The sequence below is a fragment of the Ceratotherium simum genome, chromosome 26, assembly GCF_057802395.1.
Source record: "Ceratotherium simum simum isolate JZ-2026a chromosome 26, ASM5780239v1, whole genome shotgun sequence".
In the NCBI taxonomy this organism is placed as follows: Eukaryota; Metazoa; Chordata; class Mammalia; order Perissodactyla; family Rhinocerotidae; genus Ceratotherium; species Ceratotherium simum.
In genome coordinates this window covers 35,706,060-35,847,365 of record NC_141925.1, presented here as the reverse complement: position 1 = coordinate 35,847,365, position 141,306 = coordinate 35,706,060, and the positions used below count along the sequence as shown (strand labels likewise).

Here is a 141,306-nt window from a genome sequence, read left to right as displayed (position 1 = left end):
AGCACCAGGTTCACGGAGGGGGCACCCAGCCTGCCTTGCCCTTCTGCTCTCTCCCCCTCCCCCTCAGGTCTCCAGCCTCCGTGGGTGGAGTGGGCAGGTGGTGAATTTGAGCTGGATTGGCATCATTTGTGATATCCTCAGCCATGTGGCTTCTCCTCCGTGTCTCTGGGCAGTTGTTGAGATCTCTGGTCCCATGAAGTCTTTACAAGTTCAGGTCAAACTGAACACAGCTTGACCCCAGAGGCGCAGGCTGAGCGTGGCATGGGGGCAGGGCAGGCAGGAGGCAGGACTGGGCCCTTTCCCCCTCAGTCTCTCTCTCCATTTCCTCCTGGGGGCCTTGTGAGTGTCTCCTTCATCAAGTTGGGGAGTCCCACCAGGAAAGGGGTTGCTCGGGGGAAGGATTTGAGGAGGAGTTCCTGAAGATTTTCTCTTGGCTGGGGGGTGGGAGGGTCTGGCTGCACACATCTTCAGGGTCTTCTCTGGTGTGGGCACCCAGGCTTCCAAAGGTTCATTCTCAAGCGTCCTGTGTGCTGTTGTGAGATGCAAGTTGGTGGAGTATTTGCTCCATGGGAAGGGAGAAGCACGGGGCTCGAGGCTACAGATGCAGACATGCTAGGACGAAGTTCTGAAGCTTCTGCCATGGGCCTTCGCCTGTCCCGCACCTGCTGTGTGATCTTGGGTAGGTGTCTCAACAATTCTGGACCTCAGCTGGTTGATCTGTAAAGACACGAGGGTTGTTCTGAATGATGTCTAGATTTGGACACCGGTGCTGCCCCCCCATACCTGGAATAGAGCTCTTCAGCTGGGCGGGGGGCTGGACCATGAGCTGCTTCTTTCATTCTTGGGCTGATAAGCTTCTGTGGGTGATGGGTCGGTCGAGGAAACAGAGTGCATCGACCAGAGCTGTGTCTGTTCCCTTCCTCAGTGCTCAACGCTTACTACCGTGCAGTCCACAAAGTAGGTCCTTAATAAGGGCATCTCGACTGAGTGAGTTTAATAGTATAAACCAGTGCTATCCAATAGAAAGGTCATATAAGCCACAGATGTCGTTTTAAATTTTCTATTAGCCATTCAGTTTAATGTGTGGCTAATATTCCATCTCATTGTCATGAAAAGGTAAAAAGAAACAGGTGAAATTAATTTTAAGAATATGTTTTAGTTAGCTCTTTGTATCCAATGTGTTATCACTTCAACATGTAATCAATATAAACAAATTATTCATGAGATGTTTTACATTATTCTTTTCACCGCAAGTCTGTGAAACCTGGTGTGCATTTATGCTTACAGCCCATCACGGTTTGGACTAGCTATGTTTCCAGTGCTCAGTAGTCACATGTGGCCGGTGGCTGCTGTATTGAAATGCGCAAGAGTATCCTCCAGGGTGAGAGACGGGTGTTTGTCTTAATCCATTTGGGCTGCTATCACAAAGTACCACAGACTGGGTGTGTTGTAAACAACAGAAGTTTATTTCACAGTTCTAGAGGCTGGAGGTCTGAGATCAGGGCACCAGCACAATCGGGTTCTTGTGAGGGCCCTCTTCTGGACTGCAGACTGCAGACTTCTCGTTTTATTCTCATGTGGCAGAAAGAAAAGAAGCTAGCTCTCTGGCCTCTTTTTATGAGGGCACCCATCCCATTCATGAGGGCTCCACCCTCGTGACCTAATTATGTCCCAAAGGCCCCTCCTCCAAATGCCATCGCACTGGGGATTAGATTTCAACATATGACTTTTTTTGGGGGAGGAGGACACAAACATTCAGTTCTTAACAGTGTTCTTAGTTAGGCTGTGTGACACGGTAAAAGATGCTTTCTCTCTCTGAGCCTCTGTTTCTCAATGGATGGTTGGACCAGCTGATCTTTAAGGTGCTAACCTAGAGTCCTTGAATGGTGTAACTACATCAAGAAATATTCTTATCATAAGGCTATAGGAATTAAAGACAGTGTTGTGTTGGTACAGGGCTAAGCAAATTGACCAATGGGACAGAATATAGAGGCTAGAAACAGATTCACGCATATAAGGACATTTGACTTTTGACAAAGGTAGCCTTGCTGATCAGCTGAGCAAGGATGGTCTATTGAGTAAATGGCACTGAGACAATTGGTTATCCACATGGAAACAGTGAAACTGGAACCCTACCTCACACCATGGAGGAAAAGCCTTTCTAGGTGGGTTAAAGATTTAAAAGTGAAATTTAAAAAAAACCTTGAAAACTTTTAGAAAATATAAAATAGTATATTTAGGACTTCACGGTAGGTAAAGATTTCTGAAGGCACAAAAGATACAAACCATAAGAGGAAAGTTGGATAAACTAGACTACATTAAAAATTAAGAATTTCTATTCATCAAAAATTGCCGGGCTGGCCCTGTGGCTTAGCGGTTAAGTGCGTGCACTCCGCTGCTGGCAGCCTGGGTTCGGATCCCGCGCGCGCACTGACACACCGCTTCTCCGGCCATGCTGAGGCTGTGTCCCACATACAGCAACTAGAAGGATGTGCAGCCATGACATACAACTATCTACTGGGGCTTTGGGGGAAGAAAAATAAATAAATAAAATTAAAAAAAAAAAATTGCCATGAAGGGGCCAGCCCAGTGGCGTAGCGGTTAAGCTCACATGCTCCACTTCAGCGGCCCAGGGTTCACAGGTTTGGATCCTGGGCACGGACCTACACACCAAGTATCAAGCCATGCTGCGGCGGCGCCCCATATAAAGTAGAGGAAGATGGGCGTGGATGTTAGCCCAGGGCCAATCATTCTCAGCAAAAAGAGGAGGGTTGGCATTGGATGTTAGCTCAGGGCTGATCTTCCTCACAAAAAAAAAAAAATGAGGAGGATTGGCAGCAGATATTAGCTCAGGGCTAATCTTCCTCACCAAAAAAAAAAAAATTGCTATGAAGAAAGTAGAAGACAAACCACAAACTTGAAGGATGTATCTGCAACACATTTAGCCAAGAAGTAATGAATATCCAGAATATATAAAGAGCTACAATAAGAAAAAGACAAATAACCCCATAGAAAATGTAAAAAGACAGTCATTTCCCAGACGAAGAACACAAATGAGCAGTAATCATGAGAAAAGCTGCTCGCTCTTATTGGTAATCAAGAAAATGCAAAACAAGGAGACGGTGAGATACCGTTCTTATATTCAGTATACACAAAGTCTGACGATACTATGATAACTACTTTGGAAAACGGAAATTATCACGTAAGCCTGGACCTGTGCACAACCTAAGACCCGGCCATTCTCTTCTGGGCGTCTACTCTCGAGAAACTTGTGCATGTGTGCACCAAGGGACATGGACAGGAATCTTCTCAGCAGCGTTGTTCCTGGTAAGCAAGACCTCGAGACAACCCAACATCTGTTGTTGGTAGAGTGGTGTGTATTCCTACAGTGGAATAGTATCCCACAATGAAAATGAACTCCGGTTCCGGGCAACAATATGGATAAATCTCAGACATTTGGAGTAATAGCAAAGCACAGAAGAAAGTATGAATCCCATCAAGTAACACTCAAAAACAGGCACACCAACTGTATCGTTTAGGAATGCACGGGGAAGGTGCGTAAAAAGCCAGAAAGTGGTTATTGCAAAATCAGGTTAGTGGTTATCTCTAAGGGAGGGAGAGAAGGAAACACAGGGTGCTCCTGGGTCCTGGCAACGTTCTAATTCTTGACTTGGGAAGAAAAAACAAGCTGAACTCTAAGAGTTCCAGAAGATAGCTCTCATTCCGTAGGCGAGACTTACTCACATGGCCACACCTCACTGCAAGGGAGGCTGGAAAGTGCAGTCCAGCTCTCTGTCTGTGTCCACTGCTGCCTCCTCCAGGCCCAGAACGGCACCTGGCATCTGAGTTGGTACCAGCCAAAATGTGTGGAATGAGTATTGGCTGTGTGATTTTGGACAAGTGGATTAACCTCTAAAGACATTGGTCCCTTCCCTTGCTTCATGCAAGGTGACTTTAAGCGGGGATCATTATAAAACAGAATTATGGTTATAAGTGCAGCGGGTGCTCCTTGGAGATCATTTTTCAAATCATGGGAAGTTGGTATGAAAATGAAAGCAACAGTCACCCTTAATCCCACCATCTCGACATCATCACCGTTACATGTGTTGGTTTGTTTTCTTCCAGTCTTTTTCCAATAGATACTCCATAGCTAGCATCTTATCCTAATTTTTAAAATTTGACCTACTGTAATCCCGTTTCCCGAGTCTTTCATAATTAATTGCAACCTCAGTTTAATTGAGTCTAATATTCCATCTCATTGTCGTTCTCTGCTTTATTTTAGTATTTCCCTTTTTTGGACACTGAGGCTATTTCCCAGATTCCACTTCTGTAAATAACACTCTCAGGAACATCTCTGCTGCAGTGTTCAGGAGAATTCTCTGTGCGGACACATACCTGACCCATTGTTCTGGACATTGGCCAAGTCCCCTGGGTCACAAGGTCCATGTGATGCTCACTGACTGCCCAGTTTGCAATGACAGCTCAAGGGCGCCCCACTGGGAATGGCCCCCGCAGCGCAGTTCTTACCAGGGGGCTTGGAGTTGCTCCTAAGGCCACACAAAGGTTGGGCCCAGCTCGTCCCACGGCGGTGTCCTTGGGAAGTGGCAGGAGCTTGGTGCTGGTGCTTTGGTTCTGCCCTCCTCTCTGCTGGGTTCTCTTGGGCAAGCGCCTTGTTCGCTGGGCCTTGCTTTCCTCGTCGTGAATGAGGCTGGTAGATAGGGTTGGTAAAGCACGTGTGGACCTGGTAGGCCTTCTGTAGGTTAGGTCTCTTCAAAGCCACTTAGAACCAGTCCTGCTCCAGCCAGGACTGTGAAATTCTGAAGATCATGGGTTTTGTAAATGTTTTTTGTTGTTAGGTTATTGAGAAAATGTATGCAAAGCATCTAGGTATACAGTTGGTGCTCCAGGGTGTTTGTTTATGTCACAGTTATTGTTGCTATTTAGTCTGTCTCTTTCCAGAGAGAATTTGAAGGCAGTTGGTAACAAGTGTGTTTCTCAAGATCCCCAGGACTGTCAGGGAAGTGCTTCCCCCTGGGCAAGGCTTCCTCTGCCCTCAGCAGGCCTCTGCGTGGATGGAGAAGGGGTGGGAGGTAGGGTGCTCACCGGTGCTTCTGTCTGGCTGGGCTGTTGAGGGGCAGGCCAGCGCCGGGCTTCACGGAGTACGGGGAGATGAGCCCTAAACCTGGGCCAGGCCTCGTGCGAAGCACTTTCCATACATCATCTCATCTAATCCGTAGCAGTCCTGCGAGTGAGTGTGGGTTTTATCCCGATTTGGTTTGCCCAAGGTTGTAGAGCAAATGGTGGGATTCACACCTGGGCTTGTCTGGCTTTTTCTTTGCTTTTCCGCCTCCCACACAGCCATGGAGATCATAATGATGATCCTAATTACCTACAGCTGCAGAGTAAGTGTCTCACGCCGGATCTCACATGAGCATCTACTCCCCACCCGATGCAGGGATTCGAATTCCGAGTCCTCCCCGCTGCCCACACCCTCTCAGGGACTGGCGGGGATCTCAGAACATACCATCTGTGCCTCAGCCTCCTTCATTCATTCACTGATGGCCCGCCCCAGACGCTCGTGGGGCGGAAGCGAGTGTCCTGCGGAAGCCCACATACCATATGTCTGAATATTTAAAGTTAAAAATGAAGCTAACAAGTGTTTCAGCAAAATGGGTTCTGTCCTGCTTCTCGACTAATATACTTATATAGTGACACAAGTGGACACTCTGTAATGCGGTGGCTGTCATATGATTGAAGACCGGCCAGTCTTGAAGACGGCTGAGTTTAGTTATCTTTACATGTCTTGGCATTTGGTGCTGTGCCAGCGATGCTTGGAGGAGTAATAAAATAAAGACATGCGTAATTTATTCATTTTTATGTATGTCATATGATTGATTTCTTACTTGACGTAGTTGCAGGAAAATCATTAATTATGTAATTTATAGTCAAGATTTTCTCTTAAATTTGAGTTCTTTTAACAGTAATAATCTAAAGCCGTGCTGTCCAGGACTCTAGCACTAGCCCCCTGTGGCTGTTGAAAAGTAAATCTAAATTCACTAAAATGAAATAAAATTAAAAAGCTGGTTGCTCAGTCTCAGTAGCCACATTTCAAGGGCTCAGCAGCCACCGACGGCCAGTGGCTATGGAATGGGACAACACAGACATGTAACATTTCCATCGTTGCACAAGTTTCTCTTGGAGAGCACTAGTCTAAAGGATTAAAATGAAAAAATGTAATTAAAAAAAATCCCACACATGTAAATGAAAGCAAAAGTAAAAAAATTGAAAAAACTAAAACTATTTTTGTTCCAAAATATCCAAAATTGTCTATTAAATTTAAAAGAAAAAATACAAAGTATAAAATTTAAAGTCAAAAAGTATTTCAGTAAAGCTGAAATATTTGATTTGATTTTTTGAAACTGTAACTATAGGGCCGGCCCCGTGGCTTAGCGGTTAAGTGCGCGCACTCCGCTGCTGGCGGCCCGGGTTCGGATCCCGGGCGTGCACCGACGCACCGCTTCTCCTGCCATGCTGAGGCCACGTCCCACATACAGCAACTAGTAGGATGTGCAGCTATGACATACAACTATCTACTGGGGCTTTTGGGGAAAAAATGAATAAATAAAATTATTAAAAAAAAAGAAAATGTAACTGTACCTTATTTTATGAAAATGAAACCGCTCACACCTGAGTTCGATCCGTCTAGTTGCCGATGTGAAGAATAGGAATCGTGTCTTATGCACGTTAAGTCTGGTCCTACACATGTACAAATTCAGGGGTGAGGGGAACTTATTAATACAGTGTTCCTCGGCTGCCGTGTGCTTCTATTGGGAATTCCCAGGCAATTCACGAGTGCCTCTGAAACCTGGCACTGGAACAGTTATTAGTGTTCCTCACCCCATGTTACAGAGGAGGCTGGCAGGGAGTCGGTCAGCTGGCGGGTCAGAGGGACAGCCAGCTCTGGACTCAGGTCTGTCTGACCTCAAGTCTGAGTTTTGGCCAGTTCCTTCCTGCAGGGAACCAGCCCTTCCCTGGCCCCTTTGTCCCCGATATGGCCCATCCCCAAGCTGCCAGAGCTGCCAGGCTGAGGCTCAGACCCTCGCAGCCCCCTCCCTGGGGGAGCTGGCTGCCTGTAGCCGGATGAGCGGGAGGACCACTGGAGTTGAGCACAGAAGGATGGCTTAGCTCACGGGAAGTGTGAGCGTGGGCAGGTGTTCACATGACTGAATGAGGTTGCTGCTTAAACAGCAGGACACCTGAACTCCTTATGAGGTTGAGTGCGTTTAGGGCCCCATGGGACCTGGAGAGCTGGTGGCTCTGCCTCTACAGTGCCACTATTTATATGCCTCTTTGTGTGACTCTCTGGGTGTGCGCCCCATTCTCTGCTTTCACCATCTGCCTTCTTCACCCTTGTCTCTGTGCTTTTCTCTGCCTTCTGCCTGCAGCTGCCTCACCGTTTCTGCTTTCCCAAAGCTTCAGTTCCTTCTTCTCTGTCGCTTGCCATCTCCATCCTGTTCTGTCAGATTTTAATTGCTCCCTTGGCTGTGCCCCGCCACAAACCTGGGGGCGGTGGAGAGAGCAGGTGTGTCTTCTCCATGTTCCCTGGGAGTGGACAGCACATAGTAAATGCTTGAGGACCAGGAAGTAGAATTGCACCGTGTGTGGCTTCTGGTGTCAGACCACTTGGGTTTGCCTCGGGGCCCCTCCACTTATTGGCTGTGTGATCTTGGGCGTGTTGTATGGCCTCTCTGTGCCTTGGTTTCCTCTTCTGAAAAAAGGGAAATAACAGTAATACTAACCTCCCTGGGTTGATTGAGTCTCTGAGCCTCAGTTTCCTCATCCATAAAATGGACAAAATAATAGACCCTCATCATAGAGTTGTTTGGAGGACTAGATGCTTAAGCATGGCAAGTGCTTATCCCAGAGCCTGGCACAGAGTAAGTGCTCTAACAGTGCATTGTCCACCCCCATCCCATCACTCACCTACTGGGCACCCTCGAGCTGGTTACTTAGCTTCCCTGGGACTCCATCGCTGTGTGAGGATGGACCAGGTGCATGCACTTACCAGAGTGTGGGATGTGTCCCTTTGCCCCACAGAGGGGCATGGGTGGTCACAGAATGGACAGTGAATAACTCTGAATGAAGCAGAGTCATTGTGGACCCCCTGTCCTTAGGCTTCATCTTGGGGATAAGCTCTTACATCCTCAGGTCCTGCTTTTCAGAGAACCTGAACTGCGAGATCATGAACACCAGACCTAAGGGGGTCTATTCTTGAGCTCTCTCCTTCCCCCAAACAGTGAAGATCCCCCTCCTCCCAAATGTCTAGCTGAAGGCATCACCAAGGGCATGAGGGGGTTGGGGCTGGCGTTGTCTGGACCTCCCTGCGACTCTGCCACATGGGGGGATCTTGCCAGCTTGATGGCGGGAACTCCAGTGGCCAAGAGAGGGCTTGGAGGGATCAGGAGCCCTGGGGATCCTGGGGCTTGGACTGTAATAATTATTGTTTCGGCTGGAGTCACTAGTTGAGGGTGGGGCAGGAGAGGGAGGGGAGGGAGGTTGGGGCTATGCCAGGTGTGTCGTTTCATCAGAAGGAGGACAACCAAGAAAACATTCACCACCCTCACTGTGGACACTTGGCAGCACCACATAGAAATCTGTATTCCCTTTGTTCGTTAATTCCGTCAATAATTGCCCAGTGCCTGTGATGTGTCAGGCACTGTCCTAGGTGCTGGGACACAGGGCTGACCAGGACAAATGCCTTGCCTTCCCGGAGCTCACGTTCTAGTGTGAGAAACAGACAACAGACAGATAATGAGATAATAGCATTTCAGGTAGCGATGTGGCCAGGTGAGGGTGTAAGGTGCAGGGATGGGCCAAACAGGGATAATGATGCTTTTCCCATAGGATTGTTTGGAGATGATGTGAGGAAATGCATGTAAACTGGCATACAGTGGGTGCCAATTAAATGATGGCTGATGCAGCACAGGGTTGGGGCACTTGCTGCCCCACCAGATGCCCGGGGGAGCTGTCCATTCAGCACCAGCTGGTCTCAGCTTGTTGCTCTCCTGCTCTACTGAAAACCTGAGCTGACAAATGTGCGGGGAGAAATAGGAAGTGAGACTTATCCAGAAACCCCACTCCAGCAGCAGAGCAGAAATGCACTTTCAGGTTCATCCAGACACAGCCCACCTTCTAGGTTTCTTCCAAGTCCGAGTACTCGAGCAGGGGAGGGTCCTGCACCTTTGCCCACTGTTCCACAGCCAGACCGCAAGCTGCTCGGAGCAGGGGTGGGCTGGGGGTTGTTCAAACCCTCTGTGTCCCCTGAGGGGCAGCATGGTTTGGCATGTGGTGGGCATTCCAGAATTGTCTACTGGTTGACCACCCAGACTTGGTTAGCTGGTTCATTGATTCATTCAGACACCTTGTTGAGAGCCAGGGGCTGGGGCACAGAAATGAATCATCTGCAGAGCTTGCCTCCTCCCCTCCAGAAGCTCATAGTCTAGGGGAAGGCTGAGTCTGCTAATAATACCATGTGAATGAATGCATAATTGAGATATCGATAAAATATGCTGGAAATGTGGGTATGGTGTCTGCTTGAGTGCCTAGGCGAGGAGGGGCTTGAGGGTGAATTTGGGACCCTCGGTTATAAGTAACAGAGGCCTCAATTTGAACTGGCTTAAAGCAAAAAGAAAGAGAGAGAGAGAAGGAAGGAAAGAAGGGGAGGGAGGAGGAGAGAGAAAGAGAGAAGAAGGAGGAGGAGGAGGAGGAAGGGAAAAAAGAAAAGAAAAAGCTGTTCGTATTCAGAAATGAAAAGTATATGGGTTCGGGTACAGCTGGATCCAGGGTCTCAAGGAGGACCCAGGCCGTCTCTCTCCATCTCTGGGCTGTTTCCTCTGGTGGCTCCATTCTCTGGACTGCTCACAGCCCTTGTGGACGCAGAGTTTCTTTCTGCCTGCAAGATCACCACTGTCCTGGAATCGAGCCTCCTTGACCTGGCTTAGATTACATGCCCATCCTCCAATCTGTCCTTGGGGTCAGGGGAAGGACTATGCCAGGTCTAGATCACAGCTCTTCCTTTGGAGCTTGGAGTCGGGGAGTCAGGCGTGGCATGGGGTGGGGGTGGGGTGCAGCTCCACCTAACTTGATGGAGGGAGAGGAGAGAAGGGGTGGCCAAAAACGAAAGTGGGTGCTGTTGCAAGGTTGAGACAGGATAGATGCTGGACGTGCAGACCCCACCGGTACCCATCACAGGACGGGAGAAGCCATGGAGAGCTTGCGGCATTTGGGTGGGTCCTTCAGGATGAATAGGAGTTCTTCGGGGAGGCTGGAGGGTGCGGGAGAGGGAAGGACATTCCTGGAAGAGGGCAGAGCATGAGTGAGAGCATGGAGGGGGAAGCGCACTGACGCCCAGAGAAGAGTCGGCAAGGCTGAGGCTGTGACCGGGCGGTGGGGAGGATGCTGGGTCTGGCGGGAAGGATGCTGGGTCTGGCCCCCAAGGGCTCCAGGGTACACCCAGCAGCTGGCCTTTCTCCTGTGGGCTCTGTGGCGCCATTGAGGCTTTTATGCTGAGAGCAGCATGATTTGGGTTCCAGAAGGCGAGGAACTCATGGGAGGGGCTACTTCCGAGACTGCCAGAGCAGGAAACTAGTGGGGGGCTTCCTGGGATCGTGAGGGGCAGGGGAGGGGGCTGTAGCCGCGGGAGCTGCATGGGGAGGTCTGTGCCTCTCATTTCCTGACTGTGGGAGGTTACTTGTGGATATGCCCCTTTACCCCAAAACCTTCAGTGCGTATTTCTGCAGAACACTCTCTTATGGAATGAAATTTTAAAAAGGAAATTCAGCCTTAAAATGGAAGGACATTCTGATACATGCTGCAACATGGATGAACCTTGAGGACATTATGCTAATAACAAAATGCTATTATTGCATTACGCTAATAAGATAATAAACAAAAGGACAAATACTGTGTAATTCCACATATCTGAGGTCCCTGGAGTACTCAAGTTCATGGAGACAGAAAGTGGGATGGAGGTTGCCAGGGGTCAGGGGAGTGGGATGGAGGGGTTAGTGTTTAATGGAGACAGAGTTTCAGTTTGGGAAGATGAGAAAGTTCTGGAGATGGATGGTGGTGATGGTTGCACAGTAATGGGAATGTACTTATTGCCACTGAACTGTGCGCTTAAAAATGGTGAAAATGGTAAATTTTATGCTATGAGGATTTTACCACAATTTAAAAAATTATTAAAAAGAAACCTAGCTGCAAATGGTAACATATGCCAGTCACTTATTAAATGTGAGAGGAAATAGAGAAAAAAATAAGGAAGTTTAGCATTGATGCAATATTGTTTGATAGCCAGTCCACTTGCAGATTTTACCCGTCGTCCCATCCTGTCCCAATTGCTGCTTCCCGGCAGGTTCCTCCCATCCCGGATCCGACTCGGGATCTTGATCTTGTTGTGTCGGTCGCTTCCTCTAATCCAGACTTGATCTCCAGCCTTCATCTGTCCGGGGACATTCACGTTTCTGCGGCGTCCAGGCCAGTTGTCTGGTGGACTCTGCCTCCGTTTGGGGTCCTTGGATGGGTTCTCCTGATCAGACTGAGGCTCTGCATTTTTGGCAGAAGCAATGCTGGCTCTTCTCGGTGCCTCATAACCGGGGGGACACGTCGTCCTCTGTCCTGTCAGCACAACATTAACCTTGATCACCTGGTTACATTGGCGTCTACCAGGTTTCTCTCCATCAAGTTACCGTTTCTTTGGGTAATTAATAGCATTTTGGTGGGAGGGAGGGAGGGAGCATTTTGAGATTATGTAAATATTTCATTCGTTATACTATGAAAACTTTCAATCACAAAGCAGAGAGAATAGGGGGCCGGCCCGGTGGTGCAGCGGTTAAGTACATGTGGTCCGCTTTGGTGGCCCGAGGTTCTCAGGTTCATATCCCGGGCGTGCACCAACGCACCGCCTGTCAAGCCATGCTGTGGTGGTGTCACATATAAAGTAGAGGAAGATGGGCACAGATGTTAGCCCAGGGCCAATCTTCCTCAGCAAAAAGAGGAGGATTGGCAACAGATGTTAGCTCAGGGCTAATCTTCCTCACCAAAAAAAAAAAAAAGTAGAGAGAATAGTATAACGAACCCCTGACCCCCGTAGCCTAAATTTGACAATTACGAATGTTTTGCCATATGTACTTGCTTCACCTCTTTGCTTTTTCTCTGCGGAAGTATTTGAAGACAAATGCCAGATGATAGCACTTCAGTCCACATCTCTAATGGGTCTTCCATAATCACAGGACCCCTGTCACGCCTGACGGCGTTGGCAACAGTTCCTGGTGCTCCTGAGCACTTGAAATGTGGGTGGTGTGACTGAGGAACTGAGTTGTAAATTTTATTTAGTTTTAATGATTTACGTTCACTCAGCCACATGTGGCTAGCGGCTGCCACATAGCTAGCACAGCTATAAAGGCTCCATTGGATTCAGGATCGATGACGTTCTTGGCAAGAAAGGCAGGAATCTTCACATCGCATCTCTCCAGGAGGCACAAGACGAGAAGCCTGACCATCCGGTTTCTGGTGATGCTGAGATTGACCTCAGGGCCCGCAGGGTAATCTTCAGGAGCGTGGCTCCTCGGATTTGAATATCTCGTTGCTCAGCAACCTCTCCCCGTTGGTCTTTGCATCAGTTGGTTATCGTTGTCTGAATCAATGACTTCATTAGCGGCTGCAGTTTTGTGGTTTTCAGGATCCTCTCTTAATGAAGAAAACTCTCACCCCCAAACACCTCTGCATGCGGTGGTTGGATCCTCATTACTATCAAGACAGAGCCAAGGGTTCGTGTCTTCCGAAGAAAGCCCTCAGGGGAAGGAACGGATCAGTATGTAGCGTAGATATTCTTAGGATATGTGGATCGTGTTTTGGGCTCTGTGAGCCCCTGGGGTCATGTGCACAAGGTGTGTGTGTATGTGTGTACGTGCGTGCACGTGTGTGCATTTTGCCCTAGAAAGGCACAGGTCTGTGGAGGAATCTGTTTCTCCCAGCAGGCAGCTGCCTTGCTCAGGAATGGACGCCTGAATCTTGGTCAGAGGGGATCGCGTTGGCCTGAAAACTAGCTTTGGTGTATCCCAGAGCCCCTTGCTTTGGAATTTCCACGGCTCCACCCTGCCCTGGGATGGCACCCTGGACCCTTGGCCGTTGGCTGTGGACTATGACTATGGGCTGTGCCAGGGAGTGTGGCCCTGTGTTGGTGGGACGGGCCATTCCAAGGCTCTGCCATATTCCGTGGGCCCTGGAGCGGCCACTCCTTTCATAGGGACGAGTACAAGCACTGAGAAGACTATTTCCCATGAAAGGATCAGCCACTGCAGGATGCCCCATTGTTCCAGCAGGAGGATGGCTGTGGAAGGCGGCCCCTTCATCTCTGGAGTTAGAGCTGCTTCTGCTCCCTCCAGGTGAGCCCAGGGCTAAAGGTTCCCTGGGGTGGGGGGTTGGTGTTTGCTGAATTTCTTCACAAAGTTCCTCCCAGTGGATTCCCATTTGGGACACACCTCTTAGAAGGCGTGTTCTGGTGGCGTCCCTGTGAGGAGGAGGATGGTTGTTGTTCCACGAGCTCATGGGAGAGGTTCTGGATTGTAATCCCATCGTGACCTCAGGGAGGGGAAACTGCAGAGAGGCCACGGCGCTGGGTTAGGAGAGCGAGGGCAGGCGGGATGTGGCCCGTCCCTTCCAGAGGCGGTGGGAGGAGAACAGATGCCAAGTGCCCAGGGGTGGCCTTGGGGGGCTGCGAGCCGTGCATTTTGGTGGTGGAGCCCAAGAGCGGTGGTCCCCGAGGAGCCCCTGCACCCCCGCTTCCCCGAGTCAGGGTCTGACCCTACACTGCTGGCCTCCTTTCTGAGCCTCGTTTTCCTCATCTGAAAAATGGGCTTAACCTGCCCTGCAAGCATCTGGGGGCTTTGGAGGGGAGCAGAGGAGCACCTTCAGTTTCATTTTGTTGCCTGCACCAGGGGAAACATCGATGAACAGAACAGATGTGGGTCCCACCCTTAGCCAGCTGCCGCCCTGTGGAGCCAGGGGGTGTGAGTGAGCTTTGCAAACTGTGAAGTGCTTTGCAAACAAGTCTCCTGGAGTCGGCAGCATCCTCATATGGTTCTGGAGTCATTCAGAAGCAACGTTGCTTGCTTGCACCGTATCATCAGGTCCTACTCTTAGCTCCCGAGAATCAGCCTTAGTTTGGGTTTCCCCAGAAGCAGGCCCCAAGACAAGGATTCAGGGGCAAGGAGCATGTTCGGGAGGTGGCCCCAAGGACATCAAAGAGAGTGGAGTGGTGAGAACAGGGAGGGGCATGCAGTCACTAAAGGGTTTATGAGAAGCAAGTTGCCACTGTGGGCACCTGGAGCTTAATTCTGCTTGGAAGACTGTGGAACACGCCTTGGAGTTATTCCCACCGAGGGTGAAGGGCCGGGGTCTTCATCAGCTCCCTGTGAGTCGCTGTGGAGGCTAATTTCTCGGGCAGTAACTCCCAGGCACTTGCAGCTGCAGGGCGAAGCCCCCAAGCTTGCTCTTGCCGCCAGCGCTCTCAAGCCTGGGGCGTGCTGCTCCGGGCTCCGAATGCCCGTGGAGGGGGATGGGCACCCACAGCATCGAGGGCAGTGGGCTGACCACTTGGGCTTGCATTGGCCCCTTGTTACAAAGATTGCGGAGCTGGGGACCCCACCTCCAGGGGTTTCTGGTTCAGGAAGTCTGGGTTCCCGTGGCAACTTCTCACCTGTTATCTTCTAGGAGCTTCCTGTGAGGCCAGGAAGTGGTCCCTGGGGTAGAGTGGTGCCTGCTTTAGAGATGTGGACCCTCATTATCCCAGAGGAGAAGAGATTCCCCAGGGAGCCACAGGGAGGGTGCAGGGCTGGGGTCTGGCCCCAGGTCCTTCGGGTCAGTACCACCAGGCACACACCTCCGGGGGGTGCTGTTCACGTGGAGTGCGACATGTAGCGTGGCCGAGACCTGTGTCCTTTCCTACAGACTGTGTCAGAGGTCTTTGGACCTGGCACTGGGTCCAGCCTCGGCCCCTCCCACTCCCTCCTCAGTTTCCCCTTCCTGTTCCTGGCTCGCTCTCCCCAGGATTTTGATCTCATGGCCATTCCGTTCCGAGGTGGCACCAGCCCAAGGACTGTTTTTTCCCCACTCTGTTTCCCAAAGGCTGAGCCAAGATGCTGTCTGCCGTGCAGGAGGAGCAGTGAATTCATGAATGGCCACAGAGTAGCCTGGGGCCAAGCTGGAGGGCGGGGAGGCTCTGAGGGCTCAGAGCCAGCTCGGTGCTGGGCTGTCCTTGCCTCCGTGGGACAGACAGACAGATCCCCTTTGTCTCTTGGACAAATCTCTTTAGTCCTCTGTGCTGGGGATTCAGGCTGCTGCCACCAGGCACGGGCCCAGCCCAGGAGGGGCGGCCACAGCAGTTCTCTCGGGCCTGGGCTCATCTGGCAGGGAGGCCTGCTTCTCTCTGGGGGCTGCGGACCCGGCCAGGCCCAGCCCAGAAGGAGAGGGAGAGATTGCAGCTCTGAGGCTGCTCCTGGCTGTTCCAGACTGAAGGGGAGGGTGCAGGACGGGGGAGCAGCTGGGGTGGGGCCCAGGTAGTGGGGACAGGGCCCTGGGGCAGAAATGCTGCACTTGGCTGCCTGTAGAGACCCCAGGGCAGTGTTTAGAGGGCACACCTTTTACAGACCTAGCCCAGCAGGAGCTTGTCCATCTTTTAACCTTTAATTGAAGAGTAATATACAGGAAAGTGTGCCTTTCCATCACGGCTCCAAACTGAACCCACCCGTGGAACCCAGAGACGCTCAATGTTGCTCGTCGCCGGACACCCCTTCATGCCCCCTCCAGTCACTGCCCCCCACACCCAAGGGTAGCCACTCTCCTGGCTTTTATCCTCAAAGACCCCTGCTGCCAGTTCGTGAAGTTTATATACATAGAATCGAAGAGTGTGTACTGTCATTCAGCCTTGGGTCCGAGATGTGTCCGTATTTCTGCACGCAGTCGTGTTCGCTCGTTCTCAGCGTGGTCTGGTGTCCTGTTGTGTGAATATCCCACATTTATTTCCATTCTACCCAATGGGCATTTGGGTGGTTTCCAGGGCTCTCTTTGGGAGCAGCCCCTCCCCTCTCCCAACTCTGATGCAGCCAGTTGGAGAACGTGCGGTCTCGAACATTGATTTCAAACATAGACTTCCACATTTAAAACATTTTTGTTTTATTAGATTTTTAAAAGATTACTAAAGTAGTAAGTGAACCTTGTAGCCAGTCAAGCAACACAGACATAGAAAAGACAAAGTTAGTATTGCCCACCCTTCTGTCCTCTGGTGCTCTCTTTCAGACCTTCCGCTTGTCCCAGTCAGCACACTGGCCCTGCCCCTACGCTTGAGTGACCTTGGGCAAGACACTTGTTCTGGCTGCATTAACCTATGTCTCAGGAGTCTGTCCATTCCAAAAATTCTGAAGGTTTTAGAAGGCTGGGACTGTGCCTAATTTGTTATCTCGAGTCTGACGACTTAATCAATGCTCCGAGATGATTATCCAATCATCTGCCAGGCATTACCTGTTGCATACATGGCTCTGTATTGGTACCTGGAAGATGAATGAATCAGAGGCAGTCCCCTAGTTTGCAGTCTAGGGGTGGAAGCAGACCCAGAAACCCCCAAATATGTATCATATGTGCTATGCTAGGGGTCGCACAAGCAGTAGTGGGAGTCCAAAGGAAGGAGCCCTTCTGTCTGCCTAGGAGTGCTCCAGGAAGAGAAAAGAGGGAAGGAGATTCAAAGCGAGCAACTTGTGCAGTGGCCTAGAGGTGAGAGAAGGCAGTTTACGGCCCAGTCTGGATGGGAGTGTGAGGGTAGAGATCAAGGAAGGCTTTTCAGGAGAGGGGCCTTTTGACCTCGGCTCTGAAGGCTGAATAGGAGTTTGCTAGCTGGAGAAGAGAGAAGGGGACTTTTAAGCAGAAGAAACAATGTGTGGAAGGGCCAGAGGCATGATGACTATGGACCATGGGGAGAGCTTTCCTGGAGTGAGGAGGAATTGTAGGGACCGAGTCAGGGATGGGACACAAAGGAAGCAGATGCCCCGGGAACACAGGGTCTTCTGGCCCATGCAGAAGCTGCCTGGAACGTTTGTTCTTGGCCTTGGCACAGGCATTGTGGTCTGCATCCTCCAGGGCTTTGCTTTGGCCCACAAACCTGAGAGTCCTGGTGTGGACTTTCCAAGGTGGGAGGGACTGACAAAGCCAGGGCTCAAGGGGACTGGGGATCATAGATAATTTGTGGCCAGTGGCCAGTGGCCAGGGCTGCTCTGACCACTGGCCAGTGAGGTGGGGATTTCAGGACCTGGGAAAGTTCTCTGTCCATTCTCTTCCTTTTTCTTCAGATCCGCAACTAGTCCTCCATCTTGGAGATGATGCTCAGATCCATTATACTACCACGTGAAAGACTGATGGCAGAACTTTTCCCATCAGGACCACGGACAGGGCTGAAAGGGGAAGTGAGAAAGTATGAACCAGGAGTCAGAAGGTCTGGGTTCCAATCTTACCTGCACCATTTCTAACTTGTGGCTTCACTTCTCTGAATCCCTGTGTAAAATGACAACCATACCCTCAGCCCTGCTCGGTTGACAGCGCTGTTGTGAGGTTCAGAGAGGAGGAGGGCAGTGAAGGCATTTGGATGACTCTCACGCCAGAGAGGTCCGCCTCCTGCCTGCCCCATGCCCACGGCAGACATCGCTGGTTCATCACAGCGTTCCCCCCAAGGCCTAGAGTCACTCTTGGAATCCTTTGCAACACGCACTCCAGGCTGCCTGTGCCAGCCGATTGAAGTCGGCACATGAGTTGAATCCTGTTTGCTGCCCTTGCTGAGCCTGGCATTCGTTTGGTGGTCCTGGGGTCCCGTGGTGTCCCTGATGGGTGGCACCTGGCACCATCCAGGTGGGGCCCATTGTCCTCTCCCTGCTGGGCTCCTCCTCAGGCGCATTGCTTCTCAACCTTGCCTGCACACTGGAGTCACCTGGGAAGCTTAAACAATACCGATGGCTGGGTCCTTCTCCTGGTGATTCTGTTTTAATTGTCAGAGATATGGCCTGGGGCCGGCCCCGTGGCTTAGCGGTTAAGTGCGCGCACTCCGCTGCTGACGGCCTGGGTTGGGATCCCGGGGGCGCACCGACGAACCGCTTGTCAGGCCATGCTGTGGCGGCGTCCCATATAAAGTGGAGGAAGATGAGCACAGATGTTAGCCCAGGGCCAGTCTTCCTCAGCAAAAAGAGGAGGATTGGCATGGATGTTAGCTCAGGGCTGATCTTCCTCACAAAAAAAAAAAAAGAGATGTGGCCTGTGCATCAGGACTTTTCATATCTCCCCTGGTGATTCTTACGTGCAGCAACATTTGCTCTGCTAGGTGGTGCTGGAGCTGTGTCTGGGGCAGCCCAGGATCCCAGGGGGCGGGTAATGACCGCACAGCTGGGATCTAACTCCTGTCACTTTCTTGCAGGCATCAACAGGGGGTCTTTGTACGTGCACACCTTTGCCTGTGGCCTGAAGTTTTTTTGGTAAACTACACATAACATAAAATTTACTATCTTAACCATAGTTAAATGTCCAGTTCAGTGGCATTAAGCACATTCACATTGTTGTACACCATCCCCACCACCCATCTCCAGAACTTGTTCGTCTTCCCAAACTGAAACTCTGTCCCCATTAAACACTGACTCCCCATCCCCCTCCTCCAGCCCTTGGCAACCTCTATTCTACTTTCTGTCTCTATGAATTGATGACTGTAGGTCCCTCATGTAAGTAGAATCATACAGTACCTGTCCTTCTGTGACTGGTTTATTTCACTTAGCATAATGTCCTCAAGGTTCATCCATGTTGGAGCAGGTGTCAGAATCTCCTTCCTTTTTAAGGCTGACTGATATTCCATTGTGTGGATAGATCCCACTTTGTTATCCATTCATCCGTCGGTGGACACTTGGGTTGCTTCCACCTTTTGGCTCTTGTGAATAAGGCTGCTGTGAACATGGGTGAGCCGATATCTGTTCAAGTCCCTGCTTTCAGTTCTTTTGGGTGTAGACCGGGAGTGGAGTTGCTGGATCACACGGTCATTCTGGGTTCAATTTTTGGAGGAACTGCCATACTGTCCACAGTGCTGCGCCGTTTACACTCCCGCCAGCCGCACACAAGGTTCCAGTCTCTCCATGTCCTCGCCAACACTCGTTTCCATTTTCTTGATGATAGCCACCCTGATGGCTGTGAAGTGGCGAGGCCTGACTTCTAAAGCACAGCTGCCTTTTTTCCTTATACACATCATAGCACCTCCCCCAGAGGTACTGGGACAGCATGTATTGAGTCCCTACTGTGTGCAAGGGACTTCCCACATTGTGTCTCATCCTCAGGGCAGACGTCCTTACCCTCCTGGAGCGCAGGTCTTGAGGTCAGACAGTTGGGGGCTGAAATCCTGGTTTTGTCCTCTCCTGGCTGGACAGGACACCCGCCTCTTGTGCCTGAGGCGGGTGATTAGATTTTTCCGGGCCTCAGTTTCCTCAGCTGTGAAATGGGGCTAATAAGAGGACCTCTGTCATCGGTTTGAGGATGCATAGTAGCAGAAACATTAACGTCGGTCATGTGTCAACGTGTGCTGAGAGCTGTGCACGTGTTAACCCATTTCATCCTTTTATGGTCCCCTGAGGTGGACACGGGTGTCATCCCCACTGCTCAGACAAGAGAAGGAGGCCCAGAGAGCTTTAGTAACTTGCACATGGACACGCGGCTAGTAAGGGGTGAAGCTGGGGGGCCGGCCTGGTGGCGCAAGTGGTTAAGTGCACACGCTCTGCTGCAGTGGCCTGGGGTACGCAGGTTCGGATCCCGGGCGTGCACCGACACACTGCTTGTCAGGCCATGCTGTGGCGGAGTCCCATATAAAGTGGAGGAGGATGGGCACGGATGTTAGCCCAGGGCCAGCCTTCCTCAGCAAAAAAAGAGGAGGATTGGCAGATGTTAGCATAGGGCTGGTCTCCTGACAAAAAAAAATAATAAAAATAAAAATTAAAAAAAGTTAAAAAAAAAAAAAGGGGTGAAGCTGGGATTCATTCTGGCTTGTCTGACCCCAGAGCTCCCGATCGTAATTATAAACTCAGATGCCTGCTCAGTAGATGGTAGGAGGAGGATGTAAACCACAGAGGAGGCCCAGGGAGCTGAAGTTTTCCCCTTGGAGAAGAGGAGCTCCCCAGGCCTAGCTCCACCCCGTCTGAGGAGGGCAGCACTTTACAGTGTAGAAGCACTTTCACTTGTGTGCTGTGAGTGTGGAGTTAAGTCTCTGAGCTGCTCTGCAAGAGGCTGGTACATCAGACATGGTCAGTTCCACAGGATGGACCTATGACTGCGTGTGCAACAGAGAAGGGGGCAGAATGTGGTGTGTGATTGAAACTTTCTCCCGTTGCTTGGTGACCACAGTTAGCATCACCTGACCAAAGCAGTTCCTGCGTTTGGAGTATTCACTGAGTTCACTCAGATCTGCTTCCACAGCCTGGCCTCTTTCCACTATGCGCCACTGCCTGTCCAAACCCTAGAAACCCAAGCATCTGCCACTTTAATAAAGGACTGGGGCAGACACCTTCAGGGATTCTAGTACTGTCTTAGCCACAAGGTTGAGCCTCAGCAAAGCATCATTTACCTGAAGGAAACACTTGAAAGTGTTCTGCTGTTCATCTTGGAAAGAGAAAGGAGAAACAAACTTTTTTCTAACCATCCTTCCATCCATTCAGACATCTATTTATCTACCTAGCTATCTACTTATTTTTCTGCCAAGCTATATGTCTTTCTCTCCTATCTACTTATGTACCTGCCTACCCATCCATCCATCCATCCATCCATCCATCCCTGCCTCCCTCCCTCCCTCCCTCCATCCATCTCCGTCTATCCATCCTCCCATCCATCCCCCCATCCTCCCATCCGTTCCCCCATCCTCTCATCCCCCTGTCCATCCATCCTTTCTTCCATCCATACATCCATCCTCCCATCTACCCATCCCCAATCCATCCATCTATCCTTCCAGGCATCTGTCTCCTTATCCAGTTATTTGTCTATCAAGCCATTTGCCTCTCTCTCCTGTCTGTTTACCTACCCACCTACCCGTCTGCTATGGACTGAATGTTTGTGTTTTCCCCAAATTTATATATTGAAGCCGTAATCCCCAAGGTGATGGTATTTGGAAATGGGCCTTTGGGAGATAATTAGGATTAGATTAGGTTGTGAGGGTGGGGTCCTCATAATGGGATTATAAAAAGAGGAAGAGACGCCAGAGCTCGCTCTCCTCTATGTGAGGACACAGCAAGAAGGCAGCCATCTGCAAACCAGGAGGAGGGCTCTCACCAGCCCCTGAATCTGCCAGCACCTTGATCTTGGATTTCCTGGCCTCCAGAATTGTGAGAAATAAATGTTCATTGTAAGACACCCAGACTGTGGTGTTTTGTTATAGCAGCCCAAACTAACTAAGACAGTAATCGGTTCGGAGAAGTGGGGTGCTGCTGTAACAAATACCCAAAAATGCAGAAGTGGTTTTGGAACTGGGTCATGAGTAGAGACAGGAACACTTTTGAGGGGCAGGCCGGAAAAAGCTGAAATTGCCATGAAGGGACTTGTAAAGGTGATTTTGGTGTGGACTCAGCAAGAAAAGAGGACAGTTGTAGAGAAAGCCTCCATCTTCTTAGAGAATATGTAAACAATCACAAAGTGAACGTTGGTAGAAGTGTGGATGGTAAAGCCCATTCTGATGAGGTCTCAGATGGAAATGAGGAACATGTTATTGGACAATGGAGGAGAGGTGATCCTTGTCATCAAGTGGCAAAGAACTTGGCTGAATTGTGTCCCAGTGTTTTGTGGAAGGTGGGACTTGCAAGTGATGAGATTAGATATGGAGCTGAGGAGATCCCTAAGCAAAGTGTTGAAGGTGAAGCTTGGTTCCTCTGGCTGCTTATAGTAAATGCGAGAAGAGAGAAATGAATTGAAGAAGGAGTTGTTAAGCAAAAAGGAACCAGAACGTAAAGATTTGGAAAATTCTCAGCCTGTCTATACTGTGAAAAATGAGGACTTGTGTTCAGAGGAGAACATCAAGGGTGCGGCTGACCGTTTCATAAGGAGATTAGTGTGGGTGTGAACCATGGACCTAATCAGCCGTCTCAGCTGAAGCCAGGAACAGAAATGGGATGAACCCAGACTGGGTGGAATGAAGGAAGGCTGCACACATGTGCTGTTTCTCAAGAAAAGGGAAGAACGATGACGAAGGCAGTTTAGAATCATCAGGGCTGGGCCGGCCCTGTGGCTTAGCGGTTAAGTGCGTGCTCTCTGATGCTGGCGGCCCGGGTTCGGATCCCGGGCGCACACCGACACACCGCTTCTCCGGCCACGCTGAGGCCGTGTCCCACATACAGCAACTAGAAGGATGTGCAACTATGACATACAACTATCTACTGGGGCTTTGGGGTGAAAATAAATAAATAAATCTTTAAAAAAAAAAGAATCATCAGGGCTGCCGCTCGCCCCAGGCCCAGGGGGCAGGGCTGGTTCCTTCTCAGTTTCAAAGGGTGGGGTCGCCGCTCTGGTTTTGCTGGCCAGGATGCCCCTGCTCAGTGCGTCGGGCGGGGCGACCTGCTGAGCTGTGGGGGTGATGCCGTCACCCCAGGGGGCCTGGAGAGCAGAGCCTCGGACCAGAGGATTATTCTCGAGCCTTAAGATCTCAAGGGATGTGCCTTGCTAAATTCTGAGCGTGCTTGGAATCTGACACCCTTTCCTTCGTTCGGACTTCTCCCTTTTGGAATGGGAATGTCTGGCCTATGCCTGTCCCACCGCTGTATTTTGGAAGCACATAATTTATCTGGTTTCACAGGTTCACAGCAGGAGAGGAATTTTGCCTCAGGATGAATTGTTCCTCGAGTCTGACCCATATCTGATTTAGATGTTATTGAGATGAGACTTTGGGATTTTAGACTTCAGAGTTGATGCCGGAGTGAGTTAAGACTCTTAGGGCCATTGGGATGGGATGAACCTGTTTTGCCCGTGAGAAGGACATGAATTTGAGGGACCAGCCGTGGAATGCTATGGACTGAATGTTTGTGTTCACCTAAAATCCATATGTTGAAGCCCCAACTCCCAGTGTGATGGTATTTGGAGGTGGGGCCTTTGGGAGGTAATTAGGGTTAGATTATGTCATGAGGGTGGGGCCCTCATGATGGGATTAATGCCCTTGTAAAAAAGAGGAAGAGACCCTAGATCCCTCTCTCTCCTCCATGTGAGGACACAGCAACAAGGCAGCCATCTGCAAACCAGGAGGAGAGCTCTCACCAGACACTGAATCTGCCAGCACCTTGATCTTGGACTTCTCACCCTCCAGAACTATGAGAAATAAATGTTTCTTGTTTAAGCCACCCAGTCTATGCTATTTTGTTATAGCAGCACAAAATGACTAAGACACCATCCATTCATCTCTCCGTTCCTCCATCTTCCATCCATCCCAACATCCCCCGTCCCCAATCCATCCATCCATCCATCTATCCATCCATCCATCCATCCATCCATCTGTCCATCCAGACATCTATCTATCTATCTGCTTATTTGTCTATGAAGCTCTTTCCTGTCTCTCCTGTCTATTTAACTACTCACCTACTCATCCTCTAGTTCTGCAGTCAATAAATTGGAAACATATCGGAAAATATGGCCGTTGTCCTGTGGGCAGTGGGAGAACCAATGAAAAAACTTAACTGATCATGCAAAGTTGAAAATAAAGTAATTAGTTTAAACTTTTCATGATCAATGAAAATTTCAAATTGTGGGATCTGTAAAGCCGAGGTACATCGATGATGTCTCCAGGGAATTGTGGGCATAAGCACGAGGTTCCCCTGCTGCCAAAAAGCTCTTTCTGCCCTACAATAGTTGAGTCCCGATGTTTTCCTCCAGCTACTTTCTTTATTCTGGATAGCCCTGTGCTGAGGTAAAGGTCAGGGTTCCTAGGGAACGAGGGGAGAATGAGTGCTGGGAGATGACTGTGTTCCTGCCACACAGGGAATGCCGGAACGTTGGGATACTTAAACTGGTGTTGCCCCATAACTCCCTACTCCTTCCCCAGCTCCCTCTCCAGACTAGTGGGCTCCCTCCCAGCCCCTGAGCACCCCTCCTCCTTCCTGCCAGCAGGCTTTTCCTGAAGCCCTCCTAGCCTCCAGAAGTTTCCTCTCCTGTCTTGAGTGCATCTGACAATCGTGTCTCTGGAATCTCACTTTCCTTCTAAGAGCCTTTTCTCCTGGCAACAGCCACATCCTGGCAGAGGACTGGCCTTCTGCTGTTTAAATCTTTATATTATAAAAGCATTAGCATAATGACAGTAAGAGGATTTCCCCCAACTTTTTATTTTGAAAAATTTCAAACATATATGGAAAAATTGCAAGAAATGGTCAATGAACACCCAAATGCCATTCACTTAGAGTCACCGGATATTAACATTTTGCAATCTCGGCTTTATCACTTTCTCTTGCTTTTGAACCTTTCGAGGATAAGTTGCAGACATCTGGACGTTTCATCCTTAAACACGTCAGCACGTATGTCCTAAAGGAGGGACCTTCTCCCACATAACCACAACACACCATCACTCCCGGGAACTCAGCACTTGTTACAATACTGTGATCTAATGTGCAGTCCACTTTATCTTCCCTCAATGCCCTTAAAAGAATTTTTAAGAAGAAGAACGTCATCAAAAATGAATCCCACCACCTCACCGCAAAAATATGTATTTCGTTTTTGTGCATTTCCATGTCTTCTTCCATCTGCACACGTCTTTTGACCTTATTATAATCATAATGAATTGTATATTCTCTTTTTCACTTAATATTATATGGCAAACATTTCTCACGTCATTATACAATTTAAAAACTTATTTTTAGTTACACAAGTAAAACTTGAATGTAATCTCATGAAAATTCACACAATAGGTCAATTGAAAGTCTCCTTTGATCTCCTGCCCAATCCTAAGAATTATAAATGAGGGGGGCAAATTTGTCTGTGACCAGCACCCCCAAGTCCATCCATCTCTCCTTTTTTTTTCAGGCCTCTTTTGGTGCATTTACTACGGATCTCTTGTTCAATGTTGCTGTTTTTGTCCGGCTCTGTTACTTTTAGTCATAAGGCCAGTTAGCATCTCTGGCTTTTAATGCCTCAGTGCTTCTCAGCCTTGGCTGCCCATCGAAGTCGCCCAGGAACTTCAGAAATACTGACGCCGGGTCCCAGCCCCAGACAGAACAGTTTCCTTGATCTGGGTGGAGCCTGGGCACTGGCACATGTGAAAGCTTCCCAGGTGATTCTTTTTCTTCGCATTTTTCAAAAAATGAGGTGAAATTGACATAGCATACAATTAACCATTTTTAAGTGAACAATTCAGTGGCATTTAGTATATTGACAGTGTTGCATGACCACCATCTCTATCTGGTTCCAAAACATTTCCATCACCCCAAAAGGAGACCCCTCACCCATGAAGCAGTTGCCCCCCACCCCCAGCCCCAGGCAACCACTAATCTGCTCTCTGTCTCTATGGATTTGCCAATTCTGGATATTTCCTACAAATGGAACCATACAATATGTGACCTTCTGTGTCTGGCTTCTGTCACTGAGCATCATGTGTTTGCGGCTTATCCGCACTGGAGCAGGTATCAGAATGTCATTCCTTTCTATGGCTGAATAATGTCCTATTGTGTGGACGGACCACGTTTTGTTTATTCCTCCATCCATGTGCAGCCAAGATTGAGAATCACTGGCCTAACCCCTTGTAGCCTCATCTTCACATTGGACTAATAGTGTCTTCTTTTCGAGGACGCTGTGGGCTTTAAATGGGACGCTCTATGTGAAGTCCTTGGATGGGTCAAGCACCAGTGAGAAGACAGTGCCTGGGTTCTTTGGGGGAGCTCTCCAGGGAGAGGTGGAAAGAACGCTCATGCTTGGAGCACTGCTGTGTGTCAGGCACCCCCGTGTGGGCTCTTGAGCTGTATTATCTCATGGTACCTGTGGGCTAGGAAATATTATCTCCTCTTATCCACAAGGAAGCTGCAGCCCAGAGACGTTAAGTAATCTCTCCTAGGTCACACAGCACCTAAGTGACTAAGTAGGGGTTTTCCACCCAGCTGTGCCTAGCTCCAAAGCCCCTGCTCCCTCCAGTTCAGGATGGAAATTCAACCTTCTGTCCTGCCTCCCTGCGAGCATCTGGCTCTGGATCCTGGCTCAGTTTGAGACCCCTCCACGTGGCGTTGCCCTCCCTGCCCCCATCAGATGCCGTGGCCATGTGGTCACCCAAGCAGCAGGGGCTGGCCACAGAATGGGGATTCTGTTCTCCAGAGGGGAGACAGAAAGGCCCATTTCCCTCCTTTAGTTTAACCAGCGACGACCTGCGAGAAATGTCAACTCTTTTAAGAGTCATTTCCCACAGTCTTGAAGGCTGCCTATCTGACTGCCAGCTCTGTTCTAGAACATTCTAAAATGTATGTATGCGTTTCATCTATTAAAAATGACTCCATTGTCCCTCTACGAGGGAATGGATAAACAGGCTGTTATGTGTCCAGACAATGGAATAGTTCTCAACAATAGAAAGGAAAGATCCCTTGATACATACAACAGCGAGGACAAATCTCACATGCATTGCGCTGAGTGAAATAAGCCAAACTCAAAAGGCTGTACAGAAAAAAAAAAAAAAAAGGAAAAGGGGATGGAAAGGTTGAGAATAATTGCCAAGATTGCTACTGTTACATTTAGGAGGGTCTGTTTTCTTCTTGTATAAGACAAGTTTGTCTTAGAAACATTTTAAATAGAAAATCAGTAATTCCCTGTTTGGCATTCAAAGCGCAGTTTCTTTTCACGTAAGAACGCCCTTTGACTTTATACAGTAAGTTCTCTTCAGGATTCCTGTAAGACTCTGTTTATGGGACATACTGGATGAGGCAGAGCTGTAGGGACAGAGAGCAGAGCAGCGGTTCCTGGGCTGGGGAGAGGGATGGGGTACCCAGGGGCATGAGGGCGTCTTGGGGGGATGATGGATCTGTCATTTATCTTGATTGTGGTGATGCTTACACGACTCTCTTCATTTGCCAAAATCATAAAACTGTGTAGCAAAAAAGGAAATTTTACTGTATGTAAGTTAAAAGGTAACAGAAAACATAAATGAAACAATTAATTCATTGTCCTCTTAAAATGCCTGCCTGGAGGTTTATGAAGAAAGGAATGAGGCCCCAAGGAGTTAAAGAAAAAGGTCTCGGTTCTGGAGGGTTGTGGGAACTCTCTTTTTTGGTCAGGCGTCTGGCCCTGGCCCCAGCCCGTCTCCTGGCCTCTCTTTCTCTCTGCCTGCCTTTCTCCCTCTGGCAGTCAATGGCTGAGCTCGGGTGGGAGACAAGGAAAGTTTTGTGGGACTCAGAAATAAATGAATAACTGCCTGGCCTGGGTCACCATAGCAACTGTGACGTCACCCTCAAACCCGGGGGGCTGGCACCATGGGTGGCTTGTGGGAGTTTGTTAAAGGAGCAGAGGGAGCGAGGGCAGCCAGGCCATGCCTGGTGACAGGTGGAGGAGAGCTCCCTCGGTCGGTGACTTGGTTTCCCACCTTGGAGAAAGGCGTGAGCCGCGTGCCCAGCCCAGTTGGAGGGAGTATAAATTGGCACAGCCTTCCTGAGGGCTTTTGGGCAGAATCTATCAAAAGGAACGCGGTGTGCACCTGTGTTCTTGCCTCTAGGGCTGCAGGAACAAGTGACTGCACAGTGGGTGGCTGAGAACAACAGAAATATCTAAGATCAAGGTGTCAGCATGGGTGGTTCCTTCTGGAAGCTCTGAGGGAGAGTCTGCCCCGGGCCTCTCTCCCAGCTTCTGGTGATTTCCGGGAGCCTCGGTGTTCCTTGGCTTGTGGGTACATCACTCCAGTCTCTGCCTCCGTCTCCACATAGCCTGCTACGCTCTCGTGTCTTGCCTTTTCTAAGGACACCAGTCATGTCAGATTAGGGGCTCACCCCGCTCCAGTAGGACCTCATCTTGACTAATTGCATCTGCAATAACTCTGTTTCCATATAAGGTCACATTCGGAAGTACTAGGGATTAAGAGTTCAACATAGGCATTTTGGGGGGACACAATTCCACTCATAACACTATTTTTGTTGTTATTACATATAACTTAGTAAGCTGGTCTCAGCCGCTGACAACTTCCTCTGGGGCCACCCATGAAAGTGGGCTGATGGCCTGGTTGTTTTGGGCTCCTGGAGAGGCTGTGCTTCCGTGGGGTCTCCACCTCCAGAGGCAGGTCCTCCATTTTCTCTGAGACTCTAAGCCCAGTGTTTAATCTGCCCCTGTGTGGGTGCTCAGACCCTGTGGGAGATGGAGCGCTGATGTCTCAACTCAGAAGCCCGGCTCTGGGACTTGCTGATGGGGGGTCTTAGTTTTCTCATCTGTCTAATGGGCTCAGCATGACGCTGGCCCTGTCACTGGTGGAGTGACTGCTGGATGCAGGCAGAGAGCAGCTGTCAGAGCAGGTGAGGGGGAGCAGACTTGGACCCCCAGACTCTCCAGGTGGCGAGGGGCCAGTGTAGGAAAATCAGACCCCAGGAGTCCCAGGGGAGTGGCAGTGTCACCTGGCAGACGTCCCCACTCTCAGCCTTCACTCCTTCCTGCCCTGACACACCAGGCTGCTTGCAGAGTGCCCTGTGCCCTCCTGTCTGTTCGTGCCGATCTCTGTGCCACGAGCACCCTCTCCTCTCCTGCCTTCCTTTCACCTGGTGAACTCCTCATTTATTCCTTCAACATCTGTTTGCCGGGTGCCTGCTATGGTGCCAGGTGCTACGCCGGGCCCCCAGGCATCGTGGTCAGCTTGCGCCCTGGGAGCCTACAGACTCAGCACGGACCTCACCCCTCTCAGAAGCCTTCCCTCTGACCTTTGTCGTTCCTCTGAACTCCGAGAGTACCCACCACCCCCCAGCGCATGGCAGGTGCTCAGCAAATGTTCCCTGAAAGGATGAGAGCGCTCACCACACCGTCTTGGAATTTCTGCTCGGATCCGATGCCTTCTGGACTGTGAGCTCCTTGAGGGCAAGGCTGGGTCATCCCATCCCTCTGTCCCCAGTGCTGAGTGTTGAGCCAGTATACACAAGGTGTTTAACAAATGCTCTATGAACTGTACTGGGATGGATCCAGCATATAGAAGGTGCTCAATAAATGTTCTGTGAAGTTTACTAGCATGGATTCAACACACAGAAAGTACTCAATAAATGCTCTGTGATCTGTACTGGCGTGGTGCAAGCATACAGAAAACGCTCAATAAATTCTTGGTAAACTGTACTAGCATGACACGAGCATACAGAAGGTGCTCAGTGGATGCTCAATGAACTGCACCTAGCATGAACCCAGCACACAGAAGGTGCTTAATAAATGCTCTGTGAACTGTACTCCATCGAGCCCTTTGTTTTGAACCATACACTCATTTCTCAATTTTGTGGGTCTTCATAGTAGTAATTGGGATCTCGGGGTGGGGGGGGAGTCTTTGGTGTTTCAGTGGAGTTTAACCCCCCCTGGTGGATGAAGCTTGGCAAAGTCCGAGGTGAACTGTCCACTTGCCTGATGCCGAGCCTGTGTGGGCCGAGGAGGTGGCCCCTGCTGAGCTGGTCCCACTTGCAGCTGTCGGGGGAAGAGGGAGAATCTCTCTCTGCCCTTTTCCTTAAGGTTCTTATGGCTGGCCAAATAATTAACAAGACAGGTTAGCAGGAGAAAATAATACCAAGTTTAATAACATGTATACATGGGAGAAACTCAGAAATGAGCAACTCGCCCCTCTGTCTAAGCTGCTTGCTTAATTATTGCAGCTAAAGGCGAGGAACATGTTGGGGGTGGGTAATGGCCTGGGACTTCAGAGGGCAGGAGGACAATTCTTTTCAGGGTCATCTATAGATAATGTGGTCAGGGAGAGACAGAGTTTTTGATAAAAGAGGCTTGGTGCCTTTCCCATTGTAACCTCTATCCTACATTATCTTTACAGCCATCATGATAACAACTCTTTCTTGAAACAGATCTTTTGTTTTAAATTCTTTAGGCAGTTTGGGAGGGGAAACTCAAATATTCTTCCTGAGTTCTCTGAGTCCTTATTGTCTTCAGCTCGAAATAATCCACATACCAGAGTGGTGCTTCCTGGGGCAGCTTGCCCTGAGCACCATCACAGCCCCAAGAGCCAGGTGCATGCAGATCTCGCCTGAAGCTCTTGGACGCCGCCTTCCCAGCCCCACCAGGCTTACCTTCCCAGACTGACCTCAATACACCTGCATGGTCATGCCAGCCAGGCCTGGCCGAGTCCCGGACCACCCGGGGGATGTGGCTTCCCAACCTCTGTGCCGTAGCTTCCCCTCCGTAAAACGGGCGTGGTGAGAGCTCCATGTGCTTGTGGATCTCCAGTTTGGATCAAAGGAGAGACAGGAGGGGCTGAGGCTTGGAAGATTCCCAAAAGACACCAGAACATCAGGAACGTTTATTGTTAAGATAAAATCACCTGGCAATTCCGTGTGTGAATCTGCGCCCAGCAGAAATGAGTGCAGATGTTCACCAAAGATGTGCACTCGAATTCTCATAAACAGAGTTCCCCATAATAGCCCCGAACTGGAAGGTCCACCTGCAGTAGGTTGGATACATAAGTGGTGGTACATTCACCCAGGGGAGTACTATACCGCCATAAAGACTACCAATCGCTGCCTCCAACAACATGGATGGATCTCAGCAAAGTCACATTGAGCCAAAGAAGCCAGACCCAGAGTGTTTGTGCGGTGTGACCTCGCTGTCAGGAAGTTCAAGAGCAGGCCAAACCAGTGTACAAGGAGTGTCAGAGGGTGGTGTCTTTGGGGAAGACACCCCCGGGAGGAGGCGTAAGGGCACTTTCTGGGGGCGGGAAATGAGCTGCGGCTCCTCCTGGGTGGTGGTGATGTGGGCGTGTGCGCATGTAAGAATTCATGAAGCTGTGCCCTCGGGGAGCTGTACTGTATGTATGTTATTTGTAAAGAAAAAACAGGAACTGAAGAGAAAGCTGCAGCCCAGTATTTAGCAAAGTTTTGTAACAAACACCACATTGGGGATTAGACACAAAATATTGGATAGTCCAAAAAAAATGTAATAGAAAGAGAGAGAGAGGGAGGGAGAGAGAAGGAGGGATGGCAGAGAGAGAGGAGAGGGAGGGGAGGAGGGAAGAGGGAGGGGGAGGAGGAGACAGAGAGGGGAGGAGGGGAAGAAGGGGAGGGCGAGGAGGGGAGAGGAAGGTAAGGATTGGGGGGACCCTCTCTTTCCACCAGTAGGGGCCGAGGTCTTCAGGCCTCCTGGGAATTCTGTGACCACAGCTGCTCCCAGCTTCCCAGCTGAGCTTCTGGAATTGTGCCTCTCCTTCCAGGTTCATGAACCACCGAGTCCCCGCCCACAAGAGGTACCAGCCCACGGAGTACGAACATGCCGCCAACTGTGCCACCCATGCTGTGAGTCGGCTTGTGGGGGGCTGAGAGCTGAGAGGGGGACACTTCCAGATACTGGGGGGAGGCAGCCTCTCCACCCTTGGAGAGATTTGACATCTCCATTCTGCGGGTCTCCATCCCATGGCTATGTCTCAGGTGGGCTGTCCTCAAGTCTTCCGCGGCCCTTGGAAGAGTGAGTGGGATCTCGAGGGAAGGCCGTTTGGGTACATTGGATTGTGGTCCTGAGCCTGCCTCTCTTTTCCTCTAAGAACCTTCCTAGTCCTTGGTATAGCATCCAGACTCGGTAGCAAGCTCCCAGCCAGGTCTCGATTCATATATCAGCCCACTTCCAGTGCCACAGTCTTCCCCCAGGCTCCAGCACCTGAACACGCTGTTCCCTAAATAGAAGGCATACCTCCATGCCTTTGTACATGCTGTTCCCTCTGCCTGGACTACTTGCCCTCTCCACCCCAGCCTTGCCTAATAAATCCTTCACTGGGCAGTGGTCCTTGAACCTTTGGTGCCTGGACCCCCTTGAGGATCTAATGAAAGGTCTAGACCTACGGTGTTCAGTTCAGTAGCCACTGGCCCCATGTAGCTCGTCTGAACTGAGATGTGCTCTGAGTGTAAAATACACACCAGCTTTGAAGACTTAGCATGAAAAGGGAATGTAAAATGTCTCCTTAATACTTTTTAAATATTAGTTACATGTTGAAATCATAATGTTTTGGATATATTGGGCGAAACAAAATATATTATTAAAATTAACTTCACCTATATATTCTTCTTTTTCCACATGTGGCTACTAGAAAATCTAAAATTACCTGTGTGACTCAAGTTATAGTTCTTTGGGCTGGTGCTGTGTAGACCCTCTCTCCAGAAAAAGTGCTCCCCACACACAGAATTGGGCAGATATTTTCAGGGACCCCCTGCCTGCAGTGCTTTGGAGAGTTCTGAGACCTCTCACAGGAAATGATGGATAAACCATGATTGAAGAGTGAGGGGTTTTCAAGTAGACATGGTGGGGAGGGACGTTTTCTTCAGAGGGACCCACGTGTGCGACAACGCAGAGACGTGAAGCAGCATGGCATGCTTGGGGGACCCCAAGACTGGGGTATCAATGGCCTCAGAGTAACCAGTGATGCTCCTCGAAGTCGGGGGGTGTTGACTTCCTGTTTTACCACTACACTCTCTAGTGCTGTGCTTTTCAATATGGTAGCCACTGGCTTCCTGTGACTGTTGATATTGAAATTGAAATCAATTAAAATGAAATAACATTTAAAATTCAGTGGCACAAGTCACGTTTCAAGTGTGGAGTAGCCACTCAAGTGCTCATGTGCCTAGTGGCTCCCGTATTTGACAGTGCAGGTCTAGAACATTTCCACCATGTCGGGAAGTTCTGTTGGACAGTGTAGGTCTAGAATGTTTTCATCATCAGGGAAAGTTCTGTTGGACAGCTCAGGTCTATACCATTTCCACCATCACAGGAAGTTCTGTTGGATGGTGCAGGTGTCAAACATTTCCACCGTTAAAGGAAGTTCTGCTGGACAACGTGGGTCTAGAACATTTCCACCACTGAGGGAAGTTCTGTCAGACAGTGCAGATCTAGAATATTTCCACCATCGTGGGAAGTTCTGTTGGACAGTGCAGGTCTAGAATATTTCCACCATCGTGGGAAGTTCTGTTGGACAGTGCAGGTCTAGAAAATTTCCACCATCGTGGGAAGTTCTGTTGGACAGTGAAGGTCTAGAACATTTCCGCCATTGAGGGAAGTTCTGTTGGATAGTGCAGATCTAGAACATTTCCACCATTGTGGGAAGTTCTGTTGGATAGTGCAGATCTAGAACATTTCCACCATTGTGGGAAGTTCTGTTGGACAGTGAAGGTCTAGAACATTTCCACCATTGAGGGAAGTTCTGTCAGAGAGTGCAGATCTAGAACATTTCCACCATCATGGGAAGTTCTGTTGGACAGTGAAGGTCTAGAATATTTCCACCATCGTGGGAAGTTCTGTTGGACAGTGAAGGTCTAGAACATTTCCACCATTGAGGAAAGTCCTGTCAGACAGTGCAGATCTAGAACGTTTCCACCATCGTGGGAAGTTCTGTTGGACAGCGCGGGTCTGGAGAAAAGGGCGGGAGGTGTGCTCAGGGTTGCTCAGGGGCTCTGTACGTCCCTGAATCCTGCACCAAAGGCTGGCCTTGCAGCCCCTGTCCCCACCCTGCTTCCAGCTCTGGATCATTCCCAGCATCCTTGGCAGCTCCAACCTCTACTTCCTGTCGGACGATGACTGGGAGACCATTTCTGCCTGGATCTACGGCCTTGGCCTCTGTGGGCTATTTGTGGTGTCTACTGTGTTCCACACGATCTCCTGGAAGAAGAGCCACCTCAGGTACCTGCTCCAGACCATGGGAGGGGGGCGCGTGCCGGGCAAGGTGTCCGGGGGCCGGGACCCACAGCAGGCCGAGGGCTGAGGCAGGACGTGGAGTTGGCCTCAGGGCATGCTTGGCTAAGTTAGGAGGGGCCCAGGGTGGATGACCCCTGTGCTGTCTTTGCCTTGGGCCGGTCAGGGTTGAGTCCCACCTGGGCAGACCACCTCACCCACACGGGCCTCTTTTGCTCACCTCTGAGAGGCCCAAAAAGCAAGCGCCTAGCTCCCAGGGCTGTTTTGAGGGAGCATCATTACCATCATCATAATCACACTCTGCCAGATTTCCCTGGGTTCTGGGCACTCTACAGATGTCCCTCCTCATCTTTTCAAGAACTCTGCAGTGTAGGCATTAGAATCCCTGATTTTAATTTTGATTTGTTTTGTTTTTAATTTTTAAAAAATTGTGGTAAATACACGTAACACGAAATTTACTGTCTTACCCGTTTTTAAGTGTCCAGTTCAGGGGCATCAAGGACATTCATGTTCTTGTGCAACCATCACCATCATCCATCTCCAGAGCTGGTTCATCTTCCCAAAGTGAAACTCTGTCCCCATTAAACACTAACCCCCCATTCCCCTCCCTCAGACCCTGGCACCCACCATTCTGCTTTCTCTCTCTAGGAATCTGACTATTCTAGGTACTTCATCTCAGTGGAATCATACAGTATTTGTCTTTTCATGACTGGCTTCTTTCACTTAGCATAATATTCTCCAGGTTTATCCATGTTGGAGCGTGTGTCAGAACTTCATTCCCTTTTCAGGGATGAATAATATTCTATTGCATATATGGACCGCATTTTGTTCATTCATCCATCAGTGAACACTTGGGTTGCTTCCACCATTTGTGCTGGCTTCTTTCACTGAGCACGCTGTCCCAGGGCTCTTCGCTTGGCAGTGTGTTAAGTGCCTATTTTGTGGATGACCACACTGAAGCTCGGAAGGTGGTGGGCCTTGCTCAAGGTCGCATAGCTGGTTGTGTCCAAGCCAGAGCTGATTCCAGGAGTCCAGGGCCCCCATAAAACAAGGGGACACTCTAGCCCATGGCAGCAGCCGCAGTGACCACTCATCCCCATGTCAGTGCGTCCCTGCCCCCAGAAGCCCCATGACTCTGCTGTGTCCCGCGCCTCCCTGTCTCCACTCTTCCCCTCTCTGTGGGTCCTTGTCGAGCACCACTGTATGAGCTTCCTGTGGTTGCTGTAACAAATTACCACAACTGGGTGGTGTGAACAACAGAATTTATTTTCTCATAGTTTAGGAGGCAAGAAGCCCAGGATCAAGGTGTCAGTGGGCCATGCTCCCTCCAAAGTCTCTAGGGAAGTCTCCTTCCTCGCCTCTTCCAGCTTCTGGTGGCTCCCAATAGTTGTTGGCTTGTGGCTGCATTGCTCCAGTCTCTGCCTCTGTCTTCACACGGCCTTCCTGCCTGTGTGTCTCTGTGTCCGAATCTCCCTCTCCTTTTTCTTCTGAAGACACCAGTCACTGGGTTTAAGGCCCACTTACCAGTGGTGTGACTATGCTGCCCTTTGGTGTCCTCGTCTGTGACATGGTGGATGAAAATAATGGTACCTACCTCTTAGGTGGGATTGAAGAGTTAATGCTCATAAAGAGCTTAGAACAGTGCTCTGATTATAGTGTGTATAGTGCTCTATACGTCAGCTGTTTCTATTACTTTTATTTCTAGGAAGAATGCAGTTAAACCATACGTAGAATCACTGGTCAAATTTATTGAGGGCTGTAGTTTGCTCGACAGAATCACAGTTTGTATCAGTTATCTATTGCTGCATAACAAATTACCCTAAATCATAGTGGTTTAAAGTAACAATAAACCCCGATTATCTCTCAAAGTTTCAGAGAGTCAGGAATTCGGGAGCTTAGCTGTGTGGTTCTGGTTCACGGTCTCTGATGTGGTCAAGATGCTGGCAGGGGCTGCCGCCATCTGAAGGCTTGACTGGGGCTGCAGAAGCCACTTCCAAGGTGGCTCCCTCATGTGGCTGGCCAGTTGGTGCTGGATGTTTGGGGGCTGCTCAGTCCTTCCCACGTGGACCTCTCCACAGCCACATGGTGGCTTGTTGCCCCCAAAGTTAGTGATCCAAGAGAGCAAGGCAGAGGCTGTAATATCTTTCATGACCCAGCCTCAGAAAGCACACACCATCATTTCTGCAACCTCCTGTTGGCTACATGCGTTTGCCTTATTCATTGTGGGAGGGGGCTACACGCAGGTGTGAATACCAGAAAGTGGGGCTCCTTGGGCACCATTTTGGAGGCTGGCCACCACACTGGCCAAACGTATCGAGGGCTACAGTTGGCTCTTCAAGGTGAGGTCATAACAAAAGCAGCTAACATTCATTGAGCGCTTCTCGTTATGCGCTGTGCTGAGTGCTACCTCACTGATCCTCACAGCAGCCCTGTGATGGGTTGCCAATATCCTCCCCATTTTGCAGATGAGGGAACTGAGACCCAGGGAAGGTAAGGAACTTTTTCAAGGTCATAGTCCCTAAGCGGTAGGGTTGGGATTTGAACCCAGGCCTTCTGGCTCGGGAGCCTGGACCTGAACCAGAATGCCAGAACCCAGAGGGTCTTCAAGGGGCACATAGCTTTGTTTGTTTTACACCTTTTTTTAGCCACTGACTTCTTTCATCATTTGAAATCGATTGAAAAGCCCAGTGTATGAGACAGAAATGCAGAGTTGCTGTGATTAAAGTAGGGGAGGAGGCTGTCAGACCTTCACCTCTGGGGAGAGGAGGGTCCTCAGCGGGACCCCCAGGCGTCTCCATTCACCCCTAGGGTGATAGGGAGCCTAGTCTGAAAACCACTGGTCTGGTCACTCACAGATGGGGAGACTGAGGCTGGAGGGGTCGTGGCTGGACAGAGGCGAGGCAGCCGAGCCCAGGCCCCTCCCAGTGTGGGAAGGCCTGTCTGCCCGGGGCGCGGCTCTGGGGCCCTAACCGCCCTCCTCGTCCCCAGGATGGTGGAGCACTGCCTGCACATGTCCGACCGCATGGCCATCTACTTCTTCATTGCAGCCTCCTACGCGCCCTGGTGAGTACCCGTGGGCCGGACCGGGGCGGGCTGTTCCTTCGCTTTTCTTTGTTTGAATTTCTTTTTATATTTGACTGGTGAAAATGTTGACTCAACACAAAAGACTGTAGGTAAAAGACACCCTCTGCCCGTTCTCCCGCCTAGAAGCAACTTCTTAGTTCCAGTTTCTTGTGTGTCCTTCCAGAGTTATTTTATACATAAAAGAGCAAGTGTGTGTGTAAATATATGTATAAACGTGTATATACGTGTGTATACATGCACATACGTACCTATATACTTATATTTTGTGTTTATAAGTGTATATTTATATATTTGTATATTTCCTCTTTTAATACAAAAGGGAGGCTGCTGTACACGCTGTTCTGTAATTTGCTTTTGTTCTCTTGTCTCTATGGGGACATCTCTCCATATCAGTGCCTTGAAGATTTCTGCGCTCTTTTTCTTACATCAGCGTAATATTCCCTGCCCGCCCCCCGTTTGTGGATGTTTATGAGGTTGGGACACCCCTTCCTTTGCTGTAACAACAGCACCGCAGTGAATGTCCTTGTGTGGGTGTCATTTGGCACACGTGCGTGGAGTGTGGCTTGAATCAGATGAAATTGCTCAGAGGCCACCCTTCTCGACTACAGACACAGCAGCTTCAGGTGGTCCGCCTGATCTTTGGGGGAGAAATACCAGGACTTGGTCTGCAGGGAGGTGGGGAGCCGGTCTCGGTATTTGGCGCACTGTCTCCAGATTGCCCTCCATGATTGTGCCCGTTTAAACTCCCCCAGCAGGTGACTCAGAGTTTTCGAAAGTTCTGGAATAAGGAAACGCTAAGCTTCAGGTCACATGTGGGAAGCCTGAGGAGCCTGCAGTGCCCCTGCAAGGAAGGAAGACCGTTCCGCTTACATTTGTTGACCACGTATTCCGCAGTTGCTGCTGCTGCTGGGGGTCGGGGCGCTGAGGTTCTGGTCGGTGTGGGGGATCTGTGACAGGACAGCGATGGACAGTGAGACGGGCCTGTGTGCAGCCATGGGAGCTCAGAGGAGGCACTGCCCTGGCATGGAGGCTTCAGGAGGGCTTCCTGGAGGAGGTGTGCCACTCGGAGACTCTGCATGTTTGGCCTCTGCACGAGGAGTAAGGAGCCACAGAAAGCTTTATTATTCCATTTTACCTAGGGAATTTCTATTTTTGGCTGTCATAAATGGGCATTCTCTCATTATTTCAGCTAATAAATGGGTTTTGTGTGTATATACGAAGGCTGTTGCTTTTGAACACATTTTATTGAGGCGTACTGCACCTGGAGAACAGGCACCGTTGTGTGTACATCTCGGCGCATTTTCACACTGCAGCCAGCATCCTGATGGAGGAACAGAACACGTCCAGCCCCTCGGCCCCCTCTCCTGTCACCATCCCCCTGAGGGAACCACAGTCTTGACGTCTGTCATCATACGATAGTTTTGCCTGATTTCTTAGTTCACATTAAGGGCATCATCATTCTTTCTGATCTTGCCTCCTTCACGCAACATAACGTCTGGTGAGACTCACGGAGTCATTGTGCAGGAGTCGTCCATCCTTTCCCCTTGCTGGACACTGTCCTGGGGGAGTACACGCAGGTATCCATGCTCCGGTGGCAGGCATTGGCGTGGTTTCCAGTCCTCTGGCCACTCCTGTACAGGTGTGGCGGTGGACGGAGTACAATGGGAGGCTGTCGGGTCTACACTTAGCAGTGGATGGGGGTTAGAAGCAGGATGTTGACGTGGTTTTATTTTGTGGGCTGAAGGGTGGCTGCCTTGGGAGCAGGGATTTGCAGAGGAGGCAGGTGCAAGGACCTGGGAGAGACATGGTGGTGGCCTGGACCCCTGTCGTGGCCGTGGAGGTTGAGGGGAGTGGATGGATGGATTGAAAAGGTATTTACAGGGAACCGAGTGGCCTGACTGACTGCAGCTTGGGGGAGAGGTAAGAGGGGGAGTCCAGGGTTTCTGGGGCTGGCTTTCCTCGGGAATTGGCCCCACTGCTTCTGCCTGGAGACATCGTCAGACGCAGCCCCATGGCCATCCAGGCTTCGAGGGAGGAGGGGACCTGCTTCTCTCCTGAAAACCCGTATGCTTCTGGCTGTCAGATGCCAGGTGAGCAGGCATATGGAGACTTCTAGCATAAGCGTAGGGTTTAGCCCACGGCTGGGATCCCACCTCATTGGATAGGGCACAGCCTTGGCGCACTGGATGGCAGAGGAGTTGCTGAGGTGTCTGTGGGTGTGACTTGCCCTCTGGGGTGCCAGAGGAGGCCACCCTTGGAGAGGTGCTGAGCTTCTGTGCTCACTCTGTGCCAGGGAAGCTGCTGATTGCTGGGTGCTCCTGGAACCAGTAGTTGGAGAGGCCCCTCTGCAGGAAACTAGAGCATTTTTGTGCAGTTCAGTTGTGCAGACAGCTGCACAGGAGGAAGGTCAGTCAGCTTGCTGGACAGGAATCTTCACGGGGGGCCCCAGTGTGCATGTGTGTGGGGCTGAGGAGAGGGTGCAGGAACAGCTCCCCGGCTGGGACCCAGGCCTGCGCTGTCCAGGGCCGTGGCTGTGCTGCTGTTACCTAAGTCAACAGCTAGAGAAAACACGCTGAGGCCAAATGCTGGCAAAAGCTGCGCCCTGCAGGCACCTCACCTGGAGAAACTGCCTGGGCCAGCAGTGGAGAGAAAAAGCCCCCTCTCCAGTCTCCAGGAGCCTGGTAAGAGAGAACCGCAGGAACCAGGAAGAAAGAGTCTTTCCTTGTGCAAAGTCTCTCCATCACCCTCTACTGACAAAACTTAAATTGTACCTGCTGCAATGGAAGAATATTTACGAGGCCCGTCTCTATTACCACGGAGCAGGCAAAAAGAGTAACTTTGGAGCTGAGAGGCAATAAATTGATAACCAGCACAGATGGATACCACCCTTATTTCCCCTTCCCCTTTTGGTGGCCATTTGAGTGGTTTTCAGGCTTTTCCCATTGGGACCGATGCTCTGATGAATGTCCTTGTCTGTGTCCCTACGTGCATACGGAATGGTCTTTGGCTGGCGCCTGGACCTGGAATGACTGGGTCACTGGATATGCGCACTTCAAAGTTCGGTAGATTGCAACAGATTGCCCTCCGACAGGCTTTACTCGTTTACACTCCTAACACTTTCAGATGTTCTTTCCCTTTATGCTTGGACGTGATCAGTTTTGCTAATTTTCCCCTAATAATTGCTTATTATTTCAGTTCTTTTTCTCCATGCATCTTCTTTTGAGAGCCCATGTTTCATCTGTGGAGCCACAGGGGACAGGGCTTCTCTGGGGTCAGTTTTCCTGTGATGGGCCGGCCATTTGAGGGCTAGGTCCCAGTGGGCTCCCCTCAGGCCGTGCCCTTGGCTCTCTCTCCCAGGCTGAACCTCCGGGAGCTGGGCCCCTGGGCCTCCCACATGCGCTGGCTGGTGTGGATCATGGCCTCTGTCGGCACCATCTATGTCTTCTTCTTCCATGAGCGGTAAGCCAGGGCTGGGGGCTCAGGGGGACGGGGTGCCCCTTGATGCTGCAGAGATGAGGCCCCAGGATGACCCCAGAAGCATGAGAGCACAGCTCCACCTGGCATCCTAGTTTTCAGGCCTGTAGATGGCCACCAGGTTGACAGCCCAGGGGGTCAATCTGAAGAGTTTTTGAAAAAGATCTTGTAGGTTCCTAGACCCACTGAACTGTGTCACATGTTACAGCCTTCCAAAGCTGTGTTAGCAGATAAGGGGGAGAGGCTCTGAGCACTCCAGACCCCCTTCACCTCCATCCTGCTGAGTGACGGGATGGGAATAATTAAGTGGGGAAAGAAACCAAGCTTTAGAAGCAAAAGGGAATAAAAGACTCCTGGCATCTCCAGGAATGGCAAATAGGTGTCAGTTGATACAGCCTCTCAGATCTATTGAGAGTGACTGCTTGGGCCCTGCGGGAAAAGGTGCTGGGATCGAATAGTAATGTCTGCCCTGGGCTTGAGTGTGGGGAGTGCCCATACACAAGCTATACCCAGTCTTTGCATCCCTGGCACGTCATTTCATGGGTGTGGAAACCGAGTCTCAGAGAGGGAAAGAGACCTGCCCAAGGCCACCCAACTCTGCCAGCTCCTCTTGGGTGTAGCTGGGTGGAATCTGAGCCCAGGAGTGCTGGGCAGAGGACCGAGTCCCGTCTTCTCACTCTTCTGGTCAGGGTGTCCCTCCTACGCCGTCCCTCACGGGGAGGCTGTCCCGAGGCCAAGGGGGCTTGTCTTCCTGCCAGGTACAAGCTCGTGGAGCTGCTCTGCTACGTCGTCATGGGCTTTTTCCCCGCCCTCGTCATCCTCTCAATGGTAAGTCCCGCGCACCCGGCGTGGGGCCTCAAGTCTGGCTGGAGGGGACCCAGAACGACTCCCGAGATTGTCAGGTGGAACCCTTTCCTCTGGCAGACGGGGAAACTGAGGCCCCGTGGGTTAGCCTGACTTGCCTAAAGGGCAGTAGGTCAGGCAGGTTAGTCCTGAGGGCTTGGCTACCCGGCCCTCCGGCTCGCACTGTCTGCCAACCTTCAGTGGGTTCACTGCCCTCTGCGCTTCCGTTTCCCCGTCTGTTTAAGGGTTGAATAAGAAAACCCGCGGAAAGGGATTAGCACGGTGCCCAGGACACAGTAAGCGCCCGGTGCTGAATTCCGTCTACACTGATGATGTAACTGATGGTGGAGGCGGAGCCGGGCCCAGGTCTCGGACTCCTCCCCCCGGCGTTTCCTCATCTCAGCTGCTTCTTGGTACATGAAACCAAGCGCAGAAGGGGCAGCCGGGTGCGTTTCTTTCCCGCACACTGACCGAGCCCTTACGAAGTGCAGGACGCATACCCACAGGATCTTACTTCCCCATCCCAGCGTCCTTGGAGATAAATGTGACCACCCGTTTCACGAATGAGGACACTCAGGCCCTGAGAGGGGAAGCCACCGGCGGAGGACATGCAACCCCGGACCGGCTGAGCTGGGATTTGGCCCCATACCCTCTGACCGCGAGTACTGGGGTCTTTGAGCTGCTCCGCCTCGCCCTGGGGGCTGCAGAGCCTTGCAGAGAGAGGACCGAGGGCCCCGGCGGGTGGAGGGGAAGAGAAGCAGCTTGCATGGCCATGCGTGGATTACCTCTCCTCTCTGAGCCTCAGTTGCCCCATCCGTCCAATGGGCACAGTAAACTCAGCCTGCCCCTCTCCCTCGGCCAGATGACAGTTTATTATTTTAAAATTATTACTATTGGTTGGGCCGGCCCCATGGCTTAGCGGTTAAGTGCGCGCCTTCTGCTACTGGCGGCCGGGGTTCGGATGGGGCCTGGATGGCGCCTGGATGGCGGATCCAGGTTCGGATCCCAGGCGCGCACTGACACACCGCTTCTCCGGCCATGCTGAGGCCGCGTCCCACATACAGCAACTAGAAGGATGTGCAACTATGACATGCAACTGTCTACTGGGGCTTTGGGGGAAAAAATAAATAAATAAAAATTAAAATAAAATTATTACTATTGGCAGATGTTAACATTTTATGTAGTCAAATCTAACAGTTTTTTTTTTTTTTATGGGTTTTACCTTAAGTGTTACGGTTAGGAAGTTCTTCCCTTCCCCAAGTGTATATGAATATCTATCTATATTTTCTGTTTCTTTTATGGTTTAATTTTTAACTTGTTATTCTCACTGTAATTTCTTTTACATATGTATATTCTTTCTTCCCCAAATGATTAGCCAGTTATTTCATTTATCTACCATTTTTTTTTTTTAAAGATTTTATTTATTCAGTTTTTTCCCCCCAAAGCCCCAGTAGATAGTTGTATGTCATAGGTTCACATCCTTCTAGTTGCTGTACGTGGGACTCGGCCTCACGTTGGACGGAGAAGTGGTGCCTCGGGGCGCTCCCGGGATCCGAACCCGGGCCGCCAGCATCAGAGCGCGCACACTTAACCGCTAAGCCACGGAGCCGGCCCTATCTACCATTTTTAAATGCTCCTTTTATCATATGTTAGTCATATATATGTGTGGATCTGTTTCTGAGATTTCAATTCTGTTTCATCGGTTGGCCTGTTTTTATACTAGTACCAAACTGTTTCAGTTGCTGTAGCTTTAATTGCAACTTCATACTTGGCAGTGAAGTCTTACCCGTTATTTTTCCCACTCAACATTTTTCCTATGATTTGTACTCATTTTTACAGATTAGCTGTTTTCCCCAAGTTTATTTTTATTTAAATATGTATATTTAAGTTATATCTATTAAATTATATAATATCCATCAAATTATGTATTATATATATTTAATACATATATATGCATATATATAGTAAGTGTATATTTCAGTACATACTCACTGCAAAAAATGTCTCATCTGAAAATATATAGAAGAGCAGAAGTCCCCCTCCCATATTCTCCCCGATACAATGCCCCCGCTGCAACCACCATTCACAGTTTGTTGTGTATCTTTTCCATTTTTTTTCTCTTTTTTATACATTTTGAAATTTCAGTTGTACATTATTATTTGTCCGTCACCATGTGTATGTGCCCCTTTACCCCTTATGCCCACCCCTCAACCCCCTGTCCTCTCTGTACGTGTGTTTGTTTATCTTCCATATATGAGTGAAATCATTCAGTGTTTGTCTTTCTCTGTCTGGCTTATTTCACTTAACATAATACCCTCCAGGTCCATCCATGTTGTTGCAAATGGGATGATTTTGTCTTTTTTATGGCTGTGTACTATTCCATTGTGTATATAGACCACATCTTCTTTATCATTTCATCATTCAATGGGCACTTGGGTTGCTTCCACGTCTTGGCTATAGTGAATAGTGCTGCAGTGAACACAGGGGTGCATAGATCTCTTTGTATTATTGATTTCATGTTCTTTGGATAAATACCCAGTAGTGGAATAGCTGGGTTGTATGGTATTTCTATTTTTAATTTTTTGAGAACTCCATACTGTTTTCCTCCATTTTTTTTATTATGTACGGGTCTAGGTGGATATGCGACATATATTGACTTGTTTGTTTTTCTTTCACAAAAATGAGATCACGCTGTGCGTCGTGTTCTGCAGCACGCTCTTCTCGCTTAGCAGGATGTTGTGGGCACGTTTCCATGACTGTCATGTAGAGTAACACCCGCCACAAGGTTGTTGTGAGGATGGCATTAGATGAGTCACGTGAGGCCCTCAGTACAGGGCCCGGCACACAGTAAGTGCTAGGAAGTATTAGGTATTGCTGATCTTATTATGTAATTAATACTCAATTATAGTACTCCTGAGGACTGAGTGAGTAAATGATTGTACATCTGTACAATGGAACACTATGCAGCTGTTCAGAAGATGGGGGGAGATCTCCGTGTGGGAATGCAGACTGCGCTCCAAGAGACTGGTTAGTGGACAAGGAGGCTGCAGAAGGGCAGGGATGGTGTGAGCCCACTTACCCAAAATGATTAGTTCCTGTGCACGTGTACGTATATGTGAAGTGCATGTTGTAGATTGTACGTGTATAGACAGTTTCTGGAAGGATACCACAAGACACTGTTAATGGTGGTAACCTGGAGGAAGTGAATTCTTACTCCTCCATCCCTCCCGCTCTACCTGAGTCCCTTTAACCAAAAGCAACTCAAGTGTGACGAGTGCTCATCTCTGAGGGCTAGGACTACTGCTTTTTTTGTTGTTGTTTTCTCTAAATTTTTTTTACCGTGGATATGTATTACTCTTTTTTATTGTGATAAAATATACATAAAATTTACCATTTTAACCATTTTTAAGTGTCCAGTTCAGCGGCATCAAGCACATTCACATTGTCGTGCAACCATCACCACCATCCATCTCCAGAACTTTTTCATTTTCCCAAACTGAAACTCTGTCCCCATTAAACACTGACTCCTCATCCCCCTCCCCCAACCCCTGGCAGCACCATTCTGCTTTTTGTCTCTGTGAATCTGACTCCTCTAGGGACCTCATCTAAGTGGAATCATGTAGTATTTGTCCTTCTGTGACTGGCTTCTTTCACTCAGCATAATGTCCTCAAGGTTCATCCATGTAGTATGTGTCAGCATTTCCCTCCTTTTTAAGGCTGAATAATATTCCATTGTATGAGATAACATGAATAACATTTTGTTTATCGAATCATCTGTTGATGGACACTTGGGTTGCTTCCACCTTTTGGCTCTTGTGAACAGTGCTGCTGTGAACCTGGATGTACAAGTATCTGCTTGAGTCTTTGCTTTCACTTCTTTTAGGTATACCAGATGTATTAATTTTAAGAAAAGATAAAAAGCTATACAATATTCTTTGAGATTCTGTGGAAATGCGTTACATTTGAGAATTAATTTGGGGAGAATTGATGACAGTGTTGAGACGCCCCACCCGGGAATCTGGGCTGGCTTGCTGTCCACGTGTCTTTTTGTTTCGGGTGGCAGGGGAATGGCTGGGTGCTCCCGGCCCTGCTGGCTGCTCCTCTGACCTGTGCCCCACCCTTGTCCTTGCTGACAGCCCAACACCGAGGGCATCTGGGAGCTGGTGACCGGAGGGGCCTTCTACTGCTTGGGCATGGTCTTCTTCAAGAGTGACGGGAGGATTCCTTTTGCCCACGCCATCTGGCATCTCTTTGTGGCATTTGGTGCTGGTACCCACTACTATGCCATCTGGAGGTACCTCTATCTGCCCAGCACCCTGCAGGCCAAGGTGTCCAAATGAGGTGGCCCAGACTGCACAGGACGTATGGGCTTTTGGAGCAGAGCATCACGGGAAGTGTTTCTGCGAACAGAGCACAGCACCCAGGCCCGTCTGCCCGTCTGTGGGTAGACCTTTTGATGAGTCCGAGGTTACTTCTGGTGACAGCCAGACCGTCCCTTGGGTCCCAGGTGACAAAGAAAGCATTTAGCCATTTTTATAGAGGAGAAATTAACCTTGTAATGTGTTTCTATTCTAGACAGGTGTCTCCTAATACAACCGACATTAACATCTTCAGAAAAGGGAGCAGACATTATCCTGGCAAATTGGGGGAAGATGGGCCAATATGTGCTACTTATGGTCCTGAGAAATCTATCAGGGGGTCTGGCGGGTTGTTGATACCCAGCTGGCCAGGCCCTCCCTCTCTGCTACCAAAGTCCTGGCTGGGGCGTTGTCCCCTGCTCAGGGAAAGTCACCAGCTTGTAGATCAGGGATGGTGAATACCCGAGACCACAGCAGACATCACCAATCAACTGTAGCACGGCGTGGTATCGGAATTCTTCTCAAGATGGTGCTCTGGGCAGCCAGGACCAATTGCTCAGCACTCGTGAGGGCACCTCTTAGCACTTCCTGCCTGGAGTGCTCTGCGGGGATCATGGCCAGACCAGTTGAATGTCTTTACGTGGGGGAGCATGCTTATGTCCCAACACGACGCCTCCACCACCTTTCCCTTGTCCCTTTTGGGGAGCTCCTAGGTGGGCAGATGGGGGCAGTAGAGGGAGACTGAGGCGCACACCACGGGTAGCCCCTGACCTTCGGCTCCACCGTAGCTGGTCCTCAGTGCAGGGCTGAAGTGAGGGATGGGGATGGCCATGGGGAAGCTGTTACTTGGCCATTTCTTCTCATGCCGAAAAATGCAGAGAAATTATGAGAGCCATTCATTAGAGGGGCAGGCAGATCCCAGGAGCTTGCTTGCCTGCTCCAGATTTAGGGTTTGTGATGGCAGCATTCAGATGGCCCGGAGAGGCTCCTCAGATGAGCCCCAGAGGGAAGGCCTTGGCTAATTTGATAGGAATCTGGGCACAGCATCTGGGGTACCCCAGCCTCTGAAGCCCCCAGTAGCCCAACAACAAAGTTTCCAGGGGCCTGTCCTCACAGCCACCTCCCAGGGCCGGGCCAGCTGCTCTGTACCCGGCACGTGAACGTTTCCTGGGGAGAGGATCCAGGCCCAGCTCCGGGATCTGAATTGGAATCTCAGAATCTCTGGATCGAGGATCTGTCTCAAGTTAGATGGGCTTCATTCTACGACTCCCAATCAGAGTCAATGGGCGAAGACAGAATGGCTTATTCTTAGTTCTAGTACATTCCAGACTATTTCAGGGCTCTAGCATCTGGAATCCTGTGTGTCCAAGCCAGTATTAAAGCATCTGACACAGACAGGCAGGTTCTGAGCTGGGAGATGCTCTGGGGATGTTTAGTCCTCTTGCTTGTGTGTGTGTGTGTGTGTGTGTGTGCGCACACGTGTGTCTGTCTACACTGGCACTCCCAGCCCCTGGAAGCTGCCTTAGGTACTCCGGCCCTGTGGAGCTCACCAAGTATTTCCCCTCAGCTGGGGTCAGGGTTGAAGTTCAGGGGTGAGGGAGGCTGGGGAGGATCTTGCCCCTGGTTGGGGGTAGGGACACTGTGAGTTGTCCCTGCCTGGGCCTGAGGCAGGGGGAGGGGCCCGTGTGGGTTCTGGGATGCTGTTTAGGAGGGCTCCCAAAGCATGGCACCATGCCATGCTGAGATGAAAGTCCATCATGGAGGTGCTGATGGGGACCAAAGCCCCATGCTGCGTGCTTGGGACACTGACCCGGGGCCTCTTTAGTGGCCCCAAAGCCACTGCTGAGCTGCTCCTCTGACACCTGCATCTCCTCCTGCCCCTCCTCCTGCCCCTCCTCCTGCCCCTCCTCCTGCCCCTCCTCCTGCCCCTCCTCCTGCCCCTCCTCCTGCCCCTCCTCCTGCCCCTCCTCCTGCCCCTCCTCGGGGGTATTTGATCTCGCATTTTCCCCTAGACAACCTGCCCCTTTATGCCCCGCACGTTTAGAAGTGCTGGTTCACCCCCTCATCCACCCAGGTCACTCCTATGCATCCTTCAAAGCCCTGCTCAGGCATCAACATCCTTCAAAGCCCTGCTCAGGCATCAGCATCAAGGAACTTCCGGCCTTCCTCCAACTTAAGGGCTCCCTGCTGCTTCCCAACAGCCTCTGTGCTCAATTGCCCCATGGCTCAGAGCCCTGTCCTTCGTGACCCTGGTACTTGTGCCTGTCCCCTAAGACAGGAGCTCCTGGAGGGAGGAACTGTGTCTTGCTGGACTTGGGATCAAATCCAGCATCCGCCACTTGTGAGGGCTTGGGCCCATTCCTTAACCTCTCTGTGCCTCAGTGTCCTCAGCTGTAAGATGGGTATAGTTAGGCAACTCTCGGCTCGCAGGGTTGCTGGAAGATGCAGCAGGATAATGAACGGAAGACACCCAGCCCAGGCTCATGATTGGCTCCCTTAGTTGTCCACTTGGAAAATAACCCCTGATACTGAGGATGACATTCTTCCAGGGGTGTCAGAAAGTCCATGCTGCCCAAAGGAATGAATCACTAGTGGTGGAATTTCTGACTGTGGACAGGCTGGTGAGGACACTGGAGGGTGTTCTGTAGGATCTTGACCACATTCCCTCCCCTCACTTCATTCAGGACATGCTTCCCATGAACCCTCTCTCTTCCCCAGCGTCATTCTGAAAGCGAGTTTCCTAGGATTCCATTTCCTCCAAGCCCAGACCCTGGACCTCCTCCAAATCTATCACCAACAGTGCAGGAAAGGGAGAGACGTTCCTCAGGCCAGTCTCTGCTGTAGGTAAGGCCCTGCCGCAGGAGCATTTAGGCTCTGTGCTGGGCGTGTGGGGTGGAGGGGCACGACACTGGAAATTCAGCTGCCAGCTCCCTCTTCCTGTCCATTGAGGCCGTCATGTGCCAGGATGACCCAGCAAAGCGACTGTCATGCCCCCAGGGTCCCCCAGGGGGGAGTCGGGAGCAGACTGGCCTGTTTGACATTCTGGACACTTCAGCCACTGCTCCTGAGTTAGGTGGGCACTGGCTGGGCGGGATGAGGGGTGGGATCTGATGAGAGAGGTTAGAGATGAAGGCAGGAGCTGGGGGGGGCGGAGGGCCACTCAGCAGGCTCACACTCCAGCAACGCGCCCCCTGATGCACAGCCGTGCTGGTGGGCAGGCCTGGAGTTGACAACGTGCTTTGTTAGTCCATTGGTGAGGTCAAGGCAAGCCAGAGCAGGCGTGCTTGCTGGTGGAGGGAGGCCTGTCTGCCAGCTGCCAGGACTTCCCTGAAAGGCTCAGAGCAGAGCCGGCCCAGGGCCATCCCAGGGGCCAGGAACCTCCCAGCCCAGGGAGGGATTTAAATCAATATCATAGACCAGAGCTGCTTTTCTCTCTTGATGGGAAATTGCACGTACGGTGGGAGCAGGGCCGAGCGTCCTTCTTCATTGGCGTTGGACTCAGGCAGGGGAAGAATCCTAGGAAAGCCCTGGGGGCGGGGAGGATGCAGAGATGGGAATAGCAAGTGGGCCTGGACCGCAGGTCTAAAGCTCCCTTGGTTGCGGATGGGGGCGCCCGCAGGGGTTGGTTAGAACGTCCTGAAAGCTCATGAGAACGGTTGCAAGCCAGGGTTTTCTGGGATTTTCAGCTCCAAGCTCTCTTTTCCATATCCATCTGCAAAGACTGAGGTGCTCTGAATGTTTCCCACAGCTCTGCCCGAGCCCCAGCATCTGGGCTCAGGCCTCCACCAGGAAGGGGGGCGGGGACAGCTAGGTTGGCTTCCTGCACTGCAGGTGTTCAGAGGGGCAGGGAGAGCTCAGAGGGCTGGGACAGGGGTCTCGAGGGCTGGTCAAAAAGGCCCTTGTCTAATTTGCCGCCACATACTGTGTAACCGGATGCTGAAATGCAGGCTCTGGGAACAGCATCGTGGGGTCCTGAAAGGGCCTGTGGAAATCCCGGCAGCCACGTCCATATGAGCCCACAGACGCAGGGTCTTCCCAGGTGTGGTGCGCAGCAGGTGAGAGGGGAAGGAGCAGGAAGCCGGGGGAGGCAGAGGCTTACCTGTGGGGCGCACCTCCTGGGGGCCAATCTCTATGTGAGTGGCTTTATAAATGCTCTAGCCATTTATTGACACAGCCCCCTGCAGGGTGAGGATTACTAGCTGATTTTACAAAGCAGGAAGCCAAAGCACAGAGAGGTTTGGCGACTTTCCAAGGGCACCCAGTTTCTAATCAGCAGAGTAAAACTTTGAAGCCAGGACTATCTAACCCCCAACTGTTGTGTCCCTTGGCCAGATCTGGTGCTTCCAAGGAAACCCACTGCCCCCAAGTCTTTCCCCCAGGGAGGAAAGCCAGCTCAAAAATTTTAGTGATTAAAAAAACCAAACCCTAGTGTGCAGCATTTGCCAGTATGCCACCAGTGACATCACTGAAGACTCATTGGGAAGAGGTGCGCACAGTTGGCAAGCCCGTGCCACCAGGCCCAGCACATTGCTGCCCCACATCTTCCCGACTGTGCCCCCCAACAAAGCCCAGCCAGGATTGCCAGGGATGTGATGTCAGCGAGAACAAACCATTTCTGGAGGGTCCTTGTTTGGGGTCAGCCTGTTACCAAGATGCTCGGAAACTTCCTCTCAGGAGTCTGGAATCTGCAGCCGGTCAGACCTGATCCAAGTCCAGCCCTATGCTGGCCAGCATGAAGACCCTCGGGCAAGTCCCTCGTCTGCTCTGTACTTCAGTTTCCTCCTCTGTAAAATGGAGATTGCGATCAGCCCACGGAACCCGTCTCTCTCTTATTAACTGCAGGGCGGAGGCCACGTCTCTGCCGGAGGGAGTTTGAGCCGGAGCCGTGTTCTTAACCCTGGGTTTGGCCAGAGAACCACCGAAGGGGCTTGCTAAACCAGAGATCCCAGCTCCCTGCCCAGGAATGGTGAGCCAGTAGGTCACGAAGGACTCTGGAGTCTGAACTTCTAGCAAGTTCCCTGGGGGTTTGGACACTGGTTCTGGAAGCCCCGGCTGGGAGCTCATCTACTGTGAGGCCGTGCCCTGCCCGTGAGTGGTGAGTTCCCGAGTCAGCCGCCAGAGGCCAGAATGCGTGTCGGGGCCAGGACCTAAGACTGCTCTTGCTTCGCACTCTTTTTCACTTGGTGTCCTAGATCTACAGTACTAGCCCCCTGCCCCCCGAGCAGCCTGTGTTTATACTCAAGGCCATTCCTTAAATTGGGCACTGTCTCAAGCCCTGTGGGATTTATATCATCTTTACAATCACTCTGTGGGTTAGGTATGATCCCGTTTTACTGATTTGGAGACTAAGGCTCAGAGAGGTTAAGAAATTGTCCAAGGGCACACAGCTGGTAAGTGGCAGATGTGTGCTCTCCCCCCACTGTGCTGTTTCCTAAACCAACTGCATTTCGGGGTTCTCAGCCCACAGATATGAGCAGTTGAAATGATGGGGGCTCCACATTTCTGCTTCAGCCGGTTCATGTGCTCTGAGGGTTATACCAAAGGTGTGAGGCTTAAATGGTCCCAGGTTCAGGCCAGTGTTGGACAGGGCCATACCCGTCTGGCAGAGGTTCCCCCCGGCTTTCAGAGGACCATCATTCGGGAGAACGTGTAGCCAGATGGCTCCTAGTGGCAGGGTGGCTGGAGGAGCTGTGTTTACTCTGAGTACATTCTCTGGCCTGATGCTAATGCTAGCTGCAGGAACTGGAATGTCCCTTTAAAAGGCTCCAAGCCACAGGTCTCAGCGGATGCTCGTCCTGTGCACAGCTGCCTATACTTGTGGCTCCTTGGTTCCAGTGTCCGTATGGCCAGGCTTGATTGGCACGGAAGCGGGAGGCTTTGGGGTATCTTGGAAAAGGTTCGTGGCAGCAACCAGGAGACGTGAGTCCTGCTTCTCTGCTTCTCGCTTGCTGTGTGACTTCGGGCAGATTACTTCTCTCTGGGTTTTCATCTGATCAGCTGTGAAAGGAGTCAGTGGTGTGACTTAGCCAATTGTAAGCTGCTGGTGCATTTCCAAGTTGTGCATGCGAGGGGTGGGCACAAAGCCAGCATGGCAGATCCCTCCCCCCTTGAGGAGAGGGCCCTCCTCAAGGATAGCAGAGAGCTGTGGACCCAGCTCCTCCCAGGAGCAACGCTGAGACCCTCCTCCATGCACAGATGCCTCTGATAGACACCACGTAGGGAAGATAAAAACACAGCAGCCCAAATGGACAGAGACTCACCAGGTAGCATCTAGAGGAATGTTGTCCAGTGTGGTGGCTGTTAGCTGCAGGTGGCTTTTAAATTGAAGTCAATTAAAATTAAATAAGAATAAAAATTCAGTGCCTCAGTCACCCTAGCCACATTGTAAATGCTCAATAGCCACGTGGGGCCCGTGGCTGCCTTTTTGGACAGCACAGATACGGACCATTTCCATCATCGCGGGAAGTTCTATTGGACAACGCCGGTAGGTCCGTGGTTCTCAAACTTTTTGGTCTTGGAACCCCTTTGGACTCTTAAAAATTACTGAGGATACCAAAGAACTTTTGTTTATGGACTATATCTATTAACGTTCATCATACTCGAAATTAAAACTGACAGTATTCTAAAATGCCTATTAATTCATTTAAAGATAAACTCACAACATGTTAACATAAGTAACATATTTTTCTATTAAAAATAACTTTATTTTTCCAAACGAGAAAAGACGTAGGGGGAAGAGTGGCCTCGTTTTATGTTTTTGCAAATCTCTGGAATGTCTGGCTTAACGGGAGACGAGTGGGTTCTCCTGTGTGCTTTCACAGTCAGCCTGTTGTGGCGTTGCCCATCGTGCAGCCTCTGGAAAGCTTTGCTGTTCACATCTGAGAGCATGAGAGGGAAAAAGGCAAGTAACGTCACAGTGGTGTTATGAAAATAGTTTGACTTCATGACCCCCTTGAAAGGGCCTTGGGGATCCCTGGGGCGCAGACCAAATGCTGTTGGAAACCATTGATCTCGAGTTTTCCTCTTATTGTAGTTGGTAACCTCCATCGATGGTTACCATAGACCAAGACTATCCCCATGTCAGCCGAACCTGGAGACCTGGGCAGGACATGGAGGCGGGGGGATGTGAGCAGTGGTCCGGGAGACCCTCTCGATGTTGAGGGTGGGCACTGTGTCTGTGTTGATTGCTGTCGCTGCCCAGTGCCCAGCCCTCGGCAGGTGCTCACACAAATTTGTGGAAGGAGCGGAGGGTGAGCTTGGTCTTGGCTTGGCCCCACCCCCGTCCTCTTCCGAGGTTGGGAAGGCTTGCCTAGGGAGCCTCGTGTGAGTGTCGGCCCCTCTGCATCTGGGGTCGGAAAAAGGCAAGTCCACAAGCGTGGTCTGCGGACCCCGCCCTGGCCTTTCCTCTCGGGGGCTCTGAACCTGGGAAGATGAAGCGGGGTGCTAACAGGAGGCTCCGGGGTTTGTGTTTCCCAACTCAGGTTTGTAGTGAGCCTGTCTCTGCCCCGAGGGGGTCCACAGCGTGGAAGCTCGGTGGCTGACTGTAGCCAGTCCTGGAATCAGAGGATGAATGAGGCAGGGCCTGGGAGAAACAGGCAAGGTCTGTGCAGTGGGAAGGGCCAGGGTGGCCTCTGCAGAGGTACCCCGAGGCTCGTCGAGGCCCATCCGTAGGCTGAGGGAGTGCAGATCCGGGTGACTGGAAGGGAGTTTGTGTTCTTAAATACGTGTAGTTTTTGACTTTGGTTTACACTTTTATATCATTTTTCTTTTTTTTACTTTTTACATATTTTTCCTCATTATTTTAAGCCCTTTGTAAACATTATTTTGAAAGTCTACATTGAGTGGACGTACCACAATTTATTTACCCATTGTTTAATTCAGGATATTTATCTGTATCTATATCTGTGATGAGGATCTTTCAACATAAAGTTTCCCCCGACATTGGGTGCATTTTTCTTTAGGCCACGTTAAGAAGTTAGGAGAAACTTGCCTCGTGTTGTCTGTGCCTCCAAGTCATGGCTGTCATTCTCCCTGCTGCCATTGGACTGATCATTCCCTACAGTTGGCCACTGTCCCCATCCCTGGGGGTCCTGGCATCCAGGGACCTACTGCCTGGGCACTGCCAAAGAGCTGGTTTATCTGGAGGATTCAGAGCAGTCAGCCCCAGCGCGAGGCGTGAGGGGGAGCGAGGGAGCCGCGTGCCTGTTTTTCAGGTAGTCTGGGGGGCGGCAGACAAGGAGGCGGGGGTTGTGGAAGGGACACTGCTGTGGAGAGCTGTGCGGGCCCTCATCCTGTGTGGTGCTGTCCACCTCTGGTGGGAGATGAGAAGTCGTCGAGGCGGTCGATGATCTACATGCTGTGGGCCTGGACACCAGCTGGTAAACATTCAGGAACTCGGTGAGTCGTTAAACCATTGGTGTGATATGTGGTGGGGATATTTACACCATGGAAATAGGCAAACGCTATGAGTCAGAGTTCAATATTTTGGAGAGCTAGTTTACCATAGTAGTATAGTATAACAGGTATAACTAGTATAAGGTAATATGCACACAACTACGAACGTGTACGTGTTCACACCCTGTTCTCATATGTTTCTCCCAGCAAAACCTGGCAAGGTGAAATTATTGTTTCCATATTACATGGGGAAACTGAGGCTGCTCAGAGAGGCTAAGTGGCTTGTCCAAAGTCGTTCAGCCGTGCAGGGCAAGGCCTGGAATCCAAGTCATGGTCCTTGGGATCTCATCCTTCCTCCGTCCAGGCCCTGGGCTGCCCTGCTCCCTGAGAGCTGAGCTCTGGGGCAGCAGGGACGGCATCTCCTTAACCTCCTTCCAGGGCCCCGTTGCTCCTGACTTTAGCAACCACATCTCTTGGCTGCTGAATTTCTGGACTCGGTCAGTTTTGCCTAAGCCTTGAGGGGTCTGAGGATGAACATGCTGGTTTTGTCTGCTTCTGCCACCTCAGGGCACTGGGGTCTGAGGATGAACATGCTGGTTTTGTCTGCTTCTGCCACCTCAGGGCACTGGCGGGGGCTGGACTCTCTCCGGTGGGCAAGGACACTTGTGCCCAACGCCTCCCGCAGGGCCTGCAGCCCCAGGGCCCTGAGCTCTGGGGCTGCCCTTGTTGTTGGGGTCGACTGGGCAGGGAGAGGCTGTGGGCCGTGTCCTGTGGGGTTCATATCTGTGCAGAGGGCTTTCCCCACCAGCACCCTCAAGATAAATGGGCATTTAAATATCTTAATAAGGCAATATTTTTTAAAAAGCGTTATGGATCTGGACATAGATGAGTGACCGTTTGTGCCCACCTGAAGTTTTGGGGTGAGGATTTGGGATCTGCTGGGCTGGGCACAGCTGTGACTGGTCATCACAGGTCCACATGGAACCTCTGCCCACACGCCCTCCCTGCCCATGTCCTGACAGCCTTCTCTTGGCAGCCTTCTCTTCCTGATGGGCTTTCAAACAACTTGCACCTCGTTGTGGTGTTAGGAGGGGAGGTGCCACATCCCAGCTGCGGCCAGTGGCCCCACGGGGAGGACTACCTGTGCGTCACGGGGTTGGCCCGCTCCATCACGTGGGATCAGCTGCAGGGTGCATGGGTCAGCTGTGCTCCTCCATTTATCCCAGATGTCAGCGTTTTCCAAACCTTTTTGATTAATACCCATTATAAGAAATACACTTTACACTGTGATTCCAGTTTATACATCCGGCACCAAAACAGAACCTGCTTGTGTGATGCACTGTGATACTTCCTACCTCTCCCTGTCCCTCCTACCCTGTCCCTCCTACCCTGTCCCTCCTACCCTCTCCCTCCTACCCTGTCCCTCCTACCTGTCCCTCCTACCCTGTCCCTCCTACCCTTCCCTTCTACCGTGTCCCTCCTACCCTGTCCCTCCTACCCTTCCCTCCTACCCTGTCCCTCCTACCCTTCCCTTCTACCGTGTCCCTCCTACCCTGTCCCTCCTACCCTTCCCTCCTACCCTTCCCTCCTACCCTGTCCCTCCTACCCTGTCCCTCCTACCCTGTCCACCTTACCCTATCCATCCTATTCTATCCATCCTATCCTATGTCATTTTTTCAAGCTGCTGGTTGCAATCCATTAAATTGATTTTATGACCCACAAGTGGGTCTGAGCCCTCAGTTCTGGAAACTACTCTTGGTGGTCTCCTGGAAAGCCATGAGCATTGGTGCTAGGTGCTGAGTGCCTGTTGATTGGTGGGGGTCAGCATGGTGCTATCCCTTGGGGGCCTGGGTGGCCCAAGGCCACATGGGGACAGTTAAGGAGAAAGAAATTCATAGCCTCTGAGGATCTGGTTACTCAGAACTCTGACCCCGCTGAGAGGAACACAGGCCCAGAGTTTTGCGTCTCTCGTCCTGGTGGTGGCCCCATGTTCTGGGGCCTTTGGGGCTGGGTGGTCATAGAGACCTGGGATGGGCAGCACACCTGGCTATGTGTCGACATTAGTTCAGGCAGGGTTGGGAAGGCAGGAGGGAGAGAGGGAATCCATTCGAGAAAGGAGCTGACCCAATTTCAGAAGAGCTCCTCTGCCTCGTAAGCAATTTCAGATTTCAGGCTCTGACTCTGCGGACGAGTCGCCCGCCAGTCCCGTTCACACTGCCGGGCTTCACTAGGCATCTGTCCACGTCCATGCAGGTCCACTCCTGCTGCTTGTTACGGCTGTTCCTGGGGGAGACGGGAGCTCTGAGGGTCTTTCATACCCACTGTTAGGGACCTGTCATGTCCACAATGTTTGAGAACGGCATTTGTGGTGTGACTTTTAAAAAAATGTCCTGTTGGCATTGGACCCCTTCTGTGTTTGTGAAATTGCTATTTTGTGTTAACACAGTATTTGATAAACCTTTGTATTAAGAAGAATAATCCTGCCGGTGAATGTTATTGTTTCCAGTGGCATAGAAAGAACTTCAACAAATAAAAATTCAAGATGCCTCCCTCTTGCCCAGTTGTCTTTCTATAAAGAACATTTGTCCATTCTTTTTATAAAAGAATCTGTGTTCATTATAGAAAACTTGGGAGATTTAGAAAAGTATAAAGTAATTTAAAATTCTGTCTTAGTTGTCTATTGCTGTGTAATAAATTATCCTAAAATATAGTGGCTTAAAACAACAACAGTCATCAATGTCTCCCTCAGCTCCTGTCGGTCACAAATTCGGAGTGTGGGCCTCAGCTGGATTATCATCTGAAGGCACGTTACTCACATGTCAGGTGGTTGACACTGGTAGCTGGCTGGGGCCCTCACAGGCGGGGTTGGCCAAACTCCCTGTTTTAAAATGTAGGTTTTATTATTACTCAAGTGTGGTGAGGCCAACAGATGAAGGGATGATTGCCATTGAAAAGACAGTTTTTTACTCACAGTTCCCAAGAGGAGGGAACTGTGGCATGCCATGCCACACCATGCCCTGCAGGGCCACATGGGGAAGCACCAGGGTGGGCCAGGAGGCAGGGGCGGGGGGAACTGTGGGCAGGAGCCTTTATTGTGGTTTCCATGGGAGCAAATGGGCGAGGCAGGGTGAGCAGGCTTAGGATCGGCTAGTTTGAATAATTTTGGTGGGCTCTGGGGCAGAGGGGCTGTCCCTAGTTGTGAGGTACCTGGTCCAGGCTGATTAGGGCAGGGGGATAGTGGCCCAGAGTGTGAAAGCTTGACTGAGGAGTGGGGGAGGGATGGGCTCCAGGTTGTTTGGTTTCCATATGACAGGTGTGCTCACAGGTGAATTGTTTCCTATCTCTAGGGGTTGGCTAACCGTGGCAGGGGCAGTCTCCCATGGTCAGTAAGGCCCCAGAAGTCAAAACATCAGAAAAAAGATATGCTTAGTACATGTCTACAGGCGACTTCCCCATGTGGCCTGGGCTTCCTTACATCATGTGGTTGGGTCCCAGGAGAAAGAGCTAGCCAGGCGGGAGACACAATGTCTTTTATGACCTAGCCTTGGAAGTCATGCATCGTCACTTCTACGCAGCTAAAAAGGTCCTCCCGAGATCAAGGGGGGAGTGCAGACCTCCTCCCCACCACCCGATGGAGGGGTGTCCACATCACAGTGTAAGAAGAGCATGTGGGGTGGAATCTGATTGATGTGGCTCTCTCTGGATATTGCAATCTGCCACAAACCCCGTGGCCGGAAATAATCACTGTTAATTTTCGCTACCTAGCCTGCTTGCATGTATTTTTGAATGTGATTTTACAAGGGAGAAGTAATGGTATTAGTCAAATTTTGTGATCTCGGACAAGTCCATCAGCCTCTCTTGGCTTCAGTTCCACAGCAGTGCAGACATCGGTTAAATTAGGGGCCCTCACACATTTCTTTCTTGGGTGCTAGAAAGAAGTCTCCAGCTGGACCAAGCTCTTGCACTCCAAATTTGAAAAATGGCCCTTGTGCCCAATTCTCAGTAAAAAAAATTAATACATGGTATTTTCTCAATCTTAATTATTTTAGTTTATTTTTCTCGTACCTATATCATAAACCAAGTGGTACCTTCTAACAAGTGTTCACAAGTGACAAATCAAGTAAACAAACAAAAAATTGATATTAATGGAAATGTCAGACCCAACCAAGCATACTTGGTTCAGCAGTGTGTTTTCTTGAGGCCACGTGTGCTCATGTTTGTGTTTTTATGTTGTGACCATGTCTCATGGTCATATTTTTAGCTAATGAAAATGATCCTAACTCCTCCGTGGACTGAAGTACAGCTTTTCAACATGCTCCCAGTCCCAAGAGCATGAGAATTTCCAGAGGCTTCACCACGTGAATAGTGTAATAGCCACTGGAGTAGATGGTTTCTTAAGTCCCATCCAGCCTAAAATCTTTGACAGTTAAGTAAATGTGATTCAAGATTCTTTGCAACAGAGCAAACACTCAAGAGCAAAGTAATTTGACATGATCTATTTTAATGGTACTGAAACCTTTGTTTCAGTTGAACACGTCTGCCACCCCAGCTTCATTTCCTATCTACGTGCTAATGACTTTGAATCAACATTTTCCAATTAAATATCTCACCTGAGCTACAGATCCCTAAGCCAATTGCCTATTGGATATCAACATCAAAATATATGTATAAACTTCAGACTGAAGAATATTCAAATACTGGTACCCCATACGTTACTCTGCAGTCCTGGTACCCCATATATTACTGTGCAGTCCTGGTACCTCATAGGTTACTCTGCAGTCCTGGTACCCCATACGTTACTCTGTAATCCTGGTACTCCATACATTACTCTGCAGTCATGGTACCCTATAGGTTACTCTGCAGTCCTGGTACCCCATACATTACTCTGCAGTCGTGGTACCCTATACGTTACTCTGCAGTCTCAGTACCCCATACATTACTCTGTAGTCCTGGCACCCGATACGTTACTCTGTAGTTGTGGTACCCCATACATTACCAGTGCCAGGAGGTACTAAATTGTTGACTGAAAGTTGCTTAGCGTACAATGTGGGAAGAAAAATAACAATTGCTGAGTTTCGGGCTGATGAGTCTACAAGAAATGAGCAAACCCGAAGCACTGCTATTTATAGGTTGTGGTGCTGAGTTCATCCAGGACGGAATTCCAGGATTAAATCACTTGTTTTGCCAGCCCCTTCTAGTGATGTGGATGTAACAGTCTCTGAAAAGAAGGCTGGGATCTAACACGGTCCCTGTGCCTGCTGCCACCTGCACTTCCTCTCTTCTGGTCCCCAAGAGCCCAGTCTCTCTGCCTCTGGACTGGCCATACCCTGGGAACCTGCGCTTGGACCTTAACCAGATACTTTGCCTCCGGGCTTATTTGGGCCTTTCCTTGAGTGAGTCCCAGGACTCTGCCGCCCTCTGGTGGCCACGGAGGGCAGCGCAACACTCCGCTATGGCCTGTGAAGTTCCAGATATTCAATCCTACAGTTTAACAACGCCTTTTGCTGACCTGCCCCTGGGCCGGCTGCTGGGATACAAAGATGAACAAAATCCAGTCCTTGCCCTTGAGAAGCTTCCAGTTGAGGGAGGGGGTGAGAGCTGAGATGGGTGGAAATCTATTCATTCCTTTGTTTATTCATTTAAGAAATATTTATTGTGCACCTACTCGGACAGTGGTAAACAAGACAGACAAGGCGCCTGCCTTTACAGAGCACAAATCCTAGTGTGTGTTAAATACACAAACATATAAATAGTGATAGAGGCCCATGAATTAAATAAAATGGGTAACGAGCTAGGGAGTGACGGCAGGGGTGGCTCAACGGTGGGGAGACAGTGGTGGAGCTGGGTTTTAACGAGAGGAAGGTGCCAGCATGCACACGCAACAGGAGGAGTGTTTTAGGAGGAGGAGACAGCAAGGGGAGAGGTTTTGGAGGAGGGAATGAGCTCAGTGTGTTTGAAAACAGGCGTTGGGTGGGGCTGGAGCTCCACGATAGAGGGAGAGAGCGCTTGGAGTGGTCAGCAGGGGCCAGTGGGGGAGGGTTTTGTAAGCCCTACTTTATTCCAAGTGCAAAAGGGAGTTATTAGAGAATTGCAGGCCGAGGAGTAACATCTGGTTTGCGTTTAAGGAGCATAGTTTGGTAATGTGGACTTGGTTAATAAAAAGATAAGAAAGAAAAGTTTGTGGGACCACAGAGGAGGGGCAAGGAGCCAAGTCTGGGGGTCAGGGAGGCCTTCCCGGACAAGGTGTATTCGTTATCTGTTGCTACGTAACAAACTGCCCCCTAATTTAGTGGCTTAAATCCGTAGTAAACATCTATCATCTCACACAGTTTCCAAGGGCTGGGAATTTGGGAGCGGCTTTGCTGGGTGGTGCTGGCTCGGGGTTCCTCGTCAGATGCAGTCAGGATGTTGGTCAGGGCTGCATTCATCGGAGGGCTCCTGGGGCTGGAGGTCCCGCATCCAGGACGGCTCACTCACATGGATGGCGAGTTGGTGGGAGGCCTTGGTTTCTCACCATGTGGACCTCTCTGGGGCTGCTTGAGTGTCCTGCTGGCTTCCCCCCGAGCCAGTGATCCAAGAGAGAGTGTGGGTGGAAGCCACGTCTTTTATAATTTAGCTCCAGAGGTCACACTGTCATTTTGGCAACATCTTGTTGGTCACACCGGTCAGCCCTGTTCAACATGGGAGGGGACTACACAGAGGCCTGAAAACCAGAAGGTGTGAATCACTGGGGACCACCTTGAAGGTTGGTTACCACATAATACCTAATCTGAGTCTTAAAGGATGAGTAGAAACTGGCCAGGTGATGAAGATTGGTGTTATGAACTGAACTGTGTTCCCCTAAAATTTATGTGTTGAAGCTCTAACCCCCAGTACCTCAGAATGTGACAGTACTTGGAGATACGGCCTTTAAAGAGGTGATTAAGTTAAAATGAGGTCATTAGGGTGGCCCTAATCCAGTATGACTTTGTCCTTATAAGAAGAGGAGATGAGGACACAGACACACACAGAGGGAAGACCACGTGAGGACGCAGGGAGGAGACGGCCATCTACACGCCAAAGGGAGAGGCCTCAGGAGAAACCAACCCTGCTGACACTTTGATCTCAGACTTCTAGCTTCCAGAACTGTGGGACAATAAATTTCTGCTGTTTAAGCCCCCAGTATGTGGTATTTTGTTATGACCCCTGAGCAGACTAATACAGCTGGGAAAGGTGTTTCAAGGCAGAGGGAATGACCTGAGCAGAGATACAGAGGTGTGAAACAGTGTAGGAATACCAAATAGTTGGCATTACTTGATCTTGAAGAGCAGGGGTCAGCAAAGTTTTTCTGCAAAGGGCCAGACACTGAATATTTTAGGCTTTCTGGGCAGTAAAGTCTCTGTTGCATGAAAGCAGTTGTAGACAATAGTACACAAATGGGCGTCGCTGTGTTCCAATAAAACTTTATTTACAAAAACACAGCAGCCCAGTCTTGGCCCAGATTTCATAGTTTGCCAACCTCTGCTGAAGAGGGAGCAGCGAGGGGTGGGAGGTGGGACTGGATCATGGCGGGGAAGACCTTAGGGGGAAAACACAGGTTTAAACCCAGGCCCTGATGTATCCCTCATCAGGGTCGGGGTAGGGGGAGGTTGTACATGTGTATAAACAGTCCTGTAAAGGTTCCTGTGTATTCACATGTGGAGAGTCCTATAAAGGGTATTATTTAATCACACAGCCCTGGGCTCAATTCTTGGCTCTACCTCTAGCTGTCTGACCTCTCTGAGCCTCTATTTCCTCATCTGAAAAGTGGGCATAACAACATCTCCCTCACCAGAGTTGATGTGAGCTTCAAATGAGATGACCTAGGTAAAGCCCCTAGTGTAGGGTCTGGCCTACAGTAGGTGGTCAATAAATGTCTGTTCCCTCCTCTCCACTTACTCCTGCACAAATTTGGGGTCACTGCTCTAAAAGTGTATACCCCAATAGCTGTCAACAAAGAGGTCCACTCCCAGCGTTGGAATTCTGCATCTCCATGCCGGAGGCCCGGTAAATCTCACAGGTCTGGCCCACGAGCAGCTGGTACAAAGGCTCTGTCTGTGAGCAGCCTTTCTCCAAAGGGAAACCCCAGCCGGAGGGCTGGTGCCAAAGTGAGCTCTAAGGACGTGAGTTTCTTTTAAAACAAGTTACACAAGGAGAGCGGTTGGGCCAGAGCCCCAGAGCTGACCTGGCCGGGTTTTAAGCAGAAGAGTGCTGTGATCTGATTTGTCATTTAAAACTCAGGCTGTTGGGTGGGGGACAGATGGTAGGGGAGACGGAACCCACCACCCTTGTCCTGTTTCAGTGTCTGAGATCTTCATATGTATAAGGCCGCCTGCTTCCAGTGTTTGCCTTTCCTTGTCCCTGTCCACCGCAGGACTAGAAGGTGGGGACAAAACACAGCCCGCCAGTCCCCTAGAATTTGAGGTCAGCACGTGGCACAGAGCTTACCCTGGCCCCGCCCCTCCTGCAGAGGTGCCGCCCCTTGAACTGCATAGCCCCACCTCTCCGCAACAGCCCCGCCCTCCCCTGGAGACTCCGCCTCTGCCATCGAGGCCACGCCCACACCCGTTAATTGCCCGGCAGGTGGCGCCGGCACTCCGCCCAATCCCTCACCGGCTCCGCCCCTCCCGTCGAGGCCTCTTCACGTCCATTGGTGGGCACAGGAGGAGCCCCCGCACAGCCCAGCTCTTCATGTAGCCGGCCCCGCCCCCTGTGGCCCCGCCCCCTGTGGCCCCGCCCCCGAGACCCCGCCCCGTCCGTTGCGCGGCCGGCAGGAGGCGCCGCGCCGCGCGCGGGTCCCGGGCACGGGCCCGGGCCGGCGGCGGGTGTGGGAGCCGCGCGGTAACGCGGCGGCGGCGGCGGCGGCGGCGGGCTGTGCCGGAGGTGAGTGCGGGGTGCGCGAGGAGCGGCGGCGGAGGCGGGAGACCCTCGGCGGCGGCAGGGGCTTCGGGGCGCGGAGGCCGCGGGGCGCGCGCTGGGACAACCGGGCCCGCACGGGGCATCTCCCCGGCCGCCCAGGCCAGGCTTGTCCGGTTGCCATGGAAACTGGCGGCTCTCGGGGCACCGGCGCAGCCCCGGGGGGCGGGACCCGAAGGCCGGTGAGTGCGGGCGAGGGAGGCCCAGCCTGCAGGTTTCGGGGAGTGGGCTGCGGTCAGCGCCCCCTGCGATTCCCGGGGCCTGGCCCCCACCTGCAGGGTCCCCCGGGCCTCAGTCTCCCGGGTGGTCCTCTTGGAGGGGGCTCTGGCAGCGCGGGAGCCGCGGGGGAGCAGGGCGCAGGGTCCGCATCATCCCTCCAGGGCTGGTGTGGCATCCCCCCGCCCACAGCCCGCCTTGGTTTTCCTGTGCACACAGCAGCGCTCCCCACTCGTGTGCCGGCTGAAAGCATTGTCTCCCAGCTATTTCTGTACGACTTCCAGCCCCTCGGCAGATACTGCATCTAAGAAAACATATGCTGAGCTGGAGCTCCCGGCGGCCCCGGAGAAGAAACTGGCTTATTTCCCACCAGGGAGCCGGTTGGTGGGGCCGGGGCGGAGCTGCAGTCCCGCCCGCTCAGCCACCAGCGCCCTGTCAAGTGTTTGGTTAATCTGAATTGCCGAAAAGAATTTTCCAAGTCGCCAGCGATTACAGGTGTCTTCAGTTAGCTCGGGCCACCTCTCGTGCATTCCAGAGAGCAGCCCGTCCTTCATCCCATGGGCGGAAAAAGTCAGTCCCCTCTCGAGGCTAGCGTGTCAGAATTAAATCTGATTAAATTATTTTTGTATTTAAAAGCATCACTCTGGCTGGAGCTGTCAGGATAGGATTTATGGACGCTGGGGATAAAGCAGAGCCTGCAAGCCTACCCTCTTCCTTTCCTCTCCGGGTGGAAATTGTAATGGATTCCACATTGCCGTGTTGGAACGCCATGTCCCTCCACCCATTTTGTCAGCCCTGCACTGACCTCGCTCACTGCCCTTGCTGGTGTGACTTGAGCTTGTTTTCCTCAGAAATTGGACTCTTCCTTGAGAACCAGAGAAGAACCTTCTCCACAACAAGCGTCCTACACCCTCCGCCCGTGTTCCCCCAAGCATTTGTGTGAATGAGGAGAGAATTAAGCAGAAAAAGAAAAGGCAGGTCATGCTCCCCAAAAAACGGATCTGGTTACCTAGGGTGCGCTCTGCTCTGTAGGATATTCCTGCCCTCTTGCCCTTTCTAAAAACAAACCCGTCACTTTTTATCAAATAGGCCGTACTCTGCATTCTGTGGTTGTGACAGAAGGCGCCGTGAACAAGTGGCCGCCGTCCCTGGTTAGTCTCTGAAAATGGCCACAGAGAGAGTGACCATAAGGAGAAAAAAGCTTCCTGACCAGATAGATCAGATAGACCAGGGTCTGTGTTTACTGGGCCTTCCCGGGGCTTAGGAAGGAGTTACTGGAAAGGGAGGAATCACATTCTCTCCTACATGCTCTCCCCTCTCTTCGTGATACTGCTAACTTTGCCTTAGAACCCAGCTCGAGAGATTGCTGAAGAGGAGAGAGGGCCCCTCATTTCCAAGGCCCTGGGAGGGGACCTGGCAGCTGTGCATTTGTAATTTTCTGTTTCTTTTTTATTAAAGCAGAATTGTCTAAGCTTCAGACCTTGCAGAACCTGGATCCCCCCTGTCCCCCACCGTGAATAGTAGCGATTCATGTCTCCGTTGTATCTGGGGGCCTTTTAAACTTCTCTGTTTACTCTGTGGCTTTTGACTTTTCTGCTTAGCGCTGGTTTCGTAGTTTTCAGCATGGTAGTTCAATTTACATTCAGACATCATCTCGAAAGGGAGAGGCTTCCGAGCCACAAGCTGCCTGGTGGCAGAGGCCGCACTGCAGTCCACTTTGGGTTTGGGTGGGGACCCTGGGGGCTGTGCTTGAAGGAGGCCAAGTAAGCGAAGTGTTGTCCTCTGAGAGTGTGTGGGGGTCCGAGAGGCCCGGGTTGGAAATTTCGGAGGCAGGGCTGTGTAACTTGCAGAAGGCTCGGGTTGAAATTGGCAGCAGTCTGAAGCTGCTGGTATGGTGTGCAAACGCAAGCCCATGTGCTTGTCATGCAAGCACTCTGAACCACTTCTGTTGTCAGTTCAATCGAGGCCTCTGGCAGGTCCAGAGGGGAGGCCCTAGCCAGCTCAGGGATCCTTCAGATCTGACGAGGAGACTTGTCGCACATTCCTTGGGAGGAGAAACGGAGCCTTTGACGTGTCTCCTCCTTGATAGCTTGACTTACTAAGGCTGGAGAGCCTTGTATGCTCATTCTGCTTAGGGCACTTGACTGTTTTAAGCAAGTTCAAGTCTTCAGAAGGCTCTTACACAATGAAAGGCTTTGCAGGGTAAAGTGTAAGCAATAGGCTGTAGGAACCAGAGAAGCATCCCCCACTCCCCCAAAGGGCAGATGTTAGTGTTCAGAACCCAGTCTTCGGTGCATGAAGCTCTCAGAAGCGTTTTGAAGAGTTTGGGGTCCTCTGAGAATGTACGGTGGCTGACAGACCAGCGGGGGCGGGGAGGCTTGTTTTAGCAGAATTGGTGGCAGGTTTCCTTTTCAACCGTAATTCATGACAGCCCTGGATGGAGTGGGAGACCTGAGATAATACGACTGAAGCCCAGGTGGACAGCTAGAAAGAAACCCAGTTCATGATGGTGGTGTTAGAGGCCTGGGCAGTTTCCCTGCTTGGGTCCCTTGGGGTCAGTGTGGGTCCTTTTCTTTGGGGGGGCTCCCTAGTTGCTGTCTCCTGCCCCAAGCAGCCACCTTCACTTCCAGAAAGGCTTTTGCGGTGGCCGTGGAGCCCTGAGTGGGTCAGGACGAGGGCGCTGACTTCAGCTGAGTTTAGTGCTGACGTTCATCGCCGTGTCAGGTGCCCAGTGCTGCTCTCCCTGGGACCGGCACCACCATTTCCAGATCCTTCGTGAAAATGGAGTTTTCTTCTTTGGTCTGTCTGCCTTTGTCTCTGGTGAGGACATGAGCACAGAAGTGGGGTGCATTAGTCAGGAGATGTGTGCAGTTTTTTTATGGTCCTCCATGGATTTGTAAAGCCTTCATTTTTGTGAAGCAGAGACATCTTCCTTTTGCTCTGCCCTCCTGCTCCCACAGGAGGAACCTGATAAACTTTAAGGAACCTGATAAACTCTCTCTTTAGAACTCTCAGCCCTGGGAGCACTAAGTGCACTAAAATTATGGTTTTCTGCCACACCAAAGCGTCCCAGAGCTGTTTTCTCATTTCCCCAGCATTCTGCATCTCGGGCCTGGCCAGGGCTGCCATACCAGGCTGGATGCGGTGGGTGGAATGCGTACATTCCAGGCATGCCTCCACGGTTCTGGAGGAGCCCTTCTGTGTCCACGGTGGTCATGCGGACATTCTAGTGCTGCCATCCCCGGCAAGTGGCTCCTCCAAGCCAGGACTGGTCCGGTCCTCGAGAGGCATCCTTGGGAGGGTTTGTATTTTGAATGTCTGATCGCTTATTACTCTGTTACTGTGGCTGCAACTCTGCCTGTTTTCCTAGTTTCATCTGTGTTTGGGATGGATTTTCCATATTATAGGCTGTGGTGAAGGAGAAATGGAGTTTAAGGAGAAGGCATTTCGCACTCTCCGTTGTGTATAACTTTTCTTTGGGTGCGACGTGATCGATGGTGGGCTGCCTCCGATGAGACTGAACCAGCCCTGCTGAAAGTCTGCTCTGCAAGGACAGCTCACACCCACGCTGTCCGTCACTGTTTCCTGGCTGTGTTGTTGTGCCCAGCACCTTACAGAAGCCGGAACCCTACAGCAGAGCATGTCTTACCTTTTGGTGACCTCATCACACTTCCTAGTAATGGCTTTCCTTGAAGGGCGTTTCAGCCCATTCACACCTGCTCTATCCCCTGTGGTCCCTGCCAGCTCAGCCAGCTCCTTACTCGGGGGCTCTGTTGGGACTTGGCCGAGGGTGGCATGTCTGCTGGTTCTGCTGGGTGCTGGGCCTGGGTGGCCTATTGAGTCTGTTAGCATTGATCTGAGCCTCAGTCGCTCTCGCTGCTCCTGATGGTCAGTGCTAACCCATCTTATGTTTTTCTCCCAGGACACGGCCTTCTCCCCGCCGTTGGCCGCAGCCCTCAGTCCTCATCTATGAAGACTGGCCCACCATGTTTTATGGGACCCACTTCATCATGTCTCCACCCACCAAGAGCAAGCTGAAGCGGCAGAGTCAGCTGCTGTCCAGCATGCTGTCCCGGACGCTGAGCTACAAGTACCGCGACCTGGACGCCACCTTCTCCAGCCTGGGTGCCAGCGACGACCCCGCAGAGCTCTCCACCCAACTTTCAGCCCCTGGGGTCCTGAAGGTGTTCGGGGACAGCGTCTGCACAGGCACCCACTACAAGAGCGTCCTGGCCACCGGCACGTCCAGCGCCCAGGAGCTGGTGAAAGAGGCCCTGGAGCGGTACGCCTTGAGCCCCGAGTGCGCCAGCCAGTACGTGCTGTGTGACGTGGTGGGCCAGGCCGGCGACTCCGGGCAGCAGTGGCAGGCCGAATGCCTGCGGGTGTTTGGGGACAACGAGAAGCCCCTCTTGATCCAGGAATTGTGGAAACCCCGAGAAGGCTTGTCCCGCAGGTTCGAGCTGAGAAAGAGGTCAGACGTGGAAGAGCTGGCAGCCAAGGATGTGGACACTATGACAGCAGGTGAGCAGCGGGGAGGCGTCGGGAAAAGCTGGGGGCCGATCGGGGTGGGGGTTGAACAGGCAGAGGCGCAGGGGCCCGCTCGGGGGAAACCACAGGAAGGACAGTCAGAGCCTCCGTTACGGCGTTTGAGGACTTCGTCTTCAGTTCGCCGCTGTCACAGTGTCTGTCTTGGAGACTGCAGTTTGTCTACACTGCAGGACGCCCGCTGGTGTTCTTGAGTGGCTCCTGATGTGGTCCTGCAGTGTTGTAGGGCAGGTTCCTCCTTTTGTTTAAAGGTCCCCATCCAGCTCTCTGGCAGTCCTGCCATTAGCTGCAGAGAGCACCTTGTCCAGTGCAGGTGGCAGAGGCGTCACAGAGAGTCTTGTAGTGCCCGAGGCCCTGGGCAATCAAGTGAAAAGAGGAAGGACACCGGGCCTCCAGAGGTGACGGGGTGCATCCAGTGTGCACGGGTTCGTGGGTGCCTGGGGCAGTTGGAGGCCGTCCTGGAGGAAGGCCCAGCCTAGAAGCAGTTGGTTATTGTCCATCTGATGCATGCCAGGGGCAGCAGGCGGCTCTGAGTCCCTGCCCTAGGGCTGGAGCGTTCCGTGGCCTGTGGGCCACTGCTTTGTGTGTGGCTGTTATTCAATTGGTGGAAAGAATTTGATTATCTTAATAGGTAAGCACCATAAGCAATAATTTTTTTCAAATGCCACAAGACTCTTAAATGTATCTCAGATCATGTTTGACTTTTTCCTAGTTTCCCATAGAAAATAGTGGCTTTACATGAGCAAGTGGACTTATCTTATGTGGCCCAGAGCAGAAAGACATTTAATGGCCTCAGGAGACTTGTCACTCGATTCGTGATCCTCCAGGGTTGAAAGGGGCCTGGAGCCCTCGCTGATGTTTCGTGTGCATCGCCGAGGTGTGGTGCACGCTCATTTCCTCTAGTTCTGCTTCCAGTGTGAAGCCTGTCTTGCACCTTTGGTATATGAAGACGAGGCATGTGCAGGGCAGTGGACTCCCAGGGGCTGGGGTCCCTCAGGCCTGGCCAGGACACTGTGCCACACAGCTCCAGGGTGCCACGGCTGGTGTTGGGCAGCAGCAGCCCTCTGTTACCTTGTGCAAATTGCTTCACCTCTTTTGGCCTCAGTTTCCTGATCTGGAGGATGGGGTCATGACTCTCCCAGAGTTGAGGGGGTTAGTGAAGTAAAGTACGGAAAGCTCTTAGCGCAGCGCACGGGAAATCATAGCAGGGTACTATCATTATTTTGACAACCATTTCCTGCCGGCAGTCAGCACCCTGTACGCTTGTGGGCCGTGGTGTGCCAACGACGGGGTGGCAGGGGGTCCTTGTGACAGGGAGGGTATTTTATCACTGACGTTCTTCACAGTGGCTGGCACACGGGATAATAAAAAGAGACCAACGTGGAGTTGATGGTGTTGTTTTCAAGTCTCCTCAGACAAGGCCCGCTCACTGCCCACCCCATAGGCTCAGGCTTGAGGGGTTTGGCTTTTCATCCTGACTCTGCCTTGCTCCACTCCGGGGACTCTGGCCTATCCCCTCCTTGTTCTGGAAGGGCCGTGGCGGTGTGGGTGGAGGGAGCCGGTGTCATCGTCTGTCTGGTGTTTGCTCTGCTGAGTGGGCAGCAGAGAGCCATGAGCCAGGGCCAGCCCTGCCCCTCCTGAAGGTCACTGCACCCTGGGCACCTGGGTGGGCCCCGGAGAGCCTGCTCTGTGTCGCCCAGGTGATTGCTAGGGGGCCATGGGGACCATGTGCAGGAGGCCAGGCTTTGGCTTACTGTCACCAACCCCTTTGAGACCTTCCCTTTTACATTAGTTGAGGCAAGAGAAGGCCCAGGGCCACCACCCATTCAGCCGGATGGTGGCTTTGCAAGCCTTTCACATAAAGGGCCTATTGAGCCAGGCCGGGCTCGCTGACACACTTCTCTGGGCTGGAGCAGGTTGTGTTACCGGCCCTGAGCAGGCCTCCCGGACCCCAGGGAGTCATCCTTCCTCGCCGGCCTTCCACTCGGGAGTGGGCTGGGTCACTCTGTGCCTCCTGGCCATGCCGTCCCCTCGCCAGTGACAGTGAAGCCGGCATGGAGAGGCCTGCGGAGGCCGTGGGCTGTCTGAGCTCTCGGTGGCCCGGGCTTCCCTCCGCTCCTGACAGACACCCGGAGCTGGCTGGGGCGGGGCGGACGGCGAAGGCTCAGGGCCCTGCACCGAACTTGACCCCAAGTCCACACCTTTGAGTTAGCGTCTTTGTTTGGTTATTCTGATGATACATGAATAGTGGACACAAAACCGTACACACACCCACACACGTGCTCACACGCGGGCACACACGTGCACGGGACTGTTCCCCTGTGCAGAGAACCTGGGGCAGCCTCCTTGCATCTGTAGGTGGCCTTCCGCGCCCTCCTGGAGCGCACCTCCCAGATTCTCAGCATCTCAGAGGAACGGAACCCGAGGGAGCTGAGCCGTGGTCCCGGCCCCCCTTCCTGAGAGCTGCTTGGTGGCAGATAAAGCAGCCCAGTGTCCCCCTGCCATCCTCACCAACGGTGGGAACAAAGGGAGACTCAAAGTCGCTGCGATGTGGAGGCGGGTGAGGAGTGGAGTGGCTGTTTGGTGTCGAGGGTGGGTGACTGTTGCGTTACGTTTGACGATGAGAAAGAATCACGAGCTTGCGAGCTTGTCCGTCTGCCTGCTAGGGGAGGCTTTTCTCCATGTTCCTCACACCTGTGGTCGCATCCCCTGTCTTGTGTGCCCCTGGGGAATGGGGCTCCTGACCTCCTGCATGGCCTGTCCCTGGTGAGCCCCCAGGATGCTGATGGCGCCACAGTGCTGGCCTATCCTCAGAGAGCGGGCACCTGGCGCTGGCCTGTGCGTGGCTGTGAGGCTGCATGGTGAAATCAGTGCCTAGAAGTGGGGCGTTTCAGTGTTTAGGGGGTGGTGGATGCCACTGCAGAGCAGTGCTGCAGGGCACCTCCTTCCCTTCCTTCTTTCCCCAAAGAACAGATAAGGTTGTCGTTACTCTCTAGTGAGTGAATGGTCGACTTTATCTGGAAAAAGTGGTGGGAAAGGGAAGGGACCGCCTGTGTGTGCATGCACATGTGTGCGTGTGTGCATGTGTGTGTATGTGCATGTAAAGTGTGTGCATGTGTGTATGTGCATGCGTGTGTGTGTGCATGTGCATGTGCGTGCACAAGTGTGTGCGTATGTGAATTAATGCTGGCCTTCCCCATGTTCGGGTCCAGATTACTTAACACCCGTCACAGTAATTTCGTTATTCCAGTGATTGTTCCCACAGTAACAGACTCCCCCTGGTTGTGAGTGAGTTGGGGCTCCCTGGTTGTGCTGGTTCCAGAGGAAGCCTTTAGCCAAAGCCTATGGCGCATGTCTTGGCGGCTGTTTGGAGGTGAGCAGCAGCTGGGAGCGGGCGCCCGGGGCTGGGATCTGCCCGCAGGCCTTCCTCCGGCACGTTGGCTGGGATTCCCCAGCAGAATCAGGTGTGAAGGTGAGTGTGACAGACCCGCTTCCCGAGGGCCCTAGAATAAGAACCCCCCAGGTCTCCTCCACCATTTGGGCCTGGTTAGGCGCCCATGGTGAGGCACTCAGGCCCTTTTGGGTTTTGTTTTCCATAAATATTGCCTCTTCGCAGCTGCCAGCTTCCCCCTGATTTCCAGAGTATCAAAATATTGTGTGTCGGCTCTGGGAGAGAGGCGGCTGTGTGGGTGGGGCTGCAGTGCACTCTTACTGCATTTTCCCACGAGGCCGCTCTTGAGGCCCGTGCCACGGGGAGAGGGCCCTGGGTCCTCCACGAGATAAAGACAGTGATCAGTCACTCTCGCTTTGGGGAGGGGTGGCGGCTGGGCCATGTGGTTTTCGTCAGCGGCTTGGGAAGGGCGAGAGGGTTTATTTGTGTTCCCAGGACGGAAGAACATATTTGGACTGGATTTCTCAGCCTCAGCCCCGCTGACATTTAGAGCTGAGAGTTTGCTGTGGGGCCGCCTGTGTGTTGGAGGATGCTTAGCAGGGCCTCTACCTGTTAGACGCCAGGAGCACCTCTACCAGTTGTGGCAACCAAAAATGTCCCCGGACATTGCCAAGCACCCCTGGCAAACTTGCCCTCAACTGGGGACCACTGATCTGGACCTAGCGGCCTGACTCAGCTTGGGAGAGCTCGGCTTGTTGGCCACGCCAGCGCTTCCCCGTTGGGGCCGTGGCCGTGTGCCCTCATGACATCGGGCCACGCTGTCCCTCCTGGGGCGCTCTCTGAGGGACTTGGGGAGCCTTGGAAGCCCAGGGTCTTGAGGAGGGTGATGTGCGGAGCTTCTTTTTGTGCCTGTGGACGCCTTTCTGTGTGGCCTTCTTGGCCCTCAGAGCCTTGGTGTGGCTCCGTTCCTGGTAGGCAGGGCCTCCTTTGCTTTGGTGCCCTCTTCAGAGCAAGGCAGGCTCAGAGCGTTTCTGCAGCCGCTGCGGCCTGAGGTGATCTCTGCAACTCCGGGGACATCTCTGCATCGGTCCCTGGAGTGTGATGAACTGCTCTTCATATGTCTGCGTGGTATCGCGCAGACAGTAGGTGCTTGCGAAGTGCCCGTTTAGGGATTGATGCAAGTTAGAAGAGCAAGCTCCTCTGTAAGGCTCAGCTTCCGCGTGCATCTAAGATTCCAGGGTTGGAATCCATTTTCTTTGCAGGTGGAGGGGGGGATGGGGAGGTGGCAGGGCGATTGTCCACCGGAGCAAGTCGTGTCCACTGATGCGCTGCCCTGGCTCCTGACAGCGCCACCTGTCCGCCTCCCCCGTCCTCCAGGCCCAGCTCGAGTGGCCGGCGGTGACAGACGTGTCATCTCCGAGCACGCGACTTGGGTGTGCATGTGTCGTCCCACCTTGTCATCCAGGGACGGGCAGACAGGGCCTGAACCCCCAGTGACAGACGGGGACGTTCGGGCTCCACTTGAAACCCCTGCTGTCTCCGTCTGCTAATTGTGCACTGGGAATTCTGTCCTCATACGTCCCCCCACCTCTTGGTGATCGTTTTCGTCTGACGTTTTTCCCTTCTGCTGTGAATCTGATTTATAATAACTTATCTCAGGATGAAGGAGGAAATCTGGATTTTTTCTCCTTTTGTTTAGAAGTAACTGCCTCGAGCGTGAGTGAGACTTCCTTTGAGCGTATTCTCAGTGTTTATTTTATGTGGTTTGGTGAACCCCCAACATTTTTCATCAGTCTAAAACTAGAAAAGTTATTGAACTTAAAACACATTTTGGAGGATTTTTAATTCAAAGAGAACATAAAGTTGGTTAGTTGCTCACAGCCAGTGTCATCCTTCAATTCACTGCTTAGATTAAAAAAAAATTGTAGCCTTCAGAGTCACATAGAAGTGCAGTGTCAACAGGGGGCTTAACGGCCCTGTTCTCCTGAGCTAGGTGGTGCCCACCTGGGCCTGGCTGGCAGCACCCCCTCCTCCCCTGGGAGACTTCCGGCCACATTATGTAAGGAGCCTCCCAAGGGAGCTGCTCAGTGCTTAACACAGAAAACACAGGGGGATCATAACTGGGTAAAATGTTTGAAAGACATCAATCATAAGAGGAGTTGGCAAACATATGGCCAGGGTGGACACTGCAGGGGAGGAATTTAGCCAGCAAAGGAAGTGCGTGCCTGCAGGGAGCAGAGCCCTCCCCGGTGTTTGAGCACTGGCCACTGTCACAGAAGGGATTAGGTGTCAGCTTGAGGGGATGAGCAAGAGCACCAGCCATTTTTCAACCCTCCAGTTCTGTGATCCCAATTCACAGTTCTCCATTTTCCTTGGCATTTGGCCCCAAATTGGAATACTCAAAATGTGAGAGATGTTTATAGTTGTCATAAATGACTTGCGATTTTATAAACTAAACTGCACTTAAAACCATTTCACAGTTTTACTGAAATTGACTTAAAAATTCTAGAAGTATATTTAAAAAAATTCATTAGCCAGCATTTGCTGTCCAACCACTACAGCAAATCAACTCATTACTTGTGTTGTACCAGATTTCAGTAGAATGAATCATCCTCTTCAAAGTCGTCTTGAAACAGACAGACAGAAAAGCAAAATTTTGAATTTCGTTAAATGGAAATAGAGACCTCACTTTGTCCGGTCAACCACCTGAAGCATTTCCAAGGGGTATTAACATATTACTAATTATGTTTTTATTAACATTTAAACCATGTTGATATCTGTTGGTTCCCAATAGTGACTTATAATGTTGGTTGAAAGATTCTGGGGATGTATTTAAATCATATAGAGTAGAGTCTCTCATGGTTTTATTTTATTTTATTATTTTTTTTGTGAGGAAGATCAGCCCTGAGCTAACATCCATGCTAATCCTCTTCTTTTTGCTGAGGAGGACCGGCTCTGAGCTAACATCTATTGCCAATCCTCCTCCTTTTTTCCCCCAAAGCCCCAGTAGATAGTTGTATGTCATAGTTGCACATCCTTCTAGTTTCTGTATGTGGGACGCGGCCTCAGCTTGGCCGGAGAAGCGGTGCGTTGGTGCGCGCCCGGGATCCGAACCCGAGCCGCCAGTAGCAGAGCATGTGCACTTAACCGCTAAGCCATGGGGCCGGCCCTCTCATGGTTTTAGATAATAGGCTAATGTAGACAGAGAATGCTAGCCAAGTATCTTTTTTTTCTTCTGAAGGTTAAAGTGGCAGAGATATTTCCAGATGGTTCCAGACGTCCTGAACACACGTTCAGATATGTACAGAGTGAAAACAGTAAACGAGGCTGAGTCCACCTTCTTTGCTGTGCTGTCCTTGCACAGACCGAGTCCATCTTTATGAAAGGACGCTGGTTCTCAAATGCCCGAGATAGGTTTGAACAGATGAGCAGGGGTAGGGGCGGGTGACCTTCTTAGCTCTGAGACGTGTGGTAAAGCCATGGTAGTTGAAACCAGCTGGTTTGGAGGCAGGAGCGTTCAAGTAGACTAGAGAAGCCTAGAGAGGGCAGAGGCACACCTGTGTTGACTGGCCTGATGGGAATTGGGTGTGATGTAGCGTGCATCACAAGTCGTGGGGAGAGGATTTTGTAAATGGTTTTGGGATAATTGGCTTCAGCTATCTGGAGAAAAATAAACTTGGATCCTTACTCCAAATGCATTAAAGACCTAGGTGTCAAAGGTCAAATTATAGAGCCCAAAGAAAGACTTCATAAAGAAGGCTTAAAAGGCACAAACCACAAGGGGGAGAGGTAGACGGGTTTGATTATATCAAAGTTTAAACTTTCTCTTCAACTAAGGATACTATACAGATAAGAATAAGATTGGCCTGGGCTGGCCCCGTGGCTTAGCGGTTAAGTGCTCACGCTCTGCTGCTGGCGGCCCGGGTTCGGATCCCGGGCGTGCACCGAGGCACTGCTTCTCTGGCCATGCTGAGGCCGTGTCCCACATACAGCAACTAGAAGGGTGTGCAACCATGACATACAACTATCTACTGGGGCTTTGGGGGAAAAATAAATGAATAAATAAAAAGAATAAGATTGGCCTGTGGTGCTGGATGTGAAGCCAGTTCATTGCTTTTGACTGAGGCATAGTTTTCCATCGTATGCAGATACCACATTATCCATTCCCTAATCGTGGGCACTCAGGTGCATCTAGCTTCTTCCTACGACAGACAGTGGCACAATGACCCTCTTGAGGGCTTGTGCAGAGTTCTCTGGGGGTATTCTCCCAGGAATGGAATTGCTGGATTGTAGATAGGTCCACTTTATTTCCTAGTGAGCACTGCCGGACAGCAGCTTCTCCAGAAAGGCTGCTACAACAATGGCGTGCTTTCTTATGTGGCTCTTCCAATCCTTACGCGCTGAGTATGAGCCCTCCTCCCTTGACTAACACAAATCTCCCCTGGAAATGCTTTCAAATCAAAAGTTGCCGCTGTACAGTGGGCTGCTAGAGTCATGCAGCCATAGAAACTCTCTGCAGCCAACTGGTGTGAGCAGCTGTGAACGGAGTCGTGCAGTGATTTCCCAAATATCACAATGTGTAGATTTGAAACTGCCCATCTACCTAGTCAAAACTCAAGGATTGAGTCTTCTGGATATTGATTTGCCAGTGACTTGAAGGAGAAAGAATTTTCTTTTTTGTTCTGATTCATTCATTTATTTGTCAGCCAATACTTGTTGAGTGCTGCCATGCGCTAGGTACTGGATATGCAGCAGTTGACAAAACAAATAGGCCATGTTCTCGTGAAGCCAAGAGTCTGGTGGGAAATAAAGAGGACGATGCAGTTACTTGAAAAACATACAGTTACAGATTGTGATATGTGCTATGAAAGAACAGTACAGGTGCTAATTTAGCATGAGGATCAGGGAGATTCTCTCTGAGGAGATGAAATTTAAGCCAGTCTCAAAGATGACAAGACACTAACCAGGTGAAGATCAGTGGACAGTTGGTGGGGCAGGGAGAGCTTTCTGGGCAGAGGGAATAGCACTGTGCAAAGACCCAGGGATGAGAGAGAATGAAGCAAATGTGAGGCACTGAAAGAAGGCCACTGTGGCTGGAGCATAGGGGGGAGGCTGTGGGGGGGAGGCTGGAGAGATGGTCAGGGGAAAGACCAACCTGGGTTGTTAGGTATTTTGGATTTTAGGCTAAGTTTAATGGGAGGCCACTGGAGGGGTTAAAAGACCACTCTGGCTACTAGGTAGAGAATACTTTGAGAAGGTCAGTAATAGGAGATTAATTGGGTTATTGTAGGAGTCTAGTAAGAGTTAATAGTGGCTTGGACTAGAGTTATGAGGGAACTAGGTGGAGAGAAGTGGATGAATCCCAAATATACTGTGGAGTAGAATTGACGGCATTTGTAAATGAACTGGATGTTGAGGATGAAAAAGAGGGGAGGTGTCAAGAATGATTCCCAGGTTTCTGGTATGAGCAGCTGGGTAGACGGAGATGCCATTACTAAAATGGAGACTACTGAGAGAGAAACAAAATTATGGAGGAAGAGGAAGAGTTCCCTTTCGACCGTGTTAAGTTTGAGACATCCAAATGGAGCTGGCAGATAGGAAGTCAGATAATATGGACCTGGAGCTCAGAAGAGTCTGATATAAAAAATTAAATCAATTGATAAATAGGCGATATTTAAAGCTGTGGAAATTGATTACCCAGGTAGTGAATGCACATACAATGAGGAGAAATGAGGGCTTAACATGGAAACTGGAGGAACTCCAACTTTTAAGGGCTAAGTAAGAGAGGAGCAGTCAGCAAATTAGACTGAGAAGAAGCCAGAGATGTATAAGACAACACAAAAGTGTGGTGCCATGGAGGCCAAGATGAGGCTGCTACAGGTCAAAAAAGATGTAGACCATAGGATCCATTTGATTAAGCAACATAGAAGTCACCAAAGACCTTACTGAAAGCTGTGTCACTGGAATGTTAAGCATGCAAACCATATTGAAATGGGTTGAAAAATAGGTACTTATGGCAATATGTAGGATTAATTATCCTGAAAAATCTTTCTGTATAAAGTACCCAGAAGTACTGAATGAAATATAACAAATCTCCTTTTAGATGCATAGCTGAATACCCAAGAAAATAAAAGAAGTCCCTAGGGGTGAAAAAAAAACAACAACAAAAGAGAGGAACTTTCAAACCTCAGAATCTTAGCTGATTCTGAAGCTGTAATTGCCCTGGAGGTATTTGCCAGTCTTGGTAACTAAGAAACTTAAGTTTAATGGCTGCCTAAGAAAGTGACATAGAGCCTTCAGACTTTAAGAGGTAGGGAGTTGGAACTGAGACCCCCAACTGGAACCCTCAAAGGGTGACATATTGAATGAAAATATGGAACAGGAAGAATCCTCTACCTGGTAAAAGGAGATGACAAAGAGTTATCTTTCTTGACTGGGGCTCTGGGTGGGGAAAACTAAAGACTCTTCCCTAGAATTGAACACTGCTCTTACTCTCACATGTGTTTGAGGTTCAAAAATCACACTACTTATGTGATCTGGATAACCCTTGGATAAGAGTTTAAATTCCAGTGTACATAATTTGATAGTGCACAAGGACATCTCATAGAAACAAAGCAAATCCTCTTTGGAAGGACACATCCTTCATACAGGCATCTCGAGCCTTGCCAGAGGTGAGCTCACAATCTAAAATTATAAGACACATGAAGCAATGCCACTTTAAATGAGCAAGTAGAAAACAACAAACTATAAAATCAGAGTAGGAATTGGGACTGTTATAGAATATTGAGTAAATATGTTTAAAATGTTTAAAGAAATAAAAAGTAGAAAGAAAACAGGAAAGAACAGAATGTCATCCAAAGGCAGGCAGGGAAGATTTGGAAAAGAACAAGATAATGCTTCTAGTAATAAAAACATAAGCATTTAAATGGATACTTCAGTGATGGCTAAACAGCAGACTAAATGCAACTGAAGAGAGAATTGGAGAACTGAGAGGTAGATCTGGTATCACCCGGAAAGAAACATGGGTGAAGAGACATGGAGAACAGAACCAGAAGGTCTATCATGTGTCACATGACGAGAATCAAGAGAATGGAGGGGAGAACATATTGAAGGACATGCCTGAGAATCTTTCAGAGGTCATGACGTTAAAAGCATGAAACTCAGGAATCAGGATGTATCTTGTATAAGGTAAATAAAAAGGAATGTACCCCTTGACACCTAGTGGTGGTACTGCAGGAACCAAGGACAGAGAAGATTTCAACAGCTGCCAAAAAGAAAAGACAGGTGAGCAGCAGTTTAGCCTGACTGCAGACTACTCAACAAGAACCATGGCAACCAGAAGACAGCAGATAGGACCTGGAAGGCGTGGAGAGAACAGAACCGTCAACCCAGAGTTACAGTCCTAGCTCAACCATCATCCAGGCACCGGGCCACAGAGGACACCACGGGAGCTGCTGCCCACCAGCAGACTCTTGCTGTAAAGAGACTTCTCAAGGATGTGCCTTCAGGGGAAGGCCACCTGAAGACGCCCGTGGAGGGGAAGTAGATCTGAGGTGTAAAAGGAAATGGTGAGCAAGGAACTAGATGGGTGGGTCTGGGTAAATGTCTAAAACAGTAATAACAAGCCCGAAAACGAAAGTGCACCCCTGCCCACTACCACCGGCCTGAAGCACGTGGTGCATCGCTGGAAACTACAACTCCCGTGAGGCTCTGCGCAGCGCGCGGGTGCCCTGGCATGCGTGCTGTGCGTGGCCGTTCTAGAATGTCGTGCCGAGGGCCCGGGCGCCATGTTGGGGCCGAGGGGACAGCGGAGAGGCGCTTGAAGCGGCGGGAGTGGAGCGGGAGTGTGTTGGACCTGGGCTGGTAGGAGCCCCGCCCCTCCCGCGTCAGCGGATCATGACCCGGGCGGCCGCAGAGGTCGCGGTGGCGGGGGACGTGGCGTGGCTGGGCTGGTGCTAGAGATGATGCCGTTTCCGGTGACAGCCCCGGGCCCACAGCAGACCCCGACATCGCCCAAGCACCATGGCATCTCCTGCCCCATCAGTTTAGCACCCCCCAAGGAGACTGACTGCATACTCACCCAGAAACTGATCGAAACCCTGAAGCCCTTTGGGGTTTTTGAAGAGGAAGAGGAACTGCAGCGCAGGATTTTAATTTTGGAAAAATTAAATAATCTGGTAAAGGAATGGATACGAGAAATCAGTGAACGCAAGAGTCTTCCACAATCTGTAATTGAAAATGTCGGAGGGAAGATCTTCACATTCGGCTCTTACAGATTAGGAGTGCACACGAAAGGGGCGGACATAGATGCCTTGTGCGTGGCACCAAGACATGTTGACCGAAGTGACTTTTTCACCTCCTTCTATGATAAATTGAAACTACACGAAGAAGTGAAAGATTTAAGGGCTGTTGAGGAGGCATTTGTACCAGTTATCAAACTGTGTTTTGATGGGATAGAGATTGATATTTTGTTTGCAAGATTAGCACTGCAGACTATTCCGGAAGATTTGGACCTAAGAGATGATAGTCTGCTTAAAAATTTAGATATTAGATGCATAAGAAGTCTTAACGGTTGCCGAGTAACTGATGAAATTTTACATCTTGTACCAAACATTGACAACTTCAGGTTAACTCTCAGAGCCATCAAACTGTGGGCCAAATGCCACAATATCTATTCCAATATATTAGGTTTCCTAGGAGGTGTTTCCTGGGCTATGCTAGTAGCAAGAACTTGCCAGCTTTATCCAAATGCAATAGCGTCAACTCTCGTCCGTAAATTTTTCTTGGTATTTTCCGAATGGGAATGGCCAAATCCAGTGCTGCTCAAAGAGCCTGAAGAACAGAATCTTAATTTGCCTGTATGGGACCCAAGGGTAAACCCCAGTGACAGGTACCATCTTATGCCTATAATTACACCAGCATACCCACAGCAGAACTCCACATACAATGTTTCTGTTTCAACAAGGATGGTCATGATCGAGGAGTTTAAACAAGGGCTTGCTATCACACATGAAATTTTGCTGAGTAAGGCAGAGTGGTCCAAACTTTTTGAAGCACCAAGCTTCTTTCAAAAGTACAAGCACTATATCGTACTTCTAGCAAGTGCACCAACTGAAAAACAACACCTAGAATGGGTGGGCTTGGTGGAATCAAAAATCCGAATCCTGGTTGGAAGCTTGGAGAAGAATGAATTTATTACACTGGCACATGTGAATCCACAGTCATTTCCAGCACCCAAAGAAAATCCCGACAAGGAAGAATTTCGTACCATGTGGGTGATTGGGTTAGTGTTAAAAAAGCCAGAAAACTCTGAAGTTCTCAGTATTGATCTTACCTATGACATCCAGTCTTTCACAGACACAGTTTGTAGGCAAGCAATAAATAGTAAGATGTTTGAGATGGACATGAAGATTGCTGCAATGCATTTAAAAAGAAAGGAACTTCATCAACTACTACCTAATCATGCGTTTCAGAAAAAGAAAACAGATTCCACGGAAGGTGTCAGGTTGACAGCTTTGAATGATGGCAGCCTCAACTTGTCTGTAGACAGTGAAGACAGCATGTCTGTGCCTTTACCTACTAGCACTGTGAAGACAAGCCCAATGACTGGCAGCTCTCAGGGCAGGAACAGTTCTGCCCTGGCTGTAATGACAGCACCTGTGACCAGCGTACAGGTGTCTGAAGTTTCCTCGCAACAACTGAATCCCAGTGACTGCTCAGGGAGTGCGTCGAGTGAAGGCATTCCTCAGACTGCCTTGCACCCAGCCATTTCTCCACCACCAAAGACCGCGGTCACCAGAGTTGTTTCTTCAACGTGTCTGGTAAACCATCCACCCCGGCCTTCAGGGAGTGCAGCCACAAACATAGCTAACCCTATAGTAGGAGTCTAGAGGACATTCTCACCTCATACAGAAGAAAGGACCAAGGACCCCAAAACAGAAGAGGAACAGTCTCCTAAAGAGACAAGTACGACCCGATTAGAAACTCTTCACACAGCAGCTTCTCTGTTGGCCTTGCGGGAAACATCCAGTGCAGACCTTTCCAGAATCCCTGCTCTCCCTGCAAATCCTGTTCCTGTTATCAAGAATTCAATAAAACAGATTGAACTGACAAAAGCAACCTGGAGGGTCCATAAACAATACCTGCCAACTCAACCTGTTGTCTTCAAATGCGAAAGGAGGAGAAGGAAGGGTACCAAACTAGATAGGAGTCAAAATAGGTTTAAGCTTATTTGGTAACTTCCTTTACTGGGCTAATCTTGATCGGAAGTCCAGGTTGGTATGCGAAGCTAGAAATACTATTGTTAATGTGTCAGATTATTAATGTGTCAGCAACAGTTATATTAACTATTTCAAAGGACTATTGCCCTTAAGGAGAAAAAAAAGAGAAAAACCCTCCACTATATTTGTACCCGTGGCTGACATCTGGACTGGATTTATGTTTGATGCATTGCTGGGGAAAATTTGCAATACAAACCGGTATCAGAATTTCTTATATTGATGATGCACTTTATGTATCTTTTTATTAGAAAGTAGAACTAATTTTAGGTTTTGCAGCTTGATGAAATTTAGTTTTTTTCCTGAAGACTTTTCTTCATTATTAATCTTCATGTTGGGTCCCATTGTGCAGTGGTGTACTCCAGAAGAAGCACGAAAGTACATCTAACTCAGTCCCTGTGAGGTAGCTGTGACACTTCAGAATGAAATGTCAACTCTTAGGGTGTATATTTGACATGAAGCAGTGATTAGTAAGTCTTTGGTTTTGATGGGACATGATCAAGAAATGAGATCTTGGTTTTATCTGTATCTAGTGCGTACAATCAGCAATCAAAGAGCATGCATTGCCTTGGAGCTCACCGAGTTCCGTGCTGTCTTTTCCTTAATCATCTGTCCTAAAGCAGGAAGGCTTTTTATGTCCTCCCCCTCCTCTTTGCTCTTATGTGTGCTCTTACAATGTGTGCTTGTACGTTGCTTCATAAAAAACCCAGAATGCTAATATTTTCTTAACCATAATGTGAAACCAACAATCCTGTGGTCACATGGCACAAAACACTAAATTTTGGTTCCATGGCTAATATTTTAGTAAAACGTTACTAAAAGTAATGCCCGTGAAACACGTTATCAATCTTGGATGGCCATTCTCTCTCTACATATGAGAAATTTTGTATACTCCACAGAATACCTACTTATAGTGAAGTTAATTTCCAGTTTAAATGTGTAAGCAAAAAGGCATTTTCTCCGAGAATTTTAAACCAATTTTTATTTTTAAACGACTTACTAAAATTCATCAGTGAATTTTTACGTGTAGAAACAAAAAATAAATTCTAGCAAGTATTTGACATCTACTCAGCTTTCTACTCTTTTGTTTTATCCTACAAAAGATTAGGCATACCTTTCTTTAAATTAAAAAAAAAGAGCACTCATAATTAAGCAGCAGAACACTCATATTTAGGAAACGTGAATGACAGCAGATGTAGATGAATGAAAACTGAGCCTTAATTGGGACACAGCAAACCTAACAGGTTTTCCACTTAGCCTGATTCTGATCTTCCCCTCCCCTGATTGTGTTCCTTTCTACCACATGTGCATTTTTCACGTTAAACTGTAGTTTCTTAAACCCTTTCCCGATTTGTCTAGATTAATTTTCCAAGGTTGGAATATAGTCTTTCTCCTCTCACGCTCTGCAGTAACTGAGGCTTTCTTCTCCCCGTTCTTTCTGATATCCAGGACAGGACGTGCCCATTTCCCCTCTCTGCTCTGTGCAGTCGCCTTGCCTTTCCACCACCTTGATAAGTCAGGTGAGGTGTGCACGGTGCCTGTGTATCGCGAATAGCTGTGGTGTCAGGTTGAAATTGCCAGGCACAAATTTAGTCTTGTCATTTTGTTTACACATAGGGGAAAATTAGCTTATTAAATGTTTCATGTAACTGCACTTGTTTTACCGAGCTGGAAACTTGGAACTTTTTAATTCTAGTTTTTATTACCTGAATATCTGACAATTTTTTTCATATGATGTATATAGTGTCTCGTGGCTGGAGTTTGTTTTATAGTATCTGTACTCCTTGTATTTTTCAAGTGCTATTTTGAAAACAGATGATGTATTTCTCCATTAAAAACACAATAAAAATAAACAGCAAAGAAGCAAGCAAAGGGTTTTAAATCTGATAATAAGGGTTCAGATGTTCATACATTGTTCCAGAGGAGGGTGTAGACACTGATGAACTTTTCGACTTTATTAAAGTCTAGAATTCATGTTATAATGTTAGGGGAAAATATGGAAAGGTTAAAATTTCAAATCAATAAAGGTGAAAAATGGAGATAAAAAATCTTAATCCAAAAGAAGGCAGGAAAGAAAGGAGGGGGAAAATGTAGAAAAAACTATGTGAAAAGAAAATACAATCTAAGATGGTGGAAATGAAACCAAATATATCTGTCACTATATATAATAAATGGACCAAACTTCCTGACTAAAAGAGATTGTCAGATTCCATGGAAAAACTAAGTCCAGCTGTATGCTCTTTTATTTACAAGAGACACACCCAAAATGTAAGACATAAAAGAATGGAAAAAAGATATGCTAAGGAAAAGAAGCTGTCATAGTAACAATACCGTCCAAACAGATTCCAAAGCAAAAATAATTACTAGAGACAAAAGGACCACTGTATTAATGAGAGAAGAAATAATGCACCAGGAAAATGGAACAATTTAAAACTTGCTTGCACCTAATAAACTAGCCTCTACATAAAATAACAAAGCAAAGATGAACAGAAATTGCCAAAAGTGTCATCATCATAGAAGATTTTAAAACAGCTCTTTCATTAATTAATATCAAGCAGACTGAAAAAATGGAAACATTTTCAACACAACAGCAGTGGTTGGCAAACGTTTTCTGTAAAGGGCCAGACAGTAAATATTTCCAGCTTTGTGAGGCCGTACAGTCTCTGTTCTCAACTACTTAACTCTGCCTTTGTAGAGTGAAAGCAGCCCTGGACGTTATGTAAACAGATGGCCAGGGCTGGGCCTGTCACCCATCCTCCCAGCTAGTGTGTCATCCCTAATGTACTGGATATTTATTATAGAACCTCGACCCCGCAATTGGAAAATGCATGTTATTCTCAAATAAGCATTGGGCACGTATAAAAATTAACCTCATGCTAGGTCAGAAAGTGAGACCCACCATATTTCAAATGATCTGATTCATAGAAGGTATTCTCTGACTACAGAACAGTAAGTTAGAAATCAATAACGAATAGCATAGATGGGGCCGGCCCCGTGGCTTAGCGGTTGAGTGCGCGCGCTCCGCTGCTGGCAGCCCGGGTTCGGATCCCGGGCGCGCACCGACGCACTGCTTCTCCGGCCATGCTGAGGCCGCGTCCCACGTACAGCAACTAGAAGGATGTGCAGCTATGGCAGACAGCTATCTACTGGGGCTTTGGGAGAAAAATAAATAAATAAAATCTTTAAAAAAAAAAAAATAACGAATAGCATAGAGAAGAATTTCCTAGGGCTGGCCCCGTGGCTTAGCAGTTAAGTGCACGTGCTCCGCTACTGGCGGCCCGCATTCGGATCCCTGGCGTGCACCGACATACCGCTTCTCCAGCCATGCTGAGGCCGCGTCCCACATACAGCAACTAGAAGGATGTGCAACTATGACATACAACTATCTACTGGGGCTTTGGGGAATAAAAAGGAGGAGGATTGGCAATAGATGTTAGCTCAGAGCTGGTCTTCTTCAGCAAAAAGAGGAGGATTAGCATGGATGTTAGCTCAGGGCTGATCTTCCTCACACACAAAAAAAGAATTTCCTGAAGAAGACACAAAAAACTCAAGCCATAAAGGAAGAGATTGATGAACAGAATTTCCTAATTGTATCAAATAATGAACAGCAAAAAGTGAAAAACAGGCTGTAAGCAGGGAGATTTCGTAATATGTAAAACTGACAAATGATTGCTCGCCAGAATGTATTAAGGATGCCCCCTGCCCCGCAAAGTCTATTTGAAAAGATCAAACAACCCAATTAAAAATGGGCAAAAGAAATGCACAGGCGTTTCACAGAAGAGGAGCTAGGAATGGACAATAAACAGGAAAAGATGCTGAACCTCATTAGTAGCAAGCAACATACAAGTTAAGACCACAGAGATATCGTTTACAAAACTAAAGTCCAGCAATATTGCGGTCTGGCGAGGAGGAGGAGCCATGGGAACTCGCACACAGTGCTGGGGAGAGTGCAGATTGTTTCAATCCCTTTGGGAGACAGTTTGGTCTCATCTACTACAGTTGACATGCCCGCACCCTGTGTTCCATTTATTCTACTCCCAGGTCTCCGCCACCATGCTGTGGGGCACTGTATGCTTCATCTTACTGGTCCCTTTATCCCTCGAGGTGGCCAGAGTCTGTGGGCCACCTCTGCAGCTGTGTCCAGAACTCTGCACACCCCCTAGTTCACCTGCAGTGTGCCACGTACACATCAGTTTTCTATATATGCTGTGATGTCAGAAAAGTCAGGAAGCACTTTCCTAGAGATTGTCCCATGGGTCACCAGGGGACGAGTACGAGAGTGTTTGTAGCAGTGTTTTGTTATAGCCGAAAGCGAGAAGTAACCCACATATCCATAAGTGGGAAATGGATAGATAGTGGTGTATTCATGCAGTAAATAACATAAAGCTGTGAGATTAAATGAACCGTAGCTCCATGCATCAATGTAGCCGTATCTCAAAACATTGAGAGAAAAAGAAAATTGCAGAATGCACAGTGTGATACAATTTATATAAGGCTTAAAAACAAGCAAAGTAGGGCAGTATAACCTAGGGTTACAAGAATGTGCGGTATAACAAGAATGTGCGGTATAACTATACATGAAAAACAAGGGCATGTTAAACACAGAGTCCAGAGTACTGGTTCCCTTTGGTGGGGTGAGAGGTGGGGAGGCGGCAGGGAGGTGCAGCGGGAGAAGACAGACAGGAAATGTCCTGCTCTTTCCAGGGTGGGTGGTGGGTGAGATGGTGTTCATTTTATCCTTAGTCTAAGTTATAAATGCTTTCCTATGATTGAAATAGTTTATGATTAAAAAACCAACATCAAAGTCATATCTTCAAAATGTCTTTTTATCACTTAGGAACTGTGTTTGGCCAGATAACGAGCTGCACACAATGCAGGTGTATTTTCTTTCATGTTACAGAGGTGGTAAGTTCAGGGCTTGTAGGGTGTCTGTCCTGGCCACCAGGGACCTAGGCTGCTTCCGCTTTCAGCCCCACCATTCTAGTTCATGCCTTCCATCCTCAAGGTCACCCGAGGGTGCAGGATGATTGTGGGGCCACTGCCAAAAGGAAGGAAGAGGGGGAAGGGCAAGGGTGTCCCTGCGGACTGTGTCCTCCTTCCATGGAGGTTTCCTAGAAGTCCCAACAGTGACATTCCTGATCTGTCACTGACTGGAACTTAGTCACGTGGCCATGCCTACCTGCAAGGGAGACTGGAAAATGTAGCTTTTATTAGCTGGGTGCATTCCCTCATCACTCATCATTCCCCACTATTGTGCTTTTAGGAAGAGTGGATATTGAAAGGCAATGATAACAGTCTCTTGCACAGCACTCATATATGTAGAAGTTCAGACACTTCCGAATAACTCAGGGATCAAAAAAGATACGCTAATGCGAATCAGAACTGAACAGGAATGAAAATGCAACTTGTGGGATGCAGCTAATGTGTTAGAAGGAGGGTCACAGCTTTAAATGCTTATACTAGAAAATAATAAAGACTGAAAATTGATGAGCTACCTGCCTACGTAATTAGGGTAAGAAAGGAATACAGTAAATCCAATGAGAGAAGAAAGGAAATAACATAGAGCAGAAAATAAAAAAATAGAAGACAAACGTGCAGTGGAGAGGATCAATAAAGTGAAAAGTAGGTCCTTTGAAAAGGCTGACAAAATAGTCAAAACTGTCAAGATTGATGAGGAAAAATAAAGATGGTAAACATAAACAATCTTAGGAATTTAAAAGGGAATATAGCTACCAATACAGTAGAGATTTTTAGAAAAGGATCTTATGGATGGCTTTATGCCAGTAAATTTGAAAACTTAGATGAACTGGAAAATGTCCTAGAAAAAGATAACCTACCAAAACTCACTCAAGAAAAATAGAAAACCCAAATAGACTTATAACCTTGAAGGAAATTGCATGAGTAGTTTGAAAATGTACCCACCCAAACAAAACCAAAACGCGTACATAAGACCAGAATGTTGTACAGGCCAATTCTTTCTAATATTCAAGGATAAGATTGTTCTGATATTATACATCAGACTATTCCAGAGAACAGAAAAAGAAGAAATATTTTATGTAACTAATATAACCTTCACATCAGAACCAGAGAAAAGTATGATACAGAAAAATTATCAGCCAAATTCACTTATGAATATGGATATGAAAACCAAACTACAGACAGAAATGTATATAAAAAACATGATTGAAAGTGTGATGAATCCCTGGAATGCCAGGATGATTTAACATTGGAAGCGTTGCCTGGCTAGTTGATGCTGTTGGCAGGAGGCCTCAGCTCCTCTCCATGTGGACCCCTCCTTAGGGCTGACTGAGTATCCTCACAACGTGGTGGCTGGCTTAACCCAGAGCACGTGATCTGAGAGCACTGCACCCCAAGGCACAAGCCACAATGTCTTTCATAACCTAACCTTGGAAGTCACACACCACCATTTCCTCGATGTCCTTATTTTTAAACAGGCTTTATTCACTGCGGGAGGAGACTACAAGAGGGCTTGAATACTAGGAGGCTGGGGTTATTAGGGGCCATCTTGGAGACTGACTTCCTAATCGATCAACGGGAAAAATGGGTACATTTCAATACATTACAGTGGAAGGCCATACAGCAATGAAAAGGAATGAACTAGAGATACACATAGCAAATGAATGTATTCCACTAACATGATGCTGAGTAAAAACAGCAAGCTGGATAAGGATACATACCCTGTGGTACCATTTTATCAAAGTTTTAAAAACTTGCAAAATGAAACTGTCTTTTTCAGAGATACTTAATATGTGTGTATATAATGTCTTAGCCATACTTAATATATGATAAAAATGTAAATACAAACATGGAAATTATGCCCACAAATCAGCATAGCTGTTATTTCTGGGTAGGAGAGAGAATGCTCATCCATAACTATAATTTTCTTCTTTATTTCTTCAGGCTGGGTAGTGAGTACATTCATGCTTATTATTTTGTTCTTCATACCTTTTTGTATGCCTGAAATCTTTCATAGTCATACAGAAGGGCGAGCAGGAGAAAAGAGAGTAGGAAGCATGAGCATAGAAAGCTTTTTCACAAAGTTTGGCTGACAAGGAGAGTTGAGGGAGAGGCCTGTACTCATGGATGTGGGCTCAAGGCAGGGCTGAACGCCAGAGCGTGCTGGGATGCCGTGGCAAGAATCCACTGCACTGGGCAGCTGGACGAGGTCTGCCCACCCACACAATGAGAATATCTTTGTCACCCTCTCTCTTGGTTCTATAAATATGTTCATCTTAGAGACTTTGAACCACATGTAAGAATATAGAGAAAAAAGGTCACTGAGATCCCAGCTCCCGTTAGACCACCATAAACCATTTCCCTTTTACAGAAAAGTGTGAAAACACATATGAACAGTTTAACAAGGTTATAAAGCAAACACCTGAGTCGTCTCCACTGGGCGAAGAAATGGATCACGGAGAGCAGTTCATAAGCCTTCCACGCGCCCCTCTTCAGTCATCCCTGCCTCTTCCTGCTAGAGATGAGCCCACGGCCTGACTTCGTAATGATAGTGCTTTGCTTTGTACTTTGTGTGTGTGCATTCCTAAACAATATAGCTTAGTTTTGCCTGAAATTGGACTTGATGTGAACTAGCTCGAATGGTGTGTGTTCTTTTGTGTCTTCTGTCTCTTAGACTATTTGTGAGATTCGCTCGTGTGGCTTGTGGCCATTGGTTATGTTCACTGCTGGATCATATCACACTGCGGGATGTACCACTGTATCCTTTCTACTGTTGATGGGTATTCTGGTTGTTTCACGTCTTGGGCTGTTACAAATAACATTGCCGTTATCATTCTCGTCCAATTTGGGGTGCATGTGTCGGTGTTGTATGATCTGTGTCTGGTCATCCCAGTGTGGAGACTTTGCCCGTCTGTCCCTGCTGGCTCTTCGGGTGCCATGTGTCCTTGTGGGCTGCTCGCTTCCCTTTAACTGTGTGCTTCTGCTAACTGCCCTCGAAAAAGTCAGGGCCTTTATGCTGAAACTACAGCTTGAGGTTTCTTGCACTGCCAGGTCACATAAATTTGGTTATAGCTTTTTTTTCTCCCCTCCCCCCATTTTGATTAGTGCCAGGCAACTGTTCCCACAGCCCCCTGCGGTGGGGTGGGGGGTTATGTCTGGCTCACTTTCTCTTCTGGGCATTCATCTTAGTACGGGAGGGTCTCCTTTACACTCTCCAAGGTGGGGGAGCCCAGGCTTTGATTTCTGTCAACACCACCATTCTCTCTCTGGAGCTGGCAAATGTTTTCAGGAAAAAAGTGGCTCAGTACACTCCTACCTCTGGGCTCTTACTTAGTCTCTGATTTTGGCCTAATGATTTCTCTCTCTGTTGTTTGTGCCCCACCCTCTCCAGCTTTAGTTGTTTTCAGTGGTGATGTTGTCCTCATCCAGAGTCAACTGATTAGTCCTTAGGCCATTGTATTTTAGGGAACCAACACCTCTCTTAATGCTAACACACTTATATTTAATTTTACATACGTGAGTTTGTATGATATAAACTTGTTTTTTATCGTGGAATTCTGCTCTCTCCCACATGGGTGCCTGCCCCGTTCTGAGTCCTCCTGATATCGTGTTAACAACCTAATACCTGCCTGTGTGAGTTTTCTATTGCTATGTAACAACCTAATACCTGCCCGTGTGAGTTTTCTATTGCTATGTAACAGGCTAATACCTGCCTGTGTGAGTTTTCTATTGCTATGTAACAACCTAATACCTGCCTGTGTGAGTTTTCTATTGCTATGTAACAACCTAATAGCTGCCTGTGTGAGTTTTCTATTGCTATGTAACAGGCTAATACCTGCCTGTGTGAGTTTTCTATTGCTATGTAACAACCTAATAGCTGCCTGTGTGAGTTTTCTATTGCTATGTAACAGGCTAATACCTGCCTGTGTGAGTTTTCTATTGCTATGTAACAACCTAATAGCTGCCTGTGTGAGTTTTCTATTGCTATGTAACAGGTTAATACCTGCCTGTGTGAGTTTTCTATTGCTATGTAACAACCTAATACCTGCCTGTGTGAGTTTTCTATTGCTATGTAACAGGCTAATAGCTGCCTGTGTGAGTTTTCTATTGCTATGTAACAACCTAATACCTGCCTGTGTGAGTTTTCTATTGCTATGTAACAACCTAATAGCTGCCTGTGTGAGTTTTCTATTGCTATGTAACAGGCTAATACCTGCCTGTGTGAGTTTTCTATTGCTATGTAACAGGCTAATACCTGCCTGTGTGAGTTTTCTATTGCTATGTAACAGGCTAATACCTGCCTGTGTGAGTTTTCTATTGCTATGTAACAGGCTAATACCTGCCTGTGTGAGTTTTCTATTGCTATGTAACAGGCTAATACCTGCCTGTGTGAGTTTTCTATTGCTATGTAACAACCTAATACCTGCCTGTGTGAGTTTTCTATTGCTATGTAACAACCTAATACCTGCCTGTGTGAGTTTTCTATTGCTATGTAACAGGCTAATACCTGCCTGTGTGAGTTTTCTATTGCTATGTAACAGGCTAATAGCTGCCTGTGTGAGTTTTCTATTGCTATGTAACAACCTAATACCTGCCTGTGTGAGTTTTCTATTGCTATGTAACAGGCTAATACCTGCCTGTGTGAGTTTTCTATTGCTATGTAACAGGCTAATACCTGCCTGTGTGAGTTTTCTATTGCTATGTAACAGGCTAATACCTGCCTGTGTGAGTTTTCTATTGCTATGTAACAGGCTAATACCTGCCTGTGTGAGTTTTCTATTGCTATGTAACAGGCTAATACCTGCCTGTGTGAGTTTTCTATTGCTATGTAACAACCTAATACCTGCCTGTGTGAGTTTTCTATTGCTATGTAACAGGCTAATACCTGCCTGTGTGAGTTTTCTATTGCTATGTAACAGGCTAATACCTGCCTGTGTGAGTTTTCTATTGCTATGTAACAGGCTAATACCTGCCTGTGTGAGTTTTCTATTGCTATGTAACAGGCTAATACCTGCCTGTGTGAGTTTTCTATTGCTATGTAACAACCTAATACCTGCCTGTGTGAGTTTTCTATTGCTATGTAACAGGCTAATACCTGCCTGTGTGAGTTTTCTATTGCTATGTAACAGGCTAATACCTGCCTGTGTGAGTTTTCTATTGCTATGTAACAACCTAATACCTGCCTGTGTGAGTTTTCTATTGCTATGTAACAGGCTAATACCTGCCTGTGTGAGTTTTCTATTGCTATGTAACAACCTAATAGCTGCCTGTGTGAGTTTTCTATTGCTATGTAACAGGCTAATACCTGCCTGTGTGAGTTTTCTATTGCTATGTAACAGGCTAATACCTGCCTGTGTGAGTTTTCTATTGCTATGTAACAACCTAATAGCTGCCTGTGTGAGTTTTCTATTGCTATGTAACAACCTAATACCTGCCCGTGTGAGTTTTCTATTGCTATGTAACAGGCTAATACCTGCCTGTGTGAGTTTTCTATTGCTATGTAACAGGCTAATACCTGCCTGTGTGAGTTTTCTATTGCTATGTAACAGGCTAATACCTGCCTGTGTGAGTTTTCTATTGCTATGTAACAGGCTAATACCTGCCTGTGTGAGTTTTCTATTGCTATGTAACAACCTAATACCTGCCTGTGTGAGTTTTCTATTGCTATGTAACAGGCTAATAGCTGCCTGTGTGAGTTTTCTATTGCTATGTAACAGGCTAATAGCTGCCTGTGTGAGTTTTCTATTGCTATGTAACAGGCTAATAGCTGCCTGTGTGAGTTTTCTATTGCTATGTAACAACCTAATACCTGCCTGTGTGAGTTTTCTATTGCTATGTAACAGGCTAATAGCTGCCTGTGTGAGTTTTCTATTGCTATGTAACAACCTAATACCTGCCTGTGTGAGTTTTCTATTGCTATGTAACAGGCTAATACCTGCCCGTGTGAGTTTTCTATTGCTATGTAACAACCTAATACCTGCCTGTGTGAGTTTTCTATTGCTATGTAACAACCTAATACCTGCCTGTGTGAGTTTTCTATTGCTATGTAACAACCTAATACCTGCCTGTGTGAGTTTTCTATTGCTATGTAACAACCTAATACCTGCCTGTGTGAGTTTTCTATTGCTATGTAACAACCTAATACCTGCCTGTGTGACTTTTCTATTGCTATGTAACAGGCTATCACAGATCCAGCAGCTTGAACAGCATCCATTTATTGGCTCACAGTTCTGCAGGTCAGAAGTCCGGTGTGTTGTGGCTGGAGTCTCAGGGTATCACAGGTTGAAACCAAGATGTCAGCCAGGCCAAGTTCCTGTCAGGAGGCCCTGGGGAAGAATCCAGTTCCCCGCTCCTTACTGTTGGCAGAATTCAGTTCCTTGTGGTTAGAGGACTTAGGTTCCCGTCTCCTGCTGGCTGTCCTCTGGGGTCTGCTCTCCCCTCCTTTCCGCGTGGCCCCCTGCACCTTCAGGCCAGCAGTGTCACACAGCTCTCCTTTGTACTTTGAATCTTTGACTTCCTCTCTCCTTTTAAAAGGCTCCTGTGTGGGGCGGCGCCATGGCTTAGCGGTTAAGTGCGCACGCTCCGCTGCTGGCGGCCCGGGTTCGGATCCCGGGCGCGCACCGACGCACCGCTTCTCCAGCCATGCTGAGGCCGCGTCCCACATACAGCAACTAGAAGGATGTGCAGCTATGATGTAAAACTATCTACTGGGGCTTTGGGGGAAAAAAATAATAAATAAATAAAATTAAAATGCTCCTGTGTTTAGGTTAGGCCCACCTGGATAATCTCCCTTTGGATGAACCTAAGCGAACTGATTAGTGAAATAAATTACATCTGCAAAAACCTCTTTTGCCGTATCACACACCTCTTTTGCCATAATCACAGTGACGGCTCACACATTCACAGGTCCCACCAACACTCAGGGGAGGTGATTACACAAGGGTGAGGTCCTTGGGGGTCATCTTAGAATCCTGGCTACCACAGTCCGCTCTCTGGCCCCCAGTGATCCACATCTACATCACCCGTCTCCAGTTCCCCCATAGTGTCATCCCATTGTAGATATCAGTTCAAATCCCAAATCTCCTCATCTAAATAATCTAAATCAGGTGTGGAGGAGGCGCCTGGGTATAGTAAGTACAGCCCCACAGGTGGAGGGCCACAACTCTCTCCACCTGTGGACCTGCAGAGCTGGGGCAAGGAATCTGCCCAGTTCCCAGCCTACAATGGTGGGACAGGCGTAGGTCACAGTCATAGGCATTCTGGGTTAAAGGGGGAAATGGACAGTAAGAAGGAGTCACTGGTCCAAGGCAGTTTTGAAATCCAGCCAGGCAAACTGCAGCTGGAGTTCCTTGGTTGTTTCAGGGCCTGGGAATAATCTCTTGGCCGCCCTCTGGCTTTGAGCCACCCTTGCTTTTCATGAAAGGTAGCACGTGGCTGCGGTTGAGTGGTTTCATCAGCCCCTCTCCTGGCAGGAGCCTCCTTTCATCTTGTTCTCTGTCCCCTCAGTCTCAGCTGGCACGGTGTCTGCTGATATGATTTTCTCAAGAACCTTTGGGCTGTAGATTTCAGGGGATTCCACTCCATTAAACAAAGCCACATCCGCAGACGTTTCTGAGATAACCCTTCTCTTTTCTCGCTTCTGCTGAGATGGTGAAGGATGCTCTTAAACTTCTCGAGGGCCTCTGGTTTGATTAAGAAAACCTTTGAGGAACACCCTTAATCTCTTGAGAAGGTCCTCTATGTGGCCGAGCACTTGAATCTTTCCATCTTTCCGAGTTTTCAGGAAAGGGTTGAACAGGACACATGCAGCCTTTTCTTTACCACACTTTTGGCAGCCGTTTCTGACGTTTGGCATCTTTTGTCATCTAGAGATGCTGAGAATTTTCAAAATCATCCAGCCTGAGTTCCTTTTTGTTTATCAGTTCTTCCTCCAATTTCTCTCTCTCCTCCTGCCTGTCATTGTAAGCAGCTGGAAGACAACAGGTAGCACCTTCAGTACTCTGCTTGGAAACCTCCTTGGCTGCAGGTTCAGGTTCGTCACTCACAAGCTCTGCTTCCACAGGCTGCAGGGCACTTTTCAGGGAGCGTCCTGCCCCACATGGCAAGGACTCTCCTTCTCCAGTTTCCGATAAACGTCCCCTACTTCCTCCTGAGCCTTCACTGCCGCTTTCTCCAAGTCTGCGTTTCTGCCAGCACGCTGTTCCCGTGGTCTCGGCTTTCTCTAAGGCATGTTAGGAGGTTGCTCCTCACGGTGTTATGTCCACATTAGAAATGCCCACATTTCTATTAAAAGACTGTTCGAGGCAGTCTAGACTCTTCTATCATGCTCCTCAAAATTCCTCCAATTCCACCCACTGCCTGATCCCAAAGCACCTTCTACATTGTGTTTGTTACAGCAGCACCTCACTTCCTTGTACTAAATCTGTACTTGTTTTCTTTGCTGTGTAACAAATGACACAAATTGAGTGGCTGAAAACAACACCCTTTCATTATCTCACAGTTTCCATGAGTCAGGAGTCTGGGCACCAGGTAGCTGGACGCTCTGCTCAGGTCTCACTTGACTGCGATCAAGGTGTGTGTTGGCTGGGCTGTGGTCCTTTCTGGAGTGTGGGGGCCTCTTTCAAGCTCAAGAGTGGTTGGCAGAATTCAGTTCCTCCGGGTTGTAGGACTGAAGTCTCCATCTTTTGTCTTTCTTCCTTTCTTTCTTTTTCTTGCTAGCTGTTGACCAGGGGCCACTCTCAGCTCCTTACTTACCCTGTGGAGAACCCCCCTGGGTCAAACCCTTCTCACCCTTCAAGTCTCTCTGACTTCTTCTCTTCTGTGACCAGCTGGAGAAGACTCTCTGCTGTGATGGCATTCATGTGATGAGGTTGGGCCCACTGGATAATCTCTGTATCTTAAGATCAACTGATCAGTAACCTTAATTATATCTACAAAGTGTCTTCTGCCCATGAACATAATCACAGAGTGATCCCAGGGGGCAGAGATCATGGGGGTCATCTTAGACGTCTGCCTACCACAGTGACCTTCTGTAGTTTTTCTGTGCTTGGATACTGTTGTGCAATCTACCTAAACGTATACATACACATGCTTTTTGTCAAGTTTGTTTTTTTAAAAATGGGATCACATATTAGTTTTCTGTATGTTTTCGTACCAAACTCATTTTGGAAATCTCCGCACATCATCTGTTATAGTTCTGTTCTAATTCATTCATTTTAGAGATGAGGGAATATTCCATGGTGTGGATAGAGCACAATATGCCAAATATGTATATTTCAGGATCATAAGAACAATTTTACAGTACATATTCCTGTATATACTGTATTTCTCTAAATAAAAGATGTTGTCAATTATAAGTTCACCAGTACCTACTTCCCACTACAATAAAAAATACTGCAAGTTAAACTAGGACACAATGCTTTATTATTGCTTAGGAGTCTTAGTTTTGTACTTATGTAAAGAGCTCTAATAAATCCAAAGATTTATTTAAACATGGATTTTAATCTGTATTAGTTTTGTGCATACGAGAAAAGATAAATATGAGTGAAATAAATTCAAAGTCTAATTCTTTTTTTCGACTCAGCACTGCCAGTGTGCACACTTCCACACAATAGCATTTTCTGTGCCCTCAAGAATACTGGTGATGCAGCAGTTCTTAAAAGAGGGCTCCACTGTTATCTCTGGGATTTTCTTCCAAGCCATTGGTATGAAATTCTGCAAGTTTGCCCACAACAACCAGAACTCATATTCATTCTTCAAATGGTCCATAAATGACTGAAATATTGCAGAATCTTGCCCTCCCAGGAATAACAACCAAGTTCTTATCACAGCTGCTGCCTGGCTGACATTCCGTGTGAATATAAGATGCTTTGCAGTTTCAAAGATGTTAAAATGTAAAAAAAGTGTGTCTAGGAATTGATGAAATATATACCATAAGTGTGCATTCATTCATTCATTCATTTGTTTAGTAGGTTGAAAAGTATGTACATTTAAAAACTTTTACTTATTTTCACCAAAGTTATGTATGTGCACAGTTAAAGCAACACTTTCTCATTGCTAATTCAAAACAAAACAAAACAAAACAAACTACAAACAGCAGTTCCCTGCCCTCGGCTGCCCCTCTTCCCAATTTTGCACTCCCCAGAGGGAACCACTCCCAACTGTGAACTATTTCTATTTTGACACTTAATTCTATGTCTTAAAATAACGGATTTATCCTACTACTACTTGGTTTTTAAAATTCTGGGCGTTATCTAGTGATGTCCTGCCATGAAGATGAGAATGTGGCTCTTTTCACCATCCCTCACTCAAAACAGCCAGCCCCTCTTGCCCTGTATTCTCGGTACAGTGAGAATTCTGGTTAGATAAGTAATCAGGGTTGACATTAGACCAGGTGTAGCTTTTCACAACCGAAGACTGATAAATACAAAGATTACTTTTCCTTCTTGTCTGACTTTTATTTTTTTGTTTATTTTTGTGTGTGTGTGAGGAAGATCGGCCCTGAGCTAACATCTGCCAATCCTCCTCTTTTTTTTTTTTTTGCTGAGGAAGACTGGCCCTGGGCTAACATCCATGCCCATCTTCCTCCACTTTTATATGGGACGCCGCCACAGCACGGCTTGACAAGCGGTGTGTCGGTGCGTGCCTGGGATCCGAACCGGCAAACCCCGGGCTGCCACAGTGGAGCAAGCGCACTTAACCGCTTGCACCACCGGGCCGGCCCCTTGTCTGACTTTTAGTTTCTTTGAAATTAATTATTGTCATTATTGTTTGCTCACTCTTTTTCTTGGTATTTTTCACTAATTCAATATTCCCCAACTCTCTGCCAGTTATCTCCTCTTTTCAAGGTGCTCAGATAGTGCTCCGTTTCAGCGTTCTGCGGCCTTCTGCTGCTTCAGTCAGGGCTGGCAGCTCTCAGAGCCCACTCGGGCCCATTGTTCCCTTGGTGTCTCTCCTGAGGAGACCGTGTCTCATCCTCACTCCCTTCTTCCTGTTCTAGGTGATGCCCTCATTTTGGTGGAGTATCTCCTCCAGTGGCTTCCTGAGAAAGTGTATGTGAGAGTTAAAATGGTTTAAAACACTGTATGTCTGCAAAGATCTTCATTCTACCTTAATGCTTGATTAATAGTTTAGCTGCTTACAGTTTTAGAATGAAAGTAATTTTCTTTCCTCGAATTTTGAAGGCATTGGTCCATTTCTTCTAACGTCCAGTGCCCCTGTGAGAAGGTGCAGCACGTTCTGATTTTTTTTTTTAATAGTTTACTTTTCAAATGGCCATGATGTATTGAATTATTATTTTGTTTTGTTTTTTTGTGTGTTCTTTTTTGCTGGAAAAGATTCCCCCTGAGCTAACATCTGTTGGCAATCTTCCTCTCTCTTTTTTTTTTCCTTCCCAAAGCCCCATTACAAGTTGTATATTCTAGTTGTGGGTCCTTCTGGTTCTTCTGTGTGAGCCACCACCACAGCATAGCTACTGACAGACGAGTAGTTAGTGTGGTTCTGTGCCCGGGAACCAAACCTGGGCTGCCAAAGTGAAGTGCACCGAACTTTAACCACTAGGCCTTCAGGGCTGGCTCAGCACATTCTGATTCTTGATCCTTTGCACTTAATCTCTTTCTTCTGACTCTGGAAGCACATATGATTGCTTTACACTGCCTCCTCCCCTAGATTTGTTCTGAAAATTCACAATATGTGCCTTGGTGGGAGTGTGTTTTCATCCTTCATGTTACACTTTTATTTTTTTTAAAAAAATTATGGTTGTATCCATTATCATATTTATTTGTATCTTCCATAATTATCATTTTATTAAGGTCATTAAAATGTATCTATTTACATACTTTGACCCTTTATGCATTTTCTACCTCTATTGTGTTAGACTTTTGATGGGCCATTTTAATCGAAAAACTCATGTTCTTCAGTCCTTCAGAAGAATTATATTATTCCTTTGATGGTTTCTTCTGGCTCTTCTATTATTCAGATTCTGATCTCCTGGACTGGTATATGTTTTTCTGATCTTTTCTCTCCTAGTTTCTTTTCTTTGTCTTCTTGCTTGACTTTCAAAGCAATTTCCTCAACTCTCTTCCAATCTGAAACAGCCATGGGGAGCTCATTTCAGAACAATGGCACTTGGACTGCACTTGAAGCGGCATGAGGATGCAGACGCAGCAGGAGCGGAGTGGCCGGTGCTGGAGGGGCCAGACAGGCTCCCGTCACGTGAAGCGCCAAGACGCTTAATAAAAGATAGAGATTGCTAAGCTCTGGGACAGAAGAGCTGGTTCTCCAACTGGATCCAAGGAATGAATGTGGTGTTAGAGATGAAGACCGTCCCTTCTAGGTTGTTAACGCTTGTGAGAAGCGAGCGCCGTGTATGTCAGCTGTTACCGTATTTACCATGATCCTCTCTAAGACAGGATTTAGAGACGTCTCAGGGGAATCAGATATGGCCTTCAGTTTCAGCTAAAGAAAATTCGTGTTTATGCCATACTGCTCTTTCTTTGGCACAGTTCTGGAGGGCTCTATTTCCATCTGTGACTAACAAATGGCTTAAGCATTTTATCTACTCAGTTACCCATTATCTTAATTAGGTTATTAGTGGCTTCTAGAAAGGAGGGGATGTTCTTCTCTGATTAAGACCCTAATTAATATGAGAAGGTCCAAGTTTTACCATGGAAATAATGCTCTTCAGTACTTTAAAATGTAATTTCTCCCCACTTTAAAAAATAAGACATATCCATTGTTGAAAATTTGGAAATTAAGGGGAAGTATAAAGAAGAGAGTAAAAATCACCTGTGAAGTTACCTTCTAGAGAGAATTGCTTTTAACATTTTGGTGCCTTTCGTTCCAGTCTTTTCTTAGTATATGCATTTATTGTCGTACATAAGTTAAATCAGCCTATGTGTATGTACATAGTTGTCTATCCTCTTTTTTTTTTCTTTTTTTACTGAGTATACTTATTTCCTCATATTGTGAACATCATTTTTAATGCCAGTGACTGGGTGTACCTACCGTGTTCCTATTGGGTTTTTAGAATGTTTCCTGTTCTTCTCTATTTGTAGATAGTGCTTATATAAACATCTTAGTACAGAAATGTTTGACTCCCTTCTGATTATTTCTGTAGGATAGCAACTTAAAAGTGGGATTCCTTTGTGGAAGGATGGGGACGTTTTTAGGTACAGACATGTCCATATCTAACATTGATGGAGTTGGCAGTATCTCTGTAGCTATTTTTAAAATGTGAGGCGGATCAGTGCCAGTTGATAGTCCCACCAGCAGTTTCTGAGAATGTCCGTCTCTCCTTATCCTCACTATCGTATGATTTCATCATTTAAAAATATAATATGATGGGAAAAACATACCTCGTTGTTTTAGTTTGTGTTGGCTTTAGTATCTGTGAGGTTGAGCAGTTCTTAAAATGTTTGTGAATCGTTTTTATTTCTCATTCTCTCCCTGTCTCTTATTGCTTTTCTGGTCTGTACTTGGAAATGCTTCAAGCACACGTGAAGTCAATACAGACTAATACATGACCTGTTTGTGTACCCAGGACCCAGGTAAGAAACCAGATGTTACAGATGGAGTACGAGGGGGCGTTTTGCCCCTGGAAGTGTTCATGGGTCTCCTGTGGGTACGTGGACAGAAGGCTTGGGGAGCTCAGGACATTTGCACTTTGCCTGAGAATTGACTCCCTCCATCACTTGTGAGAAGGAAGCATTTGGCGGCTCCTTGGATGGGAGAGAAGGAGCTGTGCTGGGAGCTGGCCGGTGGGGAAGTGCAAGCTGCAGGGCCAGCAGTGGGCAGTGGGCACTGGCGGCGTACGCCTGCCACGGAGAGCCTGCGACCAGGAGGGAGTAAGACTCTACCGCTCCTGGCAGCATCTGACTTTGAGAACAGCTGGTGTAGACCAGGCTGGTGTAGACAGTTCCATGTGCTGGTCGGAACTCGGGTGACAGCAGCCTCTGTCCGCTTCTGGGAAGCAGAGCCCTCAGCAGCATCTGCCCCGTGTTCCGGGTCCTCTCGGCTCCTGGCTCTCTGCGTGTCCTCTGTACTCTGCAGGGCCGTCCACTAGCAAAGCTGTGTCCTGTCCGCCCTAGGAACGCGAGGCAGTGTGTAGTGAGGCTCGGTGGGGTGTGGAGCTGTACCTGTGAAGGGGCTGTATGCAGGAGCGGGCGTAAGCACACAGCAGTGCTCAGGTCAGTACGTAATTGTGACATGAGCGCCGCTGCCCTGACTTGTGTGCATCCAACTAGCTTTCCTGCTCGGGGCGAGGAACGGAACGTTGTCAGCACCCAGGGTCGCCCTAAGCGCAACCCGTCCCTTCCCCCTCAGAAGTGACTGCCGTCCTGATTTCGGAAGGAGGATTTTCTCCATTTTCTTCATAGTGTTATCACTTATGTATTTATTCCTACACAATAGTGTCCTTTTGCCTGTTTTTGAGCATTATGGGAATGGATTTATGTTTCTTTCGTGTCTTGTTATCTTTCAACGTTTGTGGGAATCATCCACGTGTTACTTGGGCTTTATTTCATGCGTTGTCTTTGGATGGTATTCCACTGTATGGATAGACTACCGTCGATCCACCCTACAAATGGGTCTGGGATCAGGCTACCGTGCACCATGCTGCTAAGACCATCCTTGTACACACATCCTGGTGCATGTGTACAAGTTCCTCTGGGGTGGACACCCGGAGGGAAATGGCTGGACACCGAGTTTGCGTATCTCTGCTTTACCTGATGGGGCCAAACAGTTTTCTAATTTACAATCATACCAGCAGTGTCACTGCCTGGTTTATTCTTTTGCATAATTTTCTGTTATTTGGTCTTTTTCTTATTGATTTGTGGGAGTTCTTTATTCTAGATTCTAGTCTTTTATCAGTAATATATATTGCAAATATCTCCTCCTAATCTGTGGGTTGATTTTTTAAACTCTCCTTATAGTGCCTTTTGATGAATAAAATTGTTAATATAGTTGACTTTGTCAATTCTTTTCTTTATGGTTAACGCTTTTGATTCTGTCTTGGTTTTGGTCTTGTGTAAGAAGTTGTTGCCTGCCTCCCAGGTCATTGAGATGTTCCCCTGTGCTCTGTGTTGAAAGCTTTATAGTGCTGCCTTTCACATTAGGGTGTTTAAAGCCTGATTTTTTAAATGGAAATAAAACTCACATAACATGAAATTAATTTTAAAGTGTATAATCCAGTAGCATTTAGTACATGATCGTGTCATTTTGGTCTTTTATTTTTATCAGTATAGTGTATTACAGTCGTTGGTTTTTGTATGTTGAATCAACCTTGCATTCCTGGATAAATCCCACTGGTTCTGAGTATAATCCTTTTTACCTGTTTGCTAATATCTTGTTGGAGATTTTTGCGTCTGTATTCATAAGGGATATTAGTCCACAGGTTTCTTGTGATGTCTTCTTTCTTCTATTGGACATCACAAATCTGTGAAGTGGTTTCTTCAATCAGTTCTGGAAAATTCTCAGCTGTTTACTTTTCAAGTGTTGCCTTTGCCCCATTCTTATTCTTCTCCTCCTAGAGCTGTCTTTAGACACGTGGGACACCTTCTCACTCTATCTTCTGTGTCTCTTAACCTCCTTCATATATTCTTTTTTCTTCTTTTTTTGGATCCTTGCACCACATTCTGGATAATTTCTTTTGACTTGTATTTTAGTTCACTAATTCTCTTTTCTGTTGTATCTGATAGGCTGCATTGAAATTGTAGTTTCTGTTACTGTATTTTTCATTTCTAGAAGTTCTAACTTGTTATTTTTCAAATCTGGCATTATTGTTTATAAGTTTCTTTTCTCTACCAATATTTGGGTGGGTTTTATTTCTTTAAACAGGGTAAGCATAGTTTTATAATCTGTGTGTGATAATCTTAACATCTGATGTCCTTTTCTGAAAAGGAAACTTTTCACTGAAATATAGTTACAAAGAGTACACAGATTATGAGTGTGCAACTCAATGCATTTTCAACAAGCACCCAGATCAAGAAATAGGACATTAGCAGGACTCCAGCAGGCTCCCTCATATCCCCTCCTAATCATTAGCCACTGACCCAACTAGCCTAATTTCCAGCACCATAGCTCAGTTTCACCTATGCTTGAACTTCCTGTAAGTGGAATCATATAATATGTACCTTTTTGTGTCTGGCCTTTTTTTTGCTTACTATCATATTTTTAAGGCTTAGCTATTTTGTTGCTTATAGACGAGTCCCTCCATTATTGTTGGTGTATAGTATTCCATTATATAAATACACCACAATTTGTCATTCTATTGCTGATAGGCACTTGGGTTGTCTCTAGTTCGGGCCCATTGGGCGTAACACTACTATGAACATGCTTGTGCATGTCTCGCAGCGATGCACGCATTTTTACTGAGCACCCGCCTAGGAGAGGAATTGATGGTCCTGGGGTCTGCATCTGTTCAGCTGTAGGACATACTGCCTAACAGTTTTTCCAAAGTGCTTGTACCCATTTACACTCCCACCAGCAGTGTGTAAGAGTTCTAATTGTTCTGCTTTCTCACTCACACTTGGTGTTGTCTGTCTTTTCATTTTAGCTATTCTCATAGTTGTGTAGTGGTATTGTTTTGTGGTTTTAGTTTGCATATCTGATGATTAATGAGGTTAATCACATTTCCATGTTTGAAGGCCGTTTGGGATATTCTTTTTTTGAAGTGTCTGTTCAGAGCTCTTGTTTACTTTTCTATTGTGTTGTCTGCATTTTTCACATTGATTTTGGATATGAGTCCTTCTTCTGATATATCTACAAATACCTCCTCCCACTCTGCAGCATGCCTTTACATTCTTTTGAAGAGAAGTTCTTAATTCAATTACTGTCAGTCAGGTCCAGTTAGGAAAGCAGAAACCACACCCGTTGGTGATGGGAACTCGGGTTGCGTGGTCCTTAATCTCCTTTCATGAGACCTTCAGTTTCCACCAGGACCCAATAGCAGGTCAGGAGTTGTTTCTCAAAAGGAAGGAAGGAAGCGTGCTCCAAAACCCTGAGGCTGGCCCAGAGGCCCCGTGCTGCAGACCTGTCTGCCATAGACTGTCCCAGTGTTGCCGGGTCTCCAGGGTCACAGCAGCTTGCCTGCAGCCCAGACTTGCTGCGGAGCTTTCTCTCCTTCTGCTCTCCTCTAAAACTTGGCACCTGGGCTCAGTAGCTCACCAAGATGTGGTAATAAGGGTAGGGGTGGGTGTTCAGGGGAGCAGCCATCCTCTTGCGGCTGCCCAGGCGAGGTTATTGTAGGTTCTTTTTTTTTTAATTAAATCAGTCTATTTATTTATTTATATTTTTGGTGAGGAAGATCAGCCCTGAGCTAACATCCATGCTAATCCTCCTCTTTTTGCTGAGGAAGACCGGCTCTGAGCTAACATCTATTGCCAATCCTCCTCCTTTTTTTTTTTTTTGTTCCCTCAAAGCCCCAGTAGATAGTTGTATGTCATAGTTGCACATCCTTCTAGTTGCTGTATGTGGGACACGGCCTCAGCATGGCTGGAGAAGCGGTGCGTCGGTGCGCACCTGGGATCCGAACCTGGGCCACCAGTAGCAGAGTGCACGCACTTAACCGCTAAGCCACGGGGCCGGCCCCTATTGTAGGTTCTTTAAGCAAGGAAAGCCTGGTCTTTTCAGACACAGGAAACAGGCTGCTTCTCCTAGCAAGTAAGACTATTGGTTCACAGACTGGCCCGGTACTCACACGGGCAAGGAGAGACTGAAGAAAAAGGCAGAATAAGCAAGGGAACTCACTTACAAGGCTTGTCTTGGGCGGCTGCAAGATGAGCAGATCTCTGCACCCACCCGCCAGAATCTTAAAGTTTGTGTAGAGGCCTTACCTGGGCTCAGTCATGAACCCTGTCCAGATGGTCTCAACCACACCTTACTCTCTCAAGGCCATGTTCTTGGAGCAGCTCCCACTGTGGGAATGGTGGGCAAAGTGAAGATTCCAAGGACAGGGGAGGGGGTGAGGAGCCTGTGATTGCCCGGGTCCAGCTCGCGGGTCAACTGGTAGTCACGTCCTCTCGAGGACCTCCTCCAACAGGCTCAGGTTGAATCAGGGGTTCGAGCTTCTAAGCTTCGTTTGAGCCCACCAAGATGTCTCTGTTCCAAGTCTTGGGGTCCCCCTTCTTCCCAATCAATGCCTTAACTTTCACACGAGGGACTTGGGGAGGCTGTGAATTCAGTTTACACTGTCATCCTACAAACCACACAACTACATTTTATATCTGATTTTTAGAGAGATTGGCACTGTATCTGCAAGAAACGAGAGGTTCTTTTCGGGTCCCTCCAGAACCTTTCTGGTTCTCTGACTGACGTGAGCCTCATGCTTAAAGAGCTGAGTGTGTCATTGGCTGTAAGCACTCCAGTGCACTCGCAGGCGTCCGTGATCACTTTTCCCTTTATGATTAGCACTTTTCCCCAGTTTAAGAAATCTTTGTGTACCCGAGGTCATGAAGATATTTTCCTGTGCTTTCTTCTTAACGCTCTATTGTTTTTCCTTTCACATCTACATCTACAGTCCACCTGGAGTTAATTTTTGTGGATGGTGTGAGGTAGGGTCATGATTCGTTTTTTTTCCATGTGGAGATCCAGTTGACCTGGTATCATTTATTGAAAAGACCACCCTTTCTGGATATGTGACTCTCATTTCTGTTTCGTTGGTCTATTTGTCTGTCCTTATACGAATGCCACACTCTCTTAATTACCGTAGCGTGTAATAAGGCTGTTATCTGATAGCGTCCTCCAGCTTTGTTGTTGATCTTCAAGATTACCTTAGCCCTTTGCATTGCCATATACATTTTATCAGTTTGCGCGCACGCGCGCACACACACACACACACACACACACACACCTGCTGAAGCTGTAATTGGGATTACATGGCCTTGAACTTATACATCAGTTGGGGGAAAACTGACATCTTTACAATCCATCAACTTGGTATATCCTTCTATTGATTAGGTCTTCTTTAATTTCTGTCAATAGTGTTTTATAATTTTCAGTGTAGTGGTCTTGCACATCTTTTAGTAGGTTTATTCCTTAGTTGTTTTATGTTTCTTGACACTATTATAAGTGGTATCACTTTTTTTACATGTCCTTTTTTCTTTGTTTCTAGTATTTAAAATATTGAAGTTTGCATATTCACCATATCTAGTCACCTTGCCAAATTCGTTTGTTAATTCTAATAATTTGTCCATGGAGTCTTTTGCATTTTCTATATACACAATCACGTTATCTGCAAATTTCAATCCTTATCCCTTTCATTTTATTTTCTTGCTGTACTGTACTGGCCAGGACCTCCCGTACAGTGTTGAATAGAAGTGGTCACCGCCACCATCAGTGGCATCCTTGTCCTGTTCCTATTCGGGGAGGGGGCGTTCATTATACATTTTCTCTAGAAATTTTTTCTCCAGTGGTAGGATTGGTCCTAAAAAGCTAGGCTAACATATTCCCATCTCACTGTGGTCCCTTTGTAGAGTTCATAGTGAGAAGGAAGTGGAATTAGATGGAAAATGCCCAGAATAAGGCTGGCTATGTAGTAGATAGGTGCTTGCCAAATTATCCTTATGTCGGTCTTTTTTTGTACATTTCAAATACAAAAAATTTCAAATTTACTCCAAGGATTGCCTGATTGACTTACAGCTCCATCTATGTCTCTTGCTAACTTAGAAAAGGGCATTATGGTTCAGAAAGACTTGTTTAAGGCAAGTCTGACCTCCATGTTTCCCAGAAGCTACTGCCGAGTTTATTGTAGCAGCCTATCCCCAATTGTTACTTAATGAGTAACAATTAAAACAACTTAAAAGTAGTCTCATTTCCCCCAATTTTAGTAAAATTCCCTAACTTAGGAACATTTCATTGTCCCATCAGTGCCCTATCATAATCACATCTCTGAGACGTCCTCCAGCCCCGGGAGTGGGTGTAAGCAGCTTTTTCCAAATTGTATGTATCGTTTCAAACTTTCAGAGTTCAGAGAGAGAAGAGCCAATAGGATCAGAGGTAAAACCTACAGGTGACTTTATTGTCCTGAACTTAGTGACGTTCAGGAAAAGAGCTGTGTTTTTCTTTCCAGTGCTGTTCTGGAGCCAGCAGAGAGCCCACCATGGGAGCTCTGATGACAGTACCAGCTGTTTTCAAAATTAATTTATCCACAGAGTCCTTTCTTCTCTACCAGTGGAAGGGACGTCTGTACAACTTTTTGTGGAAGGGAAAAGAGGGATGCATATAAAAGAGCCGTGTGGCCCAGTGTGTCATCCCCCCACCGCTTCCTCTCCTGCCCAGATGGCTGCCTCACCCAGTGTCTGATAAAGGGGATAAGAAACCATGGACTCCTGCCCTGCAGAGCTGCATATGCTTGCAGGTTCAATTCTAGGCAGGGAAGGAAGCTAGCTAGAGCCAGCTGCCAGGGAAGGGAAGCTCAGAGCTCCTTTCTTTAAATGGTCCATGTGAATGGACATTGACGCTCTCTCACTGTCTCTGTCAAGTTACACCTTCTGCAGGTTAAGAGCCCTTCCCCCAATTCCCATGTCAGAGATAGACAGTTCGGGATCAGATGGGGGATCAGGACCCTGAGCATCCCGAGTCAGAGCCTGTGGATTCAACTGTGATTTCTTTAAGAGGCAGCAAGGATTGTTTCAGGATCTCTCCTAGTTTATTATCCTCTTAAAATGTTGGAAAGTGGTTATTTGCTTCTGAGTCTGGGGGCCTCCCTGGGTATTAGCAAATGTTGAGTGGCAAGGTGGGTCCTGTGTGTATCCTCAGGTGGGAAAATGCAGGTATCCATGTGTGTCCCGGGATGGGAACACTCCGTGTGTGTTGGAGGGGGAGCTCAGCAGCCTCTCTGGGTTTCGGTTACCCAGACCCCTCATTTCATTCCTCTGCTGGGTGTGTTTCTGTTTTTCAGCAGAGAGCAGATATATAATGGGGAAGAGGGGAGCCCCGTATCGCCACCTTTCTAGGAATTGACTAACATTTATCTAGAGAAGAGAATTAGAAATTCAAGACTCAAATTAAAATGGTAGGGCTCGACTAAGTTTTCTGAGCACTCTGTGGGTGTCCATTTTCTCTCCCTATGGGATTCTGTAGACAGTTAGGGCTTTGGGGGAGGGGGAGTGCCCTGGAAGCTGTTCCTATATCTGGTTGCTGTGTTCCAGAGCCTTCTGGGGAGCTTTTACAAAATGCAGATTCCTGGGCGTCCCTCAGACCAGAACCTCTGGCGACTGAACGCAGTCACACCAAAGCAGGAGAATGCCCAGTGATGGGCGTGTCTCGCCCACCCCACAGGGGAAGTGCCACACGAGAAGTGGACATATTCTGGCTCCCCAGCTTTGGAGCGTGTCTCCTTCACTCAGTGGCAAGGTTTGGCACTTTTCTTTAAGATGAGTAGCTTTCCATCTAAAGTCACTGTGCTGTAAAAGGCATTGACCCTCCCGCCGTTTTCTTTCATTAGAACTACTTTGCTGTGGAACGGTGGATTCTTCATGATGTGTTTATTGCCAAATTTCCTTCATGTTGATGGAATCCCCCATTCGTGGTGGAGGGGCCGCTGGCATGGCCTTGCTCTTGGCAAAGACTGCACCGGTGGCCCCCAGAGGTGGCCCGCCCCCGAGCTGCAGACTCCTGGTCTCCTGCTCCGCAGTGAAGCCGCAGGTTTACTGCGACCGGGGGCTGAGCTCCTGGAAAACACCCGCCATGCAGGCCACCGGGACACGCGGTGCCTTTGAGGGTTCTGGGGTGCATTTTGTGAGTGCTTCTGCCCACGTGCCCCACCTCCTGTCATCCCCCGCCTGGAAGCCAAGTGAGAGGTTCTGTTCGGAGTTTGGCAGATCTGCCTGGTTTGGGGCTGTGCTGGGACGGACTGATCTCGTGATGGCGATGCTGAAATCAGATGTCAGGAGGGGGCCTGTGACTGTCCTTATAAGCTCTCTGGAAGCCACAAGCCACCTCACCTCAGAGCAACTCGCTGGGGACGAGATGCTGGGGGTTCGTCCAGACTCAGGTCTCCCACCCACCACAGGGAAGCCTGAAAGTCGCACGCAAGTGACACGGCTGCAAAATGCTTATGATTTTTACTTTAAGAAACACTTTAAAAATAAAGTATAAAGAATAATGTAACTGACACCTGGGTACCTACCTCCCAGAGTTGACATAAAATTTTTTTATCATATTTGTTTAGAGTTTTTAAAAAATGAGTAAAATGTTATATAAAATACGTCCTATTATATGTAGGACATGGTATTACATATATTCTATTAGATATAGTGCATGATATTATATACCTGCCCACACTCATTCCCTCCCCACCTGGAAGACAGTCATTTCTTGAATTTGCTATATGCCTTTTCTATCCGTTTTTAAAAATAGCTTCACGTGTGCATGTATACAAACCATGAACAGTAGACATTGGTGTTCTCCGTGCTGTTTTAAGCGTGTGAACAGCCTTATGCATTACTCTCCGGTCTGCCTTTCCGCCCCACCACTGGGGACACACTTGGCCCCCCTGCTTTTCCCCCGCAATGTCTTCGTCCTGCAAACGAATAGTCCCCACGGAGGGTCATGTGGGGTTCGGTGGCCGTCCTTGCACGGGTGTCTGTGTGTGTGTGCGGGTCCACGTGGCTGTGCCTCCAGCAGGCTGGGCGGGATCCTGTCTGCTGGACGCAGGGGATCACTCTGCACCCTGGCCATGCCGGCCGGGCTGGCGCTGGCGCTCCAGTGGCTATGGATGTGAGCTGTTGCTGCTTGGCCCCTGCCAGCCCTTCGAGCTGGCACTCCTCCGCCCTGGCCCTCCAACACTCGCGGGGCGGCCCCGAGACCCCATAAGGAGACCTGGGGGCCAGACCAACTCCCAGGGCGGTTCTGAGTGCAGGCAGGGCTGAGAACCACTGCTTTAGACAGTGGGGTCAGAGACCCCGGCCCTGGGTGCTGGGAGAGGTCATCTGCCAGGGGGTGTGGGGCCCCAACTGGAGGAGTGGGGGCCACTTGGCTGGGAGCTCCCGTGTGGGGCTGCAGCCCCAGGGGACACTGGCCCCGGTCTCTCGGGCCTCGTCTGGGGCCTCTGGGAATCTAAGAGGAAAGGGCCACCTTCTGGGGCTCTGCCACTGTCCCAGGAGGCCAGGACTTTTGGAAGATGGCTCTGAGGCGCAGCCTCCCCTGCAGCCCAATCCGAGAGGGAGGGAAAGCTTGGGGATGGAACGTCACTTTGGACTGGTTTTCCAGTTTTCTTCTTTCGGGTATGGCGCCATGGTTGTGTGGTGATGCCACAGCCGTGGGGTCTGCCATTCTTAAGGGAGTGTGTGGGACAGGGCAGGCTGGGGCTGGCTTCTGCCCCCTCCTCCACCTGCCTGCCCCCTCCCCCACCTGCCTCCTCCTGCCTGCCTCCATCACCCGACCTGCTCCTCCTAACCCCACATCCCCACCTGCTCGCCTGCCCCCCTTCCCCACTGCCCCTGCCTGCTCTCTGTCTGCCAGTCGCTGGCCGGCTCTGGAGCCGGCGGGAGCAGCCTGGCGGAAGCAGCAGGCACCGGGTGAGCGGCCTCACACTGCGGCTGGCCCGGCCTCGCCTCCTGCAGCCCCAGCCCCCTGCAGGCTGCAGATGAGCAGGCTTCCTTCTGGGAGGGCAGGTCTGTCTTCTCCCGGTAAGGCTGTGCCCTCGGCCCCGCTCGCCTGCCCCCCTTCCCCTGGCTTTGTCTGGTTTCCTTGGGAATGGTTGTAGGAAGGGATGCTGCAGATGGGGACAGATGGGGCTGCATCGAGGGGACTCGGCAGAGGGCTCAGAAAGAAAGCCCTGGGGTCAGCCGGGGGAATGGTGATGGTGACAGGAGACTGGCGCTCTTGGGTTCCCTGTGGCTTCCCAGCTTTCCAGCAGTGTTAGTTTAAAAGAGCACTTCCTGGGTGTATGAGACTAAGTCCTTTATGGGATGTGTTTTTGTGTGTTTGTCTGTGCACGTGTGTGCATGTGTATGTGCATGGGTTTGTGTGTGTGCATGTGTGTGCACGCTCTGACCTGGCTGTGTCAGAGGCAGCCTCAGAGACCAGCCGGCTCAGTGGGCTGGGGTGACGTGGGCAAGCTGACCACTTCCTTCTTGCAGAATAGAAGCAGATAAGAACAGTTCTGGTCTCGCCTGATCACAGCACACGCACGCACATGCACACGCACACACGTGCACAGGGGGCTTGCAGGATGGGACAGGTGGACCGGCAGGGCTTTGGGGTTTTGTAGCCACACAGAAGCCCCTTGCATGGTGACCCGGCAGGAGTCCCTGCCTCGTCCCGAGGAGAGGGCCGAGGTGTGTCACAGGGCTCCTGTAGGGGCCTCGGGACGTGGACAGCTGGGCTTTCTGGCTCTTCAGGGGGAGCCCCGGAGGTGGCCCGGCCTTGTGAGGATGTGGTCAGTGGGCGGAGTCCTGTGGCCTCCTTCAGACCTGCTAGACAGAACAGTGACCAGGGTTAGAAGTGGCCTCCTGAGATCTGAACTCAGAGGGCCTGGAGGTCGGCCTCTACCGGGCTCTGATTCTTGACCTGCGTTGCTTCCGTTTCAGGGATAAACGCCCAGGCCCGGAGGCTGCAGCGGAGCCGCGCCAAGGGAACCCCAGCCCTGGCCCCAGGGGGCGCCCGGAGCCCCCCTCCGCCCAGGCTGCGCCGCACTGTCAGCGAGACCAGCCTGAGCCAGGCCGCCATCCTGCCTGATGCCACCCGGGGCCCCGAGGAACCCAGCCAGGACGCCATGCGCTACTCGCTCTACGAGTCGCCCCACCTGCTCCTTCTGCAGGGCTACAGCCAGCAGCACGTGAGCCGCCTCTCCCCAGCCCAGCTGCCCCGGGAGGCGAGCGGGCGGCCAGCGGGCGGCTCTGGGTGGGAGGCCGCTCTGGCCCTGAGCTGAGTGGGCTGTGAAGTCATGTGGCCACAGTAGCTCTGGCGATGATGGGGCTGTAGGAATGGAGTGGGTGGAGACCACCACGTCGGGCCCATCCTAGACTCTGGAGGAGGGGGAGGGCTTCCCCACCCTCTGCTTCCAGAGCATTCTTTGTTCAGGCCTCAGGAGGAGGCAGCAGGGCACTGTGAGGAGGATCTCCCAGCTCCTGACATATGGGCCCAGTGTTCACCTGTCACCAGGCCCCCTCACAGAGAGTTGTCTACCACCTTCCAGACTGTGCCTCAGGCCACATCCTGCCCTGGCTTTAGGGAAGGGGCTGGGCGGGTGACCAGGGCAGGTTCCAGGGCACAGGTCTGCAGTCTCCTCCAGGTGGTGGCGGATGCCTGGTGAAGGGCTCACGCAGGCTGGGGGCCTCACGCAGCCTCGAGTGTAGTGCAGGACAGCGTTCCCTGAGGAGGCACAGAAAAGAGGCCGCCTGTTCCCCGCACCGCCTCCGCCAGCGTTTCTTACCACTTTCGTCAGAAGCGTGTTGGCTGGACGGGTCTAGCCCTCAGCAGCCCCACCGTGTCGCTGCCCCGTAGAAGTCTGCTCTTCCTTCCTCCTGTTCTCAGAGCTCCCTGCCTGCTCCTCCCTCCGTGCTCACTTTGCGACGTTAGGGCTTCTGGTGCTCAGGTCTTAGAAGGCACCTTTCCTGGCTCAGCTGGAGCAGCGGAGGAGGGGCTTCCACACAGCTGGTCATGGATCACCTGGGGAGGTTGGCAGCGCTTGGTCCGCATCTGTCTACCAGGGCCTGTTTCCAGGTCAGCCCTTGTCTGGCCTCTCGTGTCTCAACACTGGAGTCGCCTCTGGGTCTCTGGTGTGCTGCCGAGGCTGCTCTGGGAAACCTCCTCCCCTGGGACAGGATGGGCACCCAATGTGGGGCGTGCTGGGGACGAGCAGCAGGTTAGGAAGGGGGTCCCCAGCCCGGGACACCGAGAGCCAGGAACAGCAGTCCCGGCCACACAGTTTAGGTACCAAGGACTGGGACACCTTTTTTCTTCCTCTCACTGACTGAATTGCCCGAGGTGGCGTCCTGCCCCTGACGTCTGGTGTTTGCGTTTCAGGACAGCCTGGTGTACGTGCTCAACCGGGAGCGGCACACAGTGGGCCAGAGGACCCCCTCCAGCAAGCCCAGCATCAGCCTGTCGGCCCCCGACATCCTGCCCCTTCACTGCACCATCCGCAGGCGCCAGCCCTCAGGCCGAGAGCAGGCAGGGGGCCGGCTGGTCCTGGAGCCCATCCCCGGGGCGCCCGTCTCCGTCAACTTCTCGGACGTGGGGGGCCAGACTGTAGCGCTGCGCCACGGGGACCTGCTCTCCCTGGGCCTCTACTACCTGCTGCTGTTCAAGGACCCGACGCAGGCCCAGCCCCTGCCCGCCCAGGCCCTGGCCCGCCTGCGGGCTGTACCGCAGAGCTGCAGGATGTGCGGGGCTGTGCTGCGGGCCCGGGGCACCTCCGCCCCCTCGCGCGCCGCCCTCCCCCGGCCGCGGCAGCTGCATCTGGAGTTCGAGCCCGAGGTGGAGGACACGCTGCTGCAGCGGATCATGACGCTGATCGAGCCGGGCGGCGATGACCACAAGCTGACCCCCGCCTTCCTCCTCTGCCTCTGCATCCAGCACTCGGCCACCCGCCTCGAGCCAGGCTCCTTCGGGCAGCTCCTGCTCAAGATAGCCAAGGCGATCCGCGAGACAGTCTGGGTCAGTTGCAGGGGTGGGCGGTTCCACTGTCCAGCGTCCATGGGCCGTGGGAGGAGCTGGGTGGCAGCTGTGGCCGCTGGGGTGGAGGTTGTGAGTCCCTCTTCTATCGGAGGCCAACCTTGGCTTGCCCAACTGGCCACACCTCCCAGCCCATCGGGGAAGCAGCGGCAGCAGGACCACTAGGGAGCCTGGAGTGTCTGCTGCGGCACTTCGACCTTGCAGGGTCAGCCGTGGCCTCATGAGCTCTGGTCCCGTGTCCCTCCCCGTGGCCCAGCCCCGCCCCGCCATGTGCCGAGTCACGAGGTGCCCTGGAGTGCTGAGCTCCCATCTAGCCTGGTGCCCCATACTTTCCGCTGAGAACAGGTTGAGCTGCTGCCATCACCCCACTGCAGAGCCCTCGTCAGCTTGGTGGTGGGAGCACAGAACAGGTCGGCTTCTGTACACTGAAACACTTCCCTCCAGGACAGGGTCTCTAGACTGTGGCACCAGGCATGTTTTGGACAGAATTCCTTGTGGTGGTGCCCACCTGTGCACTGTAGGATGTTGAGCAGCACCCCTGGCCTCCACCCACGACGTGCCAGTCGGACTCCTCCCCTCCCCTCGCAGAAATGGCTCCAGGCACTGCCAAACGTCCCCTGGGGGCCAGAGCGCCCCAGGTGGGCAGCACTGCCGTCGCACAGCCAGCCTGTCCCATAGGGCGAGGGTGGGAGTGAGGGCGAGGGCTGCAGCAGGCTGCCTGGGTCCAGCACTCACGGCCCCCGTCCCTCTCCTGCCCCTCCAGTGACCGGACTCCCTGGGGACCTGAAGGATGGCTAGTGGTCACACACAGTCCTTCAGAGACCCCTGTTCATCTCGGTCCTGCTTACCCCGGGGCAGACCTAGGAAAAGCAAACCATTTGGCTGTGTAGAAACCAGATAGATTCCTCAGATTAAAATCTACATTGAAAATGTTGGAAACTTTTTAAAAGCAAAAGCTGACATGGGCTGCCACTCCAAAAGTTTGTACAAGCGATTCGTGTGCATTGTGGGTTTCCGAGCCATGTCTCCCAGTGTACTGCATGGAATTTGATGTTAGTGTCTCCACGATGTGGTCACTTCCCCTCCATGCAGTCATGTGCACAGGCCAGGTGAAGTCCCTGACATGCGGAAGCCTGCCCGCAGCAGGGTCAGCAGTGACCGAGGGCCTGACGCTAGAGGTTGTAAGTTTCCCCATGAATCACGGCCCTTCCCTGAGCCTGCTCTGGGCCAGACGCTTCCTAGTAAATCAGATAGTGTTTGATTTAATTCTCACACAACCCTGACGACGTGGGTGCCACGTCTCATGTCACAGCTGAGGACACCGAGGCAAGGAGGGTGTAAGAGACTCCTGAAGGATCATGGGGGTGGGTGGTGAACTGGGTTCTGGCCTGAGCCCCTGGGGTGAGCCCTGCCGTCATGGTGCAGGCGTGGACACCGAGGCGAACCCCCTCACCCGGAGTCCGGAGCTTGTCTTAAAGGCGTCTGAATCAGGAGGTGCCTGCGGTGCTCCCCAGCGTGGTGTTGGTAAACCTCCACCCCGTCTGTCCAGAGCCCCTGAAGTTTCATTTGTTCCTTCATTTCCCAGGCATCAGCAGCTCTCTCTCCATTCCTCTGTCCTCACGTTTCTCGTCAGCTACAGGCAAACGTGCGCGTCTTGGAAGAACAAGTAACTGAGTCAGCACTGAGGCTTGCTTCCCAGATAGCAGCTTGCAACGAAAGCAAGAATCGAGAAATGTCTCGATTAAAAGTGATAGAAAATGTCAGCTGACCCTGAGTCCCTGTTGGGACGTTTAAATATATCCGGAAATACTCCAGCACCTGTTCCTCTGCTCGTGACCACCGTGGCTGATGTTTAAAAGTGTATGCATTAAGCTTCACAACAGAGTGTCAGTAGAATCTTAGTTCTGCTGCCTATAAAGTGTTTGGCCTGTCGTTACCCTTTCTTAAATGGCCGGTTATGTAAGCGAGGTGGTTGTGAAATATTTCTATTGTAGGAAATATGTAGATCATATTCGGTGACGGAATGAGAAGATATCAAACCAAATGGAAAAACACTCTTTCCAGCATGGCTTAGAGTAAACAGCACGGTACAGGATGTCTGGCCACGGGGCCGTATTTTTATGTAGATAATGTAATGTGTATTTGGTGGTGTTCTCTTTGAACATAACCTGGGGTATCCTGTTTTTCTCATATTTGCTTTTTTTTCTTTATAATTGTAGGAGAAAACCAAAGAACTGGCGGAGAAGCAGGCGCACCTGTAAGTACGGCCCGGTCCCTGTACGCGCCCACCCCTTAGGCAGCTGGTTCCCAGTGGGCCTGCACTTCCCCATAGAGCTGAGACCCAAGGGGGTCCCCCAAATACTTCCAGGGTCAGCTCTGCGCTTCTGCCAAACTGTCTTTCCATCTCAGAGTGGCGTTTCCACTGCTTTAGTTACCTCCTGGGAAGCTCCGTGTTTGGGGGGTTTCTCCAGGGCGTCCATAGGTGGAATGGGCCAGCCTCTGTGAGGCCTCCTCCACTCTTCTCGTCCCTTCCCCTCGTTACCTGCTTCTCCAGGGAAAGGCACGACTCCCTGTGTTGAGAGAGGGCAGCACATCTCCACTCTCCAACGTCTGTTTTCATAAAAGCACTATTTCTAGACTTATACACCGCTGGGGAGACTCGGGGAAACTATTTGGCATTAACAGTAAGGACGTGCACGTCCCGGGACCCAACAGTCCCACTCTCGAGTGGACGGTGCAGAGAAACGCCTTCACACGGAGGGCAGGACACATGTGCTCAAGGCCTTGTCTGTAAGCGCAAGAGCTAGGGGCACCCACGTGTCTGTGGCAGGGGAAGGGCAGCGTACTGGTGCAGGGGACACTGGGCAACAGTGACAGCAAAGGAGCTGCTGCCACGTGCTCCCTCAGTGCAGTGGACTCTAAAGCCTTACATACATATAGACACGCATGTGAAGTCCAGCTAAGCCCTCCCGTGTAAGAACACATGTATGTGGTGACACCCCAAGGCCGAGCCGAGGGGAAGGTGATGGTCGCTGCCCATCGTGGGGGAAGGACACGCGGGGCCTTGAGTCCCACCGCGGCGCTCAGAGGTTTGCTTCATTCCTGTTCATCCTCATGTATAAAGCCAGGCCATTTATAAAGCACGTTGCTGCCCTGTGTGCTTGCTTAGATGCCCTCCGCGGTCCTGTGAGGGAGACAGGAGGAGGTACCATCACCTCCCGCTTTCAAAGAAAGGAAGTAAAGGTGTCGAGAGAGAGATGGAAGCCTCCGTAAGGAGCAGCAGAGCTTCGGAGTTGCCCACTGCCCTGCCCAGGCTGGAAGTTTAGCCCAGAATTCCTGTCACTCCCAGTGTGCGCTCCCTGGCTCCTGTTGACATCAGGACGCTGGAGCGACATCTGAATAATTGTGCGCTGATGGGTGACGGGGCTCTGAGGCTGGAGTTGCTCTGCCGCCCAGCTCCACAGTCGTGGGGCTCAGTAGAGGCCACTGGGGGACACTGCGTCGGAGGATGATGAGCAGCTTGCCAGTGTGGAGAGTATGGCAGAGGCATAAGTGCACTCGGTGGAGTCCTACACCGTCTGGGTTTTCTGTTTGGGGGGGAGTTTAATGGGGGAGTGGCCTTGAGGCTGAGTGATAGGTGAGGGGCCACCCCCGCCCCAGCTTGGCCCCAGGACAGCTGGGGTCCCAGGTTGAGGTAGAGTGTGGAGGTGATGGAGCTGGGGTTTTAGGGGTGTGCCCAGCCCTCATCCTCCCATCACAGTGTCTGTCTGCTGGGGGTGGGGGGCGCTGCTGGGCCCTTTAGCACTGTGCTCCCGCTGACAGGAGGAACCAAGGCTTCCCTTCTGCAACTCATGCTCATTCTGTGTTTTCCAGAACTTGTATCATTAAGGCCTAAAAACAGCCCTGTGTCCATCTCCAGTGAATGCTCTTTTTTTCCCCGTTTTTTAAAATTATGAATCACTTCCACAATACAGAAAAGTATAGAATATATCAGTTACCCATGCACCCACGCCTGAATTTAACGTTATCAACATTTTGCCCCATTTGCGTCAGATCTTTGGGTCATGTGCTTCTCTTTAAATTTCAAGTGACTGTTGGATTTTGCTAAATGCTTTTTCTGCGTCTGTGATCATCACACGATTTTTCCCTTGAATCTGTGAATGTAGGTCCTACATTAGGTTTCCTGAGCCGTGATTGAATTCCTGGGAGTAAACCCTTCATGACCATCCATTTTTTTAGCACGGCAAGATACGGTTTGTCGGCATTTTAATTAAGATTTTCCCATCTGAATTCGTAGGTAAAATTGGTCTGTGAATTGATGTTTTTTGTGTTGTCCTCGTCTGATTCTAATCACAAGGTGCACAGAAAATGAGTCGGGCGGGCTTCACTGCTTTCAGTTCCTGGGACCGCTTAGTTAGACCTGAGGATGTGGGTGGGCCTCAGGGCTCAGCGGGGAGGAGCGTGTAGAGACATCCGGGCTGGGCCTCTGGGGCACCGAGATCTGTCTGCTGGCTCCATTTCTTTAAAGATTATTGGTTTAGGGCCGGCCCCGTGGCTTATCGGTTAAGTGCACGCGCTCTGCTACTGGCAGCCTGGGTTCGGATCCCGGGCGCGCACCGATGCACGACTTCTCCAACCATGCTGAGGCTGCGTCCCACGTACAGCAACTAGAAGTTGTGCAACTATGACGTACAACTATCTACTGGGGCTTTGGGGAGAAAAAGGAGGAGGATTGGCAATAGATGTTAGCTCAGAGCCGGTCTTCCTCAGCAAAAAGAGGAGGATTAGCATGGATGTTAGCTCAGGGCTGATCTTCCTCACAAAAAAAAAAAAAAGATTATTGGTTTTTTTTTTTTTTTTTTAAAGATTTTATTTATTTATTTTTTTCCCCCAAAGCCCCAGTAGATAGTTGTGTGTCACAGCTGCACATCCTTCTAGTTGCTGTATGTGGGACGCGGCCTCAGCATGGCCGGAGAAGCAGCGCGTCGGTGCGAGCCCGGGATCCGAACCCGGGTCGCCAGCAGTGGAGCACGCACACTTAACCACCAAGCCACGGGGCCGGCCCAGATTATTGGTTTATTTAGTTTTCAATTTTGTCTTAAGTTGATTTAGTAATTTTTACTTTCCTAGAAAATTATCTATCACGTGTTTTCAAAGTTATTAGAATAAAACTGTTCGTCATAATCTCTTATGACTTCTTCATACAATATCCTCCTGTTTAACCTATTGTATTTATATCTTTTCTCTTTTCCCGCTTCTTTGGTTTATTTTCCCAGGCATTTGTCTGTTATCAGTTTAAAAGAACTGATTTTGTTGTTTCTGCTTACTTTTTCTTTGATTTCTATTCCGTTAACCTCTTTATTATTTCCTTATTCTTTCATAATTTCTATTTTAATTCTTCTTTGATTCATGAATTGTTCTGAAAGTTTTTTGAATTTTCCTTTAATTTTTATTAGCAAAAATGTATTTGATTTTGTTTTCAGTAATAATTTCTATGTGCTTCCCAAATGGATTTAAAAAAAAAATTGTATCAGAGCGTCATTGATTTGATTTGATCTATTTTTTAATTTTATTGTGGTAAGAATACCTCACATGAGAACTACCCTCAACAAATTTTCAAGTGTACAATACAATATTGATAACTATAAGCACAATGTTTTATAGCAGAGCTCTAGAACTTATTCATCTTGCATAATTGAAACTTTATGCTCATTGATTAGCAATTTCCCATTTCTCCCTCCCCCTCCACGCTGGTAACCACCATTCTACTCTCTGATTCCATGAGTTTGACTATTTTAGACGTCTCTTGTAAGTGGAATCATGCAATATTTGTCCTTCTGTGATTGGCTTATTTCGCTTAGCATATGTCTTCAAGGTTCATCCATGTTGTTGCATATTGCAGGATTTTCTTCTTTTTTAAGGCTGAATAATATTCCATTGTATTATATACCAGATTTTCTTTATCCATTCATTTGTTAATGGACATCGTTGGTGGATGAACATTGGGTGCTAATCTCTCTTGGAGATCCTGATTTCAATTCTTTTGGATAAATACCCAGAAGTGGAATTGCTGGATCATTAATGTAGTTCTATATTTAATTTTTTGAGGAACTTCCTTACTGTTTTCTGTAGTGGCTGCCTCAAGTTACATTCCTACCAACAGGGCACAGGGTTCCCTTTTATCCACATCCTCACTGACACTTGTTATCTCTTGTCTTTTTGATGATATTCTAACAGGTGTGAGGTGATATCTCATTGTGGTTTGATTTGCATTTCCCTGAGGATGAGTGATGTTAAGCATCTTTTCATATACCTGTTGGCCATCTGTGTGTCTTCTTTGGAGAAATGTCTATTTAAGTATTTAACTTATTTTTTAATTGGGTTATCAGTTTTTTTGCTTTTAAGTTGTAAGAGTTCCTTATATATTTTGGATATTAACCCCTTATCTGATATGTGGTTTGCAAATACTTTCTCCCATTCCGTAGGTTGGCTGTTCACTCTGTTGATGGTTTCCTTTGCTGTGCAGAAGCTTCTTAGTTTGATGTAGTCCCACTTGTTTATTTTTGCTTTTGTTGCCTGTGCCTTTGGTGTCATATCCATGAAATCACTGTCCCCACTTGGTGTCCACCTGAAGGGGTGGGACGGGCCCTGCTGCACCTTGTTTGTGTCCCAGAGCATGTGGCCCGGGGCTGGCAGGTGGCACGCACTTGATGCTAACCTCACTGGGACTCGACACCGAAACTCTAGTTGGCAATGCCTGGTGGTTTATTTTCCAGTAGCGGCCTATCGTCCCTTTGAGTCCTGGGTGAAACTGAGAAGGACAATGAATGTTGAAAACAAAATGGACTTAGGCTCTGAAGAGCCAGATTAATCCTCTTTAATGACCTAAAACTCTTTATGCCCGTGTGCATATATGTGTGTAATTCAAACCAGTGTGGAGATGGGGAAGGGGAACAGGACTTCAAGCCCTGCCAGGTAGGCGGGTGCGCTGCGGCGGCTGGCAGACCTACTTAGCAGCGGAAACAAGGAGACGCCGTCTGAAGCCAGTTCCTTCCCTCCCCGGGAGAAGGACAGAGAGAGAGGGCACATTGTTTGTGGACAAAAGCGAAGTTACGTCAGAGAGAACAACACACTGTAGGCTCAAGAGGAACGTGGGAACCAGAGCCTGAGGTCCCCCTCGGCCCACGTGGGCTGCTCAGCAGGAGATGGGCACAGAGGGGGATGAGACCTCATCAGGGGACGGACATGGAAGGGGACATGGCCTCAGCAGGGGATGGACACGGAGGGGGATGAGGCCCCAGCCCTCCCTGGACACTTCTTCACAAAGCCCACCACCAGTGTGGCCCCAGTGGCTTTTCTCATGGGTTTGATTCCCCAGGACCCCTCAGGCACAAGGGTCACTCTGACTCCCGTGAGTCCCTGAGCTGCTCCGAGGTTGCGAGCCTGCCAGGCAGGATTCAAGAGCCTGCGCACTTGCCCGGCCTGGGGGACAGCACTGTCCTTCACGACACCCTATACCCACCTGGCTCGCCCTTCAGAATCCACCAGTAAGAGACACTGCGTTGGTGAGGGGTCCCTGGGACCGCTGGACAGCCCGCGTCACCCCCAGACAAAACCAAGTCACATCTGGGTGGTTTGATTTGCTTGTAAACGGATCTCTGCTCACCTGTCAGAAGTGTCCACCAGGTGTGGTCATGGCAGCGATGAATACACCATCCTGGCTGCTGGAACCCAGGGGGTCGGGACAGTCTTATTGTGGCCATCAGACAGCACAGCCTGCTGAGCGCTCACCGCTGAGTTGGGTGCCTTGAGGAGATGAGGAATTGTGCCCAGAAAGACATGGGGGCAGCATTTTAAATTGAGGACTGTCTGGGAGCTCAGCATAGCCTCACCATGCTCACCCCTCAGGCTTTTCAAGAGGCGGGTGTAGGAGAGTACCAGGAAGCTGCCTGTCACATAGCCGGTGACTCTCAGACACGAGGTCCAGGGCCCTAGGGGCTGGTGCATGAGAGACCCGCCTGACCGTGGAGACTGCCATCGAGGGAGGCAGTTACCAGTTACCTGATGTTACCACTGTCCCCTGGAAGGGGAGTGCTGAGCCTGGAGGTGGCCGGCCTAGATGGGACGAGTGCCACCGGGGCCCCCTCCACCCCAGGCTGGCTGTCCCCCAGGGTTGTAATGAGGATTAGAGGGCCAGGCAGGGCCTAGCTCCGTGCCTGGCAGGTGGGAGCTCTCTCTGTTTTAACTAACGGAGTGACACGCGTGCCTCTGCGGTGAGAGAATCACACAGTGCGAGGAGTTTGTGACATAAACCCTGCCCATCACTCCAACCCCAACCCCAGCCCCAACCCCAGGCAGGTCTCAGGGGCAACCTCCATTAACTGTGGCCATTTTTGGTTTTCCTGATGATTGCCTCTAAATCTTCAAATAACATGCTTTGATCGCTGCCTCTTGAGTCATGACTTTAGGTGCTGTCCTCTGGCTGCCCGCTGTAATGGGGAGCACTTAGCGACCCTGCCTGTGCACCTGCCAGAGGAGTTATGTCACTGTCTCCTCTGTTACTTACGTCATTAACTTAAATAAGACACTGAAACTCATACCTCTTGTTCTTACATAACACACTTAAACCCATGTTTCCTGTTCTAACAGCCGTGTACCGTATCCCCCTGCCGTGCACACACACACATTTGCACACACTCTCTCTTTAACATCACAGCTGTTTCATTATCTAGTTCCAAAAGAGAGGATATGAACAGTTTGTTTACCAGAGTCTTTTGCCAATGGCTGTGGCCCCTGGCGGCCCTTCCTGCTCGGGTTTGTGGACGCGCCTCTGGCTCCAGGTGTCCAAGGGGGCAGGTATCTCTGTCCAATTTCCCAGCCTCACGTTGGCAGGGTGACGAATCGTAGTTGTTTTTGTTAGTTATCGAAACTAACATCTTCGTGTGCAGAGTAGCTAATTCAGCCCCCCTGGGTGATGGGCCACCTCCAGGCCTAACTCTTAGCCTTTCCCTCTTGGCAGCCAGGAGCCCCTCTCCTTGGCCGGCTTTACCATGGCGGGCCTGGTTCCAGACCTGCAGCACATTCTCTTCTGGATGTCCAACTCCGTGGAGCTTCTGTACTTCATCCAGCAGCAGTGCCCGCTCTACATGAAGAGCCTAGAGGAGGAGCTGGACGTCACAGGTGAGGCTTGTGTTGCTCCCTCCACACTGCGCTGGCGCTGCCAGGTGGGGAGAGTGGGGTGGGAGTGGTGTCACCCTGCTGTCCCCGGGTCGAGTTGGCCACTAGAACAGAGATGGATTCATGTCGGGGGCTTCCTCTGAGAGGGAGGTGACGCCGATGGTTGGGCTAGTCTGGGCCCTCTTGTCCACGGCACGTCAGCACTGTCCGTCCCTGTCGTTCCGTGGACTCAGCACAGCCCCACTGTTGTGCCTGAGGGAGGCCAGGGGGACACAGGTCACTCACAGGACACTGGCAGAGAGCACGGCACATCGGCCCTCAGCCACCATGCCTTACAAGATGCACGCAGTTTCAGAAGGGAAGCACGTTGCCAGTAAGAGCTCTAAAACTGTATGATGCATCTTGACTTCAGAAACTAAAATGTGGGAAAATGTACATCTTAGAGTTTATGAAATACAGTGTAGATGCTGAAAACACTAAGTTGAGAGAGTGACTGACTGGGGCAGTCTGGGAGGACTTCCTGAAGAGGGGGGCATTTGGCCGGCCCCAGAGGCCTGGGTGGGATTTCAGCTGGTGTGTGTCTGAGCAGGGCTGTGCAGGGACTGGAGAGGCGTGGTGGGTCCTGGAACAGAGCCAGGAAGGAGCAGCAGGACCGTCCTGCGGTGGGACGGGATGTAACAGCCGGGCGCCCAGGGGCTAGGGCCACAGCCTCACGTGGCTGAGCTTGGTTTTGTCCAGCATACCCTCGCTCTGCCGTGGCTCAAACAAAGCCATTCCCTTCCCTCCCTCCTGTCTGTGGGCCTCAGGCTGGCCCGGCCACACCAGGAGCTGTAGGGATCCTGGGCAGCGGGGCTGGGCGGGCGGCTCCGAGGCCCTGGCTGCAGCCAGAGGCTGCCCTCGGAGCCGGGAGGGAAGCCAGGTGGGCGGGGCGGAGCTGGCCCTGGCTCCCCCGTGGGCTCTGTCTGCAGACGCTGCCCTGTATCTCTGTGTGCTCAGCCATGTCCCCAGGAGGTGGCAGCGGGCTCTGTGTGAAAGAGCCCGAGAAAACAAAGTCAGCACGAGGCCCTGGACCTTCCCCGGTCCACGCTGGGACCTGCTGTGTCCCCACTGCCATCGGGCTAGATTTCCTGAGAGGAGGGGCTCTTGGTGGCCGACAGGGAGGGCGGTCGTCTGCAAGGTGAAGACCGTCCTGCTCTGCACTTCAGGAGGCCTGTGCTCGTTGGTCCCCGGGGAGCTGGGCTGGGTCTCGGCGGGAAGCCTGGCCAAGCCGGGGCCCTGTGGGGTCCGAGCAGGGCCTGGGGGTTTGGGGGTGAGAGAGTGGAGCAAGCGGGGTCTGTCTGTCTTCCTCTTGTCAGTCGTGGCTTCTTAGTGTTCCCTTATCCCCCTAGCTCACAGTACAGGGGACAGCAGGAACCTTCTTGGGCTCCCAGGGCCTCGGAATCTGGGCTCCTGTGGGTATGTGGAGGGAAGCTCTGGATCCTTGTGTGTCCCTGGGGGCATTCCAGGCCTGCTGGCCTGTCGTCTCCACCCCTTGTTCCCTGGGGTGGACATTGTGAAAGGCGCCCAGTGAGACCTTCTGGGGCAGGGCAGCTGCTCTCTGTCCATGAGGCCTGGATCTGAAGCAGACCTGTCATCTGGCTGTTTCCCCTGAAGGTGGCATACACGCCTGCACCTGCATGCTCTCCGAAGCCAGGGCCCCCTCCAGCATCCTGGTGCTCTCCGGCCTGCAGGGCCTTCATCACCTCTCTCCAGACCCCGCTTGTCCCCTCGGAGGCCCCAGCCACCCAGGACCGGCATCGCAGGCACCTCAGTGGGTGCTGAGTGGAGGAGACTTTTCTGGACTTGGCGTTGGCCAGCGAGCACCTGGGCCTCTGGCTTGTCTCCAAGTGCATGTTGTCCTTCTGTGTGAGGTGTCAGGAGGTCAGGGGTGTGGGTAGGGAGGCCCGTTTATTTTGGTTCCAGCAGGAAGAGTCAGCTGGGAGAACCAACGCCCCCCATGACCCGCCCCACTCTTGGGTGAGTCCTGCTGACCCTCCTTGTCTGGCCTTATCTCAGAGGCCGTGTGGAGACGCTGTGGTCCTGAGGCCCCACTGGGCCAGCCTCGTCCCAGCTGGGTTAACGTGTTCTACACAGGGACCTGCATCTGGCTGGTTTTCATGGGAAAAGCTGCTGAGGGCCGGTGGGGGCTCTGCTTCCTTAGCCGCTGCCTCTGCTCCGAGGAGGAAGTTATTTTTGGTGCGGGGCCTGGATGTCGTGTAGTCCAGTTGATGCTGGGAGGGTGAACACTCGGACGCCCGGGTCCCGCCTCTGCCCGCGCTGGACCCCACGGCCGAGGCAGCCATGCGGGATCTGAGCGTCCCGGAGACCATGTCCCGTGCGGTGCAGGTGCTGGAGAGCTCAGAGGAAAAAGAACATCAGCCAGAGGGCGAAGGAAAGGTTGGAGCCGGCGTTTCAGCCTCCTGACCCTCAGCAGGAAATCTCTGTGGGAAGAATTCTAAAAACAGAGATGTCACGTCCTGAGAGCTGGAAAAATCCTTTTTCATTCCCCAAACAGTCTTGTTTGTCTGAAGCTCTTATCCAGGAGGCCTCATTCGCAGGGGCAGTTGAGAGATTAGCCCATATGAGGGGAGATGTTTATTTTATCCATTTAAAATTCCCCTATAAGTCTTCGAGGCTCTGCCTTAGCGCCTGTAGATTTGGGGGGGTTTCCTCAGGTGCCCAGAGGGGCAGCCTCCGTCCTGGGGGGTCAGGAGCCAGCGTTGGGGGGAGGGAGGGAGGCTGCGGGCCCTGATCCTCTGAAAGGCCCATGTGGGTGTCAGCTCAGTGGGAAGCCCCGGGAAAGCCCACCCCACAGAGAGAAGCCATCAGGTGGCTTTTAGATGACATCCGAGGGATCCGTGTGGCCCCTGCTGGGAGCCTGCCCCTCGGCCGTCCTCTGCGGAATCCTGGCCTCCGCCTCTTTCTGCCATCCCTCCTGCCGCAGAGCCCCGTACATCCACACGAGGGGCGTGGGTCTGCCTTCTCAGACAGGCAGGCGGCATGGGGGGCTGCAGGTCAGTGCCCCTGCCCCATGCACAGGCCCTGCTGCCGTGAGAGGACTGGGGCTGGGTTCTCAGCCTGTGTTCCCACTGCCTTCCGCTGGCTGTGAACACGCTGGGTCTACGCAGGTTCCGCTCAGCAGTGGGGCCCGCCTTGTGTGTTGCTGTAGGCCTAGAGCCCTGTGGAAGAAAGAGCACAGCCAGCCCACAGCCAGCAGCCTGTTAAGAACCTCTTACTCCCCCAGAGCCGGGGCCCCTCAAGCCTCCTGATTTGCCTCTCCCCCGAGGCCCAGTGAGGCTGCGGGGAGCAGCCAGACCCTGCCAGGGTCGCCAGTGAGACCAGCACCCACATCGCAAACGAGACCCCACAGGCCCAGCTCTGGCGAGGACCCCGGGAGGTTGGGCCGGCCTCTGGCTGCCTGGTGCAGGTGGTTCTTGGGGAGTGAGCCCTGAGAGGGCTCTCCGGGCTGAGGGGCAGGAGAGCCCCTGCGCTTGAGGGAGAGGTGCTGTGAACAGCAGGTCCAGGTGTGTGCAGGGCGGGGCTCTGATGGGCTCGCACACGGTTTCCTTTCTGTTCACCCAGCAGCAGGGCGGCTGATCTTGTGCTCCCGGGAGGCCCGGCTTACTGCTTGGAACAATTTGTGGCCCGGTCAGACCCAGCGCCTCCCTCTCCGCCTGAAAGGCGATCCCCGGATGGTGGGGCCAGGCTCTGCCTTAATCAGAAGGCTGCAGGGACGGGCCCTGAGCAAACAGCACTGGGGCTGGACTGGGACGGGGCTCAGCGTGGACGCCCGTGCCACCTGCACTGGACACAGTGCTGTGGCCCCTGGCCTGCCGCTCCTTGTAATGAAGAAGTGAGGGTTCCAGAGGGTGAAGGACAAAGGGGGGCGTCCAGCATCCAGTCCCTTCCCCTGAGTGCTGGGAGGACCCCAGGCATTGATACCACATGCCTCCCCATATTCTGGAAGGCCCCCTCAGTGGGTCCACCCTGTTGGAGGCTTCTGGTTTTCGGGGCCGTTTGCCATTCTGGCCCCTTGTCCTTTACAGGAACCCCTCCAGAGGCAAAGGATCACCTGGTGTCCGCTGACACCCCCACCCTGCTGGGCAGGCCCCCCCTACCTGCCCCCCAGTCTCAGCTCCAGCCACAGCCGCCCGGCTGCTGGCCCCAGCCTGGGGAGGCCCACTCCTCAGGGCCTGTTGTTTCCAGTGCCCCGTGCAGAGCCAGGGCTCCCTCCCTCTGTGTGGCTGTTGAGGGCCTGGGGTCTCTGCTCTGGTCTAACAACACAGCGGCGTCTTCCCTACAGCCTCTCCTGGTGCTGGGAGGAAACCGGGGACATAGACGGTTGGGTTTCCCCCTTCTTGGAAAAATGTCATGATTCCATGGAGCGATGGTCTCCTTAGGAGCTTTGGCCAGGTGTTCCTTTGACCTGTGTCCTGAGTGAGAAGTGACCGGCGGGGCAGTTGCGGAGGAATCTGCTGTGGTGGGGGCAGTTGGTTTTCACAGAAAATGTATCCAGAATCTATGAGTTAATGAGCTTCTGATGTGTTGGTATCGATTTTGCATTGACATGCTTGGAAGTTTGATGCCTGCACGTCTCGGCCATGTCATCCAGCGTCTCAGGGCCCTGGGGACCCTGGGAGGGTGTGGCAGGCAGGGTCAGGGTTGGCCCCGGCTGCTCTGTGACTTTGGCTTATCACATTTTCCAAACTCAAGACTGGAGCGTCGGGCAAGTGCACTCAGGAGGTAACTGGGCCGATGTTTGAAGTCGCTCCTGTTCCGCAAGGTTTCTGCACGCACACTGAGGCCCAGCCGTCGCCCCGGTAACCGCCTGTGCTGCTGTCTCCCTGCAGGCTCGAAGGAGTCGCTGTTCTCCTGCACCCTCACGGCCAGCGAGGAGGCCATGGCGGTGCTGGAGGAGGTCATCCTGTACGCCTTCCAGCAGTGCGTGTACTATGTCTCGAAGGTACGGCACGGGGCTGCTCGTTGGAGGAATCCTCACGGCTCTCCTAGGGAAGTTTGGGGGGCCCAGGAGGGGGCGGTGAGCTTTCCCCACCCATCACCCGAGGGTTTTGACCTCTAAACTGGCCACCTCTGCCCACCTGAGCAGTTCCTCCTGCTCCTCGCTCCCTGTCACTCTTGTTGCATGAACCATCCGCCCCAACTCGGGGGCCAGCAGTGTGGGAGAGATGGAGCGGCGGCTGCTCTGGGCAAAATGACTGAGAGGTGGAATGGCTGCACGGCAGTGCCAGGCTGCGGTGGGCGACGGCTCTTCCCCTGGGCTCGCTGTCCCAGCACTCTGAGGGGGTGGGCAGCAGCGCATGGGCCCCAGACCCCGTCAGTCACTGAGCCGTGTCAGGAGTCTCAGGACTCGGGGCTGAGCGGAGGGCAGGCCTGGGGTATGAGGCAGACCCACAGCTCTGGCGCCCTCTGCAGCCTCCTGGCCTTGGCTTTCGCCTGTCCAAGCCGTGGTTTCCTCTGGACAGTGGGGTTCTGCAGTGTCCTTGGCTGAGCGGGCTGAGGGTCAGCGGGACAGTGTGCAGCAGCCCAGAGGGGGCGTCCATCGCCACAGCTGTTACTAGGGAGGGCCTGCTGGTCAACTCTATTCAGGGACAAAATGTGATGGTAACAGTCACCCTTCATTCTAAAGAGAGCCCCCAATTATGGAAGAGCCCCTCGAGGTGCCCCTTACTGATGCACCCTACAAGGCCCAGCGCTGGGAGGAGGAGTTGTCATCCATGAGGCATCGGCCTGTGGGGGGCGCTGTGGCCTTTCACCCACTCCCCACCCCACCAGCTGACCCAGAGGGACCCCAGAGGGTCACTTCTGGAGATTGATTGGCAAAAAGGCAAGCCTAGCATCCACCCAGTCGATGGCGCTGTTCCTCCCTGAGCAGGGGCGAGTGGGCCTGGGCCAGAGGGGACAGCCCCTTCCCTCGTGTTGGCACGGCCAGGGCACAGGGGTGTCCTGGGTCCCCATCCCTGCGGACCCCCGGGAAGTACCTGAGCCCGGCTGTCTTTTCGGTGGCCCACCAAAGAGGAAGGCCCGGGGGGCTTGGAGGAGCCCAGGCCGGGGGCTGGGCAGGAAGGGGTGCCTGAGGGCTCTATGGGACAGGTATGTGTCCCCCATGGGCCCTGCTGGCCATCGCGGTGACCAGAGAGGGTGTTAGAGCCACTAGGTAAGAGGAGCCACTTATCCCACCCCAGCACACGGGGGCAGGAGGGAAAGTGCAGAGAGGAGGCAGCCTGAGGCAGGCGGCCCCCAACTGGGGGAGCCTGAGGGACGTGCTAAGACTGAGAACTTGGTTGGATTGTGTGGCGGATAGTCCAGTGGGAAGGAAGAGGGTTGGATACAGCACTTTGGGGACAGTGATTGGAGAAGAAAATGACACCCTGTTTGTTCCAAATGGAGTTCAGACAGTTGAGTAAACCAGTTCTGGGGTCAGTTAACTAACTGGCTGCCTGGGGTCCTGTGTTAAGAAGGATTCTGAGGTTGCATCTTGGCTGGACAGGAAGGAGCCCCCGTCCCCTGCCCCACATGCCCGTATCTGCCCTGGGGGTCCGAGTGGGGATGTTACTGCCCTGGACAGAGCATCCCAGGGTCACTCTGTGGTGCAGTGGCCGAGAGTGACACCTTTGCTTATTTCTGCGGAGCAGCCGTTGATGCCCAGTCACCTCTGAGAAGAGTGTGGGCGCCTGTCGTTCTGCACGGAGTGTGGTCCCCTTAGGTACCTTCGACCAGACAGGTGCCTTGATCCCCAGGGTGCTGCACCCGGTTCGGCTTGGCGTGAGGGGTGCTCTTGGTGCCGGGGGCGCTGTCCCAGGGGGTCCCGTTCAACCAGACGTGGGATCTGGGAGCTCGTTAGGCCAGGAACCGCAAATGGCGCTGGTGTTTGCTCTCACCCCAGACCCTGTACGCCTGCCTCCCGGCCCTGCTGGAGTGCCCCCCTTTCCAGACGGAGCGCCGGGAGAGCTGGTGCTCGGCCCCCCAGCTGCCCGAGGAGCTGGGGCGCGTCGTGTCTGTCTACCAGGCCGCCCTGGACCTCCTGCGGCAGTTCCAGGTGCACCCCGAGATCGCCTCCCAGGTGCTGGCCTACCTCTTCTTCTTCTCCAGCACTCTGCTCTTCAACCAGCTCCTGGACAAGGGTGAGGGGCCTGGGGGGCCGGGGACCCGCATTCCTTCAGGAAATGCCCAGCGTGTCCTCCCTGGAGGCCAGCGGGCCGAGCCCTCAGAGACGCCTCCTGAGGACGGCTCTGCCAGGGTCAGGGCCTCTTGCTCCGTGGGGGTCTGGGCTGGTGCGGTGGCGGGAAGGCAGGCAGGAGATGTTGCAGAGTGGATCCCCGCAGGAGCAGGAGCCGAGAGGCCCCAGGGTAGGGTGGGGGTGGGGTCTGTGTCCTCTGAAGGCCCGTTTTATCCCCACACAGCCCCACAGGCCCTGTGAGAGGGGAGGGAACAGGCTCAGGGAAGTGACGTGACCTTTGACCCTGACCTTGCTGTGCCCGGTGCTCCTCATTGCAGACCCTCCTCCATCACCCTGCCCCCGGGCTCAGGGCGCCAGTTACTTCCAGCCAGGGGCACTGCTGGGGCACAGGGAGAAGAGAGTGGGGACGAGCCCACAGCACATGCATGTCACCAGCGTGGACTTCCCAGGCTGTGGGGGTCCGCAGGGCGGGATGGGGTGGGAGCAAGGGGTCTTGGCTGTAGGCCTGGACCACGTCCCTTTGCTCTTGGGATCCAGTGGCTGTCACAGCCCCTCCCTGCCCTGCCACCTTCACCTCTTGTGTCTGTCCTCATAGGCCTGGAGCTGGGGGAGGGCAGGCGCTGGGGGCCAGCTGGGGCCTGGCTCCCTCTGGGGGAGGGCGGGCAGCATCCCTGCTCTGCGAGGAGCAGCCGGGGCATTGCCTTCCCTCCCTCCCCAGGTCCCTCTCTGAGTTGCTTCCACTGGCCCAGAGGCGTCCAGGCCTGCGCCCGCCTGCAGCAGCTCTTGGAGTGGATGAGGAGCACTGGCTTTGGGGAGGCCGGAGAGCACTTCTTCCGGAAGCTTTCCTGCACACTCAACCTGCTGGCCACGCCCAGTGCCCAGCTCATCCAGGTAGGAGGGGAAGACCCACCAAGTGCAGTGGGGTGCAGGGTCTGGGGGCCACGTGTTGTCACTCTTGGGTCACCAGCTTACAAACCAGCCCGGGGGGGACCTGGCTTCTGGGCCTCAGAGAACTTGCAGAGTTGCTTCCATTCCACAGCCATCCCCACCTGTGGACAGGGTAATGGCCCCAAAGTTGTCTGTGTCTAGTCCCTGACCTGCGACTGTATGAGCACAGGGGGCTCTGCAGATGTGGTTAAAGTTGAGGCCCCTGAGACGAAGAGATTGCCCTGGGTGACCCTGTGGGCCCAGTGTAATCACGAGTCCTTAAGAGTGGAGGAGGGGTCAGAGAGACAGGACAGTAGAAGAAAGAGGGCTGAACCCGCCATTGCTGGCTCTGAACATGGAGGGAGGGGCCATGGACCAAGGAGTGTAGTGGCCTCCAGAAGCCACGAGCAGCCCTCAGCTGAAGGCCAGCATGGACACAGGGACCTTGGTCTTACAACCACAAGGAAATGAATTCTGACAACCCACCTGAGCCAAGAAACGGATCCTGCCCTGGAGCCCCCAGAAGGAGCGCAGCCCTGCCCACACCTCGATTTTAGCCCCATGCGACCATGCTGGATGGCTGACCCCCAGAGCTGTAAGATTATACATTTGTGTTTCTCTAACTGCTAAGTTTGTGGTCATTTGTACAACAGCAACAGGAGACTAACGCACCGCCTCCCTCCTCCCTCACCGGCTGCCTCACAGACACAGTCCTCACAGACAGTCAACCAGTGGTGATCCTTTCCTGCCCGGGATAGACACAGAACAAGCCCCAGGAATGAGGGTGACAGTGTCTGCAGGGCAGCCCAGGATGAAGTCTGGGCTGAGGGGGAGCCACGGGGGCTGTTCTGCTGCTGCTGCCTTTCCTGTGGGGCATTTGCCTCATCGTGGGCAGCATCTGTATGAGGCTGAGAATCCAGGCTTTGTCCAGGTAGGGGCCAGAGCAGGAGGAGAGAGCCCACACAGAGACACACGTGAGATACTTGAGGGGCCTGAGGTGCATGGTGGTTTTCCCCTCGTGACATGTGCCAAAATTCTGAAGCTCCGGGGTGTGGGGTGGGAAGGGCTTTAATACTAAGCAAAAATCTCTGAAAAGCAGAGTGGAACTGTGGGAGTCTCACAATGCTGAGGAGCAAATATTAGCATTCAGGACCCCTGAGGGAGTAAGCACCAGGCTCTCAGTTGCAACCCTGGTGTGAGCGTCAAGCAGAGGCCAAGCTGCCCAGCCCAGCCCAGCTCAGCCCCCACTGGATCCAGGTGGTCAGTGGCGAGGAAGATGCACACCACCAAAGCCTGTGGGTGCAGCTAAGGCAGTGCTAAGAGGAAAAGTTATAGCCTTAAGTGTATCTGTTAGAACAAATGGAAGGCTGAGGATGATGGTTGTGAAGCAAGAAAAAGAAAAGCAAAAACGGCAAATCAAACCCAAAGAAAGTAGGAGGAAGGAAATAATAGAGAAGAGCCAAAATCAATGAAACCTTAACAAACACACAACAGAGAAAAGCAAAAAGCCAGGAGTTGGTTCTTTGGAAAGTTATTTGAACAGTTGAATAAAAGTTTAAAAAAAGCAATAGAGCCAGGAGTTGGTTCTCTGAAAAGTTTAATAAAGTGGGAAACACTAACTGCCATATCAAAAACGAAGAAGGGGACATTATTCAGATCCTACATTAAAAATTAATAGTAATAATTTTATCTCAATAAAACTGGGGGAAAATTTTTAAAAAATTAATAGTAAGAGGATATTATAACCAACTTTATGCTGATAAATTTGACAATTTAGATGAAACAAATAAGACAAAGAACACTTATTAAAGTTGATACAAGAGGAAATAGAAAATCGGAATTGTCCCGTATCTCATAAAGAAACTGAATCTGTTATTTAAAAACCTTCCCACAAAGAAGATTCAAGGTCCAGGGCCCGCCCCGTGGCTTAGCGGTTAAGTGCGCGTGCTCTGCTACTGGCGGCCTGGGTTCGGATCCCGGGCGTGCACCCACGCACCGCTTCTCCGGCCGTGCTGAGGCCACGTCCCACATACAGCAACTAGAAGGATGTGCAGCTATGACATACAACTATCTACTGGGGCTTTGGGGAAAAAAATGGAGGAGGATTGGCAATAGATGTTAGCTCAGAGCCCGTCTTCCTCAGCAAAAAGAGGAGGATTAGCATGGATGTTAGCTCAGGGCTGATCTTCCTCACAAAAAAAAGAAAAAAAAGATTCAAGGTCCAGATGGTTTCATTCGTGAATTACTTTAAACATCAGAAGAAGAAATAAAACCATTATTACCCAGATTCTTCCAGAAACTAGGAAAAGAGGAAATCCCATCTCATTTTAAAACACCAGCACATGGGATGGCCCCGTGGCTTAGTGGTTAAGTGCGCGCGCTCCGCTGCTGGCGGCCCGGGTTCGGATCCCGGGTGTACACTGATGCACCGCTTCTCTGGCCATGCTGAGGCCGCGTCCCACATACAGCAACTAGAAGGATGTGCAACTGTGACATACAACTATCTACTGGGGCTTTGGGGGAAAAATAAATAAAATTATTTTAAAAAAATAAAATAAAATAAAAAATAAAACACCAGCACAACCTTGATACCAAAACCTGAAAAGGGATCATAAGAAAGGGAAATTACACATGAAAGATGAGCGACTTCATTTGTGATCAGAGAAATGTCTTTTAAAACCAGTGTTTTTGACACCAAATGCCTCCGAATGGTTAAAATGAGAAAAGCCGGCCCCAGGCCCCGCTGAGGAGGATGGAGGTGTGAGCCCTCGCAGGGGCCCTTGGGCCGCGCTGGGGGAGGTGGTGGGCCGTGCCTGCTGGAGCCGACCACAGGCACATGCCCCCATCTGGCAGTTCTCCTGGTAGGCACGTTTCCGTCTGCACTTGACAGCAGACAGGGATGGCACGGCGGCACCGTGCGCAACAGCCCCAAACTGCCAGCAGGCCCCGCTCAGCAGCAGCAGCAGAGTGGGCAGACGCAGTGTGGACACTCATCCCCAGGACATGCTGCACAGCAGCGAGCCTGCGCCGGCCACCGCCAGAGGCGACTGCAGGCGAGCGTGCGGTACAGTGTCGAGCTAAGTCGGGCTCAGAGGGGCACGTGCTGGGGTGCCCGTGGTCCAAGGTCAGCCCGGCAGAGCCTGTGCGCTGCTGGAAGTCAGGACGAGCCTGCCCGGCAGAGGAGCCTGCCCTGCGGAGCCGGAGGGCCACTGGGGCTTCCATGGCGCTGCCTCGCGGGCTCTGCCCCTGTCCCGGGCTGGGCACACAGGCGGTGCCCTTGGTGAACAGTTGTTGAGCTGTGCACTCTGGATTTGTGTAGTTTTCTGGGTGTTTGTTGTGCGTCGATACAGAAGGCACAGGAAAGGGAGGAACAGCAGCGGCAGGTCTCAGCTGCCCCCTTCCTGCGCAGCTGGATGCCGGCCCCCTCCTCCCCCCAGCAGGGGACCGGGGTTTGTTTCTAGAGCCTTTAAAACAAAGGGTCTCCTGGCTGGGAAACCAGGATTTCATCCTGAAAAGGGGGCTTCCTGGTGGCGAGGCCCCCACTGAGCGCTGGAGGGGCTGCGCTCTCGCCCAGCGTGGCTCAGGCCTGTGCCCTCCAAGTAGGAGGCGGCTGACTCGGCTCGCCTGGCAATCAGGGACAGCCCGGGGGAGGACGGAGGATGCTGAAGCTGGGGCTCCACGGTGATCCAGCCAGGCCAGCGTGAGCTGAGTGGGCCGGGGTGGCCAGGCTGGCGCTCAAGCCGGGCGTCACCAGGCAGACTTGGCCCCCACTCTACCACAGGGTGGGCGGCTCTGAACACGATAAACGGGTGGGGCTGAGACTGGGGGAGACACATCGGAGTCGGCAGCCTTCTCTGTACCTGGCCAGGTAGTAACTGTTTTAGGCTGCGGGCCCCATATGGTCTCCGTGCCAACTTCTTCCTTTTTTAAAGCCCTTTGAAAATGTGAAAACCATTCTTAGCCTGAGGGCCCTGTAAAACAGCCTTCAGGCCATAGTTTGCCATCCCCTGAAACACACTATTCAGGGCGAAGAAACTTCAAAAAAAAGACATTTCTATCCTCATAAAGATAAGATAATTTCCATTAAGTAATCACGGGATTCTATAAATGAGAGAACAAAAAGAATTCTTGGAAATTAAAACTATGACCAGAGATGGCAAATTCAATAGCAGGGTTGGAAGATAGTCAGGGAATCTCCCAGAAAGAAAGGAGATGGTGAGATGGAAGTGGGAGGCGCTGGGATCGCTGGCGCCCTCCCAACACCCGCCCTGGAGACGTGGGGGAAGCAAGGATTCTAGGACCTGGAAAAATCGCAAAGAACCTCCTCCCGGCAAACACGGCTTCCTGAGCTGGTGTGTTGCCGGCGGGGGGCGGGGGGCTCTGTGGCTGCCCTCGCCCCTCCGCCACACAGCCTTAAGGTGATTGTCCCTCCAGTGTAGACGCGTGATAACCACAGCCCCGGCCTCTTGATGTTGGCAGTGAAATCAAATGAGGGAGAAATGAAAGAGAGAAAGAAAGGCAGGGATCTTAAAGGACCAGTCAGTGAGGCCCCACATCCCAGTAGTAGGAGCCTAGGGGGAGCAGAGGAAACGGTGGCCGGGGGTGAAGATAAACCAGACCATCCCAGACCCGCACAGCCTGAGCTTCTGGACGTAAGTGCAGCCAACGGGGGAAAAAGCACAGCGGCTGAAACTGAGTCCCACCAAGACCCAGCCTCGCAGACTCTCAGGGCAGAGGACACAGAGCAGCCCATGAGCCTCTGGAGAAGAATGAAACAAGACACAGCCCGAGGACTCGAGAGCGACGCGGCAAGCTGGAAGACAGAGGAGCCGCCTTCCGTCATCCGAGCCAGTCGGACTCCGGTCTGCAGGTGTGGACTGGCCGAGTCCTCACGGAGGGAAAGCAGAGTGCGGATGCCTCCCACATGCGAGGTCCACACTGTTCCTCTGGTGCACCTGTTTCAGGAAGCCGCTAGAGGATGTGTCTCTCAGAAATGAGGGGGTAAGCCGAGAGAGCAGGAGAAAGGGGTTCCAGAACACAGGAGCGGAGAGGGGATCCCAGGGTGACAGGGATGCAGTCGCAGGGTGACCTCACAAGTGGTTTAATGATCAGCATCCACCCTTGTCCTTAGGGCTTGCGCTGTCTTATTTAGGGAAGCTTCCCGTACCCTGAGCCCATGAAGCTGGGCTCGTGTGTCACCTGAGTGACGGAGTTCTGGCCTCCCTGCAGGTCTCGAGCTGGCTAGGTTCTTTTCCGGGTGTGAGGCTGGGATCCTGTTTCACTCTCCCTGCTTCCCAGAGTCTCTTCCCTCTTTTCGCGGCCACCAGAGGTGATATGATGAGGGGTGTGTTCAGTAGACCAGGCACTTGGCGTGGTGCCTGCTGGCTTCTCCTGGGAACGGCCGCCCCACGCCGCTCTCACCTGGACACCCACAAGGCAGCGGGGGGTGAGCTGCCACTGTGGGGCGGCCCTGCTGCACCCACCTTTGACCCCCTCATTGGCCTGACTGTCCTGCACCGACGCCAGGGGCCTGTGTGCTGGCCTGGGGCATGTGGCCGGAGAGTCCCGGACCTCTGCTTCTGTCCCAGAGCACCCAGAAGGCAGGCCCTCCCTGAGGGTGGGGCTGAGCCATCCGGGGCCTTTGACCATGAGCTGCTTCTTGTCACCCAGATGAGCTGGGCAAACCTGCGGGCCACATTCCCCGCCCTGAGCCCTGCACAGCTGCACCGGCTGCTGACTCAGTACCAGCTGGCCTCGGCCATGGGCCCCATGAGTGCCTGGGAGCCAGGCGCCCAGGACAGCCCCGACGCCTTCAAGTCAGGTGAGCCCCCTCCTCAGGGGCAGGAGCACAGGACCCTGTGGGCCAGGCCTGGGGCACGGGGAGCCTTGGGGGGATTTCCCTGGAGGAGCCCGCAGAGCATCTGGTACCTCCACCCTGGGCCATCTTTCTCCTTGGGTGCACTGCCCTGTCCCCGACCTGGGGACCTGCAGACCTCCACAGCTGGGGGTCAAGGAGCCCACTGTTCGTGGCCAAGTTCCAAGCTGCAAGCTCAGATCAGAGGTCCCCCCTGCCCCTCACGGAGCCTGAGGACGGGGCCTCACCCAGGGCATGGCCCACCAGGAAGAGAGCAGGATCTCCACGCTGGGCGCTGTCGCACAGCCTGAGCACGCTTGCCATGTGTGTACACACACACGGTACATATGGATGTGTACGGACATATACATGTGGGTGTTTTTTGTGTTAGACACACATCTCCCTGTGTTAGCATTATGTATATTATAACAAAATTGAAAAGTAAAGGGTCGTAGAAGACGCAGATAGAACCAGGGCTTTGAACGCCATCTTCGCGTGCCCTGGTTCGAACGCCATCTTCGCGTGCCCTGGTCACCTGGGGGCTTGGCTGGGACGTAGACACCGCCTCTGAGCAGGGCTCCAGGCTCCACCGGACACTGCTGGCCTCTCCCCACTTACGGGGTCATTTCCGAGGCCTGCGCGGGGCCGGCTCTGTGCTGGGAGCTGAGGCCGCAGTGTGGGCACCAGTCCTCCTGCCGTCTGGAAGGGGCTCGTGTTCTAGTGCAGAGACCCACGTGCAGATGGGCCGTGTGACCCGTGAGGGGACATAGGCAGCATGGGCCCTGGGAGGAGCAGGCATCCGCTCGGGGGTGCGGACATTCCGGCTGAGCAAGCAGGAGTTGCGGATGGGGCACAAAGCTCCAGACAGCGGGGCCTTGGGCTTCGTCCAGGGTGGTCACTGGGATTCAGAAGGGACGAGGGGATGGTTTTGGTGGTCGCCCTGGCCTGGATCCCCTGCATCTTCTTGGTGGGTCAGTGTGCTTGTCCCTGGGTTCCCACGGCAGGCGGGGGTGGCTGGCCAGCTACCTCCAGGCCAGGCACTCAGGTTGTCCTCCCCACACCCACAGAGGATGTCCTGGAGTCCTATGAAAACCCGCCGCCCATCGTTTTGCCAAGCGAGGGTTTCCAGGTGGATCTGGAAGCCGACTGCCTGGACGACAGCATCTACCAGCACCTTCTCTACATCCGCCACTTTCTGTGGAGCCTGCGGAGCAAGCCCGGCCCTGGCGGGGGACCCGCCCAGCCGGAGTGCCTTGAGGTACCCGGGTGAGCTGGTCACCGGGTGGACTAGGCACTGCTTCGTGCTCGGGGTCTGGCTGCCACCCTGGGGGAGAAGCGGAGTGAGGGCTCCAGCGGCTCAGGCTCGGCTGCAGACGGCTGGGGTCCCCGGTTCCCCTACCTTCCAGAAGGCTGCTGCCTGAGCCTTCCTCCCTCTCCCCACCAGGGCCTGCACCACACCACCCCTGAGGGGCACCCCGAGGGCCAGAGCTGCCCCCTGGCTTCCCGGGACCTCGGAAGGGGAGCCCAGGATGCCGGTCTGGCGCACCCACTTCCTTCCGATGGGGCTCCCCGGGCACAGGGCCCTCCAGGAAGGCAGCCGGGCCGCGTGAGCCGTGGGGTCCCCCAGGCCGGCCCCCTGCATGTGGACTCCTCGTGCCTGCTCACGCCTCCCAGCACCCCGCTAGGCCTTGAGCCCACTGTCCCCGACTGGCCAGAACCCGGCGGTGGCACCTGTGGGCATTCGCCCCTCGAACGGAGGAGGAATGGGCCAAGTGGCTCCTGGAGTGCTGCTCTGGAAGGTGAGACCTGTCCCTAGGCCTACACCTGCACCCCAGCCCCCAGCCCCTGCTAGCACTGGACAGGTCCCTCTGGGTCATTCCATCTGTGGGGTCCTGGTGCACATTCAGCCTGGGCTTCTAGTACCTGCCACGAATGCCTGCAGCCCTGAACGCTGGAGAGGCTGCAGAGCAGACGGGGAGGGCGCAGGGCGGCTCAGGCCTGGGTGGGTGGCAGGCAGCTGCGTCACGCTCAGCCATCTGTGGGACAGGAGAATCGCTCCGCATGGGGTAGAGGAAGGGGTGGCCCGGATGATGTGCCTTGGGATGTGAGGTCAGGGATCGGCGGGTGGGGTGGGGGGGCCGGCGGGCGGCAACCGGAGCCCTCGGAGGTGAGGGTGGGAGTCAGGGCATGCGTGTGCATGAACACGGTGCGTGTGTGTTGGTGCGTGTCTCTCGTGTGTGCACGTGTAGCTGGACGGGCTGGAAGGGCAGCAAAGGGCAAAGCAGCCCCGGCCCGCCCGCCCCGGGCGAGGAACTCAGCAGTGCGTCCTGAGCCCTGCGTCCTCAGTGCTCCTGCAGGCGGGGGTCAGCTCGGCAGGGTACCTACTCAGGTGTGCTGGGACTGGCCTCTGAGAGCTGGTAGGAGGTGGCTCCAGACCAGACGGGGCTCTGCCTGAAGCCCTGAGCAGAGCCCGCTTCTCAGCCCCCTGGAAACAGCCAGCCTGTCCTGGGGCAGCCACAGGGGGGACGGAGGTGCCCCTGGGCGCATGAGGGTGTCACGCACAGATGGGCCCGACCCATCACTTCTTCTGCCCCAACCAGCACCTTGCTGGGGCTACGAGAGCACTTTTTCCTCCGGAGCAGCAGCCTAGCGGGGACGTCCCTGGGTCCTGACTCCCCGGACAGGCGCGGGCACCAGCCGCTGCAGCAGGATCTCACCCTGACCGCTGTACTGTTTCTTGCCACCCAGGAGGCTGTGCGGCGCCTGCGGATGAGCCCCCTCCAGTCCCCTCCAGCCACAGCTCCAGCACCGACTTCTGCTACGTCTTCATGGTGGAGCTGGAGCGAGGCCCCTCAGGGCTGGGGATGGGCCTGATCGACGGCATGGTGAGTGCCCCGGCTCCCTACTCCCTGCAGGCCCCGTCTCGCCCTTTCCACCAAACACAGGCCCACAGCTTGTGTGGTCACCGGGGGAGGACGGTGAGGGAGGCCCATTGAGGGCTTGGGACTGGGGCTTGGGGGGGCATCTCTGTGGAATTTGAGAGAAGGGAAAGGCCCCTGGCAGCAGCCGCTTCCCCCAGCCTGCTGTCACCACCTCCATCCTCAGACCTCGGGGTATCTGTCCTGGGCCTGTGGGGACAGTGGTGGTGTCCAGTGCTGTCCTTGCTGATGACCATATAAGTGAGCCCTGCCTGGGCCAGGCCGGGCCTCTCGGCTGAGGGAGGGGCTGAGGTGGCCCTTGCTGGGGGCGCCCGCGTGTCCTGAGGCCTCTGCTTCTCCCCAGCACACACCCCTGGGGGCCCCGGGGCTCTACATCCAGACCCTGCTCCCAGGCAGCCCTGCAGCGGCCGACGGCCGCCTGTCTCTGGGAGACCGCATCCTGGAGGTGAACGGCAGCAGCCTGATGGGCGTCAGCTACCTGAGGTACCCTCCGCCCTGGCACCCAGCCTGTGCGGGTCAGCCCGAGGCAGGGCTGCTGCAGGACAGGCCTCGCTCGCTCCTGCCCACCCCGTGAGCGCGTCCGGGCACTACCCATTTTAGAGATGAGGAAGGGGAGGCACGGCCCTCCAGCCCGGCTCCCTGTGGCCACCAGTCTCCCTTCCCTCCCCTCATTCCGGGGTGGGGGGAGTGGGGGCTCTGGACTGGCAGCACAGGCTGCACCTCGTGGCTCTGTGGTCCCTGACGCTCGGTCACAGCTCAGGGTGCTCAGGGTTGCTGGCTCTAAGCTAGTCTCCTGTAGGAGCACCACACCCGCTCCTGGAGGGAGGGAAGCACGTGATGGCCAGGCCCTCACACACAGCCCTGTCCACTTGGGGCGACAGCTGGGGTGGAGCGTTGGGTTCCCCTCCCGGGGACCTCCCCCGCCCTGCGGCTGGACCCGCACCACGTGAGCTCTTCTATGCCGCCCTCATCCCCTTCACTGGGTTTCAGGGCTGTGGATCTGATCCGACATGGGGGAAAGAAGATGCGGTTTCTGGTTGCCAAGTCTGACGTGGAAACAGCCAAGAAGATCCGCTTCCGCACGCCCCCTCCCTAGGGTGGGCCCCCTACACACTGGCACCCTGAGGTTTGGCAGGTCCCACCACCTTCCTCCAAGTCGGTCCGCGTGGTGCGTCACCTTCAGGACACGAGCCGCTTCTCTGCCTGTGGATAGTGTACATCTCAGTGTATATTTTATTTATATGACAGACGACAGTCGTTTGTTGTTTGTTACAGAGCTTTATGTTTGGAGATTTTAATGGAGAAGCATAGATTCAATAAACTATCTTTCACATTCTTAGAGAGTGGTGGCGCCATGCCGGCTCCCCGAGGGCCCAGAGGGGCTGCGGGGGCTCTGGGGGCCCTGCTCCCCTGCTGGCCAGGGCAGGAGAGATGCTCGGAGGATGGGAGGGTCATTGTAATGGAGCCAAGGGCTGCTTGGGACACCCCAGGCAGCCCCCAGCTCCCAGGAAAAGGGCTATAGCCTCAGTCAGAGTGTAGTTTGCTCTTAGTGATCACGTGCTCAACATAGTCCTAAGAGAGAGTCTAGAAACCCCCAGAAGGTTATACAGTGAGAGTCTGGACCCACCCTGGTCCCCAGGCCTCACACCCCTCCTGATTGCCTCTCTGATCACTAAAGCTGCAGCTTGGCCCTAATACCAGGCCGGCCGGCCCTAGGCTCTTAATCTGCAGCCCCGGCTGGTGTCCACCTGGTGGCTGTCCCTTCACCCTGGCAGGAGGCCCGCCTCCTTCCCCGTCAGCCAGCTGGCCGTGCGCAGGGCCAGGAGCAGGGCCGTGTTGGCGTCACAGTGACGGCAGGGCTCAGACACCTCCACCCTGGGCATCTTCAGCTCTGTGACTCACGTGAGGATGGTGCCCTCATTCTCCTCACAGTGCACATAGCTCATAGCCAGGTTCTGGACCAGGGTTCTCATCTTTGACATGAAAAGAGAGACCCTGGGGACAAGGGGGTCCCAGCCAGTCAGCTGCAGACACACTTCTCATATGGAAAGGGTCCCCTGGAGGCAGGACTCGGAGGCCTCCGAGGTCTGTCCCAACCCGCGGGTCTCATGTAGCTCCACGCTGCCCCCTGGTGGCACACAAGAGGCACGTGTGGGT

General features: G+C 51.0%; 3 protein-coding genes across 3 annotated transcripts in view; all 3 read left to right on the top strand.

Moving 5' to 3' along the window:
- The window catches only part of MMD2 (monocyte to macrophage differentiation associated 2), a 48,107-nt gene extending 1,186 nt beyond the window's left edge, over positions 1-46,921 (top strand). The window contains exons 3-8 of the mRNA XM_087449236.1: positions 31,442-31,523; positions 33,731-33,891; positions 36,892-36,966; positions 40,345-40,446; positions 41,220-41,289; positions 45,441-46,921. Coding sequence (XP_087305362.1) covers positions 31,442-31,523; positions 33,731-33,891; positions 36,892-36,966; positions 40,345-40,446; positions 41,220-41,289; positions 45,441-45,644 — 694 coding nt within the window. The 3' untranslated portion in view covers positions 45,645-46,921. The remainder of the gene's footprint in view (positions 1-31,441; positions 31,524-33,730; positions 33,892-36,891; positions 36,967-40,344; positions 40,447-41,219; positions 41,290-45,440) is intronic.
- A 20,212-nt stretch (positions 46,922-67,133) lies between these two features.
- Positions 67,134-140,505, top strand: RADIL (Rap associating with DIL domain). The gene is made up of 14 exons (XM_014795651.2): positions 67,134-67,727; positions 110,927-111,174; positions 112,365-112,997; positions 115,235-115,272; positions 122,035-122,195; positions 127,082-127,194; positions 129,136-129,373; positions 130,148-130,320; positions 136,027-136,177; positions 137,278-137,468; positions 137,655-138,009; positions 138,959-139,095; positions 139,493-139,632; positions 140,140-140,505. The coding sequence occupies exons 1-14, from the start codon at positions 67,193-67,195 to the stop codon at positions 140,243-140,245; spliced, it is 3,219 nt and encodes a 1,072-aa protein (XP_014651137.1). The 5' UTR covers positions 67,134-67,192; the 3' UTR covers positions 140,246-140,505.
- On the top strand, positions 79,104-81,080 carry PAPOLB (poly(A) polymerase beta). The gene has a single exon (XM_014795652.2). It carries the CDS (start codon positions 79,104-79,106, stop codon positions 81,030-81,032), a length of 1,929 nt encoding a protein of 642 aa, XP_014651138.1. The 3' UTR covers positions 81,033-81,080.
- Positions 140,506-141,306: the final 801 nt, after the last annotated feature.

Bases quoted from the DNA above. Each gene is read 5' to 3' on its own strand.
- RADIL (XM_014795651.2), top strand. From the start codon at position 67,193: ATGTTTTATGGGACCCACTTCATCATGTCTCCACCCACCAAGAGCAAG. The intron at 138,010-138,958 runs GTGAGACCTGTC...CTTGCCACCCAG, and splicing joins CTGGAGTGCTGCTCTGGAAG to GAGGCTGTGCGGCGCCTGCG. The intron at 139,633-140,139 runs GTACCCTCCGCC...ACTGGGTTTCAG, and splicing joins ATGGGCGTCAGCTACCTGAG to GGCTGTGGATCTGATCCGAC.
- PAPOLB (XM_014795652.2), top strand. From the start codon at position 79,104: ATGATGCCGTTTCCGGTGACAGCCCCGGGCCCACAGCAGACCCCGACA.